Source organism: Chiloscyllium punctatum, chromosome 24, assembly GCF_047496795.1.
Source record: "Chiloscyllium punctatum isolate Juve2018m chromosome 24, sChiPun1.3, whole genome shotgun sequence".
Lineage (NCBI taxonomy): Eukaryota > Metazoa > Chordata > Chondrichthyes > Orectolobiformes > Hemiscylliidae > Chiloscyllium > Chiloscyllium punctatum.
The window spans coordinates 34,671,255-34,805,729 of record NC_092762.1 but is presented as its reverse complement, the minus strand read 5'-3'; positions in this window follow the sequence as shown (position 1 = coordinate 34,805,729).

Genomic DNA, 134,475 nt, shown 5'->3' with positions numbered 1-134,475 from the left:
TCTCCTTCATCTTCTTTTCTCTTCTATTCTCTTCTTTTCTCTTCTTTCACTTCTTTTCTTTTTTCTCTTCTTTTCTCTTTTCTCTTTTTCTTTTCTCTTTTCGCTTCTGTTCTCTTTACTCTTTTTATTTTATTCTCTTCTTATGTCTTTGCTATTATCTCTTTTCTCTTCTTTTCAATGCATTTCTCTTTCGTCTTTACTGTCTGTTCGCTCCTTTTCTCTTCTTTTCACTTTTCTCCTGTTTTCTCTTCTTTTCTCTTCTTTTCTGGGTTCTCCCATCTCCTTTCCCTTCGTTTCTATTCTGTTCTCTTCTTTTCTCTTTTCTCTTCTTTTCTCTTCATTTCTCTTCTTTTCATTTCACTTATCACTTTTCTGTACTTTACTCTTTTCTTTTCTCTTCTTTTCTCTTTTCTCATCTTTTCTCTTTTTGCTTCTTTTCTCTCTTATCTCTTTTCACGACTTCTCTGTTTTCTCGTTTTTCTTCTGTTCTCTTTTCCCTTTTCTTTGTTTTCTCTTTTTTTCTTCTATTCCCTCTTCTGTTTTCTCTTCTTTTCAATGCATTTCTCTTTTGTCTTTACTGTCTGTTCGCTCCTTTTCTCTTCTTTTCACTTTTCTCCTGTTTTCTCTTCTTTTCTCTTCTTTTCTGGGTTCTCCTATCTCCTTTCTCTTCTTTTCTATTCTGTGCTCTTCTTTTATCTTTTCTCTTCTTTTCTCTTCATTTATCTTCTTTTCATTTCACTTATCACTTTTCCCTACATTGCTCTTTTCTTTTGTCTTCTTTTCGCTTTTCTCATCTTTTCTCTTTTTGCTTCTTTTCTCTCTTATCTCTTTTCACTACTTTTCTTTTTTCTCGTTTTTCTTCTACTCTCTTCTTTTCCCTTTTCTTTTGTTTTCTCTTTTTTTCGTCTTTTCCCTTTTCTCTTTTCTCTTCTTTCCCCTTGCTCTTCTTTTCTCTTCTTTTGTATTTATTCTTCTTTTCTCTTCTTTTCTCTTTTCTCTTGTTTTCACTTCTTTACCCCTTTCGTTTTTCTCTTTTCTCTTGTTTTCTCTTCTTTCTCTTTTCTCTTTTCTCTTCTTTTCTCTTGTTTTCTCTTCTTTTCTCTTTTATTTTCTGTTCTTTTCTCTTCTTTTCTCTTCATTTCTCTTCTTTACTCTTTTCTCTTCTTTTCTCTTCATTTCTCTTCTTTTCACTTTTCTCTTGTTTTCTCTTCTTTTCTATTTTTTTCATTTCTCTTGTTTTCTCTTCTTTTCTCTTTTCTCTTGGTTTCTCTTCTTTTCTCTTTTCTTTTCTGTTCTTTTCTCTTCATTTCTCTTCTTTACTCTTTTCTCTTCTTTTGTCTTCATTTCTCTTCTTTTCACTTTTCTCTTGTTTTCTCTTCTTTTCTATTGTTGTCATTTCTCTTTTTTCTCTTCTTTTCTCTTTTCTCTGTTCTCTTCTTTTCCCTTTCCTCTTCTTTTCTCTTCTTTTGTATTTCTTCTTCTTTTCTCTTCATTTCTCTTCTTTTCTCTTCTTTTCACTTTTCTCTTTTCTCTTCTTTTCCCTTTTTTCTTTTCATTTATCACTTTTCTCTTCTTTACTCATTTCTTTTCTCTTCTTTTCTCTTTTCTCTTCTTTTCTCTTTTCTCTTGTTTTCTCTCTTTTCTCTTTTCTCTTTTCGCTTCTTTTCTCTCTTATCTCTTTTCACTACTTTTCTCTTTTCTCCTTTGTCTTCTATTCTCTTTTTTTCCTTTTCTATTATCTCTTTTCTCTTCATTTCTCTGCGTTTCTCTTTTGTCTTTACTGCCTGTTCGCTCCTTTTCTCTTCTTTTAATCTTCCCCTGTTTTCTCTTCTTTTCTCTTCTGTTCTCTTCTTTTCTCTTTGCTCTATTCTCTTCTTTTCTCTTTTCTGTTTTCTCTTATCTCCTTTACCTTCTTTTCTCTTCTTTTCTCTTTCTCTTTTCTCTTTTCTCTTCTATTTCCTTTTCTTTTCTCTTCTGTTCTCGTCTATTCTCTTTTCCTTTTGCTCTTCTTTTCTCTTTTCTCTTCTTTTGTCTTCTGTTCTCTTATTTTCACTTTTCTCCTTCATCTTCTTTTCTCTTCTATTCTCTTCTTTTCTCTTCTTTCACTTCTTTTCTTTTTTCTCTTCTTTTCTCTTTTCTCTTTTTCTTTTCTCTTTTCGCTTCTGTTCTCTTTACTCTTTTTATTTTATTCTCTTCTTATGTCTTTGCTATTATCTCTTTTCTCTTCTTTTCAATGCATTTCTCTTTCGTCTTTACTGTCTGTTCGCTCCTTTTCTCTTCTTTTCACTTTTCTCCTGTTTTCTCTTCTTTTCTCTTCTTTTCTGGGTTCTCCCATCTCCTTTCCCTTCGTTTCTATTCTGTTCTCTTCTTTTCTCTTTTCTCTTCTTTTCTCTTCATTTCTCTTCTTTTCATTTCACTTATCACTTTTCTGTACTTTACTCTTTTCTTTTCTCTTCTTTTCTCTTTTCTCATCTTTTCTCTTTTTGCTTCTTTTCTCTCTTATCTCTTTTCACGACTTCTCTGTTTTCTCGTTTTTCTTCTGTTCTCTTTTCCCTTTTCTTTGTTTTCTCTTTTTTTCTTCTATTCCCTCTTCTGTTTTCTCTTCTTTTCAATGCATTTCTCTTTTGTCTTTACTGTCTGTTCGCTCCTTTTCTCTTCTTTTCACTTTTCTCCTGTTTTCTCTTCTTTTCTCTTCTTTTCTGGGTTCTCCTATCTCCTTTCTCTTCTTTTCTATTCTGTGCTCTTCTTTTATCTTTTCTCTTCTTTTCTCTTCATTTATCTTCTTTTCATTTCACTTATCACTTTTCCCTACATTGCTCTTTTCTTTTGTCTTCTTTTCGCTTTTCTCATCTTTTCTCTTTTTGCTTCTTTTCTCTCTTATCTCTTTTCACTACTTTTCTTTTTTCTCGTTTTTCTTCTACTCTCTTCTTTTCCCTTTTCTTTTGTTTTCTCTTTTTTTCGTCTTTTCCCTTTTCTCTTTTCTCTTCTTTCCCCTTGCTCTTCTTTTCTCTTCTTTTGTATTTATTCTTCTTTTCTCTTCTTTTCTCTTCTTTTCTCTTTTCTCTTGTTTTCACTTCTTTACCCCTTTCGTTTTTCTCTTTTCTCTTGTTTTCTCTTCTTTCTCTTTTCTCTTTTCTCTTCTTTTCTCTTGTTTTCTCTTCTTTTCTCTTTTATTTTCTGTTCTTTTCTCTTCTTTTCTCTTCATTTCTCTTCTTTACTCTTTTCTCTTCTTTTCTCTTCATTTCTCTTCTTTTCACTTTTCTCTTGTTTTCTCTTCTTTTCTATTTTTTTCATTTCTCTTGTTTTCTCTTCTTTTCTCTTTTCTCTTGGTTTCTCTTCTTTTCTCTTTTCTTTTCTGTTCTTTTCTCTTCATTTCTCTTCTTTACTCTTTTCTCTTCTTTTGTCTTCATTTCTCTTCTTTTCACTTTTCTCTTGTTTTCTCTTCTTTTCTATTGTTGTCATTTCTCTTTTTTCTCTTCTTTTCTCTTTTCTCTGTTCTCTTCTTTTCCCTTTCCTCTTCTTTTCTCTTCTTTTGTATTTCTTCTTCTTTTCTCTTCATTTCTCTTCTTTTCTCTTCTTTTCACTTTTCTCTTTTCTCTTCTTTTCCCTTTTTTCTTTTCATTTATCACTTTTCTCTTCTTTACTCATTTCTTTTCTCTTCTTTTCTCTTTTCTCTTCTTTTCTCTTTTCTCTTGTTTTCTCTCTTTTCTCTTTTCTCTTTTCGCTTCTTTTCTCTCTTATCTCTTTTCACTACTTTTCTCTTTTCTCCTTTGTCTTCTATTCTCTTTTTTTCCTTTTCTATTATCTCTTTTCTCTTCATTTCTCTGCGTTTCTCTTTTGTCTTTACTGCCTGTTCGCTCCTTTTCTCTTCTTTTAATCTTCCCCTGTTTTCTCTTCTTTTCTCTTCTGTTCTCTTCTTTTCTCTTTGCTCTATTCTCTTCTTTTCTCTTTTCTGTTTTCTCTTATCTCCTTTACCTTCTTTTCTCTTCTTTTCTCTTTCTCTTTTCTCTTTTCTCTTCTATTTCCTTTTCTTTTCTCTTCTGTTCTCGTCTATTCTCTTTTCCTTTTGCTCTTCTTTTCTCTTTTCTCTTCTTTTGTCTTCTGTTCTCTTATTTTCACTTTTCTCCTTCATCTTCTTTTCTCTTCTATTCTCTTCTTTTCTCTTCTTTCACTTCTTTTCTTTTTTCTCTTCTTTTCTCTTTTCTCTTTTTCTTTTCTCTTTTCGCTTCTGTTCTCTTTACTCTTTTTATTTTATTCTCTTCTTATGTCTTTGCTATTATCTCTTTTCTCTTCTTTTCAATGCATTTCTCTTTCGTCTTTACTGTCTGTTCGCTCCTTTTCTCTTCTTTTCACTTTTCTCCTGTTTTCTCTTCTTTTCTCTTCTTTTCTGGGTTCTCCCATCTCCTTTCCCTTCGTTTCTATTCTGTTCTCTTCTTTTCTCTTTTCTCTTCTTTTCTCTTCATTTCTCTTCTTTTCATTTCACTTATCACTTTTCTGTACTTTACTCTTTTCTTTTCTCTTCTTTTCTCTTTTCTCATCTTTTCTCTTTTTGCTTCTTTTCTCTCTTATCTCTTTTCACGACTTCTCTGTTTTCTCGTTTTTCTTCTGTTCTCTTTTCCCTTTTCTTTGTTTTCTCTTTTTTTCTTCTATTCCCTCTTCTGTTTTCTCTTCTTTTCAATGCATTTCTCTTTTGTCTTTACTGTCTGTTCGCTCCTTTTCTCTTCTTTTCACTTTTCTCCTGTTTTCTCTTCTTTTCTCTTCTTTTCTGGGTTCTCCTATCTCCTTTCTCTTCTTTTCTATTCTGTGCTCTTCTTTTATCTTTTCTCTTCTTTTCTCTTCATTTATCTTCTTTTCATTTCACTTATCACTTTTCCCTACATTGCTCTTTTCTTTTGTCTTCTTTTCGCTTTTCTCATCTTTTCTCTTTTTGCTTCTTTTCTCTCTTATCTCTTTTCACTACTTTTCTTTTTTCTCGTTTTTCTTCTACTCTCTTCTTTTCCCTTTTCTTTTGTTTTCTCTTTTTTTCGTCTTTTCCCTTTTCTCTTTTCTCTTCTTTCCCCTTGCTCTTCTTTTCTCTTCTTTTGTATTTATTCTTCTTTTCTCTTCTTTTCTCTTTTCTCTTGTTTTCACTTCTTTACCCCTTTCGTTTTTCTCTTTTCTCTTGTTTTCTCTTCTTTCTCTTTTCTCTTTTCTCTTCTTTTCTCTTGTTTTCTCTTCTTTTCTCTTTTATTTTCTGTTCTTTTCTCTTCTTTTCTCTTCATTTCTCTTCTTTACTCTTTTCTCTTCTTTTCTCTTCATTTCTCTTCTTTTCACTTTTCTCTTGTTTTCTCTTCTTTTCTATTTTTTTCATTTCTCTTGTTTTCTCTTCTTTTCTCTTTTCTCTTGGTTTCTCTTCTTTTCTCTTTTCTTTTCTGTTCTTTTCTCTTCATTTCTCTTCTTTACTCTTTTCTCTTCTTTTGTCTTCATTTCTCTTCTTTTCACTTTTCTCTTGTTTTCTCTTCTTTTCTATTGTTGTCATTTCTCTTTTTTCTCTTCTTTTCTCTTTTCTCTGTTCTCTTCTTTTCCCTTTCCTCTTCTTTTCTCTTCTTTTGTATTTCTTCTTCTTTTCTCTTCATTTCTCTTCTTTTCTCTTCTTTTCACTTTTCTCTTTTCTCTTCTTTTCCCTTTTTTCTTTTCATTTATCACTTTTCTCTTCTTTACTCATTTCTTTTCTCTTCTTTTCTCTTTTCTCTTCTTTTCTCTTTTCTCTTGTTTTCTCTCTTTTCTCTTTTCTCTTTTCGCTTCTTTTCTCTCTTATCTCTTTTCACTACTTTTCTCTTTTCTCCTTTGTCTTCTATTCTCTTTTTTTCCTTTTCTATTATCTCTTTTCTCTTCATTTCTCTGCGTTTCTCTTTTGTCTTTACTGCCTGTTCGCTCCTTTTCTCTTCTTTTAATCTTCCCCTGTTTTCTCTTCTTTTCTCTTCTGTTCTCTTCTTTTCTCTTTGCTCTATTCTCTTCTTTTCTCTTTTCTGTTTTCTCTTATCTCCTTTACCTTCTTTTCTCTTCTTTTCTCTTTCTCTTTTCTCTTTTCTCTTCTATTTCCTTTTCTTTTCTCTTCTGTTCTCGTCTATTCTCTTTTCCTTTTGCTCTTCTTTTCTCTTTTCTCTTCTTTTGTCTTCTGTTCTCTTATTTTCACTTTTCTCCTTCATCTTCTTTTCTCTTCTATTCTCTTCTTTTCTCTTCTTTCACTTCTTTTCTTTTTTCTCTTCTTTTCTCTTTTCTCTTTTTCTTTTCTCTTTTCGCTTCTGTTCTCTTTACTCTTTTTATTTTATTCTCTTCTTATGTCTTTGCTATTATCTCTTTTCTCTTCTTTTCAATGCATTTCTCTTTCGTCTTTACTGTCTGTTCGCTCCTTTTCTCTTCTTTTCACTTTTCTCCTGTTTTCTCTTCTTTTCTCTTCTTTTCTGGGTTCTCCCATCTCCTTTCCCTTCGTTTCTATTCTGTTCTCTTCTTTTCTCTTTTCTCTTCTTTTCTCTTCATTTCTCTTCTTTTCATTTCACTTATCACTTTTCTGTACTTTACTCTTTTCTTTTCTCTTCTTTTCTCTTTTCTCATCTTTTCTCTTTTTGCTTCTTTTCTCTCTTATCTCTTTTCACTACTTTTCTTTTTTCTCGTTTTTCTTCTACTCTCTTCTTTTCCCTTTTCTTTTGTTTTCTCTTTTTTTCGTCTTTTCCCTTTTCTCTTTTCTCTTCTTTCCCCTTGCTCTTCTTTTCTCTTCTTTTGTAATTTTTTCTTCTTTTCTCTTCTTTTCTCTTTTCTCTTGTTTTCACTTCTTTACCCCTTTCGTTTTTCTCTTTTCTCTTGTTTTCTCTTCTTTCTCTTTTCTCTTTTCTCTTCTTTTCTCTTGTTTTCTCTTCTTTTCTCTTTTATTTTCTGTTCTTTTCTCTTCATTTCTCTTCTTTACTCTTTTCTCTTCTTTTCTCTTCATTTCTCTTCTTTTCACTTTTCTCTTGTTTTCTCTTCTTTTCTATTTTTTTCATTTCTCTTGTTTTCTCTTCTTTTCTCTTTTCTCTTGGTTTCTCTTCTTTTCTCTTTTCTTTTCTGTTCTTTTCTCTTCATTTCTCTTCTTTACTCTTTTCTCTTCTTTTGTCTTCATTTCTCTTCTTTTCACTTTTCTCTTGTTTTCTCTTCTTTTCTATTGTTGTCATTTCTCTTTTTTCTCTTCTTTTCTCTTTTCTCTGTTCTCTTCTTTTCCCTTTCCTCTTCTTTTCTCTTCTTTTGTATTTCTTCTTCTTTTCTCTTCATTTCTCTTCTTTTCTCTTCTTTTCACTTTTCTCTTTTCTCTTCTTTTCCCTTTTTTCTTTTCATTTATCACTTTTCTCTTCTTTACTCATTTCTTTTCTCTTCTTTTCTCTTTTCTCTTCTTTTCTCTTTTCTCTTGTTTTCTCTCTTTTCTCTTTTCTCTTTTCGCTTCTTTTCTCTCTTATCTCTTTTCACTACTTTTCTCTTTTCTCCTTTGTCTTCTATTCTCTTTTTTTCCTTTTCTATTATCTCTTTTCTCTTCATTTCTCTGCGTTTCTCTTTTGTCTTTACTGCCTGTTCGCTCCTTTTCTCTTCTTTTAATCTTCCCCTGTTTTCTCTTCTTTTCTCTTCTGTTCTCTTCTTTTCTCTTTGCTCTATTCTCTTCTTTTCTCTTTTCTGTTTTCTCTTATCTCCTTTACCTTCTTTTCTCTTCTTTTCTCTTTCTCTTTTCTCTTCTATTTCCTTTTCTTTTCTCTTCTGTTCTCGTCTATTCTCTTTTCCTTTTGCTCTTCTTTTCTCTTTTCTCTTCTTTTGTCTTCTGTTCTCTTATTTTCACTTTTCTCCTTCATCTTCTTTTCTCTTCTATTCTCTTCTTTTCTCTTCTTTCACTTCTTTTCTTTTTTCTCTTCTTTTCTCTTTTCTCTTTTTCTTTTCTCTTTTCGCTTCTGTTCTCTTTACTCTTTTTATTTTATTCTCTTCTTATGTCTTTGCTATTATCTCTTTTCTCTTCTTTTCAATGCATTTCTCTTTCGTCTTTACTGTCTGTTCGCTCCTTTTCTCTTCTTTTCACTTTTCTCCTGTTTTCTCTTCTTTTCTCTTCTTTTCTGGGTTCTCCCATCTCCTTTCCCTTCGTTTCTATTCTGTTCTCTTCTTTTCTCTTTTCTCTTCTTTTCTCTTCATTTCTCTTCTTTTCATTTCACTTATCACTTTTCTGTACTTTACTCTTTTCTTTTCTCTTCTTTTCTCTTTTCTCATCTTTTCTCTTTTTGCTTCTTTTCTCTCTTATCTCTTTTCACGACTTCTCTGTTTTCTCGTTTTTCTTCTGTTCTCTTTTCCCTTTTCTTTGTTTTCTCTTTTTTTCTTCTATTCCCTCTTCTGTTTTCTCTTCTTTTCAATGCATTTCTCTTTTGTCTTTACTGTCTGTTCGCTCCTTTTCTCTTCTTTTCACTTTTCTCCTGTTTTCTCTTCTTTTCTCTTCTTTTCTGGGTTCTCCTATCTCCTTTCTCTTCTTTTCTATTCTGTGCTCTTCTTTTATCTTTTCTCTTCTTTTCTCTTCATTTATCTTCTTTTCATTTCACTTATCACTTTTCCCTACATTGCTCTTTTCTTTTGTCTTCTTTTCGCTTTTCTCATCTTTTCTCTTTTTGCTTCTTTTCTCTCTTATCTCTTTTCACTACTTTTCTTTTTTCTCGTTTTTCTTCTACTCTCTTCTTTTCCCTTTTCTTTTGTTTTCTCTTTTTTTCGTCTTTTCCCTTTTCTCTTTTCTCTTCTTTCCCCTTGCTCTTCTTTTCTCTTCTTTTGTATTTATTCTTCTTTTCTCTTCTTTTCTCTTTTCTCTTGTTTTCACTTCTTTACCCCTTTCGTTTTTCTCTTTTCTCTTGTTTTCTCTTCTTTCTCTTTTCTCTTTTCTCTTCTTTTCTCTTGTTTTCTCTTCTTTTCTCTTTTATTTTCTGTTCTTTTCTCTTCTTTTCTCTTCATTTCTCTTCTTTACTCTTTTCTCTTCTTTTCTCTTCATTTCTCTTCTTTTCACTTTTCTCTTGTTTTCTCTTCTTTTCTATTTTTTTCATTTCTCTTGTTTTCTCTTCTTTTCTCTTTTCTCTTGGTTTCTCTTCTTTTCTCTTTTCTTTTCTGTTCTTTTCTCTTCATTTCTCTTCTTTACTCTTTTCTCTTCTTTTGTCTTCATTTCTCTTCTTTTCACTTTTCTCTTGTTTTCTCTTCTTTTCTATTGTTGTCATTTCTCTTTTTTCTCTTCTTTTCTCTTTTCTCTGTTCTCTTCTTTTCCCTTTCCTCTTCTTTTCTCTTCTTTTGTATTTCTTCTTCTTTTCTCTTCATTTCTCTTCTTTTCTCTTCTTTTCACTTTTCTCTTTTCTCTTCTTTTCCCTTTTTTCTTTTCATTTATCACTTTTCTCTTCTTTACTCATTTCTTTTCTCTTCTTTTCTCTTTTCTCTTCTTTTCTCTTTTCTCTTGTTTTCTCTCTTTTCTCTTTTCTTTTTTCGCTTCTTTTCTCTCTTATCTCTTTTCACTACTTTTCTCTTTTCTCCTTTGTCTTCTATTCTCTTTTTTTCCTTTTCTATTATCTCTTTTCTCTTCATTTCTCTGCGTTTCTCTTTTGTCTTTACTGCCTGTTCGCTCCTTTTCTCTTCTTTTAATCTTCCCCTGTTTTCTCTTCTTTTCTCTTCTGTTCTCTTCTTTTCTCTTTGCTCTATTCTCTTCTTTTCTCTTTTCTGTTTTCTCTTATCTCCTTTACCTTCTTTTCTCTTCTTTTCTCTTTCTCTTTTCTCTTTTCTCTTCTATTTCCTTTTCTTTTCTCTTCTGTTCTCGTCTATTCTCTTTTCCTTTTGCTCTTCTTTTCTCTTTTCTCTTCTTTTCTCTTCATTTCTCTTCTTTTCATTTCACTTATCACTTTTCTGTACTTTACTCTTTTCTTTTCTCTTCTTTTCTCTTTTCTCATCTTTTCTCTTTTTGCTTCTTTTCTCTCTTATCTCTTTTCACGACTTCTCTCTTTTCTCGTTTTTCTTCTGTTCTCTTTTCCCTTTTCTTTGTTTTCTCTTTTTTTCTTCTATTCCCTCTTCTGTTTTCTCTTCTTTTCAATGCATTTCTCTTTTGTCTTTACTGTCTGTTCGCTCCTTTTCTCTTCTTTTCACTTTTCTCCTGTTTTCTCTTCTTTTCTCTTCTTTTCTGGGTTCTCCTATCTCCTTTCTCTTCTTTTCTATTCTGTGCTCTTCTTTTATCTTTTCTCTTCTTTTCTCTTAATTTATCTTCTTTTCATTTCACTTATCACTTTTCCCTACATTGCTCTTTTCTTTTGTCTTCTTTTCGCTTTTCTCATCTTTTCTCTTTTTGCTTCTTTTCTCTCTTATCTCTTTTCACTACTTTTCTTTTTTCTCGTTTTTCTTCTACTCTCTTCTTTTCCCTTTTCTTTTGTTTTCTCTTTTTTTCGTCTTTTCCCTTTTCTCTTTTCTCTTCTTTCCCCTTGCTCTTCTTTTCTCTTCTTTTGTAATTTTTTCTTCTTTTCTCTTCTTTTCTCTTCTTTTCTCTTTTCTCTTGTTTTCACTTCTTTACCCCTTTCGTTTTTCTCTTTTCTCTTGTTTTCTCTTCTTTCTCTTTTCTCTTTTCTCTTCTTTTCTCTTGTTTTCTCTTCTTTTCTCTTTTATTTTCTGTTCTTTTCTCTTCTTTTCTCTTCATTTCTCTTCTTTACTCTTTTCTCTTCTTTTCTCTTCATTTCTCTTCTTTTCACTTTTCTCTTGTTTTCTCTTCTTTTCTATTTTTTTCATTTCTCTTGTTTTCTCTTCTTTTCTCTTTTCTCTTGGTTTCTCTTCTTTTCTCTTTTCTTTTCTGTTCTTTTCTCTTCATTTCTCTTCTTTACTCTTTTCTCTTCTTTTGTCTTCATTTCTCTTCTTTTCACTTTTCTCTTGTTTTCTCTTCTTTTCTATTGTTGTCATTTCTCTTTTTTCTCTTCTTTTCTCTTTTCTCTGTTCTCTTCTTTTCCCTTTCCTCTTCTTTTCTCTTCTTTTGTATTTCTTCTTCTTTTCTCTTCATTTCTCTTCTTTTCTCTTCTTTTCACTTTTCTCTTTTCTCTTCTTTTCCCTTTTTTCTTTTCATTTATCACTTTTCTCTTCTTTACTCATTTCTTTTCTCTTCTTTTCTCTTTTCTCTTCTTTTCTCTTTTCTCTTGTTTTCTCTCTTTTCTCTTTTCTCTTTTCGCTTCTTTTCTCTCTTATCTCTTTTCACTACTTTTCTCTTTTCTCCTTTGTCTTCTATTCTCTTTTTTTCCTTTTCTATTATCTCTTTTCTCTTCATTTCTCTGCGTTTCTCTTTTGTCTTTCTGCCTGTTCGCTCCTTTTCTCTTCTTTTAATCTTCCCCTGTTTTCTCTTCTTTTCTCTTCTGTTCTCTTGTTTTCTCTTTGCTCTATTCTCTTCTTTTCTCTTTTCTGTTTTCTCTTATCTCCTTTACCTTCTTTTCTCTTCTTTTCTCTTTCTCTTTTCTCTTTTCTCTTCTATTTCCTTTTCTTTTCTCTTCTGTTCTCGTCTATTCTCTTTTCCTTTTGCTCTTCTTTTCTCTTTTCTCTTCTTTTGTCTTCTGTTCTCTTATTTTCACTTTTCTCCTTCATCTTCTTTTCTCTTCTATTCTCTTCTTTTCTCTTCTTTCACTTCTTTTCTTTTTTCTCTTCTTTTCTCTTTTCTCTTTTTCTTTTCTCTTTTCGCTTCTGTTCTCTTTACTCTTTTTATTTTATTCTCTTCTTATGTCTTTGCTATTATCTCTTTTCTCTTCTTTTCAATGCATTTCTCTTTCGTCTTTACTATCTGTTCGCTCCTTTTCTCTTCTTTTCACTTTTCTCCTGTTTTCTCTTCTTTTCTCTTCTTTTCTGGGTTCTCCCATCTCCTTTCCCTTCGTTTCTATTCTGTTCTCTTCTTTTCTCTTTTCTCTTCTTTTCTCTTCATTTCTCTTCTTTTCATTTCACTTATCACTTTTCTGTACTTTACTCTTTTCTTTTCTCTTCTTTTCTCTTTTCTCATCTTTTCTCTTTTTGCTTCTTTTCTCTCTTATCTCTTTTCACGACTTCTCTGTTTTCTCGTTTTTCTTCTGTTCTCTTTTCCCTTTTCTTTGTTTTCTCTTTTTTTCTTCTATTCCCTCTTCTGTTTTCTCTTCTTTTCAATGCATTTCTCTTTTGTCTTTACTGTCTGTTCGCTCCTTTTCTCTTCTTTTCACTTTTCTCCTGTTTTCTCTTCTTTTCTCTTCTTTTCTGGGTTCTCCTATCTCCTTTCTCTTCTTTTCTATTCTGTGCTCTTCTTTTATCTTTTCTCTTCTTTTCTCTTCATTTATCTTCTTTTCATTTCACTTATCACTTTTCCCTACATTGCTCTTTTCTTTTGTCTTCTTTTCGCTTTTCTCATCTTTTCTCTTTTTGCTTCTTTTCTCTCTTATCTCTTTTCACTACTTTTCTTTTTTCTCGTTTTTCTTCTACTCTCTTCTTTTCCCTTTTCTTTTGTTTTCTCTTTTTTTCGTCTTTTCCCTTTTCTCTTTTCTCTTCTTTCCCCTTGCTCTTCTTTTCTCTTCTTTTGTAATTTTTTCTTCTTTTCTCTTCTTTTCTCTTTTCTCTTGTTTTCACTTCTTTACCCCTTTCGTTTTTCTCTTTTCTCTTGTTTTCTCTTCTTTCTCTTTTCTCTTTTCTCTTCTTTTCTCTTGTTTTCTCTTCTTTTCTCTTTTATTTTCTGTTCTTTTCTCTTCTTTTCTCTTCATTTCTCTTCTTTACTCTTTTCTCTTCTTTTCTCTTCATTTCTCTTCTTTTCACTTTTCTCTTGTTTTCTCTTCTTTTCTATTTTTTTCATTTCTCTTGTTTTCTCTTCTTTTCTCTTTTCTCTTGGTTTCTCTTCTTTTCTCTTTTCTTTTCTGTTCTTTTCTCTTCATTTCTCTTCTTTACTCTTTTCTCTTCTTTTGTCTTCATTTCTCTTCTTTTCACTTTTCTCTTGTTTTCTCTTCTTTTCTATTGTTGTCATTTCTCTTTTTTCTCTTCTTTTCTCTTTTCTCTGTTCTCTTCTTTTCCCTTTCCTCTTCTTTTCTCTTCTTTTGTATTTCTTCTTCTTTTCTCTTCATTTCTCTTCTTTTCTCTTCTTTTCACTTTTCTCTTTTCTCTTCTTTTCCCTTTTTTCTTTTCATTTATCACTTTTCTCTTCTTTACTCATTTCTTTTCTCTTCTTTTCTCTTTTCTCTTCTTTTCTCTTTTCTCTTGTTTTCTCTCTTTTCTCTTTTCTCTTTTCGCTTCTTTTCTCTCTTATCGCTTTTCACTACTTTTCTCTTTTCTCCTTTGTCTTCTATTCTCTTTTTTTCCTTTTCTATTATCTCTTTTCTCTTCATTTCTCTGCGTTTCTCTTTTGTCTTTACTGCCTGTTCGCTCCTTTTCTCTTCTTTTAATCTTCCCCTGTTTTCTCTTCTTTTCTCTTCTGTTCTCTTGTTTTCTCTTTGCTCTATTCTCTTCTTTTCTCTTTTCTGTTTTCTCTTATCTCCTTTACCTTCTTTTCTCTTCTTTTCTCTTTCTCTTTTCTCTTCTATTTCCTTTTCTTTTCTCTTCTGTTCTCGTCTATTCTCTTTTCCTTTTGCTCTTCTTTTCTCTTTTCTCTTCTTTTGTCTTCTGTTCTCTTATTTTCACTTTTCTCCTTCATCTTCTTTTCTCTTCTATTCTCTTCTTTTCTCTTCTTTCACTTCTTTTCTTTTTTCTCTTCTTTTCTCTTTTCTCTTTTTCTTTTCTCTTTTCGCTTCTGTTCTCTTTACTCTTTTTATTTTATTCTCTTCTTATGTCTTTGCTATTATCTCTTTTCTCTTCTTTTCAATGCATTTCTCTTTCGTCTTTACAATTGTTCGCTCCTTTCCTCTTCTTTTCACTTTTCTCCTGTTTTCTCTTCTTTTCTCTTCTTTTCTGGGTTCTCCCATCTCCTTTCCCTTCGTTTCTATTCTGTTCTCTTCTTTTCTCTTTTCTCTTCTTTTCTCTTCATTTCTCTTCTTTTCATTTCACTTATCACTTTTCTGTACTTTACTCTTTTCTTTTCTCTTATTTTCTCTTTTCTCATCTTTTCTCTTTTTGCTTCTTTTCTCTCTTATCTCTTTTCACGACTTCTCTGTTTTCTCGTTTTTCTTCTGTTCTCTTTTCCCTTTTCTTTGTTTTCTCTTTTTTTCTTCTATTCCCTCTTCTGTTTTCTCTTCTTTTCAATGCATTTCTCTTTTGTCTTTACTGTCTGTTCGCTCCTTTTCTCTTCTTTTCACTTTTCTCCTGTTTTCTCTTCTTTTCTCTTCTTTTCTGGGTTCTCCTATCTCCTTTCTCTTCTTTTCTATTCTGTGCTCTTCTTTTATCTTTTCTCTTCTTTTCTCTTCATTTATCTTCTTTTCATTTCACTTATCACTTTTCCCTACATTGCTCTTTTCTTTTGTCTTCTTTTCGCTTTTCTCATCTTTTCTCTTTTTGCTTCTTTTCTCTCTTATCTCTTTTCACTACTTTTCTTTTTTCTCGTTTTTCTTCTACTCTCTTCTTTTCCCTTTTCTTTTGTTTTCTCTTTTTTTCGTCTTTTCCCTTTTCTCTTTTCTCTTCTTTCCCCTTGCTCTTCTTTTCTCTTCTTTTGTATTTATTCTTCTTTTCTCTTCTTTTCTCTTGTTTTCACTTCTTTACCCCTTTCGTTTTTCTCTTTTCTCTTGTTTTCTCTTCTTTCTCTTTTCTCTTTTCTCTTCTTTTCTCTTGTTTTCTCTTCTTTTCTCTTTTATTTTCTGTTCTTTTCTCTTCTTTTCTCTTCATTTCTCTTCTTTACTCTTTTCTCTTCTTTTCTCTTCATTTCTCTTCTTTTCACTTTTCTCTTGTTTTCTCTTCTTTTCTATTTTTTTCATTTCTCTTGTTTTCTCTTCTTTTCTCTTTTCTCTTGGTTTCTCTTCTTTTCTCTTTTCTTTTCTGTTCTTTTCTCTTCATTTCTCTTCTTTACTCTTTTCTCTTCTTTTGTCTTCATTTCTCTTCTTTTCACTTTTCTCTTGTTTTCTCTTCTTTTCTATTGTTGTCATTTCTCTTTTTTCTCTTCTTTTCTCTTTTCTCTGTTCTCTTCTTTTCCCTTTCCTCTTCTTTTCTCTTCTTTTGTATTTCTTCTTCTTTTCTCTTCATTTCTCTTCTTTTCTCTTCTTTTCACTTTTCTCTTTTCTCTTCTTTTCCCTTTTTTCTTTTCATTTATCACTTTTCTCTTCTTTACTCATTTCTTTTCTCTTCTTTTCTCTTTTCTCTTCTTTTCTCTTTTCTCTTGTTTTCTCTCTTTTCTCTTTTCTCTTTTCGCTTCTTTTCTCTCTTATCTCTTTTCACTACTTTTCTCTTTTCTCCTTTGTCTTCTATTCTCTTTTTTTCCTTTTCTATTATCTCTTTTCTCTTCATTTCTCTGCGTTTCTCTTTTGTCTTTACTGCCTGTTCGCTCCTTTTCTCTTCTTTTAATCTTCCCCTGTTTTCTCTTCTTTTCTCTTCTGTTCTCTTCTTTTCTCTTTGCTCTATTCTCTTCTTTTCTCTTTTCTGTTTTCTCTTATCTCCTTTACCTTCTTTTCTCTTCTTTTCTCTTTCTCTTTTCTCTTTTCTCTTCTATTTCCTTTTCTTTTCTCTTCTGTTCTCGTCTATTCTCTTTTCCTTTTGCTCTTCTTTTCTCTTTTCTCTTCTTTTGTCTTCTGTTCTCTTATTTTCACTTTTCTCCTTCATCTTCTTTTCTCTTCTATTCTCTTCTTTTCTCTTCTTTCACTTCTTTTCTTTTTTCTCTTCTTTTCTCTTTTCTCTTTTTCTTTTCTCTTTTCGCTTCTGTTCTCTTTACTCTTTTTATTTTATTCTCTTCTTATGTCTTTGCTATTATCTCTTTTCTCTTCTTTTCAATGCATTTCTCTTTCGTCTTTACTGTCTGTTCGCTCCTTTTCTCTTCTTTTCACTTTTCTCCTGTTTTCTCTTCTTTTCTCTTCTTTTCTGGGTTCTCCCATCTCCTTTCCCTTCGTTTCTATTCTGTTCTCTTCTTTTCTCTTTTCTCTTCTTTTCTCTTCATTTCTCTTCTTTTCATTTCACTTATCACTTTTCTGTACTTTACTCTTTTCTTTTCTCTTCTTTTCTCTTTTCTCATCTTTTCTCTTTTTGCTTCTTTTCTCTCTTATCTCTTTTCACTACTTTTCTTTTTTCTCGTTTTTCTTCTACTCTCTTCTTTTCCCTTTTCTTTTGTTTTCTCTTTTTTTCGTCTTTTCCCTTTTCTCTTTTCTCTTCTTTCCCCTTGCTCTTCTTTTCTCTTCTTTTGTAATTTTTTCTTCTTTTCTCTTCTTTTCTCTTTTCTCTTGTTTTCACTTCTTTACCCCTTTCGTTTTTCTCTTTTCTCTTGTTTTCTCTTCTTTCTCTTTTCTCTTTTCTCTTCTTTTCTCTTGTTTTCTCTTCTTTTCTCTTTTATTTTCTGTTCTTTTCTCTTCATTTCTCTTCTTTACTCTTTTCTCTTCTTTTCTCTTCATTTCTCTTCTTTTCACTTTTCTCTTGTTTTCTCTTCTTTTCTATTTTTTTCATTTCTCTTGTTTTCTCTTCTTTTCTCTTTTCTCTTGGTTTCTCTTCTTTTCTCTTTTCTTTTCTGTTCTTTTCTCTTCATTTCTCTTCTTTACTCTTTTCTCTTCTTTTGTCTTCATTTCTCTTCTTTTCACTTTTCTCTTGTTTTCTCTTCTTTTCTATTGTTGTCATTTCTCTTTTTTCTCTTCTTTTCTCTTTTCTCTGTTCTCTTCTTTTCCCTTTCCTCTTCTTTTCTCTTCTTTTGTATTTCTTCTTCTTTTCTCTTCATTTCTCTTCTTTTCTCTTCTTTTCACTTTTCTCTTTTCTCTTCTTTTCCCTTTTTTCTTTTCATTTATCACTTTTCTCTTCTTTACTCATTTCTTTTCTCTTCTTTTCTCTTTTCTCTTCTTTTCTCTTTTCTCTTGTTTTCTCTCTTTTCTCTTTTCTCTTTTCGCTTCTTTTCTCTCTTATCTCTTTTCACTACTTTTCTCTTTTCTCCTTTGTCTTCTATTCTCTTTTTTTCCTTTTCTATTATCTCTTTTCTCTTCATTTCTCTGCGTTTCTCTTTTGTCTTTACTGCCTGTTCGCTCCTTTTCTCTTCTTTTAATCTTCCCCTGTTTTCTCTTCTTTTCTCTTCTGTTCTCTTCTTTTCTCTTTGCTCTATTCTCTTCTTTTCTCTTTTCTGTTTTCTCTTATCTCCTTTACCTTCTTTTCTCTTCTTTTCTCTTTCTCTTTTCTCTTCTATTTCCTTTTCTTTTCTCTTCTGTTCTCGTCTATTCTCTTTTCCTTTTGCTCTTCTTTTCTCTTTTCTCTTCTTTTGTCTTCTGTTCTCTTATTTTCACTTTTCTCCTTCATCTTCTTTTCTCTTCTATTCTCTTCTTTTCTCTTCTTTCACTTCTTTTCTTTTTTCTCTTCTTTTCTCTTTTCTCTTTTTCTTTTCTCTTTTCGCTTCTGTTCTCTTTACTCTTTTTATTTTATTCTCTTCTTATGTCTTTGCTATTATCTCTTTTCTCTTCTTTTCAATGCATTTCTCTTTCGTCTTTACTGTCTGTTCGCTCCTTTTCTCTTCTTTTCACTTTTCTCCTGTTTTCTCTTCTTTTCTCTTCTTTTCTGGGTTCTCCCATCTCCTTTCCCTTCGTTTCTATTCTGTTCTCTTCTTTTCTCTTTTCTCTTCTTTTCTCTTCATTTCTCTTCTTTTCATTTCACTTATCACTTTTCTGTACTTTACTCTTTTCTTTTCTCTTCTTTTCTCTTTTCTCATCTTTTCTCTTTTTGCTTCTTTTCTCTCTTATCTCTTTTCACGACTTCTCTGTTTTCTCGTTTTTCTTCTGTTCTCTTTTCCCTTTTCTTTGTTTTCTCTTTTTTTCTTCTATTCCCTCTTCTGTTTTCTCTTCTTTTCAATGCATTTCTCTTTTGTCTTTACTGTCTGTTCGCTCCTTTTCTCTTCTTTTCACTTTTCTCCTGTTTTCTCTTCTTTTCTCTTCTTTTCTGGGTTCTCCTATCTCCTTTCTCTTCTTTTCTATTCTGTGCTCTTCTTTTATCTTTTCTCTTCTTTTCTCTTCATTTATCTTCTTTTCATTTCACTTATCACTTTTCCCTACATTGCTCTTTTCTTTTGTCTTCTTTTCGCTTTTCTCATCTTTTCTCTTTTTGCTTCTTTTCTCTCTTATCTCTTTTCACTACTTTTCTTTTTTCTCGTTTTTCTTCTACTCTCTTCTTTTCCCTTTTCTTTTGTTTTCTCTTTTTTTCGTCTTTTCCCTTTTCTCTTTTCTCTTCTTTCCCCTTGCTCTTCTTTTCTCTTCTTTTGTAATTTTTTCTTCTCTTCTCTTCTTTTCTCTTTTCTCTTGTTTTCACTTCTTTACCCCTTTCGTTTTTCTCTTTTCTCTTGTTTTCTCTTCTTTCTCTTTTCTCTTTTCTCTTCTTTTCTCTTGTTTTCTCTTCTTTTCTCTTTTATTTTCTGTTCTTTTCTCTTCATTTCTCTTCTTTACTCTTTTCTCTTCTTTTCTCTTCATTTCTCTTCTTTTCACTTTTCTCTTGTTTTCTCTTCTTTTCTATTTTTTTCATTTCTCTTGTTTTCTCTTCTTTTCTCTTTTCTCTTGGTTTCTCTTCTTTTCTCTTTTCTTTTCTGTTCTTTTCTCTTCATTTCTCTTCTTTACTCTTTTCTCTTCTTTTGTCTTCATTTCTCTTCTTTTCACTTTTCTCTTGTTTTCTCTTCTTTTCTATTGTTGTCATTTCTCTTTTTTCTCTTCTTTTCTCTTTTCTCTGTTCTCTTCTTTTCCCTTTCCTCTTCTTTTCTCTTCTTTTGTATTTCTTCTTCTTTTCTCTTCATTTCTCTTCTTTTCTCTTCTTTTCACTTTTCTCTTTTCTCTTCTTTTCCCTTTTTTCTTTTCATTTATCACTTTTCTCTTCTTTACTCATTTCTTTTCTCTTCTTTTCTCTTTTCTCTTCTTTTCTCTTTTCTCTTGTTTTCTCTCTTTTCTCTTTTCTCTTTTCGCTTCTTTTCTCTCTTATCTCTTTTCACTACTTTTCTCTTTTCTCCTTTGTCTTCTATTCTCTTTTTTTCCTTTTCTATTATCTCTTTTCTCTTCATTTCTCTGCGTTTCTCTTTTGTCTTTACTGCCTGTTCGCTCCTTTTCTCTTCTTTTAATCTTCCCCTGTTTTCTCTTCTTTTCTCTTCTGTTCTCTTGTTTTCTCTTTGCTCTATTCTCTTCTTTTCTCTTTTCTGTTTTCTCTTATCTCCTTTACCTTCTTTTCTCTTCTTTTCTCTTTCTCTTTTCTCTTCTATTTCCTTTTCTTTTCTCTTCTGTTCTCGTCTATTCTCTTTTCCTTTTGCTCTTCTTTTCTCTTTTCTCTTCTTTTGTCTTCTGTTCTCTTATTTTCACTTTTCTCCTTCATCTTCTTTTCTCTTCTATTCTCTTCTTTTCTCTTCTTTCACTTCTTTTCTTTTTTTTCTTCTTTTCTCTTTTCTCTTTTTCTTTTCTCTTTTCGCTTCTGTTCTCTTTACTCTTTTTATTTTATTCTCTTCTTATGTCTTTGCTATTATCTCTTTTCTCTTCTTTTCAATGCATTTCTCTTTCGTCTTTACTATCTGTTCGCTCCTTTTCTCTTCTTTTCACTTTTCTCCTGTTTTCTCTTCTTTTCTCTTCTTTTCTGGGTTCTCCCATCTCCTTTCCCTTCGTTTCTATTCTGTTCTCTTCTTTTCTCTTTTCTCTTCTTTTCTCTTCATTTCTCTTCTTTTCATTTCACTTATCACTTTTCTGTACTTTACTCTTTTCTTTTCTCTTCTTTTCTCTTTTCTCATCTTTTCTCTTTTTGCTTCTTTTCTCTCTTATCTCTTTTCACGACTTCTCTGTTTTCTCGTTTTTCTTCTGTTCTCTTTTCCCTTTTCTTTGTTTTCTCTTTTTTTCTTCTATTCCCTCTTCTGTTTTCTCTTCTTTTCAATGCATTTCTCTTTTGTCTTTACTGTCTGTTCGCTCCTTTTCTCTTCTTTTCACTTTTCTCCTGTTTTCTCTTCTTTTCTCTTCTTTTCTGGGTTCTCCTATCTCCTTTCTCTTCTTTTCTATTCTGTGCTCTTCTTTTATCTTTTCTCTTCTTTTCTCTTCATTTATCTTCTTTTCATTTCACTTATCACTTTTCCCTACATTGCTCTTTTCTTTTGTCTTCTTTTCGCTTTTCTCATCTTTTCTCTTTTTGCTTCTTTTCTCTCTTATCTCTTTTCACTACTTTTCTTTTTTCTCGTTTTTCTTCTACTCTCTTCTTTTCCCTTTTCTTTTGTTTTCTCTTTTTTTCGTCTTTTCCCTTTTCTCTTTTCTCTTCTTTCCCCTTGCTCTTCTTTTCTCTTCTTTTGTAATTTTTTCTTCTTTTCTCTTCTTTTCTCTTTTCTCTTGTTTTCACTTCTTTACCCCTTTCGTTTTTCTCTTTTCTCTTGTTTTCTCTTCTTTCTCTTTTCTCTTTTCTCTTCTTTTCTCTTGTTTTCTCTTCTTTTCTCTTTTATTTTCTGTTCTTTTCTCTTCTTTTCTCTTCATTTCTCTTCTTTACTCTTTTCTCTTCTTTTCTCTTCATTTCTCTTCTTTTCACTTTTCTCTTGTTTTCTCTTCTTTTCTATTTTTTTCATTTCTCTTGTTTTCTCTTCTTTTCTCTTTTCTCTTGGTTTCTCTTCTTTTCTCTTTTCTTTTCTGTTCTTTTCTCTTCATTTCTCTTCTTTACTCTTTTCTCTTCTTTTGTCTTCATTTCTCTTCTTTTCACTTTTCTCTTGTTTTCTCTTCTTTTCTATTGTTGTCATTTCTCTTTTTTCTCTTCTTTTCTCTTTTCTCTGTTCTCTTCTTTTCCCTTTCCTCTTCTTTTCTCTTCTTTTGTATTTCTTCTTCTTTTCTCTTCATTTCTCTTCTTTTCTCTTCTTTTCACTTTTCTCTTTTCTCTTTTCCCTTTTTTCTTTTCATTTATCACTTTTCTCTTCTTTACTCATTTCTTTTCTCTTCTTTTCTCTTTTCTCTTCTTTTCTCTTTTCTCTTGTTTTCTCTCTTTTCTCTTTTCTCTTTTCGCTTCTTTTCTCTCTTATCTCTTTTCACTACTTTTCTCTTTTCTCCTTTGTCTTCTATTCTCTTTTTTTCCTTTTCTATTATCTCTTTTCTCTTCATTTCTCTGCGTTTCTCTTTTGTCTTTACTGCCTGTTCGCTCCTTTTCTCTTCTTTTAATCTTCCCCTGTTTTCTCTTCTTTTCTCTTCTGTTCTCTTCTTTTCTCTTTGCTCTATTCTCTTCTTTTCTCTTTTCTGTTTTCTCTTATCTCCTTTACCTTCTTTTCTCTTCTTTTCTCTTTCTCTTTTCTCTTCTATTTCCTTTTCTTTTCTCTTCTGTTCTCGTCTATTCTCTTTTCCTTTTGCTCTTCTTTTCTCTTTTCTCTTCTTTTGTCTTCTGTTCTCTTATTTTCACTTTTCTCCTTCATCTTCTTTTCTCTTCTATTCTCTTCTTTTCTCTTCTTTCACTTCTTTTCTTTTTTTTCTTCTTTTCTCTTTTCTCTTTTTCTTTTCTCTTTTCGCTTCTGTTCTCTTTACTCTTTTTATTTTATTCTCTTCTTATGTCTTTGCTATTATCTCTTTTCTCTTCTTTTCAATGCATTTCTCTTTCGTCTTTACTATCTGTTCGCTCCTTTTCTCTTCTTTTCACTTTTCTCCTGTTTTCTCTTCTTTTCTCTTCTTTTCTGGGTTCTCCCATCTCCTTTCCCTTCGTTTCTATTCTGTTCTCTTCTTTTCTCTTTTCTCTTCTTTTCTCTTCATTTCTCTTCTTTTCATTTCACTTATCACTTTTCTGTACTTTACTCTTTTCTTTTCTCTTCTTTTCTCTTTTCTCATCTTTTCTCTTTTTGCTTCTTTTCTCTCTTATCTCTTTTCACGACTTCTCTGTTTTCTCGTTTTTCTTCTGTTCTCTTTTCCCTTTTCTTTGTTTTCTCTTTTTTTCTTCTATTCCCTCTTCTGTTTTCTCTTCTTTTCAATGCATTTCTCTTTTGTCTTTACTGTCTGTTCGCTCCTTTTCTCTTCTTTTCACTTTTCTCCTGTTTTCTCTTCTTTTCTCTTCTTTTCTGGGTTCTCCTATCTCCTTTCTCTTCTTTTCTATTCTGTGCTCTTCTTTTATCTTTTCTCTTCTTTTCTCTTCATTTATCTTCTTTTCATTTCACTTATCACTTTTCCCTACATTGCTCTTTTCTTTTGTCTTCTTTTCGCTTTTCTCATCTTTTCTCTTTTTGCTTCTTTTCTCTCTTATCTCTTTTCACTACTTTTCTTTTTTCTCGTTTTTCTTCTACTCTCTTCTTTTCCCTTTTCTTTTGTTTTCTCTTTTTTTCGTCTTTTCCCTTTTCTCTTTTCTCTTCTTTCCCCTTGCTCTTCTTTTCTCTTCTTTTGTAATTTTTTCTTCTTTTCTCTTCTTTTCTCTTTTCTCTTGTTTTCACTTCTTTACCCCTTTCGTTTTTCTCTTTTCTCTTGTTTTCTCTTCTTTCTCTTTTCTCTTTTCTCTTCTTTTCTCTTGTTTTCTCTTCTTTTCTCTTTTATTTTCTGTTCTTTTCTCTTCTTTTCTCTTCATTTCTCTTCTTTACTCTTTTCTCTTCTTTTCTCTTCATTTCTCTTCTTTTCACTTTTCTCTTGTTTTCTCTTCTTTTCTATTTTTTTCATTTCTCTTGTTTTCTCTTCTTTTCTCTTTTCTCTTGGTTTCTCTTCTTTTCTCTTTTCTTTTCTGTTCTTTTCTCTTCATTTCTCTTCTTTACTCTTTTCTCTTCTTTTGTCTTCATTTCTCTTCTTTTCACTTTTCTCTTGTTTTCTCTTCTTTTCTATTGTTGTCATTTCTCTTTTTTCTCTTCTTTTCTCTTTTCTCTGTTCTCTTCTTTTCCCTTTCCTCTTCTTTTCTCTTCTTTTGTATTTCTTCTTCTTTTCTCTTCATTTCTCTTCTTTTCTCTTCTTTTCACTTTTCTCTTTTCTCTTCTTTTCCCTTTTTTCTTTTCATTTATCACTTTTCTCTTCTTTACTCATTTCTTTTCTCTTCTTTTCTCTTTTCTCTTCTTTTCTCTTTTCTCTTGTTTTCTCTCTTTTCTCTTTTCTTTTTTCGCTTCTTTTCTCTCTTATCTCTTTTCACTACTTTTCTCTTTTCTCCTTTGTCTTCTATTCTCTTTTTTTCCTTTTCTATTATCTCTTTTCTCTTCATTTCTCTGCGTTTCTCTTTTGTCTTTACTGCCTGTTCGCTCCTTTTCTCTTCTTTTAATCTTCCCCTGTTTTCTCTTCTTTTCTCTTCTGTTCTCTTGTTTTCTCTTTGCTCTATTCTCTTCTTTTCTCTTTTCTGTTTTCTCTTATCTCCTTTACCTTCTTTTCTCTTCTTTTCTCTTTCTCTTTTCTCTTCTATTTCCTTTTCTTTTCTCTTCTGTTCTCGTCTATTCTCTTTTCCTTTTGCTCTTCTTTTCTCTTTTCTCTTCTTTTGTCTTCTGTTCTCTTATTTTCACTTTTCTCCTTCATCTTCTTTTCTCTTCTATTCTCTTCTTTTCTCTTCTTTCACTTCTTTTCTTTTTTTTCTTCTTTTCTCTTTTCTCTTTTTCTTTTCTCTTTTCGCTTCTGTTCTCTTTACTCTTTTTATTTTATTCTCTTCTTATGTCTTTGCTATTATCTCTTTTCTCTTCTTTTCAATGCATTTCTCTTTCGTCTTTACTATCTGTTCGCTCCTTTTCTCTTCTTTTCACTTTTCTCCTGTTTTCTCTTCTTTTCTCTTCTTTTCTGGGTTCTCCCATCTCCTTTCCCTTCGTTTCTATTCTGTTCTCTTCTTTTCTCTTTTCTCTTCTTTTCTCTTCATTTCTCTTCTTTTCATTTCACTTATCACTTTTCTGTACTTTACTCTTTTCTTTTCTCTTCTTTTCTCTTTTCTCATCTTTTCTCTTTTTGCTTCTTTTCTCTCTTATCTCTTTTCACGACTTCTCTCTTTTCTCGTTTTTCTTCTGTTCTCTTTTCCCTTTTCTTTGTTTTCTCTTTTTTTCTTCTATTCCCTCTTCTGTTTTCTCTTCTTTTCAATGCATTTCTCTTTTGTCTTTACTGTCTGTTCGCTCCTTTTCTCTTCTTTTCACTTTTCTCCTGTTTTCTCTTCTTTTCTCTTCTTTTCTGGGTTCTCCTATCTCCTTTCTCTTCTTTTCTATTCTGTGCTCTTCTTTTATCTTTTCTCTTCTTTTCTCTTCATTTATCTTCTTTTCATTTCACTTATCACTTTTCCCTACATTGCTCTTTTCTTTTGTCTTCTTTTCGCTTTTCTCATCTTTTCTCTTTTTGCTTCTTTTCTCTCTTATCTCTTTTCACTACTTTTCTTTTTTCTCGTTTTTCTTCTACTCTCTTCTTTTCCCTTTTCTTTTGTTTTCTCTTTTTTTCGTCTTTTCCCTTTTCTCTTTTCTCTTCTTTCCCCTTGCTCTTCTTTTCTCTTCTTTTGTATTTATTCTTCTTTTCTCTTCTTTTCTCTTCTTTTCTCTTTTCTCTTGTTTTCACTTCTTTACCCCTTTCGTTTTTCTCTTTTCTCTTGTTTTCTCTTCTTTCTCTTTTCTCTTTTCTCTTCTTTTCTCTTGTTTTCTCTTCTTTTCTCTTTTATTTTCTGTTCTTTTCTCTTCTTTTCTCTTCATTTCTCTTCTTTACTCTTTTCTCTTCTTTTCTCTTCATTTCTCTTCTTTTCACTTTTCTCTTGTTTTCTCTTCTTTTCTATTTTTTTCATTTCTCTTGTTTTCTCTTCTTTTCTCTTTTCTCTTGGTTTCTCTTCTTTTCTCTTTTCTTTTCTGTTCTTTTCTCTTCATTTCTCTTCTTTACTCTTTTCTCTTCTTTTGTCTTCATTTCTCTTCTTTTCACTTTTCTCTTGTTTTCTCTTCTTTTCTATTGTTGTCATTTCTCTTTTTTCTCTTCTTTTCTCTTTTCTCTGTTCTCTTCTTTTCCCTTTCCTCTTCTTTTCTCTTCTTTTGTATTTCTTCTTCTTTTCTCTTCATTTCTCTTCTTTTCTCTTCTTTTCACTTTTCTCTTTTCTCTTCTTTTCCCTTTTTTCTTTTCATTTATCACTTTTCTCTTCTTTACTCATTTCTTTTCTCTTCTTTTCTCTTTTCTCTTCTTTTCTCTTTTCTCTTGTTTTCTCTCTTTTCTCTTTTCTCTTTTCGCTTCTTTTCTCTCTTATCTCTTTTCACTACTTTTCTCTTTTCTCCTTTGTCTTCTATTCTCTTTTTTTCCTTTTCTATTATCTCTTTTCTCTTCATTTCTCTGCGTTTCTCTTTTGTCTTTACTGCCTGTTCGCTCCTTTTCTCTTCTTTTAATCTTCCCCTGTTTTCTCTTCTTTTCTCTTCTGTTCTCTTCTTTTCTCTTTGCTCTATTCTCTTCTTTTCTCTTTTCTGTTTTCTCTTATCTCCTTTACCTTCTTTTCTCTTCTTTTCTCTTTCTCTTTTCTCTTTTCTCTTCTATTTCCTTTTCTTTTCTCTTCTGTTCTCGTCTATTCTCTTTTCCTTTTGCTCTTCTTTTCTCTTTTCTCTTCTTTTGTCTTCTGTTCTCTTATTTTCACTTTTCTCCTTCATCTTCTTTTCTCTTCTATTCTCTTCTTTTCTCTTCTTTCACTTCTTTTCTTTTTTCTCTTCTTTTCTCTTTTCTCTTTTTCTTTTCTCTTTTCGCTTCTGTTCTCTTTACTCTTTTTATTTTATTCTCTTCTTATGTCTTTGCTATTATCTCTTTTCTCTTCTTTTCAATGCATTTCTCTTTCGTCTTTACTGTCTGTTCGCTCCTTTTCTCTTCTTTTCACTTTTCTCCTGTTTTCTCTTCTTTTCTCTTCTTTTCTGGGTTCTCCCATCTCCTTTCCCTTCGTTTCTATTCTGTTCTCTTCTTTTCTCTTTTCTCTTCTTTTCTCTTCATTTCTCTTCTTTTCATTTCACTTATCACTTTTCTGTACTTTACTCTTTTCTTTTCTCTTCTTTTCTCTTTTCTCATCTTTTCTCTTTTTGCTTCTTTTCTCTCTTATCTCTTTTCACGACTTCTCTGTTTTCTCGTTTTTCTTCTGTTCTCTTTTCCCTTTTCTTTGTTTTCTCTTTTTTTCTTCTATTCCCTCTTCTGTTTTCTCTTCTTTTCAATGCATTTCTCTTTTGTCTTTACTGTCTGTTCGCTCCTTTTCTCTTCTTTTCACTTTTCTCCTGTTTTCTCTTCTTTTCTCTTCTTTTCTGGGTTCTCCTATCTCCTTTCTCTTCTTTTCTATTCTGTGCTCTTCTTTTATCTTTTCTCTTCTTTTCTCTTCATTTCTCTTCTTTTCATTTCACTTATCACTTTTCCCTACATTGCTCTTTTCTTTTGTCTTCTTTTCGCTTTTCTCATCTTTTCTCTTTTTGCTTCTTTTCTCTCTTATCTCTTTTCACTACTTTTCTTTTTTCTCGTTTTTCTTCTACTCTCTTCTTTTCCCTTTTCTTTTGTTTTCTCTTTTTTTCGTCTTTTCCCTTTTCTCTTTTCTCTTCTTTCCCCTTGCTCTTCTTTTCTCTTCTTTTGTATTTATTCTTCTTTTCTCTTCTTTTCTCTTTTCTCTTGTTTTCACTTCTTTACCCCTTTCGTTTTTCTCTTTTCTCTTGTTTTCTCTTCTTTCTCTTTTCTCTTTTCTCTTCTTTTCTCTTGTTTTCTCTTCTTTTCTCTTTTATTTTCTGTTCTTTTCTCTTCATTTCTCTTCTTTACTCTTTTCTCTTCTTTTCTCTTCATTTCTCTTCTTTTCACTTTTCTCTTGTTTTCTCTTCTTTTCTATTTTTTTCATTTCTCTTGTTTTCTCTTCTTTTCTCTTTTCTCTTGGTTTCTCTTCTTTTCTCTTTTCTTTTCTGTTCTTTTCTCTTCATTTCTCTTCTTTACTCTTTTCTCTTCTTTTGTCTTCATTTCTCTTCTTTTCACTTTTCTCTTGTTTTCTCTTCTTTTCTATTGTTGTCATTTCTCTTTTTTCTCTTCTTTTCTCTTTTCTCTGTTCTCTTCTTTTCCCTTTCCTCTTCTTTTCTCTTCTTTTGTATTTCTTCTTCTTTTCTCTTCATTTCTCTTCTTTTCTCTTCTTTTCACTTTTCTCTTTTCTCTTCTTTTCCCTTTTTTCTTTTCATTTATCACTTTTCTCTTCTTTACTCATTTCTTTTCTCTTCTTTTCTCTTTTCTCTTCTTTTCTCTTTTCTCTTGTTTTCTCTCTTTTCTCTTTTCTCTTTTCGCTTCTTTTCTCTCTTATCTCTTTTCACTACTTTTCTCTTTTCTCCTTTGTCTTCTATTCTCTTTTTTTCCTTTTCTATTATCTCTTTTCTCTTCATTTCTCTGCGTTTCTCTTTTGTCTTTACTGCCTGTTCGCTCCTTTTCTCTTCTTTTAATCTTCCCCTGTTTTCTCTTCTTTTCTCTTCTGTTCTCTTGTTTTCTCTTTGCTCTATTCTCTTCTTTTCTCTTTTCTGTTTTCTCTTATCTCCTTTACCTTCTTTTCTCTTCTTTTCTCTTTCTCTTTTCTCTTCTATTTCCTTTTCTTTTCTCTTCTGTTCTCGTCTATTCTCTTTTCCTTTTGCTCTTCTTTTCTCTTTTCTCTTCTTTTGTCTTCTGTTCTCTTATTTTCACTTTTCTCCTTCATCTTCTTTTCTCTTCTATTCTCTTCTTTTCTCTTCTTTCACTTCTTTTCTTTTTTCTCTTCTTTTCTCTTTTCTCTTTTTCTTTTCTCTTTTCGCTTCTGTTCTCTTTACTCTTTTTATTTTATTCTCTTCTTATGTCTTTGCTATTATCTCTTTTCTCTTCTTTTCAATGCATTTCTCTTTCGTCTTTACTATCTGTTCGCTCCTTTTCTCTTCTTTTCACTTTTCTCCTGTTTTCTCTTCTTTTCTCTTCTTTTCTGGGTTCTCCCATCTCCTTTCCCTTCGTTTCTATTCTGTTCTCTTCTTTTCTCTTTTCTCTTCTTTTCTCTTCATTTCTCTTCTTTTCATTTCACTTATCACTTTTCTGTACTTTACTCTTTTCTTTTCTCTTCTTTTCTCTTTTCTCATCTTTTCTCTTTTTGCTTCTTTTCTCTCTTATCTCTTTTCACGACTTCTCTGTTTTCTCGTTTTTCTTCTGTTCTCTTTTCCCTTTTCTTTGTTTTCTCTTTTTTTCTTCTATTCCCTCTTCTGTTTTCTCTTCTTTTCAATGCATTTCTCTTTTGTCTTTACTGTCTGTTCGCTCCTTTTCTCTTCTTTTCACTTTTCTCCTGTTTTCTCTTCTTTTCTCTTCTTTTCTGGGTTCTCCTATCTCCTTTCTCTTCTTTTCTATTCTGTGCTCTTCTTTTATCTTTTCTCTTCTTTTCTCTTCATTTCTCTTCTTTTCATTTCACTTATCACTTTTCCCTACATTGCTCTTTTCTTTTGTCTTCTTTTCGCTTTTCTCATCTTTTCTCTTTTTGCTTCTTTTCTCTCTTATCTCTTTTCACTACTTTTCTTTTTTCTCGTTTTTCTTCTACTCTCTTCTTTTCCCTTTTCTTTTGTTTTCTCTTTTTTTCGTCTTTTCCCTTTTCTCTTTTCTCTTCTTTCCCCTTGCTCTTCTTTTCTCTTCTTTTGTATTTATTCTTCTTTTCTCTTCTTTTCTCTTCTTTTCTCTTTTCTCTTGTTTTCACTTCTTTACCCCTTTCGTTTTTCTCTTTTCTCTTGTTTTCTCTTCTTTCTCTTTTCTCTTTTCTCTTCTTTTCTCTTGTTTTCTCTTCTTTTCTCTTTTATTTTCTGTTCTTTTCTCTTCTTTTCTCTTCATTTCTCTTCTTTACTCTTTTCTCTTCTTTTCTCTTCATTTCTCTTCTTTTCACTTTTCTCTTGTTTTCTCTTCTTTTCTATTTTTTTCATTTCTCTTGTTTTCTCTTCTTTTCTCTTTTCTCTTGGTTTCTCTTCTTTTCTCTTTTCTTTTCTGTTCTTTTCTCTTCATTTCTCTTCTTTACTCTTTTCTCTTCTTTTGTCTTCATTTCTCTTCTTTTCACTTTTCTCTTGTTTTCTCTTCTTTTCTATTGTTGTCATTTCTCTTTTTTCTCTTCTTTTCTCTTTTCTCTGTTCTCTTCTTTTCCCTTTCCTCTTCTTTTCTCTTCTTTTGTATTTCTTCTTCTTTTCTCTTCATTTCTCTTCTTTTCTCTTCTTTTCACTTTTCTCTTTTCTCTTCTTTTCCCTTTTTTCTTTTCATTTATCACTTTTCTCTTCTTTACTCATTTCTTTTCTCTTCTTTTCTCTTTTCTCTTCTTTTCTCTTTTCTCTTGTTTTCTCTCTTTTCTCTTTTCTCTTTTCGCTTCTTTTCTCTCTTATCTCTTTTCACTACTTTTCTCTTTTCTCCTTTGTCTTCTATTCTCTTTTTTTCCTTTTCTATTATCTCTTTTCTCTTCATTTCTCTGCGTTTCTCTTTTGTCTTTACTGCCTGTTCGCTCCTTTTCTCTTCTTTTAATCTTCCCCTGTTTTCTCTTCTTTTCTCTTCTGTTCTCTTCTTTTCTCTTTGCTCTATTCTCTTCTTTTCTCTTTTCTGTTTTCTCTTATCTCCTTTACCTTCTTTTCTCTTCTTTTCTCTTTTCTCTTTTCTCTTCTATTTCCGTTTCTTTTCTCTTCTGTTCTCGTCTATTCTCTTTTCCTTTTGCTCTTCTTTTCTCTTTTCTCTTCTTTTGTCTTCTGTTCTCTTATTTTCACTTTTCTCCTTCATCTTCTTTTCTCTTCTATTCTCTTCTTTTCTCTTCTTTCACTTCTTTTCTTTTTTCTCTTCTTTTCTCTTTTCTCTTTTTCTTTTCTCTTTTCGCTTCTGTTCTCTTTACTCTTTTTATTTTATTCTCTTCTTATGTCTTTGCTATTATCTCTTTTCTCTTCTTTTCAATGCATTTCTCTTTCGTCTTTACTATCTGTTCGCTCCTTTTCTCTTCTTTTCACTTTTCTCCTGTTTTCTCTTCTTTTCTCTTCTTTTCTGGGTTCTCCCATCTCCTTTCCCTTCGTTTCTATTCTGTTCTCTTCTTTTCTCTTTTCTCTTCTTTTCTCTTCATTTCTCTTCTTTTCATTTCACTTATCACTTTTCTGTACTTTACTCTTTTCTTTTCTCTTCTTTTCTCTTTTCTCATCTTTTCTCTTTTTGCTTCTTTTCTCTCTTATCTCTTTTCACGACTTCTCTGTTTTCTCGTTTTTCGTCTGTTCTCTTTTCCCTTTTCTTTGTTTTCTCTTTTTTTCTTCTATTCCCTCTTCTGTTTTCTCTTCTTTTCAATGCATTTCTCTTTTGTCTTTACTGTCTGTTCGCTCCTTTTCTCTTCTTTTCACTTTTCTCCTGTTTTCTCTTCTTTTCTCTTCTTTTCTGGGTTCTCCTATCTCCTTTCTCTTCTTTTCTATTCTGTGCTCTTCTTTTATCTTTTCTCTTCTTTTCTCTTCATTTATCTTCTTTTCATTTCACTTATCACTTTTCCCTACATTGCTCTTTTCTTTTGTCTTCTTTTCGCTTTTCTCATCTTTTCTCTTTTTGCTTCTTTTCTCTCTTATCTCTTTTCACTACTTTTCTTTTTTCTCGTTTTTCTTCTACTCTCTTCTTTTCCCTTTTCTTTTGTTTTCTCTTTTTTTCGTCTTTTCCCTTTTCTCTTTTCTCTTCTTTCCCCTTGCTCTTCTTTTCTCTTCTTTTGTATTTATTCTTCTTTTCTCTTCTTTTCTCTTTTCTCTTGTTTTCACTTCTTTACCCCTTTCGTTTTTCTCTTTTCTCTTGTTTTCTCTTCTTTCTCTTTTCTCTTTTCTCTTCTTTTCTCTTGTTTTCTCTTCTTTTCTCTTTTATTTTCTGTTCTTTTCTCTTCTTTTCTCTTCATTTCTCTTCTTTACTCTTTTCTCTTCTTTTCTCTTCATTTCTCTTCTTTTCACTTTTCTCTTGTTTTCTCTTCTTTTCTATTTTTTTCATTTCTCTTGTTTTCTCTTCTTTTCTCTTTTCTCTTGGTTTCTCTTCTTTTCTCTTTTCTTTTCTGTTCTTTTCTCTTCATTTCTCTTCTTTACTCTTTTCTCTTCTTTTGTCTTCATTTCTCTTCTTTTCACTTTTCTCTTGTTTTCTCTTCTTTTCTATTGTTGTCATTTCTCTTTTTTCTCTTCTTTTCTCTTTTCTCTGTTCTCTTCTTTTCCCTTTCCTCTTCTTTTCTCTTCTTTTGTATTTCTTCTTCTTTTCTCTTCATTTCTCTTCTTTTCTCTTCTTTTCACTTTTCTCTTTTCTCTTCTTTTCCCTTTTTTCTTTTCATTTATCACTTTTCTCTTCTTTACTCATTTCTTTTCTCTTCTTTTCTCTTTTCTCTTCTTTTCTCTTTTCTCTTGTTTTCTCTCTTTTCTCTTTTCTCTTTTCGCTTCTTTTCTCTCTTATCTCTTTTCACTACTTTTCTCTTTTCTCCTTTGTCTTCTATTCTCTTTTTTTCCTTTTCTATTATCTCTTTTCTCTTCATTTCTCTGCGTTTCTCTTTTGTCTTTACTGCCTGTTCGCTCCTTTTCTCTTCTTTTAATCTTCCCCTGTTTTCTCTTCTTTTCTCTTCTGTTCTCTTCTTTTCTCTTTGCTCTATTCTCTTCTTTTCTCTTTTCTGTTTTCTCTTATCTCCTTTACCTTCTTTTCTCTTCTTTTCTCTTTCTCTTTTCTCTTTTCTCTTCTATTTCCTTTTCTTTTCTCTTCTGTTCTCGTCTATTCTCTTTTCCTTTTGCTCTTCTTTTCTCTTTTCTCTTCTTTTGTCTTCTGTTCTCTTATTTTCACTTTTCTCCTTCATCTTCTTTTCTCTTCTATTCTCTTCTTTTCTCTTCTTTCACTTCTTTTCTTTTTTCTCTTCTTTTCTCTTTTCTCTTTTTCTTTTCTCTTTTCGCTTCTGTTCTCTTTACTCTTTTTATTTTATTCTCTTCTTATGTCTTTGCTATTATCTCTTTTCTCTTCTTTTCAATGCATTTCTCTTTCGTCTTTACTGTCTGTTCGCTCCTTTTCTCTTCTTTTCACTTTTCTCCTGTTTTCTCTTCTTTTCTCTTCTTTTCTGGGTTCTCCCATCTCCTTTCCCTTCGTTTCTATTCTGTTCTCTTCTTTTCTCTTTTCTCTTCTTTTCTCTTCATTTCTCTTCTTTTCATTTCACTTATCACTTTTCTGTACTTTACTCTTTTCTTTTCTCTTCTTTTCTCTTTTCTCATCTTTTCTCTTTTTGCTTCTTTTCTCTCTTATCTCTTTTCACGACTTCTCTGTTTTCTCGTTTTTCTTCTGTTCTCTTTTCCCTTTTCTTTGTTTTCTCTTTTTTTCTTCTATTCCCTCTTCTGTTTTCTCTTCTTTTCAATGCATTTCTCTTTTGTCTTTACTGTCTGTTCGCTCCTTTTCTCTTCTTTTCACTTTTCTCCTGTTTTCTCTTCTTTTCTCTTCTTTTCTGGGTTCTCCTATCTCCTTTCTCTTCTTTTCTATTCTGTGCTCTTCTTTTATCTTTTCTCTTCTTTTCTCTTCATTTATCTTCTTTTCATTTCACTTATCACTTTTCCCTACATTGCTCTTTTCTTTTGTCTTCTTTTCGCTTTTCTCATCTTTTCTCTTTTTGCTTCTTTTCTCTCTTATCTCTTTTCACTACTTTTCTTTTTTCTCGTTTTTCTTCTACTCTCTTCTTTTCCCTTTTCTTTTGTTTTCTCTTTTTTTCGTCTTTTCCCTTTTCTCTTTTCTCTTCTTTCCCCTTGCTCTTCTTTTCTCTTCTTTTGTATTTATTCTTCTTTTCTCTTCTTTTCTCTTTTCTCTTGTTTTCACTTCTTTACCCCTTTCGTTTTTCTCTTTTCTCTTGTTTTCTCTTCTTTCTCTTTTCTCTTTTCTCTTCTTTTCTCTTGTTTTCTCTTCTTTTCTCTTTTATTTTCTGTTCTTTTCTCTTCTTTTCTCTTCATTTCTCTTCTTTACTCTTTTCTCTTCTTTTCTCTTCATTTCTCTTCTTTTCACTTTTCTCTTGTTTTCTCTTCTTTTCTATTTTTTTCATTTCTCTTGTTTTCTCTTCTTTTCTCTTTTCTCTTGGTTTCTCTTCTTTTCTCTTTTCTTTTCTGTTCTTTTCTCTTCATTTCTCTTCTTTACTCTTTTCTCTTCTTTTGTCTTCATTTCTCTTCTTTTCACTTTTCTCTTGTTTTCTCTTCTTTTCTATTGTTGTCATTTCTCTTTTTTCTCTTCTTTTCTCTTTTCTCTGTTCTCTTCTTTTCCCTTTCCTCTTCTTTTCTCTTCTTTTGTATTTCTTCTTCTTTTCTCTTCATTTCTCTTCTTTTCTCTTCTTTTCACTTTTCTCTTTTCTCTTCTTTTCCCTTTTTTCTTTTCATTTATCACTTTTCTCTTCTTTACTCATTTCTTTTCTCTTCTTTTCTCTTTTCTCTTCTTTTCTCTTTTCTCTTGTTTTCTCTCTTTTCTCTTTTCTCTTTTCGCTTCTTTTCTCTCTTATCTCTTTTCACTACTTTTCTCTTTTCTCCTTTGTCTTCTATTCTCTTTTTTTCCTTTTCTATTATCTCTTTTCTCTTCATTTCTCTGCGTTTCTCTTTTGTCTTTACTGCCTGTTCGCTCCTTTTCTCTTCTTTTAATCTTCCCCTGTTTTCTCTTCTTTTCTCTTCTGTTCTCTTCTTTTCTCTTTGCTCTATTCTCTTCTTTTCTCTTTTCTGTTTTCTCTTATCTCCTTTACCTTCTTTTCTCTTCTTTTCTCTTTCTCTTTTCTCTTTTCTCTTCTATTTCCTTTTCTTTTCTCTTCTGTTCTCGTCTATTCTCTTTTCCTTTTGCTCTTCTTTTCTCTTTTCTCTTCTTTTGTCTTCTGTTCTCTTATTTTCACTTTTCTCCTTCATCTTCTTTTCTCTTCTATTCTCTTCTTTTCTCTTCTTTCACTTCTTTTCTTTTTTCTCTTCTTTTCTCTTTTCTCTTTTTCTTTTCTCTTTTCGCTTCTGTTCTCTTTACTCTTTTTATTTTATTCTCTTCTTATGTCTTTGCTATTATCTCTTTTCTCTTCTTTTCAATGCATTTCTCTTTCGTCTTTACTGTCTGTTCGCTCCTTTTCTCTTCTTTTCACTTTTCTCCTGTTTTCTCTTCTTTTCTCTTCTTTTCTGGGTTCTCCCATCTCCTTTCCCTTCGTTTCTATTCTGTTCTCTTCTTTTCTCTTTTCTCTTCTTTTCTCTTCATTTCTCTTCTTTTCATTTCACTTATCACTTTTCTGTACTTTACTCTTTTCTTTTCTCTTCTTTTCTCTTTTCTCATCTTTTCTCTTTTTGCTTCTTTTCTCTCATCTCTTTTCACGACTTCTCTGTTTTCTCGTTTTTCTTCTGTTCTCTTTTCCCTTTTCTTTGTTTTCTCTTTTTTTCTTCTATTCCCTCTTCTGTTTTCTCTTCTTTTCAATGCATTTCTCTTTTGTCTTTACTGTCTGTTCGCTCCTTTTCTCTTCTTTTCACTTTTCTCCTGTTTTCTCTTCTTTTCTCTTCTTTTCTGGGTTCTCCTATCTCCTTTCTCTTCTTTTCTATTCTGTGCTCTTCTTTTATCTTTTCTCTTCTTTTCTCTTCATTTATCTTCTTTTCATTTCACTTATCACTTTTCCCTACATTGCTCTTTTCTTTTGTCTTCTTTTCGCTTTTCTCATCTTTTCTCTTTTTGCTTCTTTTCTCTCTTATCTCTTTTCACTACTTTTCTTTTTTCTCGTTTTTCTTCTACTCTCTTCTTTTCCCTTTTCTTTTGTTTTCTCTTTTTTTCGTCTTTTCCCTTTTCTCTTTTCTCTTCTTTCCCCTTGCTCTTCTTTTCTCTTCTTTTGTATTTATTCTTCTTTTCTCTTCTTTTCTCTTCTTTTCTCTTTTCTCTTGTTTTCACTTCTTTACCCCTTTCGTTTTTCTCTTTTCTCTTGTTTTCTCTTCTTTCTCTTTTCTCTTTTCTCTTCTTTTCTCTTGTTTTCTCTTCTTTTCTCTTTTATTTTCTGTTCTTTTCTCTTCTTTTCTCTTCATTTCTCTTCTTTACTCTTTTCTCTTCTTTTCTCTTCATTTCTCTTCTTTTCACTTTTCTCTTGTTTTCTCTTCTTTTCTATTTTTTTCATTTCTCTTGTTTTCTCTTCTTTTCTCTTGGTTTCTCTTCTTTTCTCTTTTCTTTTCTGTTCTTTTCTCTTCATTTCTCTTCTTTACTCTTTTCTCTTCTTTTGTCTTCATTTCTCTTCTTTTCACTTTTCTCTTGTTTTCTCTTCTTTTCTATTGTTGTCATTTCTCTTTTTTCTCTTCTTTTCTCTTTTCTCTGTTCTCTTCTTTTCCCTTTCCTCTTCTTTTCTCTTCTTTTGTATTTCTTCTTCTTTTCTCTTCATTTCTCTTCTTTTCTCTTCTTTTCACTTTTCTCTTTTCTCTTCTTTTCCCTTTTTTCTTTTCATTTATCACTTTTCTCTTCTTTACTCATTTCTTTTCTCTTCTTTTCTCTTTTCTCTTCTTTTCTCTTTTCTCTTGTTTTCTCTCTTTTCTCTTTTCTCTTTTCGCTTCTTTTCTCTCTTATCTCTTTTCACTACTTTTCTCTTTTCTCCTTTGTCTTCTATTCTCTTTTTTTCCTTTTCTATTATCTCTTTTCTCTTCATTTCTCTGCGTTTCTCTTTTGTCTTTACTGCCTGTTCGCTCCTTTTCTCTTCTTTTAATCTTCCCCTGTTTTCTCTTCTTTTCTCTTCTGTTCTCTTCTTTTCTCTTTGCTCTATTCTCTTCTTTTCTCTTTTCTGTTTTCTCTTATCTCCTTTACCTTCTTTTCTCTTCTTTTCTCTTTCTCTTTTCTCTTTTCTCTTCTATTTCCTTTTCTTTTCTCTTCTGTTCTCGTCTATTCTCTTTTCCTTTTGCTCTTCTTTTCTCTTGTCTCTTCTTTTGTCTTCTGTTCTCTTATTTTCACTTTACTCCTTCATCTTCTTTTCTCTTCTATTCTCTTCTTTTCTCTTCTTTCACTTCTTTTCTTTTTTCTCTTCTTTTCTCTTTTCTCTTTTTCTTTTCTCTTTTCGCTTCTGTTCTCTTTACTCTTTTTATTTTATTCTCTTCTTATGTCTTTGCTATTATCTCTTTTCTCTTCTTTTCAATGCATTTCTCTTTCGTCTTTACTGTCTGTTCGCTCCTTTTCTCTTCTTTTCACTTTTCTCCTGTTTTCTCTTCTTTTCTCTTCTTTTCTGGGTTCTCCCATCTCCTTTCCCTTCGTTTCTATTCTGTTCTCTTCTTTTCTCTTTTCTCTTCTTTTCTCTTCATTTCTCTTCTTTTCATTTCACTTATCACTTTTCTGTACTTTACTCTTTTCTTTTCTCTTCTTTTCTCTTTTCTCATCTTTTCTCTTTTTGCTTCTTTTCTCTCTTATCTCTTTTCACGACTTCTCTGTTTTCTCGTTTTTCTTCTGTTCTCTTTTCCCTTTTCTTTGTTTTCTCTTTTTTTCTTCTATTCCCTCTTCTGTTTTCTCTTCTTTTCAATGCATTTCTCTTTTGTCTTTACTGTCTGTTCGCTCCTTTTCTCTTCTTTTCACTTTTCTCCTGTTTTCTCTTCTTTTCTCTTCTTTTCTGGGTTCTCCTATCTCCTTTCTCTTCTTTTGTATTCTGTGCTCTTCTTTTATCTTTTCTCTTCTTTTCTCTTCATTTATCTTCTTTTCATTTCACTTATCACTTTTCCCTACATTGCTCTTTTCTTTTGTCTTCTTTTCGCTTTTCTCATCTTTTCTCTTTTTGCTTCTTTTCTCTCTTATCTCTTTTCACTACTTTTCTTTTTTCTCGTTTTTCTTCTACTCTCTTCTTTTCCCTTTTCTTTTGTTTTCTCTTTTTTTCGTCTTTTCCCTTTTCTCTTTTCTCTTCTTTCCCCTTGCTCTTCTTTTCTCTTCTTTTGTATTTATTCTTCTTTTCTCTTCTTTTCTCTTTTCTCTTGTTTTCACTTCTTTACCCCTTTCGTTTTTCTCTTTTCTCTTGTTTTCTCTTCTTTCTCTTTTCTCTTTTCTCTTCTTTTCTCTTGTTTTCTCTTCTTTTCTCTTTTATTTTCTGTTCTTTTCTCTTCTTTTCTCTTCATTTCTCTTCTTTACTCTTTTCTCTTCTTTTCTCTTCATTTCTCTTCTTTTCACTTTTCTCTTGTTTTCTCTTCTTTTCTATTTTTTTCATTTCTCTTGTTTTCTCTTCTTTTCTCTTTTCTCTTGGTTTCTCTTCTTTTCTCTTTTCTTTTCTGTTCTTTTCTCTTCATTTCTCTTCTTTACTCTTTTCTCTTCTTTTGTCTTCATTTCTCTTCTTTTCACTTTTCTCTTGTTTTCTCTTCTTTTCTATTGTTGTCATTTCTCTTTTTTCTCTTCTTTTCTCTTTTCTCTGTTCTCTTCTTTTCCCTTTCCTCTTCTTTTCTCTTCTTTTGTATTTCTTCTTCTTTTCTCTTCATTTCTCTTCTTTTCTCTTCTTTTCACTTTTCTCTTTTCTCTTCTTTTCCCTTTTTTCTTTTCATTTATCACTTTTCTCTTCTTTACTCATTTCTTTTCTCTTCTTTTCTCTTTTCTCTTCTTTTCTCTTTTCTCTTGTTTTCTCTCTTTTCTCTTTTCTCTTTTCGCTTCTTTTCTCTCTTATCTCTTTTCACTACTTTTCTCTTTTCTCCTTTGTCTTCTATTCTCTTTTTTTCCTTTTCTATTATCTCTTTTCTCTTCATTTCTCTGCGTTTCTCTTTTGTCTTTACTGCCTGTTCGCTCCTTTTCTCTTCTTTTAATCTTCCCCTGTTTTCTCTTCTTTTCTCTTCTGTTCTCTTCTTTTCTCTTTGCTCTATTCTCTTCTTTTCTCTTTTCTGTTTTCTCTTATCTCCTTTACCTTCTTTTCTCTTCTTTTCTCTTTCTCTTTTCTCTTTTCTCTTCTATTTCCTTTTCTTTTCTCTTCTGTTCTCGTCTATTCTCTTTTCCTTTTGCTCTTCTTTTCTCTTTTCTCTTCTTTTGTCTTCTGTTCTCTTATTTTCACTTTTCTCCTTCATCTTCTTTTCTCTTCTATTCTCTTCTTTTCTCTTCTTTCACTTCTTTTCTTTTTTCTCTTCTTTTCTCTTTTCTCTTTTTCTTTTCTCTTTTCGCTTCTGTTCTCTTTACTCTTTTTATTTTATTCTCTTCTTATGTCTTTGCTATTATCTCTTTTCTCTTCTTTTCAATGCATTTCTCTTTCGTCTTTACTGTCTGTTCGCTCCTTTTCTCTTCTTTTCACTTTTCTCCTGTTTTCTCTTCTTTTCTCTTCTTTTCTGGGTTCTCCCATCTCCTTTCCCTTCGTTTCTATTCTGTTCTCTTCTTTTCTCTTTTCTCTTCTTTTCTCTTCATTTCTCTTCTTTTCATTTCACTTATCACTTTTCTGTACTTTACTCTTTTCTTTTCTCTTCTTTTCTCTTTTCTCATCTTTTCTCTTTTTGCTTCTTTTCTCTCTTATCTCTTTTCACTACTTTTCTTTTTTCTCGTTTTTCTTCTACTCTCTTCTTTTCCCTTTTCTTTTGTTTTCTCTTTTTTTCGTCTTTTCCCTTTTCTCTTTTCTCTTCTTTCCCCTTGCTCTTCTTTTCTCTTCTTTTGTAATTTTTTCTTCTTTTCTCTTCTTTTCTCTTTTCTCTTGTTTTCACTTCTTTACCCCTTTCGTTTTTCTCTTTTCTCTTTTCTCTTCTTTTCTCTTGTTTTCTCTTCTTTTCTCTTTTATTTTCTGTTCTTTTCTCTTCATTTCTCTTCTTTACTCTTTTCTCTTCTTTTCTCTTCATTTCTCTTCTTTTCACTTTTCTCTTGTTTTCTCTTCTTTTCTATTTTTTTCATTTCTCTTGTTTTCTCTTCTTTTCTCTTTTCTCTTGGTTTCTCTTCTTTTCTCTTTTCTTTTCTGTTCTTTTCTCTTCATTTCTCTTCTTTACTCTTTTCTCTTCTTTTGTCTTCATTTCTCTTCTTTTCACTTTTCTCTTGTTTTCTCTTCTTTTCTATTGTTGTCATTTCTCTTTTTTCTCTTCTTTTCTCTTTTCTCTGTTCTCTTCTTTTCCCTTTCCTCTTCTTTTCTCTTCTTTTGTATTTCTTCTTCTTTTCTCTTCATTTCTCTTCTTTTCTCTTCTTTTCACTTTTCTCTTTTCTCTTCTTTTCCCTTTTTTCTTTTCATTTATCACTTTTCTCTTCTTTACTCATTTCTTTTCTCTTCTTTTCTCTTTTCTCTTCTTTTCTCTTTTCTCTTGTTTTCTCTCTTTTCTCTTTTCTCTTTTCGCTTCTTTTCTCTCTTATCTCTTTTCACTACTTTTCTCTTTTCTCCTTTGTCTTCTATTCTCTTTTTTTCCTTTTCTATTATCTCTTTTCTCTTCATTTCTCTGCGTTTCTCTTTTGTCTTTACTGCCTGTTCGCTCCTTTTCTCTTCTTTTAATCTTCCCCTGTTTTCTCTTCTTTTCTCTTCTGTTCTCTTGTTTTCTCTTTGCTCTATTCTCTTCTTTTCTCTTTTCTGTTTTCTCTTATCTCCTTTACCTTCTTTTCTCTTCTTTTCTCTTTCTCTTTTCTCTTCTATTTCCTTTTCTTTTCTCTTCTGTTCTCGTCTATTCTCTTTTCCTTTTGCTCTTCTTTTCTCTTTTCTCTTCTTTTGTCTTCTGTTCTCTTATTTTCACTTTTCTCCTTCATCTTCTTTTCTCTTCTATTCTCTTCTTTTCTCTTCTTTCACTTCTTTTCTTTTTTCTCTTCTTTTCTCTTTTCTCTTTTTCTTTTCTCTTTTCGCTTCTGTTCTCTTTACTCTTTTTATTTTATTCTCTTCTTATGTCTTTGCTATTATCTCTTTTCTCTTCTTTTCAATGCATTTCTCTTTCGTCTTTACTGTCTGTTCGCTCCTTTTCTCTTCTTTTCACTTTTCTCCTGTTTTCTCTTCTTTTCTCTTCTTTTCTGGGTTCTCCCATCTCCTTTCCCTTCGTTTCTATTCTGTTCTCTTCTTTTCTCTTTTCTCTTCTTTTCTCTTCATTTCTCTTCTTTTCATTTCACTTATCACTTTTCTGTACTTTACTCTTTTCTTTTCTCTTCTTTTCTCTTTTCTCATCTTTTCTCTTTTTGCTTCTTTTCTCTCTTATCTCTTTTCACTACTTTTCTTTTTTCTCGTTTTTCTTCTACTCTCTTCTTTTCCCTTTTCTTTTGTTTTCTCTTTTTTTCGTCTTTTCCCTTTTCTCTTTTCTCTTCTTTCCCCTTGCTCTTCTTTTCTCTTCTTTTGTAATTTTTTCTTCTTTTCTCTTCTTTTCTCTTTTCTCTTGTTTTCACTTCTTTACCCCTTTCGTTTTTCTCTTTTCTCTTGTTTTCTCTTCTTTCTCTTTTCTCTTTTCTCTTCTTTTCTCTTGTTTTCTCTTCTTTTCTCTTTTATTTTCTGTTCTTTTCTCTTCATTTCTCTTCTTTACTCTTTTCTCTTCTTTTCTCTTCATTTCTCTTCTTTTCACTTTTCTCTTGTTTTCTCTTCTTTTCTATTTTTTTCATTTCTCTTGTTTTCTCTTCTTTTCTCTTTTCTCTTGGTTTCTCTTCTTTTCTCTTTTCTTTTCTGTTCTTTTCTCTTCATTTCTCTTCTTTACTCTTTTCTCTTCTTTTGTCTTCATTTCTCTTCTTTTCACTTTTCTCTTGTTTTCTCTTCTTTTCTATTGTTGTCATTTCTCTTTTTTCTCTTCTTTTCTCTTTTCTCTGTTCTCTTCTTTTCCCTTTCCTCTTCTTTTCTCTTCTTTTGTATTTCTTCTTCTTTTCTCTTCATTTCTCTTCTTTTCTCTTCTTTTCACTTTTCTCTTTTCTCTTCTTTTCCCTTTTTTCTTTTCATTTATCACTTTTCTCTTCTTTACTCATTTCTTTTCTCTTCTTTTCTCTTTTCTCTTCTTTTCTCTTTTCTCTTGTTTTCTCTCTTTTCTCTTTTCTCTTTTCGCTTCTTTTCTCTCTTATCTCTTTTCACTACTTTTCTCTTTTCTCCTTTGTCTTCTATTCTCTTTTTTTCCTTTTCTATTATCTCTTTTCTCTTCATTTCTCTGCGTTTCTCTTTTGTCTTTACTGCCTGTTCGCTCCTTTTCTCTTCTTTTAATCTTCCCCCGTTTTCTCTTCTTTTCTCTTCTGTTCTCTTGTTTTCTCTTTGCTCTATTCTCTTCTTTTCTCTTTTCTGTTTTCTCTTATCTCCTTTACCTTCTTTTCTCTTCTTTTCTCTTTCTCTTTTCTCTTCTATTTCCTTTTCTTTTCTCTTCTGTTCTCGTCTATTCTCTTTTCCTTTTGCTCTTCTTTTCTCTTTTCTCTTCTTTTGTCTTCTGTTCTCTTATTTTCACTTTTCTCCTTCATCTTCTTTTCTCTTCTATTCTCTTCTTTTCTCTTCTTTCACTTCTTTTCTTTTTTCTCTTCTTTTCTCTTTTCTCTTTTTCTTTTCTCTTTTCGCTTCTGTTCTCTTTACTCTTTTTATTTTATTCTCTTCTTATGTCTTTGCTATTATCTCTTTTCTCTTCTTTTCAATGCATTTCTCTTTCGTCTTTACTGTCTGTTCGCTCCTTTCCTCTTCTTTTCACTTTTCTCCTGTTTTCTCTTCTTTTCTCTTCTTTTCTGGGTTCTCCCATCTCCTTTCCCTTCGTTTCTATTCTGTTCTCTTCTTTTCTCTTTTCTCTTCTTTTCTCTTCATTTCTCTTCTTTTCATTTCACTTATCACTTTTCTGTACTTTACTCTTTTCTTTTCTCTTCTTTTCTCTTTTCTCATCTTTTCTCTTTTTGCTTCTTTTCTCTCTTATCTCTTTTCACGACTTCTCTGTTTTCTCGTTTTTCTTCTGTTCTCTTTTCCCTTTTCTTTGTTTTCTCTTTTTTTCTTCTATTCCCTCTTCTGTTTTCTCTTCTTTTCAATGCATTTCTCTTTTGTCTTTACTGTCTGTTCGCTCCTTTTCTCTTCTTTTCACTTTTCTCCTGTTTTCTCTTCTTTTCTCTTCTTTTCTGGGTTCTCCTATCTCCTTTCTCTTCTTTTCTATTCTGTGCTCTTCTTTTATCTTTTCTCTTCTTTTCTCTTCATTTATCTTCTTTTCATTTCACTTATCACTTTTCCCTACATTGCTCTTTTCTTTTGTCTTCTTTTCGCTTTTCTCATCTTTTCTCTTTTTGCTTCTTTTCTCTCTTATCTCTTTTCACTACTTTTCTTTTTTCTCGTTTTTCTTCTACTCTCTTCTTTTCCCTTTTCTTTTGTTTTCTCTTTTTTTCGTCTTTTCCCTTTTCTCTTTTCTCTTCTTTCCCCTTGCTCTTCTTTTCTCTTCTTTTGTATTTATTCTTCTTTTCTCTTCTTTTCTCTTTTCTCTTGTTTTCACTTCTTTACCCCTTTCGTTTTTCTCTTTTCTCTTGTTTTCTCTTCTTTCTCTTTTCTCTTTTCTCTTCTTTTCTCTTGTTTTCTCTTCTTTTCTCTTTTATTTTCTGTTCTTTTCTCTTCTTTTCTCTTCATTTCTCTTCTTTACTCTTTTCTCTTCTTTTCTCTTCATTTCTCTTCTTTTCACTTTTCTCTTGTTTTCTCTTCTTTTCTATTTTTTTCATTTCTCTTGTTTTCTCTTCTTTTCTCTTTTCTCTTGGTTTCTCTTCTTTTCTCTTTTCTTTTCTGTTCTTTTCTCTTCATTTCTCTTCTTTACTCTTTTCTCTTCTTTTGTCTTCATTTCTCTTCTTTTCACTTTTCTCTTGTTTTCTCTTCTTTTCTATTGTTGTCATTTCTCTTTTTTCTCTTCTTTTCTCTTTTCTCTGTTCTCTTCTTTTCCCTTTCCTCTTCTTTTCTCTTCTTTTGTATTTCTTCTTCTTTTCTCTTCATTTCTCTTCTTTTCTCTTCTTTTCACTTTTCTCTTTTCTCTTCTTTTCCCTTTTTTCTTTTCATTTATCACTTTTCTCTTCTTTACTCATTTCTTTTCTCTTCTTTTCTCTTTTCTCTTCTTTTCTCTTTTCTCTTGTTTTCTCTCTTTTCTCTTTTCTCTTTTCGCTTCTTTTCTCTCTTATCTCTTTTCACTACTTTTCTCTTTTCTCCTTTGTCTTCTATTCTCTTTTTTTCCTTTTCTATTATCTCTTTTCTCTTCATTTCTCTGCGTTTCTCTTTTGTCTTTACTGCCTGTTCGCTCCTTTTCTCTTCTTTTAATCTTCCCCTGTTTTCTCTTCTTTTCTCTTCTGTTCTCTTCTTTTCTCTTTGCTCTATTCTCTTCTTTTCTCTTTTCTGTTTTCTCTTATCTCCTTTACCTTCTTTTCTCTTCTTTTCTCTTTCTCTTTTCTCTTTTCTCTTCTATTTCCTTTTCTTTTCTCTTCTGTTCTCGTCTATTCTCTTTTCCTTTTGCTCTTCTTTTCTCTTTTCTCTTCTTTTGTCTTCTGTTCTCTTATTTTCACTTTTCTCCTTCATCTTCTTTTCTCTTCTATTCTCTTCTTTTCTCTTCTTTCACTTCTTTTCTTTTTTCTCTTCTTTTCTCTTTTCTCTTTTTCTTTTCTCTTTTCGCTTCTGTTCTCTTTACTCTTTTTATTTTATTCTCTTCTTATGTCTTTGCTATTATCTCTTTTCTCTTCTTTTCAATGCATTTCTCTTTCGTCTTTACTGTCTGTTCGCTCCTTTTCTCTTCTTTTCACTTTTCTCCTGTTTTCTCTTCTTTTCTCTTCTTTTCTGGGTTCTCCCATCTCCTTTCCCTTCGTTTCTATTCTGTTCTCTTCTTTTCTCTTTTCTCTTCTTTTCTCTTCATTTCTCTTCTTTTCATTTCACTTATCACTTTTCTGTACTTTACTCTTTTCTTTTCTCTTCTTTTCTCTTTTCTCATCTTTTCTCTTTTTGCTTCTTTTCTCTCTTATCTCTTTTCACGACTTCTCTGTTTTCTCGTTTTTCTTCTGTTCTCTTTTCCCTTTTCTTTGTTTTCTCTTTTTTTCTTCTATTCCCTCTTCTGTTTTCTCTTCTTTTCAATGCATTTCTCTTTTGTCTTTACTGTCTGTTCGCTCCTTTTCTCTTCTTTTCACTTTTCTCCTGTTTTCTCTTCTTTTCTCTTCTTTTCTGGGTTCTCCTATCTCCTTTCTCTTCTTTTCTATTCTGTGCTCTTCTTTTATCTTTTCTCTTCTTTTCTCTTCATTTATCTTCTTTTCATTTCACTTATCACTTTTCCCTACATTGCTCTTTTCTTTTGTCTTCTTTTCGCTTTTCTCATCTTTTCTCTTTTTGCTTCTTTTCTCTCTTATCTCTTTTCACTACTTTTCTTTTTTCTCGTTTTTCTTCTACTCTCTTCTTTTCCCTTTTCTTTTGTTTTCTCTTTTTTTCGTCTTTTCCCTTTTCTCTTTTCTCTTCTTTCCCCTTGCTCTTCTTTTCTCTTCTTTTGTATTTATTCTTCTTTTCTCTTCTTTTCTCTTTTCTCTTGTTTTCACTTCTTTACCCCTTTCGTTTTTCTCTTTTCTCTTGTTTTCTCTTCTTTCTCTTTTCTCTTTTCTCTTCTTTTCTCTTGTTTTCTCTTCTTTTCTCTTTTATTTTCTGTTCTTTTCTCTTCTTTTCTCTTCATTTCTCTTCTTTACTCTTTTCTCTTCTTTTCTCTTCATTTCTCTTCTTTTCACTTTTCTCTTGTTTTCTCTTCTTTTCTATTTTTTTCATTTCTCTTGTTTTCTCTTCTTTTCTCTTTTCTCTTGGTTTCTCTTCTTTTCTCTTTTCTTTTCTGTTCTTTTCTCTTCATTTCTCTTCTTTACTCTTTTCTCTTCTTTTGTCTTCATTTCTCTTCTTTTCACTTTTCTCTTGTTTTCTCTTCTTTTCTATTGTTGTCATTTCTCTTTTTTCTCTTCTTTTCTCTTTTCTCTGTTCTCTTCTTTTCCCTTTCCTCTTCTTTTCTCTTCTTTTGTATTTCTTCTTCTTTTCTCTTCATTTCTCTTCTTTTCTCTTCTTTTCACTTTTCTCTTTTCTCTTCTTTTCCCTTTTTTCTTTTCATTTATCACTTTTCTCTTCTTTACTCATTTCTTTTCTCTTCTTTTCTCTTTTCTCTTCTTTTCTCTTTTCTCTTGTTTTCTCTCTTTTCTCTTTTCTCTTTTCGCTTCTTTTCTCTCTTATCTCTTTTCACTACTTTTCTCTTTTCTCCTTTGTCTTCTATTCTCTTTTTTTCCTTTTCTATTATCTCTTTTCTCTTCATTTCTCTGCGTTTCTCTTTTGTCTTTACTGCCTGTTCGCTCCTTTTCTCTTCTTTTAATCTTCCCCTGTTTTCTCTTCTTTTCTCTTCTGTTCTCTTCTTTTCTCTTTGCTCTATTCTCTTCTTTTCTCTTTTCTGTTTTCTCTTATCTCCTTTACCTTCTTTTCTCTTCTTTTCTCTTTCTCTTTTCTCTTTTCTCTTCTATTTCCTTTTCTTTTCTCTTCTGTTCTCGTCTATTCTCTTTTCCTTTTGCTCTTCTTTTCTCTTTTCTCTTCTTTTGTCTTCTGTTCTCTTATTTTCACTTTTCTCCTTCATCTTCTTTTCTCTTCTATTCTCTTCTTTTCTCTTCTTTCACTTCTTTTCTTTTTTCTCTTCTTTTCTCTTTTCTCTTTTTCTTTTCTCTTTTCGCTTCTGTTCTCTTTACTCTTTTTATTTTATTCTCTTCTTATGTCTTTGCTATTATCTCTTTTCTCTTCTTTTCAATGCATTTCTCTTTCGTCTTTACTGTCTGTTCGCTCCTTTTCTCTTCTTTTCACTTTTCTCCTGTTTTCTCTTCTTTTCTCTTCTTTTCTGGGTTCTCCCATCTCCTTTCCCTTCGTTTCTATTCTGTTCTCTTCTTTTCTCTTTTCTCTTCTTTTCTCTTCATTTCTCTTCTTTTCATTTCACTTATCACTTTTCTGTACTTTACTCTTTTCTTTTCTCTTCTTTTCTCTTTTCTCATCTTTTCTCTTTTTGCTTCTTTTCTCTCTTATCTCTTTTCACGACTTCTCTGTTTTCTCGTTTTTCTTCTGTTCTCTTTTCCCTTTTCTTTGTTTTCTCTTTTTTTCTTCTATTCCCTCTTCTGTTTTCTCTTCTTTTCAATGCATTTCTCTTTTGTCTTTACTGTCTGTTCGCTCCTTTTCTCTTCTTTTCACTTTTCTCCTGTTTTCTCTTCTTTTCTCTTCTTTTCTGGGTTCTCCTATCTCCTTTCTCTTCTTTTCTATTCTGTGCTCTTCTTTTATCTTTTCTCTTCTTTTCTCTTCATTTATCTTCTTTTCATTTCACTTATCACTTTTCCCTACATTGCTCTTTTCTTTTGTCTTCTTTTCGCTTTTCTCATCTTTTCTCTTTTTGCTTCTTTTCTCTCTTATCTCTTTTCACTACTTTTCTTTTTTCTCGTTTTTCTTCTACTCTCTTCTTTTCCCTTTTCTTTTGTTTTCTCTTTTTTTCGTCTTTTCCCTTTTCTCTTTTCTCTTCTTTCCCCTTGCTCTTCTTTTCTCTTCTTTTGTATTTATTCTTCTTTTCTCTTCTTTTCTCTTCTTTTCTCTTTTCTCTTGTTTTCACTTCTTTACCCCTTTCGTTTTTCTCTTTTCTCTTGTTTTCTCTTCTTTCTCTTTTCTCTTTTCTCTTCTTTTCTCTTGTTTTCTCTTCTTTTCTCTTTTATTTTCTGTTCTTTTCTCTTCTTTTCTCTTCATTTCTCTTCTTTACTCTTTTCTCTTCTTTTCTCTTCATTTCTCTTCTTTTCACTTTTCTCTTGTTTTCTCTTCTTTTCTATTTTTTTCATTTCTCTTGTTTTCTCTTCTTTTCTCTTTTCTCTTGGTTTCTCTTCTTTTCTCTTTTCTTTTCTGTTCTTTTCTCTTCATTTCTCTTCTTTACTCTTTTCTCTTCTTTTGTCTTCATTTCTCTTCTTTTCACTTTTCTCTTGTTTTCTCTTCTTTTCTATTGTTGTCATTTCTCTTTTTTCTCTTCTTTTCTCTTTTCTCTGTTCTCTTCTTTTCCCTTTCCTCTTCTTTTCTCTTCTTTTGTATTTCTTCTTCTTTTCTCTTCATTTCTCTTCTTTTCTCTTCTTTTCACTTTTCTCTTTTCTCTTCTTTTCCCTTTTTTCTTTTCATTTATCACTTTTCTCTTCTTTACTCATTTCTTTTCTCTTCTTTTCTCTTTTCTCTTCTTTTCTCTTTTCTCTTGTTTTCTCTCTTTTCTCTTTTCTCTTTTCGCTTCTTTTCTCTCTTATCTCTTTTCACTACTTTTCTCTTTTCTCCTTTGTCTTCTATTCTCTTTTTTTCCTTTTCTATTATCTCTTTTCTCTTCATTTCTCTGCGTTTCTCTTTTGTCTTTACTGCCTGTTCGCTCCTTTTCTCTTCTTTTAATCTTCCCCTGTTTTCTCTTCTTTTCTCTTCTGTTCTCTTCTTTTCTCTTTGCTCTATTCTCTTCTTTTCTCTTTTCTGTTTTCTCTTATCTCCTTTACCTTCTTTTCTCTTCTTTTCTCTTTCTCTTTTCTCTTTTCTCTTCTATTTCCTTTTCTTTTCTCTTCTGTTCTCGTCTATTCTCTTTTCCTTTTGCTCTTCTTTTCTCTTTTCTCTTCTTTTGTCTTCTGTTCTCTTATTTTCACTTTTCTCCTTCATCTTCTTTTCTCTTCTATTCTCTTCTTTTCTCTTCTTTCACTTCTTTTCTTTTTTCTCTTCTTTTCTCTTTTCTCTTTTTCTTTTCTCTTTTCGCTTCTGTTCTCTTTACTCTTTTTATTTTATTCTCTTCTTATGTCTTTGCTATTATCTCTTTTCTCTTCTTTTCAATGCATTTCTCTTTCGTCTTTACTGTCTGTTCGCTCCTTTTCTCTTCTTTTCACTTTTCTCCTGTTTTCTCTTCTTTTCTCTTCTTTTCTGGGTTCTCCCATCTCCTTTCCCTTCGTTTCTATTCTGTTCTCTTCTTTTCTCTTTTCTCTTCTTTTCTCTTCATTTCTCTTCTTTTCATTTCACTTATCACTTTTCTGTACTTTACTCTTTTCTTTTCTCTTCTTTTCTCTTTTCTCATCTTTTCTCTTTTTGCTTCTTTTCTCTCTTATCTCTTTTCACGACTTCTCTGTTTTCTCGTTTTTCTTCTGTTCTCTTTTCCCTTTTCTTTGTTTTCTCTTTTTTTCTTCTATTCCCTCTTCTGTTTTCTCTTCTTTTCAATGCATTTCTCTTTTGTCTTTACTGTCTGTTCGCTCCTTTTCTCTTCTTTTCACTTTTCTCCTGTTTTCTCTTCTTTTCTCTTCTTTTCTGGGTTCTCCTATCTCCTTTCTCTTCTTTTCTATTCTGTGCTCTTCTTTTATCTTTTCTCTTCTTTTCTCTTCATTTATCTTCTTTTCATTTCACTTATCACTTTTCCCTACATTGCTCTTTTCTTTTGTCTTCTTTTCGCTTTTCTCATCTTTTCTCTTTTTGCTTCTTTTCTCTCTTATCTCTTTTCACTACTTTTCTTTTTTCTCGTTTTTCTTCTACTCTCTTCTTTTCCCTTTTCTTTTGTTTTCTCTTTTTTTCGTCTTTTCCCTTTTCTCTTTTCTCTTCTTTCCCCTTGCTCTTCTTTTCTCTTCTTTTGTATTTATTCTTCTTTTCTCTTCTTTTCTCTTTTCTCTTGTTTTCACTTCTTTACCCCTTTCGTTTTTCTCTTTTCTCTTGTTTTCTCTTCTTTCTCTTTTCTCTTTTCTCTTCTTTTCTCTTGTTTTCTCTTCTTTTCTCTTTTATTTTCTGTTCTTTTCTCTTCTTTTCTCTTCATTTCTCTTCTTTACTCTTTTCTCTTCTTTTCTCTTCATTTCTCTTCTTTTCACTTTTCTCTTGTTTTCTCTTCTTTTCTATTTTTTTCATTTCTCTTGTTTTCTCTTCTTTTCTCTTTTCTCTTGGTTTCTCTTCTTTTCTCTTTTCTTTTCTGTTCTTTTCTCTTCATTTCTCTTCTTTACTCTTTTCTCTTCTTTTGTCTTCATTTCTCTTCTTTTCACTTTTCTCTTGTTTTCTCTTCTTTTCTATTGTTGTCATTTCTCTTTTTTCTCTTCTTTTCTCTTTTCTCTGTTCTCTTCTTTTCCCTTTCCTCTTCTTTTCTCTTCTTTTGTATTTCTTCTTCTTTTCTCTTCATTTCTCTTCTTTTCTCTTCTTTTCACTTTTCTCTTTTCTCTTCTTTTCCCTTTTTTCTTTTCATTTATCACTTTTCTCTTCTTTACTCATTTCTTTTCTCTTCTTTTCTCTTTTCTCTTCTTTTCTCTTTTCTCTTGTTTTCTCTCTTTTCTCTTTTCTCTTTTCGCTTCTTTTCTCTCTTATCTCTTTTCACTACTTTTCTCTTTTCTCCTTTGTCTTCTATTCTCTTTTTTTCCTTTTCTATTATCTCTTTTCTCTTCATTTCTCTGCGTTTCTCTTTTGTCTTTACTGCCTGTTCGCTCCTTTTCTCTTCTTTTAATCTTCCCCTGTTTTCTCTTCTTTTCTCTTCTGTTCTCTTCTTTTCTCTTTGCTCTATTCTCTTCTTTTCTCTTTTCTGTTTTCTCTTATCTCCTTTACCTTCTTTTCTCTTCTTTTCTCTTTCTCTTTTCTCTTTTCTCTTCTATTTCCTTTTCTTTTCTCTTCTGTTCTCGTCTATTCTCTTTTCCTTTTGCTCTTCTTTTCTCTTTTCTCTTCTTTTGTCTTCTGTTCTCTTATTTTCACTTTTCTCCTTCATCTTCTTTTCTCTTCTATTCTCTTCTTTTCTCTTCTTTCACTTCTTTTCTTTTTTCTCTTCTTTTCTCTTTTCTCTTTTTCTTTTCTCTTTTCGCTTCTGTTCTCTTTACTCTTTTTATTTTATTCTCTTCTTATGTCTTTGCTATTATCTCTTTTCTCTTCTTTTCAATGCATTTCTCTTTCGTCTTTACTGTCTGTTCGCTCCTTTTCTCTTCTTTTCACTTTTCTCCTGTTTTCTCTTCTTTTCTCTTCTTTTCTGGGTTCTCCCATCTCCTTTCCCTTCGTTTCTATTCTGTTCTCTTCTTTTCTCTTTTCTCTTCTTTTCTCTTCATTTCTCTTCTTTTCATTTCACTTATCACTTTTCTGTACTTTACTCTTTTCTTTTCTCTTCTTTTCTCTTTTCTCATCTTTTCTCTTTTTGCTTCTTTTCTCTCTTATCTCTTTTCACGACTTCTCTGTTTTCTCGTTTTTCTTCTGTTCTCTTTTCCCTTTTCTTTGTTTTCTCTTTTTTTCTTCTATTCCCTCTTCTGTTTTCTCTTCTTTTCAATGCATTTCTCTTTTGTCTTTACTGTCTGTTCGCTCCTTTTCTCTTCTTTTCACTTTTCTCCTGTTTTCTCTTCTTTTCTCTTCTTTTCTGGGTTCTCCTATCTCCTTTCTCTTCTTTTCTATTCTGTGCTCTTCTTTTATCTTTTCTCTTCTTTTCTCTTCATTTATCTTCTTTTCATTTCACTTATCACTTTTCCCTACATTGCTCTTTTCTTTTGTCTTCTTTTCGCTTTTCTCATCTTTTCTCTTTTTGCTTCTTTTCTCTCTTATCTCTTTTCACTACTTTTCTTTTTTCTCGTTTTTCTTCTACTCTCTTCTTTTCCCTTTTCTTTTGTTTTCTCTTTTTTTCGTCTTTTCCCTTTTCTCTTTTCTCTTCTTTCCCCTTGCTCTTCTTTTCTCTTCTTTTGTATTTATTCTTCTTTTCTCTTCTTTTCTCTTCTTTTCTCTTTTCTCTTGTTTTCACTTCTTTACCCCTTTCGTTTTTCTCTTTTCTCTTGTTTTCTCTTCTTTCTCTTTTCTCTTTTCTCTTCTTTTCTCTTGTTTTCTCTTCTTTTCTCTTTTATTTTCTGTTCTTTTCTCTTCTTTTCTCTTCATTTCTCTTCTTTACTCTTTTCTCTTCTTTTCTCTTCATTTCTCTTCTTTTCACTTTTCTCTTGTTTTCTCTTCTTTTCTATTTTTTTCATTTCTCTTGTTTTCTCTTCTTTTCTCTTTTCTCTTGGTTTCTCTTCTTTTCTCTTTTCTTTTCTGTTCTTTTCTCTTCATTTCTCTTCTTTACTCTTTTCTCTTCTTTTGTCTTCATTTCTCTTCTTTTCACTTTTCTCTTGTTTTCTCTTCTTTTCTATTGTTGTCATTTCTCTTTTTTCTCTTCTTTTCTCTTTTCTCTGTTCTCTTCTTTTCCCTTTCCTCTTCTTTTCTCTTCTTTTGTATTTCTTCTTCTTTTCTCTTCATTTCTCTTCTTTTCTCTTCTTTTCACTTTTCTCTTTTCTCTTCTTTTCCCTTTTTTCTTTTCATTTATCACTTTTCTCTTCTTTACTCATTTCTTTTCTCTTCTTTTCTCTTTTCTCTTCTTTTCTCTTTTCTCTTGTTTTCTCTCTTTTCTCTTTTCTCTTTTCGCTTCTTTTCTCTCTTATCTCTTTTCACTACTTTTCTCTTTTCTCCTTTGTCTTCTATTCTCTTTTTTTCCTTTTCTATTATCTCTTTTCTCTTCATTTCTCTGCGTTTCTCTTTTGTCTTTACTGCCTGTTCGCTCCTTTTCTCTTCTTTTAATCTTCCCCTGTTTTCTCTTCTTTTCTCTTCTGTTCTCTTCTTTTCTCTTTGCTCTATTCTCTTCTTTTCTCTTTTCTGTTTTCTCTTATCTCCTTTACCTTCTTTTCTCTTCTTTTCTCTTTCTCTTTTCTCTTTTCTCTTCTATTTCCTTTTCTTTTCTCTTCTGTTCTCGTCTATTCTCTTTTCCTTTTGCTCTTCTTTTCTCTTTTCTCTTCTTTTGTCTTCTGTTCTCTTATTTTCACTTTTCTCCTTCATCTTCTTTTCTCTTCTATTCTCTTCTTTTCTCTTCTTTCACTTCTTTTCTTTTTTCTCTTCTTTTCTCTTTTCTCTTTTTCTTTTCTCTTTTCGCTTCTGTTCTCTTTACTCTTTTTATTTTATTCTCTTCTTATGTCTTTGCTATTATCTCTTTTCTCTTCTTTTCAATGCATTTCTCTTTCGTCTTTACTGTCTGTTCGCTCCTTTTCTCTTCTTTTCACTTTTCTCCTGTTTTCTCTTCTTTTCTCTTCTTTTCTGGGTTCTCCCATCTCCTTTCCCTTCGTTTCTATTCTGTTCTCTTCTTTTCTCTTTTCTCTTCTTTTCTCTTCATTTCTCTTCTTTTCATTTCACTTATCACTTTTCTGTACTTTACTCTTTTCTTTTCTCTTCTTTTCTCTTTTCTCATCTTTTCTCTTTTTGCTTCTTTTCTCTCTTATCTCTTTTCACGACTTCTCTGTTTTCTCGTTTTTCTTCTGTTCTCTTTTCCCTTTTCTTTGTTTTCTCTTTTTTTCTTCTATTCCCTCTTCTGTTTTCTCTTCTTTTCAATGCATTTCTCTTTTGTCTTTACTGTCTGTTCGCTCCTTTTCTCTTCTTTTCACTTTTCTCCTGTTTTCTCTTCTTTTCTCTTCTTTTCTGGGTTCTCCTATCTCCTTTCTCTTCTTTTCTATTCTGTGCTCTTCTTTTATCTTTTCTCTTCTTTTCTCTTCATTTATCTTCTTTTCATTTCACTTATCACTTTTCCCTACATTGCTCTTTTCTTTTGTCTTCTTTTCGCTTTTCTCATCTTTTCTCTTTTTGCTTCTTTTCTCTCTTATCTCTTTTCACTACTTTTCTTTTTTCTCGTTTTTCTTCTACTCTCTTCTTTTCCCTTTTCTTTTGTTTTCTCTTTTTTTCGTCTTTTCCCTTTTCTCTTTTCTCTTCTTTCCCCTTGCTCTTCTTTTCTCTTCTTTTGTATTTATTCTTCTTTTCTCTTCTTTTCTCTTTTCTCTTGTTTTCACTTCTTTACCCCTTTCGTTTTTCTCTTTTCTCTTGTTTTCTCTTCTTTCTCTTTTCTCTTTTCTCTTCTTTTCTCTTGTTTTCTCTTCTTTTCTCTTTTATTTTCTGTTCTTTTCTCTTCTTTTCTCTTCATTTCTCTTCTTTACTCTTTTCTCTTCTTTTCTCTTCATTTCTCTTCTTTTCACTTTTCTCTTGTTTTCTCTTCTTTTCTATTTTTTTCATTTCTCTTGTTTTCTCTTCTTTTCTCTTTTCTCTTGGTTTCTCTTCTTTTCTCTTTTCTTTTCTGTTCTTTTCTCTTCATTTCTCTTCTTTACTCTTTTCTCTTCTTTTGTCTTCATTTCTCTTCTTTTCACTTTTCTCTTGTTTTCTCTTCTTTTCTATTGTTGTCATTTCTCTTTTTTCTCTTCTTTTCTCTTTTCTCTGTTCTCTTCTTTTCCCTTTCCTCTTCTTTTCTCTTCTTTTGTATTTCTTCTTCTTTTCTCTTCATTTCTCTTCTTTTCTCTTCTTTTCACTTTTCTCTTTTCTCTTCTTTTCCCTTTTTTCTTTTCATTTATCACTTTTCTCTTCTTTACTCATTTCTTTTCTCTTCTTTTCTCTTTTCTCTTCTTTTCTCTTTTCTCTTGTTTTCTCTCTTTTCTCTTTTCTCTTTTCGCTTCTTTTCTCTCTTATCTCTTTTCACTACTTTTCTCTTTTCTCCTTTGTCTTCTATTCTCTTTTTTTCCTTTTCTATTATCTCTTTTCTCTTCATTTCTCTGCGTTTCTCTTTTGTCTTTACTGCCTGTTCGCTCCTTTTCTCTTCTTTTAATCTTCCCCTGTTTTCTCTTCTTTTCTCTTCTGTTCTCTTCTTTTCTCTTTGCTCTATTCTCTTCTTTTCTCTTTTCTGTTTTCTCTTATCTCCTTTACCTTCTTTTCTCTTCTTTTCTCTTTCTCTTTTCTCTTTTCTCTTCTATTTCCTTTTCTTTTCTCTTCTGTTCTCGTCTATTCTCTTTTCCTTTTGCTCTTCTTTTCTCTTTTCTCTTCTTTTGTCTTCTGTTCTCTTATTTTCACTTTTCTCCTTCATCTTCTTTTCTCTTCTATTCTCTTCTTTTCTCTTCTTTCACTTCTTTTCTTTTTTCTCTTCTTTTCTCTTTTCTCTTTTTCTTTTCTCTTTTCGCTTCTGTTCTCTTTACTCTTTTTATTTTATTCTCTTCTTATGTCTTTGCTATTATCTCTTTTCTCTTCTTTTCAATGCATTTCTCTTTCGTCTTTACTGTCTGTTCGCTCCTTTTCTCTTCTTTTCACTTTTCTCCTGTTTTCTCTTCTTTTCTCTTCTTTTCTGGGTTCTCCCATCTCCTTTCCCTTCGTTTCTATTCTGTTCTCTTCTTTTCTCTTTTCTCTTCTTTTCTCTTCATTTCTCTTCTTTTCATTTCACTTATCACTTTTCTGTACTTTACTCTTTTCTTTTCTCTTCTTTTCTCTTTTCTCATCTTTTCTCTTTTTGCTTCTTTTCTCTCTTATCTCTTTTCACTACTTTTCTTTTTTCTCGTTTTTCTTCTACTCTCTTCTTTTCCCTTTTCTTTTGTTTTCTCTTTTTTTCGTCTTTTCCCTTTTCTCTTTTCTCTTCTTTCCCCTTGCTCTTCTTTTCTCTTCTTTTGTAATTTTTTCTTCTTTTCTCTTCTTTTCTCTTTTCTCTTGTTTTCACTTCTTTACCCCTTTCGTTTTTCTCTTTTCTCTTGTTTTCTCTTCTTTCTCTTTTCTCTTTTCTCTTCTTTTCTCTTGTTTTCTCTTCTTTTCTCTTTTATTTTCTGTTCTTTTCTCTTCATTTCTCTTCTTTACTCTTTTCTCTTCTTTTCTCTTCATTTCTCTTCTTTTCACTTTTCTCTTGTTTTCTCTTCTTTTCTATTTTTTTCATTTCTCTTGTTTTCTCTTCTTTTCTCTTTTCTCTTGGTTTCTCTTCTTTTCTCTTTTCTTTTCTGTTCTTTTCTCTTCATTTCTCTTCTTTACTCTTTTCTCTTCTTTTGTCTTCATTTCTCTTCTTTTCACTTTTCTCTTGTTTTCTCTTCTTTTCTATTGTTGTCATTTCTCTTTTTTCTCTTCTTTTCTCTTTTCTCTGTTCTCTTCTTTTCCCTTTCCTCTTCTTTTCTCTTCTTTTGTATTTCTTCTTCTTTTCTCTTCATTTCTCTTCTTTTCTCTTCTTTTCACTTTTCTCTTTTCTCTTCTTTTCCCTTTTTTCTTTTCATTTATCACTTTTCTCTTCTTTACTCATTTCTTTTCTCTTCTTTTCTCTTTTCTCTTCTTTTCTCTTTTCTCTTGTTTTCTCTCTTTTCTCTTTTCTCTTTTCGCTTCTTTTCTCTCTTATCTCTTTTCACTACTTTTCTCTTTTCTCCTTTGTCTTCTATTCTCTTTTTTTCCTTTTCTATTATCTCTTTTCTCTTCATTTCTCTGCGTTTCTCTTTTGTCTTTACTGCCTGTTCGCTCCTTTTCTCTTCTTTTAATCTTCCCCTGTTTTCTCTTCTTTTCTCTTCTGTTCTCTTCTTTTCTCTTTGCTCTATTCTCTTCTTTTCTCTTTTCTGTTTTCTCTTATCTCCTTTACCTTCTTTTCTCTTCTTTTCTCTTTCTCTTTTCTCTTCTATTTCCTTTTCTTTTCTCTTCTGTTCTCGTCTATTCTCTTTTCCTTTTGCTCTTCTTTTCTCTTTTCTCTTCTTTTGTCTTCTGTTCTCTTATTTTCACTTTTCTCCTTCATCTTCTTTTCTCTTCTATTCTCTTCTTTTCTCTTCTTTCACTTCTTTTCTTTTTTCTCTTCTTTTCTCTTTTCTCTTTTTCTTTTCTCTTTTCGCTTCTGTTCTCTTTACTCTTTTTATTTTATTCTCTTCTTATGTCTTTGCTATTATCTCTTTTCTCTTCTTTTCAATGCATTTCTCTTTCGTCTTTACAATTGTTCGCTCCTTTCCTCTTCTTTTCACTTTTCTCCTGTTTTCTCTTCTTTTCTCTTCTTTTCTGGGTTCTCCCATCTCCTTTCCCTTCGTTTCTATTCTGTTCTCTTCTTTTCTCTTTTCTCTTCTTTTCTCTTCATTTCTCTTCTTTTCATTTCACTTATCACTTTTCTGTACTTTACTCTTTTCTTTTCTCTTCTTTTCTCTTTTCTCATCTTTTCTCTTTTTGCTTCTTTTCTCTCTTATCTCTTTTCACGACTTCTCTGTTTTCTCGTTTTTCTTCTGTTCTCTTTTCCCTTTTCTTTGTTTTCTCTTTTTTTCTTCTATTCCCTCTTCTGTTTTCTCTTCTTTTCAATGCATTTCTCTTTTGTCTTTACTGTCTGTTCGCTCCTTTTCTCTTCTTTTCACTTTTCTCCTGTTTTCTCTTCTTTTCTCTTCTTTTCTGGGTTCTCCTATCTCCTTTCTCTTCTTTTCTATTCTGTGCTCTTCTTTTATCTTTTCTCTTCTTTTCTCTTCATTTATCTTCTTTTCATTTCACTTATCACTTTTCCCTACATTGCTCTTTTCTTTTGTCTTCTTTTCGCTTTTCTCATCTTTTCTCTTTTTGCTTCTTTTCTCTCTTATCTCTTTTCACTACTTTTCTTTTTTCTCGTTTTTCTTCTACTCTCTTCTTTTCCCTTTTCTTTTGTTTTCTCTTTTTTTCGTCTTTTCCCTTTTCTCTTTTCTCTTCTTTCCCCTTGCTCTTCTTTTCTCTTCTTTTGTATTTATTCTTCTTTTCTCTTCTTTTCTCTTTTCTCTTGTTTTCACTTCTTTACCCCTTTCGTTTTTCTCTTTTCTCTTGTTTTCTCTTCTTTCTCTTTTCTCTTTTCTCTTCTTTTCTCTTGTTTTCTCTTCTTTTCTCTTTTATTTTCTGTTCTTTTCTCTTCTTTTCTCTTCATTTCTCTTCTTTACTCTTTTCTCTTCTTTTCTCTTCATTTCTCTTCTTTTCACTTTTCTCTTGTTTTCTCTTCTTTTCTATTTTTTTCATTTCTCTTGTTTTCTCTTCTTTTCTCTTTTCTCTTGGTTTCTCTTCTTTTCTCTTTTCTTTTCTGTTCTTTTCTCTTCATTTCTCTTCTTTACTCTTTTCTCTTCTTTTGTCTTCATTTCTCTTCTTTTCACTTTTCTCTTGTTTTCTCTTCTTTTCTATTGTTGTCATTTCTCTTTTTTCTCTTCTTTTCTCTTTTCTCTGTTCTCTTCTTTTCCCTTTCCTCTTCTTTTCTCTTCTTTTGTATTTCTTCTTCTTTTCTCTTCATTTCTCTTCTTTTCTCTTCTTTTCACTTTTCTCTTTTCTCTTCTTTTCCCTTTTTTCTTTTCATTTATCACTTTTCTCTTCTTTACTCATTTCTTTTCTCTTCTTTTCTCTTTTCTCTTCTTTTCTCTTTTCTCTTGTTTTCTCTCTTTTCTCTTTTCTTTTTTCGCTTCTTTTCTCTCTTATCTCTTTTCACTACTTTTCTCTTTTCTCCTTTGTCTTCTATTCTCTTTTTTTCCTTTTCTATTATCTCTTTTCTCTTCATTTCTCTGCGTTTCTCTTTTGTCTTTACTGCCTGTTCGCTCCTTTTCTCTTCTTTTAATCTTCCCCTGTTTTCTCTTCTTTTCTCTTCTGTTCTCTTCTTTTCTCTTTGCTCTATTCTCTTCTTTTCTCTTTTCTGTTTTCTCTTATCTCCTTTACCTTCTTTTCTCTTCTTTTCTCTTTCTCTTTTCTCTTCTATTTCCTTTTCTTTTCTCTTCTGTTCTCGTCTATTCTCTTTTCCTTTTGCTCTTCTTTTCTCTTTTCTCTTCTTTTGTCTTCTGTTCTCTTATTTTCACTTTTCTCCTTCATCTTCTTTTCTCTTCTATTCTCTTCTTTTCTCTTCTTTCACTTCTTTTCTTTTTTTTCTTCTTTTCTCTTTTCTCTTTTTCTTTTCTCTTTTCGCTTCTGTTCTCTTTACTCTTTTTATTTTATTCTCTTCTTATGTCTTTGCTATTATCTCTTTTCTCTTCTTTTCAATGCATTTCTCTTTCGTCTTTACTATCTGTTCGCTCCTTTTCTCTTCTTTTCACTTTTCTCCTGTTTTCTCTTCTTTTCTCTTCTTTTCTGGGTTCTCCCATCTCCTTTCCCTTCGTTTCTATTCTGTTCTCTTCTTTTCTCTTTTCTCTTCTTTTCTCTTCATTTCTCTTCTTTTCATTTCACTTATCACTTTTCTGTACTTTACTCTTTTCTTTTCTCTTCTTTTCTCTTTTCTCATCTTTTCTCTTTTTGCTTCTTTTCTCTCTTATCTCTTTTCACGACTTCTCTCTTTTCTCGTTTTTCTTCTGTTCTCTTTTCCCTTTTCTTTGTTTTCTCTTTTTTTCTTCTATTCCCTCTTCTGTTTTCTCTTCTTTTCAATGCATTTCTCTTTTGTCTTTACTGTCTGTTCGCTCCTTTTCTCTTCTTTTCACTTTTCTCCTGTTTTCTCTTCTTTTCTCTTCTTTTCTGGGTTCTCCTATCTCCTTTCTCTTCTTTTCTATTCTGTGCTCTTCTTTTATCTTTTCTCTTCTTTTCTCTTAATTTATCTTCTTTTCATTTCACTTATCACTTTTCCCTACATTGCTCTTTTCTTTTGTCTTCTTTTCGCTTTTCTCATCTTTTCTCTTTTTGCTTCTTTTCTCTCTTATCTCTTTTCACTACTTTTCTTTTTTCTCGTTTTTCTTCTACTCTCTTCTTTTCCCTTTTCTTTTGTTTTCTCTTTTTTTCGTCTTTTCCCTTTTCTCTTTTCTCTTCTTTCCCCTTGCTCTTCTTTTCTCTTCTTTTGTAATTTTTTCTTCTTTTCTCTTCTTTTCTCTTCTTTTCTCTTTTCTCTTGTTTTCACTTCTTTACCCCTTTCGTTTTTCTCTTTTCTCTTGTTTTCTCTTCTTTCTCTTTTCTCTTTTCTCTTCTTTTCTCTTGTTTTCTCTTCTTTTCTCTTTTATTTTCTGTTCTTTTCTCTTCTTTTCTCTTCATTTCTCTTCTTTACTCTTTTCTCTTCTTTTCTCTTCATTTCTCTTCTTTTCACTTTTCTCTTGTTTTCTCTTCTTTTCTATTTTTTTCATTTCTCTTGTTTTCTCTTCTTTTCTCTTTTCTCTTGGTTTCTCTTCTTTTCTCTTTTCTTTTCTGTTCTTTTCTCTTCATTTCTCTTCTTTACTCTTTTCTCTTCTTTTGTCTTCATTTCTCTTCTTTTCACTTTTCTCTTGTTTTCTCTTCTTTTCTATTGTTGTCATTTCTCTTTTTTCTCTTCTTTTCTCTTTTCTCTGTTCTCTTCTTTTCCCTTTCCTCTTCTTTTCTCTTCTTTTGTATTTCTTCTTCTTTTCTCTTCATTTCTCTTCTTTTCTCTTCTTTTCACTTTTCTCTTTTCTCTTCTTTTCCCTTTTTTCTTTTCATTTATCACTTTTCTCTTCTTTACTCATTTCTTTTCTCTTCTTTTCTCTTTTCTCTTCTTTTCTCTTTTCTCTTGTTTTCTCTCTTTTCTCTTTTCTCTTTTCGCTTCTTTTCTCTCTTATCTCTTTTCACTACTTTTCTCTTTTCTCCTTTGTCTTCTATTCTCTTTTTTTCCTTTTCTATTATCTCTTTTCTCTTCATTTCTCTGCGTTTCTCTTTTGTCTTTCTGCCTGTTCGCTCCTTTTCTCTTCTTTTAATCTTCCCCTGTTTTCTCTTCTTTTCTCTTCTGTTCTCTTGTTTTCTCTTTGCTCTATTCTCTTCTTTTCTCTTTTCTGTTTTCTCTTATCTCCTTTACCTTCTTTTCTCTTCTTTTCTCTTTCTCTTTTCTCTTTTCTCTTCTATTTCCTTTTCTTTTCTCTTCTGTTCTCGTCTATTCTCTTTTCCTTTTGCTCTTCTTTTCTCTTTTCTCTTCTTTTGTCTTCTGTTCTCTTATTTTCACTTTTCTCCTTCATCTTCTTTTCTCTTCTATTCTCTTCTTTTCTCTTCTTTCACTTCTTTTCTTTTTTCTCTTCTTTTCTCTTTTCTCTTTTTCTTTTCTCTTTTCGCTTCTGTTCTCTTTACTCTTTTTATTTTATTCTCTTCTTATGTCTTTGCTATTATCTCTTTTCTCTTCTTTTCAATGCATTTCTCTTTCGTCTTTACTATCTGTTCGCTCCTTTTCTCTTCTTTTCACTTTTCTCCTGTTTTCTCTTCTTTTCTCTTCTTTTCTGGGTTCTCCCATCTCCTTTCCCTTCGTTTCTATTCTGTTCTCTTCTTTTCTCTTTTCTCTTCTTTTCTCTTCATTTCTCTTCTTTTCATTTCACTTATCACTTTTCTGTACTTTACTCTTTTCTTTTCTCTTCTTTTCTCTTTTCTCATCTTTTCTCTTTTTGCTTCTTTTCTCTCTTATCTCTTTTCACGACTTCTCTGTTTTCTCGTTTTTCTTCTGTTCTCTTTTCCCTTTTCTTTGTTTTCTCTTTTTTTCTTCTATTCCCTCTTCTGTTTTCTCTTCTTTTCAATGCATTTCTCTTTTGTCTTTACTGTCTGTTCGCTCCTTTTCTCTTCTTTTCACTTTTCTCCTGTTTTCTCTTCTTTTCTCTTCTTTTCTGGGTTCTCCTATCTCCTTTCTCTTCTTTTCTATTCTGTGCTCTTCTTTTATCTTTTCTCTTCTTTTCTCTTCATTTATCTTCTTTTCATTTCACTTATCACTTTTCCCTACATTGCTCTTTTCTTTTGTCTTCTTTTCGCTTTTCTCATCTTTTCTCTTTTTGCTTCTTTTCTCTCTTATCTCTTTTCACTACTTTTCTTTTTTCTCGTTTTTCTTCTACTCTCTTCTTTTCCCTTTTCTTTTGTTTTCTCTTTTTTTCGTCTTTTCCCTTTTCTCTTTTCTCTTCTTTCCCCTTGCTCTTCTTTTCTCTTCTTTTGTAATTTTTTCTTCTTTTCTCTTCTTTTCTCTTTTCTCTTGTTTTCACTTCTTTACCCCTTTCGTTTTTCTCTTTTCTCTTGTTTTCTCTTCTTTCTCTTTTCTCTTTTCTCTTCTTTTCTCTTGTTTTCTCTTCTTTTCTCTTTTATTTTCTGTTCTTTTCTCTTCTTTTCTCTTCATTTCTCTTCTTTACTCTTTTCTCTTCTTTTCTCTTCATTTCTCTTCTTTTCACTTTTCTCTTGTTTTCTCTTCTTTTCTATTTTTTTCATTTCTCTTGTTTTCTCTTCTTTTCTCTTTTCTCTTGGTTTCTCTTCTTTTCTCTTTTCTTTTCTGTTCTTTTCTCTTCATTTCTCTTCTTTACTCTTTTCTCTTCTTTTGTCTTCATTTCTCTTCTTTTCACTTTTCTCTTGTTTTCTCTTCTTTTCTATTGTTGTCATTTCTCTTTTTTCTCTTCTTTTCTCTTTTCTCTGTTCTCTTCTTTTCCCTTTCCTCTTCTTTTCTCTTCTTTTGTATTTCTTCTTCTTTTCTCTTCATTTCTCTTCTTTTCTCTTCTTTTCACTTTTCTCTTTTCTCTTCTTTTCCCTTTTTTCTTTTCATTTATCACTTTTCTCTTCTTTACTCATTTCTTTTCTCTTCTTTTCTCTTTTCTCTTCTTTTCTCTTTTCTCTTGTTTTCTCTCTTTTCTCTTTTCTCTTTTCGCTTCTTTTCTCTCTTATCGCTTTTCACTACTTTTCTCTTTTCTCCTTTGTCTTCTATTCTCTTTTTTTCCTTTTCTATTATCTCTTTTCTCTTCATTTCTCTGCGTTTCTCTTTTGTCTTTACTGCCTGTTCGCTCCTTTTCTCTTCTTTTAATCTTCCCCTGTTTTCTCTTCTTTTCTCTTCTGTTCTCTTGTTTTCTCTTTGCTCTATTCTCTTCTTTTCTCTTTTCTGTTTTCTCTTATCTCCTTTACCTTCTTTTCTCTTCTTTTCTCTTTCTCTTTTCTCTTCTATTTCCTTTTCTTTTCTCTTCTGTTCTCGTCTATTCTCTTTTCCTTTTGCTCTTCTTTTCTCTTTTCTCTTCTTTTGTCTTCTGTTCTCTTATTTTCACTTTTCTCCTTCATCTTCTTTTCTCTTCTATTCTCTTCTTTTCTCTTCTTTCACTTCTTTTCTTTTTTCTCTTCTTTTCTCTTTTCTCTTTTTCTTTTCTCTTTTCGCTTCTGTTCTCTTTACTCTTTTTATTTTATTCTCTTCTTATGTCTTTGCTATTATCTCTTTTCTCTTCTTTTCAATGCATTTCTCTTTCGTCTTTACAATTGTTCGCTCCTTTCCTCTTCTTTTCACTTTTCTCCTGTTTTCTCTTCTTTTCTCTTCTTTTCTGGGTTCTCCCATCTCCTTTCCCTTCGTTTCTATTCTGTTCTCTTCTTTTCTCTTTTCTCTTCTTTTCTCTTCATTTCTCTTCTTTTCATTTCACTTATCACTTTTCTGTACTTTACTCTTTTCTTTTCTCTTATTTTCTCTTTTCTCATCTTTTCTCTTTTTGCTTCTTTTCTCTCTTATCTCTTTTCACGACTTCTCTGTTTTCTCGTTTTTCTTCTGTTCTCTTTTCCCTTTTCTTTGTTTTCTCTTTTTTTCTTCTATTCCCTCTTCTGTTTTCTCTTCTTTTCAATGCATTTCTCTTTTGTCTTTACTGTCTGTTCGCTCCTTTTCTCTTCTTTTCACTTTTCTCCTGTTTTCTCTTCTTTTCTCTTCTTTTCTGGGTTCTCCTATCTCCTTTCTCTTCTTTTCTATTCTGTGCTCTTCTTTTATCTTTTCTCTTCTTTTCTCTTCATTTATCTTCTTTTCATTTCACTTATCACTTTTCCCTACATTGCTCTTTTCTTTTGTCTTCTTTTCGCTTTTCTCATCTTTTCTCTTTTTGCTTCTTTTCTCTCTTATCTCTTTTCACTACTTTTCTTTTTTCTCGTTTTTCTTCTACTCTCTTCTTTTCCCTTTTCTTTTGTTTTCTCTTTTTTTCGTCTTTTCCCTTTTCTCTTTTCTCTTCTTTCCCCTTGCTCTTCTTTTCTCTTCTTTTGTATTTATTCTTCTTTTCTCTTCTTTTCTCTTGTTTTCACTTCTTTACCCCTTTCGTTTTTCTCTTTTCTCTTGTTTTCTCTTCTTTCTCTTTTCTCTTTTCTCTTCTTTTCTCTTGTTTTCTCTTCTTTTCTCTTTTATTTTCTGTTCTTTTCTCTTCTTTTCTCTTCATTTCTCTTCTTTACTCTTTTCTCTTCTTTTCTCTTCATTTCTCTTCTTTTCACTTTTCTCTTGTTTTCTCTTCTTTTCTATTTTTTTCATTTCTCTTGTTTTCTCTTCTTTTCTCTTTTCTCTTGGTTTCTCTTCTTTTCTCTTTTCTTTTCTGTTCTTTTCTCTTCATTTCTCTTCTTTACTCTTTTCTCTTCTTTTGTCTTCATTTCTCTTCTTTTCACTTTTCTCTTGTTTTCTCTTCTTTTCTATTGTTGTCATTTCTCTTTTTTCTCTTCTTTTCTCTTTTCTCTGTTCTCTTCTTTTCCCTTTCCTCTTCTTTTCTCTTCTTTTGTATTTCTTCTTCTTTTCTCTTCATTTCTCTTCTTTTCTCTTCTTTTCACTTTTCTCTTTTCTCTTCTTTTCCCTTTTTTCTTTTCATTTATCACTTTTCTCTTCTTTACTCATTTCTTTTCTCTTCTTTTCTCTTTTCTCTTCTTTTCTCTTTTCTCTTGTTTTCTCTCTTTTCTCTTTTCTCTTTTCGCTTCTTTTCTCTCTTATCTCTTTTCACTACTTTTCTCTTTTCTCCTTTGTCTTCTATTCTCTTTTTTTCCTTTTCTATTATCTCTTTTCTCTTCATTTCTCTGCGTTTCTCTTTTGTCTTTACTGCCTGTTCGCTCCTTTTCTCTTCTTTTAATCTTCCCCTGTTTTCTCTTCTTTTCTCTTCTGTTCTCTTCTTTTCTCTTTGCTCTATTCTCTTCTTTTCTCTTTTCTGTTTTCTCTTATCTCCTTTACCTTCTTTTCTCTTCTTTTCTCTTTCTCTTTTCTCTTTTCTCTTCTATTTCCTTTTCTTTTCTCTTCTGTTCTCGTCTATTCTCTTTTCCTTTTGCTCTTCTTTTCTCTTTTCTCTTCTTTTGTCTTCTGTTCTCTTATTTTCACTTTTCTCCTTCATCTTCTTTTCTCTTCTATTCTCTTCTTTTCTCTTCTTTCACTTCTTTTCTTTTTTCTCTTCTTTTCTCTTTTCTCTTTTTCTTTTCTCTTTTCGCTTCTGTTCTCTTTACTCTTTTTATTTTATTCTCTTCTTATGTCTTTGCTATTATCTCTTTTCTCTTCTTTTCAATGCATTTCTCTTTCGTCTTTACTGTCTGTTCGCTCCTTTTCTCTTCTTTTCACTTTTCTCCTGTTTTCTCTTCTTTTCTCTTCTTTTCTGGGTTCTCCCATCTCCTTTCCCTTCGTTTCTATTCTGTTCTCTTCTTTTCTCTTTTCTCTTCTTTTCTCTTCATTTCTCTTCTTTTCATTTCACTTATCACTTTTCTGTACTTTACTCTTTTCTTTTCTCTTCTTTTCTCTTTTCTCATCTTTTCTCTTTTTGCTTCTTTTCTCTCTTATCTCTTTTCACTACTTTTCTTTTTTCTCGTTTTTCTTCTACTCTCTTCTTTTCCCTTTTCTTTTGTTTTCTCTTTTTTTCGTCTTTTCCCTTTTCTCTTTTCTCTTCTTTCCCCTTGCTCTTCTTTTCTCTTCTTTTGTAATTTTTTCTTCTTTTCTCTTCTTTTCTCTTTTCTCTTGTTTTCACTTCTTTACCCCTTTCGTTTTTCTCTTTTCTCTTGTTTTCTCTTCTTTCTCTTTTCTCTTTTCTCTTCTTTTCTCTTGTTTTCTCTTCTTTTCTCTTTTATTTTCTGTTCTTTTCTCTTCATTTCTCTTCTTTACTCTTTTCTCTTCTTTTCTCTTCATTTCTCTTCTTTTCACTTTTCTCTTGTTTTCTCTTCTTTTCTATTTTTTTCATTTCTCTTGTTTTCTCTTCTTTTCTCTTTTCTCTTGGTTTCTCTTCTTTTCTCTTTTCTTTTCTGTTCTTTTCTCTTCATTTCTCTTCTTTACTCTTTTCTCTTCTTTTGTCTTCATTTCTCTTCTTTTCACTTTTCTCTTGTTTTCTCTTCTTTTCTATTGTTGTCATTTCTCTTTTTTCTCTTCTTTTCTCTTTTCTCTGTTCTCTTCTTTTCCCTTTCCTCTTCTTTTCTCTTCTTTTGTATTTCTTCTTCTTTTCTCTTCATTTCTCTTCTTTTCTCTTCTTTTCACTTTTCTCTTTTCTCTTCTTTTCCCTTTTTTCTTTTCATTTATCACTTTTCTCTTCTTTACTCATTTCTTTTCTCTTCTTTTCTCTTTTCTCTTCTTTTCTCTTTTCTCTTGTTTTCTCTCTTTTCTCTTTTCTCTTTTCGCTTCTTTTCTCTCTTATCTCTTTTCACTACTTTTCTCTTTTCTCCTTTGTCTTCTATTCTCTTTTTTTCCTTTTCTATTATCTCTTTTCTCTTCATTTCTCTGCGTTTCTCTTTTGTCTTTACTGCCTGTTCGCTCCTTTTCTCTTCTTTTAATCTTCCCCTGTTTTCTCTTCTTTTCTCTTCTGTTCTCTTCTTTTCTCTTTGCTCTATTCTCTTCTTTTCTCTTTTCTGTTTTCTCTTATCTCCTTTACCTTCTTTTCTCTTCTTTTCTCTTTCTCTTTTCTCTTCTATTTCCTTTTCTTTTCTCTTCTGTTCTCGTCTATTCTCTTTTCCTTTTGCTCTTCTTTTCTCTTTTCTCTTCTTTTGTCTTCTGTTCTCTTATTTTCACTTTTCTCCTTCATCTTCTTTTCTCTTCTATTCTCTTCTTTTCTCTTCTTTCACTTCTTTTCTTTTTTCTCTTCTTTTCTCTTTTCTCTTTTTCTTTTCTCTTTTCGCTTCTGTTCTCTTTACTCTTTTTATTTTATTCTCTTCTTATGTCTTTGCTATTATCTCTTTTCTCTTCTTTTCAATGCATTTCTCTTTCGTCTTTACTGTCTGTTCGCTCCTTTTCTCTTCTTTTCACTTTTCTCCTGTTTTCTCTTCTTTTCTCTTCTTTTCTGGGTTCTCCCATCTCCTTTCCCTTCGTTTCTATTCTGTTCTCTTCTTTTCTCTTTTCTCTTCTTTTCTCTTCATTTCTCTTCTTTTCATTTCACTTATCACTTTTCTGTACTTTACTCTTTTCTTTTCTCTTCTTTTCTCTTTTCTCATCTTTTCTCTTTTTGCTTCTTTTCTCTCTTATCTCTTTTCACGACTTCTCTGTTTTCTCGTTTTTCTTCTGTTCTCTTTTCCCTTTTCTTTGTTTTCTCTTTTTTTCTTCTATTCCCTCTTCTGTTTTCTCTTCTTTTCAATGCATTTCTCTTTTGTCTTTACTGTCTGTTCGCTCCTTTTCTCTTCTTTTCACTTTTCTCCTGTTTTCTCTTCTTTTCTCTTCTTTTCTGGGTTCTCCTATCTCCTTTCTCTTCTTTTCTATTCTGTGCTCTTCTTTTATCTTTTCTCTTCTTTTCTCTTCATTTATCTTCTTTTCATTTCACTTATCACTTTTCCCTACATTGCTCTTTTCTTTTGTCTTCTTTTCGCTTTTCTCATCTTTTCTCTTTTTGCTTCTTTTCTCTCTTATCTCTTTTCACTACTTTTCTTTTTTCTCGTTTTTCTTCTACTCTCTTCTTTTCCCTTTTCTTTTGTTTTCTCTTTTTTTCGTCTTTTCCCTTTTCTCTTTTCTCTTCTTTCCCCTTGCTCTTCTTTTCTCTTCTTTTGTAATTTTTTCTTCTCTTCTCTTCTTTTCTCTTTTCTCTTGTTTTCACTTCTTTACCCCTTTCGTTTTTCTCTTTTCTCTTGTTTTCTCTTCTTTCTCTTTTCTCTTTTCTCTTCTTTTCTCTTGTTTTCTCTTCTTTTCTCTTTTATTTTCTGTTCTTTTCTCTTCATTTCTCTTCTTTACTCTTTTCTCTTCTTTTCTCTTCATTTCTCTTCTTTTCACTTTTCTCTTGTTTTCTCTTCTTTTCTATTTTTTTCATTTCTCTTGTTTTCTCTTCTTTTCTCTTTTCTCTTGGTTTCTCTTCTTTTCTCTTTTCTTTTCTGTTCTTTTCTCTTCATTTCTCTTCTTTACTCTTTTCTCTTCTTTTGTCTTCATTTCTCTTCTTTTCACTTTTCTCTTGTTTTCTCTTCTTTTCTATTGTTGTCATTTCTCTTTTTTCTCTTCTTTTCTCTTTTCTCTGTTCTCTTCTTTTCCCTTTCCTCTTCTTTTCTCTTCTTTTGTATTTCTTCTTCTTTTCTCTTCATTTCTCTTCTTTTCTCTTCTTTTCACTTTTCTCTTTTCTCTTCTTTTCCCTTTTTTCTTTTCATTTATCACTTTTCTCTTCTTTACTCATTTCTTTTCTCTTCTTTTCTCTTTTCTCTTCTTTTCTCTTTTCTCTTGTTTTCTCTCTTTTCTCTTTTCTCTTTTCGCTTCTTTTCTCTCTTATCTCTTTTCACTACTTTTCTCTTTTCTCCTTTGTCTTCTATTCTCTTTTTTTCCTTTTCTATTATCTCTTTTCTCTTCATTTCTCTGCGTTTCTCTTTTGTCTTTACTGCCTGTTCGCTCCTTTTCTCTTCTTTTAATCTTCCCCTGTTTTCTCTTCTTTTCTCTTCTGTTCTCTTGTTTTCTCTTTGCTCTATTCTCTTCTTTTCTCTTTTCTGTTTTCTCTTATCTCCTTTACCTTCTTTTCTCTTCTTTTCTCTTTCTCTTTTCTCTTCTATTTCCTTTTCTTTTCTCTTCTGTTCTCGTCTATTCTCTTTTCCTTTTGCTCTTCTTTTCTCTTTTCTCTTCTTTTGTCTTCTGTTCTCTTATTTTCACTTTTCTCCTTCATCTTCTTTTCTCTTCTATTCTCTTCTTTTCTCTTCTTTCACTTCTTTTCTTTTTTTTCTTCTTTTCTCTTTTCTCTTTTTCTTTTCTCTTTTCGCTTCTGTTCTCTTTACTCTTTTTATTTTATTCTCTTCTTATGTCTTTGCTATTATCTCTTTTCTCTTCTTTTCAATGCATTTCTCTTTCGTCTTTACTATCTGTTCGCTCCTTTTCTCTTCTTTTCACTTTTCTCCTGTTTTCTCTTCTTTTCTCTTCTTTTCTGGGTTCTCCCATCTCCTTTCCCTTCGTTTCTATTCTGTTCTCTTCTTTTCTCTTTTCTCTTCTTTTCTCTTCATTTCTCTTCTTTTCATTTCACTTATCACTTTTCTGTACTTTACTCTTTTCTTTTCTCTTCTTTTCTCTTTTCTCATCTTTTCTCTTTTTGCTTCTTTTCTCTCTTATCTCTTTTCACGACTTCTCTGTTTTCTCGTTTTTCTTCTGTTCTCTTTTCCCTTTTCTTTGTTTTCTCTTTTTTTCTTCTATTCCCTCTTCTGTTTTCTCTTCTTTTCAATGCATTTCTCTTTTGTCTTTACTGTCTGTTCGCTCCTTTTCTCTTCTTTTCACTTTTCTCCTGTTTTCTCTTCTTTTCTCTTCTTTTCTGGGTTCTCCTATCTCCTTTCTCTTCTTTTCTATTCTGTGCTCTTCTTTTATCTTTTCTCTTCTTTTCTCTTCATTTATCTTCTTTTCATTTCACTTATCACTTTTCCCTACATTGCTCTTTTCTTTTGTCTTCTTTTCGCTTTTCTCATCTTTTCTCTTTTTGCTTCTTTTCTCTCTTATCTCTTTTCACTACTTTTCTTTTTTCTCGTTTTTCTTCTACTCTCTTCTTTTCCCTTTTCTTTTGTTTTCTCTTTTTTTCGTCTTTTCCCTTTTCTCTTTTCTCTTCTTTCCCCTTGCTCTTCTTTTCTCTTCTTTTGTAATTTTTTCTTCTTTTCTCTTCTTTTCTCTTTTCTCTTGTTTTCACTTCTTTACCCCTTTCGTTTTTCTCTTTTCTCTTGTTTTCTCTTCTTTCTCTTTTCTCTTTTCTCTTCTTTTCTCTTGTTTTCTCTTCTTTTCTCTTTTATTTTCTGTTCTTTTCTCTTCTTTTCTCTTCATTTCTCTTCTTTACTCTTTTCTCTTCTTTTCTCTTCATTTCTCTTCTTTTCACTTTTCTCTTGTTTTCTCTTCTTTTCTATTTTTTTCATTTCTCTTGTTTTCTCTTCTTTTCTCTTTTCTCTTGGTTTCTCTTCTTTTCTCTTTTCTTTTCTGTTCTTTTCTCTTCATTTCTCTTCTTTACTCTTTTCTCTTCTTTTGTCTTCATTTCTCTTCTTTTCACTTTTCTCTTGTTTTCTCTTCTTTTCTATTGTTGTCATTTCTCTTTTTTCTCTTCTTTTCTCTTTTCTCTGTTCTCTTCTTTTCCCTTTCCTCTTCTTTTCTCTTCTTTTGTATTTCTTCTTCTTTTCTCTTCATTTCTCTTCTTTTCACTTTTCTCTTTTCTCTTTTCCCTTTTTTCTTTTCATTTATCACTTTTCTCTTCTTTACTCATTTCTTTTCTCTTCTTTTCTCTTTTCTCTTCTTTTCTCTTTTCTCTTGTTTTCTCTCTTTTCTCTTTTCTCTTTTCGCTTCTTTTCTCTCTTATCTCTTTTCACTACTTTTCTCTTTTCTCCTTTGTCTTCTATTCTCTTTTTTTCCTTTTCTATTATCTCTTTTCTCTTCATTTCTCTGCGTTTCTCTTTTGTCTTTACTGCCTGTTCGCTCCTTTTCTCTTCTTTTAATCTTCCCCTGTTTTCTCTTCTTTTCTCTTCTGTTCTCTTCTTTTCTCTTTGCTCTATTCTCTTCTTTTCTCTTTTCTGTTTTCTCTTATCTCCTTTACCTTCTTTTCTCTTCTTTTCTCTTTCTCTTTTCTCTTCTATTTCCTTTTCTTTTCTCTTCTGTTCTCGTCTATTCTCTTTTCCTTTTGCTCTTCTTTTCTCTTTTCTCTTCTTTTGTCTTCTGTTCTCTTATTTTCACTTTTCTCCTTCATCTTCTTTTCTCTTCTATTCTCTTCTTTTCTCTTCTTTCACTTCTTTTCTTTTTTTTCTTCTTTTCTCTTTTCTCTTTTTCTTTTCTCTTTTCGCTTCTGTTCTCTTTACTCTTTTTATTTTATTCTCTTCTTATGTCTTTGCTATTATCTCTTTTCTCTTCTTTTCAATGCATTTCTCTTTCGTCTTTACTATCTGTTCGCTCCTTTTCTCTTCTTTTCACTTTTCTCCTGTTTTCTCTTCTTTTCTCTTCTTTTCTGGGTTCTCCCATCTCCTTTCCCTTCGTTTCTATTCTGTTCTCTTCTTTTCTCTTTTCTCTTCTTTTCTCTTCATTTCTCTTCTTTTCATTTCACTTATCACTTTTCTGTACTTTACTCTTTTCTTTTCTCTTCTTTTCTCTTTTCTCATCTTTTCTCTTTTTGCTTCTTTTCTCTCTTATCTCTTTTCACGACTTCTCTGTTTTCTCGTTTTTCTTCTGTTCTCTTTTCCCTTTTCTTTGTTTTCTCTTTTTTTCTTCTATTCCCTCTTCTGTTTTCTCTTCTTTTCAATGCATTTCTCTTTTGTCTTTACTGTCTGTTCGCTCCTTTTCTCTTCTTTTCACTTTTCTCCTGTTTTCTCTTCTTTTCTCTTCTTTTCTGGGTTCTCCTATCTCCTTTCTCTTCTTTTCTATTCTGTGCTCTTCTTTTATCTTTTCTCTTCTTTTCTCTTCATTTATCTTCTTTTCATTTCACTTATCACTTTTCCCTACATTGCTCTTTTCTTTTGTCTTCTTTTCGCTTTTCTCATCTTTTCTCTTTTTGCTTCTTTTCTCTCTTATCTCTTTTCACTACTTTTCTTTTTTCTCGTTTTTCTTCTACTCTCTTCTTTTCCCTTTTCTTTTGTTTTCTCTTTTTTTCGTCTTTTCCCTTTTCTCTTTTCTCTTCTTTCCCCTTGCTCTTCTTTTCTCTTCTTTTGTAATTTTTTCTTCTTTTCTCTTCTTTTCTCTTTTCTCTTGTTTTCACTTCTTTACCCCTTTCGTTTTTCTCTTTTCTCTTGTTTTCTCTTCTTTCTCTTTTCTCTTTTCTCTTCTTTTCTCTTGTTTTCTCTTCTTTTCTCTTTTATTTTCTGTTCTTTTCTCTTCTTTTCTCTTCATTTCTCTTCTTTACTCTTTTCTCTTCTTTTCTCTTCATTTCTCTTCTTTTCACTTTTCTCTTGTTTTCTCTTCTTTTCTATTTTTTTCATTTCTCTTGTTTTCTCTTCTTTTCTCTTTTCTCTTGGTTTCTCTTCTTTTCTCTTTTCTTTTCTGTTCTTTTCTCTTCATTTCTCTTCTTTACTCTTTTCTCTTCTTTTGTCTTCATTTCTCTTCTTTTCACTTTTCTCTTGTTTTCTCTTCTTTTCTATTGTTGTCATTTCTCTTTTTTCTCTTCTTTTCTCTTTTCTCTGTTCTCTTCTTTTCCCTTTCCTCTTCTTTTCTCTTCTTTTGTATTTCTTCTTCTTTTCTCTTCATTTCTCTTCTTTTCTCTTCTTTTCACTTTTCTCTTTTCTCTTCTTTTCCCTTTTTTCTTTTCATTTATCACTTTTCTCTTCTTTACTCATTTCTTTTCTCTTCTTTTCTCTTTTCTCTTCTTTTCTCTTTTCTCTTGTTTTCTCTCTTTTCTCTTTTCTTTTTTCGCTTCTTTTCTCTCTTATCTCTTTTCACTACTTTTCTCTTTTCTCCTTTGTCTTCTATTCTCTTTTTTTCCTTTTCTATTATCTCTTTTCTCTTCATTTCTCTGCGTTTCTCTTTTGTCTTTACTGCCTGTTCGCTCCTTTTCTCTTCTTTTAATCTTCCCCTGTTTTCTCTTCTTTTCTCTTCTGTTCTCTTGTTTTCTCTTTGCTCTATTCTCTTCTTTTCTCTTTTCTGTTTTCTCTTATCTCCTTTACCTTCTTTTCTCTTCTTTTCTCTTTCTCTTTTCTCTTCTATTTCCTTTTCTTTTCTCTTCTGTTCTCGTCTATTCTCTTTTCCTTTTGCTCTTCTTTTCTCTTTTCTCTTCTTTTGTCTTCTGTTCTCTTATTTTCACTTTTCTCCTTCATCTTCTTTTCTCTTCTATTCTCTTCTTTTCTCTTCTTTCACTTCTTTTCTTTTTTTTCTTCTTTTCTCTTTTCTCTTTTTCTTTTCTCTTTTCGCTTCTGTTCTCTTTACTCTTTTTATTTTATTCTCTTCTTATGTCTTTGCTATTATCTCTTTTCTCTTCTTTTCAATGCATTTCTCTTTCGTCTTTACTATCTGTTCGCTCCTTTTCTCTTCTTTTCACTTTTCTCCTGTTTTCTCTTCTTTTCTCTTCTTTTCTGGGTTCTCCCATCTCCTTTCCCTTCGTTTCTATTCTGTTCTCTTCTTTTCTCTTTTCTCTTCTTTTCTCTTCATTTCTCTTCTTTTCATTTCACTTATCACTTTTCTGTACTTTACTCTTTTCTTTTCTCTTCTTTTCTCTTTTCTCATCTTTTCTCTTTTTGCTTCTTTTCTCTCTTATCTCTTTTCACGACTTCTCTCTTTTCTCGTTTTTCTTCTGTTCTCTTTTCCCTTTTCTTTGTTTTCTCTTTTTTTCTTCTATTCCCTCTTCTGTTTTCTCTTCTTTTCAATGCATTTCTCTTTTGTCTTTACTGTCTGTTCGCTCCTTTTCTCTTCTTTTCACTTTTCTCCTGTTTTCTCTTCTTTTCTCTTCTTTTCTGGGTTCTCCTATCTCCTTTCTCTTCTTTTCTATTCTGTGCTCTTCTTTTATCTTTTCTCTTCTTTTCTCTTAATTTATCTTCTTTTCATTTCACTTATCACTTTTCCCTACATTGCTCTTTTCTTTTGTCTTCTTTTCGCTTTTCTCATCTTTTCTCTTTTTGCTTCTTTTCTCTCTTATCTCTTTTCACTACTTTTCTTTTTTCTCGTTTTTCTTCTACTCTCTTCTTTTCCCTTTTCTTTTGTTTTCTCTTTTTTTCGTCTTTTCCCTTTTCTCTTTTCTCTTCTTTCCCCTTGCTCTTCTTTTCTCTTCTTTTGTAATTTTTTCTTCTTTTCTCTTCTTTTCTCTTCTTTTCTCTTTTCTCTTGTTTTCACTTCTTTACCCCTTTCGTTTTTCTCTTTTCTCTTGTTTTCTCTTCTTTCTCTTTTCTCTTTTCTCTTCTTTTCTCTTGTTTTCTCTTCTTTTCTCTTTTATTTTCTGTTCTTTTCTCTTCTTTTCTCTTCATTTCTCTTCTTTACTCTTTTCTCTTCTTTTCTCTTCATTTCTCTTCTTTTCACTTTTCTCTTGTTTTCTCTTCTTTTCTATTTTTTTCATTTCTCTTGTTTTCTCTTCTTTTCTCTTTTCTCTTGGTTTCTCTTCTTTTCTCTTTTCTTTTCTGTTCTTTTCTCTTCATTTCTCTTCTTTACTCTTTTCTCTTCTTTTGTCTTCATTTCTCTTCTTTTCACTTTTCTCTTGTTTTCTCTTCTTTTCTATTGTTGTCATTTCTCTTTTTTCTCTTCTTTTCTCTTTTCTCTGTTCTCTTCTTTTCCCTTTCCTCTTCTTTTCTCTTCTTTTGTATTTCTTCTTCTTTTCTCTTCATTTCTCTTCTTTTCTCTTCTTTTCACTTTTCTCTTTTCTCTTCTTTTCCCTTTTTTCTTTTCATTTATCACTTTTCTCTTCTTTACTCATTTCTTTTCTCTTCTTTTCTCTTTTCTCTTCTTTTCTCTTTTCTCTTGTTTTCTCTCTTTTCTCTTTTCTCTTTTCGCTTCTTTTCTCTCTTATCTCTTTTCACTACTTTTCTCTTTTCTCCTTTGTCTTCTATTCTCTTTTTTTCCTTTTCTATTATCTCTTTTCTCTTCATTTCTCTGCGTTTCTCTTTTGTCTTTCTGCCTGTTCGCTCCTTTTCTCTTCTTTTAATCTTCCCCTGTTTTCTCTTCTTTTCTCTTCTGTTCTCTTGTTTTCTCTTTGCTCTATTCTCTTCTTTTCTCTTTTCTGTTTTCTCTTATCTCCTTTACCTTCTTTTCTCTTCTTTTCTCTTTCTCTTTTCTCTTTTCTCTTCTATTTCCTTTTCTTTTCTCTTCTGTTCTCGTCTATTCTCTTTTCCTTTTGCTCTTCTTTTCTCTTTTCTCTTCTTTTGTCTTCTGTTCTCTTATTTTCACTTTTCTCCTTCATCTTCTTTTCTCTTCTATTCTCTTCTTTTCTCTTCTTTCACTTCTTTTCTTTTTTCTCTTCTTTTCTCTTTTCTCTTTTTCTTTTCTCTTTTCGCTTCTGTTCTCTTTACTCTTTTTATTTTATTCTCTTCTTATGTCTTTGCTATTATCTCTTTTCTCTTCTTTTCAATGCATTTCTCTTTCGTCTTTACTATCTGTTCGCTCCTTTTCTCTTCTTTTCACTTTTCTCCTGTTTTCTCTTCTTTTCTCTTCTTTTCTGGGTTCTCCCATCTCCTTTCCCTTCGTTTCTATTCTGTTCTCTTCTTTTCTCTTTTCTCTTCTTTTCTCTTCATTTCTCTTCTTTTCATTTCACTTATCACTTTTCTGTACTTTACTCTTTTCTTTTCTCTTCTTTTCTCTTTTCTCATCTTTTCTCTTTTTGCTTCTTTTCTCTCTTATCTCTTTTCACGACTTCTCTGTTTTCTCGTTTTTCTTCTGTTCTCTTTTCCCTTTTCTTTGTTTTCTCTTTTTTTCTTCTATTCCCTCTTCTGTTTTCTCTTCTTTTCAATGCATTTCTCTTTTGTCTTTACTGTCTGTTCGCTCCTTTTCTCTTCTTTTCACTTTTCTCCTGTTTTCTCTTCTTTTCTCTTCTTTTCTGGGTTCTCCTATCTCCTTTCTCTTCTTTTCTATTCTGTGCTCTTCTTTTATCTTTTCTCTTCTTTTCTCTTCATTTATCTTCTTTTCATTTCACTTATCACTTTTCCCTACATTGCTCTTTTCTTTTGTCTTCTTTTCGCTTTTCTCATCTTTTCTCTTTTTGCTTCTTTTCTCTCTTATCTCTTTTCACTACTTTTCTTTTTTCTCGTTTTTCTTCTACTCTCTTCTTTTCCCTTTTCTTTTGTTTTCTCTTTTTTTCGTCTTTTCCCTTTTCTCTTTTCTCTTCTTTCCCCTTGCTCTTCTTTTCTCTTCTTTTGTAATTTTTTCTTCTTTTCTCTTCTTTTCTCTTTTCTCTTGTTTTCACTTCTTTACCCCTTTCGTTTTTCTCTTTTCTCTTGTTTTCTCTTCTTTCTCTTTTCTCTTTTCTCTTCTTTTCTCTTGTTTTCTCTTCTTTTCTCTTTTATTTTCTGTTCTTTTCTCTTCTTTTCTCTTCATTTCTCTTCTTTACTCTTTTCTCTTCTTTTCTCTTCATTTCTCTTCTTTTCACTTTTCTCTTGTTTTCTCTTCTTTTCTATTTTTTTCATTTCTCTTGTTTTCTCTTCTTTTCTCTTTTCTCTTGGTTTCTCTTCTTTTCTCTTTTCTTTTCTGTTCTTTTCTCTTCATTTCTCTTCTTTACTCTTTTCTCTTCTTTTGTCTTCATTTCTCTTCTTTTCACTTTTCTCTTGTTTTCTCTTCTTTTCTATTGTTGTCATTTCTCTTTTTTCTCTTCTTTTCTCTTTTCTCTGTTCTCTTCTTTTCCCTTTCCTCTTCTTTTCTCTTCTTTTGTATTTCTTCTTCTTTTCTCTTCATTTCTCTTCTTTTCTCTTCTTTTCACTTTTCTCTTTTCTCTTTTCCCTTTTTTCTTTTCATTTATCACTTTTCTCTTCTTTACTCATTTCTTTTCTCTTCTTTTCTCTTTTCTCTTCTTTTCTCTTTTCTCTTGTTTTCTCTCTTTTCTCTTTTCTCTTTTCGCTTCTTTTCTCTCTTATCTCTTTTCACTACTTTTCTCTTTTCTCCTTTGTCTTCTATTCTCTTTTTTTCCTTTTCTATTATCTCTTTTCTCTTCATTTCTCTGCGTTTCTCTTTTGTCTTTACTGCCTGTTCGCTCCTTTTCTCTTCTTTTAATCTTCCCCTGTTTTCTCTTCTTTTCTCTTCTGTTCTCTTCTTTTCTCTTTGCTCTATTCTCTTCTTTTCTCTTTTCTGTTTTCTCTTATCTCCTTTACCTTCTTTTCTCTTCTTTTCTCTTTCTCTTTTCTCTTCTATTTCCTTTTCTTTTCTCTTCTGTTCTCGTCTATTCTCTTTTCCTTTTGCTCTTCTTTTCTCTTTTCTCTTCTTTTGTCTTCTGTTCTCTTATTTTCACTTTTCTCCTTCATCTTCTTTTCTCTTCTATTCTCTTCTTTTCTCTTCTTTCACTTCTTTTCTTTTTTTTCTTCTTTTCTCTTTTCTCTTTTTCTTTTCTCTTTTCGCTTCTGTTCTCTTTACTCTTTTTATTTTATTCTCTTCTTATGTCTTTGCTATTATCTCTTTTCTCTTCTTTTCAATGCATTTCTCTTTCGTCTTTACTATCTGTTCGCTCCTTTTCTCTTCTTTTCACTTTTCTCCTGTTTTCTCTTCTTTTCTCTTCTTTTCTGGGTTCTCCCATCTCCTTTCCCTTCGTTTCTATTCTGTTCTCTTCTTTTCTCTTTTCTCTTCTTTTCTCTTCATTTCTCTTCTTTTCATTTCACTTATCACTTTTCTGTACTTTACTCTTTTCTTTTCTCTTCTTTTCTCTTTTCTCATCTTTTCTCTTTTTGCTTCTTTTCTCTCTTATCTCTTTTCACGACTTCTCTGTTTTCTCGTTTTTCTTCTGTTCTCTTTTCCCTTTTCTTTGTTTTCTCTTTTTTTCTTCTATTCCCTCTTCTGTTTTCTCTTCTTTTCAATGCATTTCTCTTTTGTCTTTACTGTCTGTTCGCTCCTTTTCTCTTCTTTTCACTTTTCTCCTGTTTTCTCTTATTTTCTCTTCTTTTCTGGGTTCTCCTATCTCCTTTCTCTTCTTTTCTATTCTGTGCTCTTCTTTTATCTTTTCTCTTCTTTTCTCTTCATTTATCTTCTTTTCATTTCACTTATCACTTTTCCCTACATTGCTCTTTTCTTTTGTCTTCTTTTCGCTTTTCTCATCTTTTCTCTTTTTGCTTCTTTTCTCTCTTATCTCTTTTCACTACTTTTCTTTTTTCTCGTTTTTCTTCTACTCTCTTCTTTTCCCTTTTCTTTTGTTTTCTCTTTTTTTCGTCTTTTCCCTTTTCTCTTTTCTCTTCATTCCCCTTGCTCTTCTTTTCTCTTCTTTTGTAATTTTTTCTTCTTTTCTCTTCTTTTCTCTTTTCTCTTGTTTTCACTTCTTTACCCCTTTCGTTTTTCTCTTTTCTCTTGTTTTCTCTTCTTTCTCTTTTCTCTTTTCTCTTCTTTTCTCTTGTTTTCTCTTCTTTTCTCTTTTATTTTCTGTTCTTTTCTCTTCTTTTCTCTTCATTTCTCTTCTTTACTCTTTTCTCTTCTTTTCTCTTCATTTCTCTTCTTTTCACTTTTCTCTTGTTTTCTCTTCTTTTCTATTTTTTTCATTTCTCTTGTTTTCTCTTCTTTTCTCTTTTCTCTTGGTTTCTCTTCTTTTCTCTTTTCTTTTCTGTTCTTTTCTCTTCATTTCTCTTCTTTACTCTTTTCTCTTCTTTTGTCTTCATTTCTCTTCTTTTCACTTTTCTCTTGTTTTCTCTTCTTTTCTATTGTTGTCATTTCTCTTTTTTCTCTTCTTTTCTCTTTTCTCTGTTCTCTTCTTTTCCCTTTCCTCTTCTTTTCTCTTCTTTTGTATTTCTTCTTCTTTTCTCTTCATTTCTCTTCTTTTCTCTTCTTTTCACTTTTCTCTTTTCTCTTCTTTTCCCTTTTTTCTTTTCATTTATCACTTTTCTCTTCTTTACTCATTTCTTTTCTCTTCTTTTCTCTTTTCTCTTCTTTTCTCTTTTCTCTTGTTTTCTCTCTTTTCTCTTTTCTTTTTTCGCTTCTTTTCTCTCTTATCTCTTTTCACTACTTTTCTCTTTTCTCCTTTGTCTTCTATTCTCTTTTTTTCCTTTTCTATTATCTCTTTTCTCTTCATTTCTCTGCGTTTCTCTTTTGTCTTTACTGCCTGTTCGCTCCTTTTCTCTTCTTTTAATCTTCCCCTGTTTTCTCTTCTTTTCTCTTCTGTTCTCTTCTTTTCTCTTTGCTCTATTCTCTTCTTTTCTCTTTTCTGTTTTCTCTTATCTCCTTTACCTTCTTTTCTCTTCTTTTCTCTTTCTCTTTTCTCTTCTATTTCCTTTTCTTTTCTCTTCTGTTCTCGTCTATTCTCTTTTCCTTTTGCTCTTCTTTTCTCTTTTCTCTTCTTTTGTCTTCTGTTCTCTTATTTTCACTTTTCTCCTTCATCTTCTTTTCTCTTCTATTCTCTTCTTTTCTCTTCTTTCACTTCTTTTCTTTTTTTTCTTCTTTTCTCTTTTCTCTTTTTCTTTTCTCTTTTCGCTTCTGTTCTCTTTACTCTTTTTATTTTATTCTCTTCTTATGTCTTTGCTATTATCTCTTTTCTCTTCTTTTCAATGCATTTCTCTTTCGTCTTTACTATCTGTTCGCTCCTTTTCTCTTCTTTTCACTTTTCTCCTGTTTTCTCTTCTTTTCTCTTCTTTTCTGGGTTCTCCCATCTCCTTTCCCTTCGTTTCTATTCTGTTCTCTTCTTTTCTCTTTTCTCTTCTTTTCTCTTCATTTCTCTTCTTTTCATTTCACTTATCACTTTTCTGTACTTTACTCTTTTCTTTTCTCTTCTTTTCTCTTTTCTCATCTTTTCTCTTTTTGCTTCTTTTCTCTCTTATCTCTTTTCACGACTTCTCTCTTTTCTCGTTTTTCTTCTGTTCTCTTTTCCCTTTTCTTTGTTTTCTCTTTTTTTCTTCTATTCCCTCTTCTGTTTTCTCTTCTTTTCAATGCATTTCTCTTTTGTCTTTACTGTCTGTTCGCTCCTTTTCTCTTCTTTTCACTTTTCTCCTGTTTTCTCTTCTTTTCTCTTCTTTTCTGGGTTCTCCTATCTCCTTTCTCTTCTTTTCTATTCTGTGCTCTTCTTTTATCTTTTCTCTTCTTTTCTCTTAATTTATCTTCTTTTCATTTCACTTATCACTTTTCCCTACATTGCTCTTTTCTTTTGTCTTCTTTTCGCTTTTCTCATCTTTTCTCTTTTTGCTTCTTTTCTCTCTTATCTCTTTTCACTACTTTTCTTTTTTCTCGTTTTTCTTCTACTCTCTTCTTTTCCCTTTTCTTTTGTTTTCTCTTTTTTTCGTCTTTTCCCTTTTCTCTTTTCTCTTCTTTCCCCTTGCTCTTCTTTTCTCTTCTTTTGTAATTTTTTCTTCTTTTCTCTTCTTTTCTCTTCTTTTCTCTTTTCTCTTGTTTTCACTTCTTTACCCCTTTCGTTTTTCTCTTTTCTCTTGTTTTCTCTTCTTTCTCTTTTCTCTTTTCTCTTCTTTTCTCTTGTTTTCTCTTCTTTTCTCTTTTATTTTCTGTTCTTTTCTCTTCTTTTCTCTTCATTTCTCTTCTTTACTCTTTTCTCTTCTTTTCTCTTCATTTCTCTTCTTTTCACTTTTCTCTTGTTTTCTCTTCTTTTCTATTTTTTTCATTTCTCTTGTTTTCTCTTCTTTTCTCTTTTCTCTTGGTTTCTCTTCTTTTCTCTTTTCTTTTCTGTTCTTTTCTCTTCATTTCTCTTCTTTACTCTTTTCTCTTCTTTTGTCTTCATTTCTCTTCTTTTCACTTTTCTCTTGTTTTCTCTTCTTTTCTATTGTTGTCATTTCTCTTTTTTCTCTTCTTTTCTCTTTTCTCTGTTCTCTTCTTTTCCCTTTCCTCTTCTTTTCTCTTCTTTTGTATTTCTTCTTCTTTTCTCTTCATTTCTCTTCTTTTCTCTTCTTTTCACTTTTCTCTTTTCTCTTCTTTTCCCTTTTTTCTTTTCATTTATCACTTTTCTCTTCTTTACTCATTTCTTTTCTCTTCTTTTCTCTTTTCTCTTCTTTTCTCTTTTCTCTTGTTTTCTCTCTTTTCTCTTTTCTCTTTTCGCTTCTTTTCTCTCTTATCTCTTTTCACTACTTTTCTCTTTTCTCCTTTGTCTTCTATTCTCTTTTTTTCCTTTTCTATTATCTCTTTTCTCTTCATTTCTCTGCGTTTCTCTTTTGTCTTTCTGCCTGTTCGCTCCTTTTCTCTTCTTTTAATCTTCCCCTGTTTTCTCTTCTTTTCTCTTCTGTTCTCTTGTTTTCTCTTTGCTCTATTCTCTTCTTTTCTCTTTTCTGTTTTCTCTTATCTCCTTTACCTTCTTTTCTCTTCTTTTCTCTTTCTCTTTTCTCTTTTCTCTTCTATTTCCTTTTCTTTTCTCTTCTGTTCTCGTCTATTCTCTTTTCCTTTTGCTCTTCTTTTCTCTTTTCTCTTCTTTTGTCTTCTGTTCTCTTATTTTCACTTTTCTCCTTCATCTTCTTTTCTCTTCTATTCTCTTCTTTTCTCTTCTTTCACTTCTTTTCTTTTTTCTCTTCTTTTCTCTTTTCTCTTTTTCTTTTCTCTTTTCGCTTCTGTTCTCTTTACTCTTTTTATTTTATTCTCTTCTTATGTCTTTGCTATTATCTCTTTTCTCTTCTTTTCAATGCATTTCTCTTTCGTCTTTACTATCTGTTCGCTCCTTTTCTCTTCTTTTCACTTTTCTCCTGTTTTCTCTTCTTTTCTCTTCTTTTCTGGGTTCTCCCATCTCCTTTCCCTTCGTTTCTATTCTGTTCTCTTCTTTTCTCTTTTCTCTTCTTTTCTCTTCATTTCTCTTCTTTTCATTTCACTTATCACTTTTCTGTACTTTACTCTTTTCTTTTCTCTTCTTTTCTCTTTTCTCATCTTTTCTCTTTTTGCTTCTTTTCTCTCTTATCTCTTTTCACGACTTCTCTGTTTTCTCGTTTTTCTTCTGTTCTCTTTTCCCTTTTCTTTGTTTTCTCTTTTTTTCTTCTATTCCCTCTTCTGTTTTCTCTTCTTTTCAATGCATTTCTCTTTTGTCTTTACTGTCTGTTCGCTCCTTTTCTCTTCTTTTCACTTTTCTCCTGTTTTCTCTTCTTTTCTCTTCTTTTCTGGGTTCTCCTATCTCCTTTCTCTTCTTTTCTATTCTGTGCTCTTCTTTTATCTTTTCTCTTCTTTTCTCTTCATTTATCTTCTTTTCATTTCACTTATCACTTTTCCCTACATTGCTCTTTTCTTTTGTCTTCTTTTCGCTTTTCTCATCTTTTCTCTTTTTGCTTCTTTTCTCTCTTATCTCTTTTCACTACTTTTCTTTTTTCTCGTTTTTCTTCTACTCTCTTCTTTTCCCTTTTCTTTTGTTTTCTCTTTTTTTCGTCTTTTCCCTTTTCTCTTTTCTCTTCTTTCCCCTTGCTCTTCTTTTCTCTTCTTTTGTAATTTTTTCTTCTTTTCTCTTCTTTTCTCTTTTCTCTTGTTTTCACTTCTTTACCCCTTTCGTTTTTCTCTTTTCTCTTGTTTTCTCTTCTTTCTCTTTTCTCTTTTCTCTTCTTTTCTCTTGTTTTCTCTTCTTTTCTCTTTTATTTTCTGTTCTTTTCTCTTCTTTTCTCTTCATTTCTCTTCTTTACTCTTTTCTCTTCTTTTCTCTTCATTTCTCTTCTTTTCACTTTTCTCTTGTTTTCTCTTCTTTTCTATTTTTTTCATTTCTCTTGTTTTCTCTTCTTTTCTCTTTTCTCTTGGTTTCTCTTCTTTTCTCTTTTCTTTTCTGTTCTTTTCTCTTCATTTCTCTTCTTTACTCTTTTCTCTTCTTTTGTCTTCATTTCTCTTCTTTTCACTTTTCTCTTGTTTTCTCTTCTTTTCTATTGTTGTCATTTCTCTTTTTTCTCTTCTTTTCTCTTTTCTCTGTTCTCTTCTTTTCCCTTTCCTCTTCTTTTCTCTTCTTTTGTATTTCTTCTTCTTTTCTCTTCATTTCTCTTCTTTTCTCTTCTTTTCACTTTTCTCTTTTCTCTTCTTTTCCCTTTTTTCTTTTCATTTATCACTTTTCTCTTCTTTACTCATTTCTTTTCTCTTCTTTTCTCTTTTCTCTTCTTTTCTCTTTTCTCTTGTTTTCTCTCTTTTCTCTTTTCTCTTTTCGCTTCTTTTCTCTCTTATCGCTTTTCACTACTTTTCTCTTTTCTCCTTTGTCTTCTATTCTCTTTTTTTCCTTTTCTATTATCTCTTTTCTCTTCATTTCTCTGCGTTTCTCTTTTGTCTTTACTGCCTGTTCGCTCCTTTTCTCTTCTTTTAATCTTCCCCTGTTTTCTCTTCTTTTCTCTTCTGTTCTCTTGTTTTCTCTTTGCTCTATTCTCTTCTTTTCTCTTTTCTGTTTTCTCTTATCTCCTTTACCTTCTTTTCTCTTCTTTTCTCTTTCTCTTTTCTCTTCTATTTCCTTTTCTTTTCTCTTCTGTTCTCGTCTATTCTCTTTTCCTTTTGCTCTTCTTTTCTCTTTTCTCTTCTTTTGTCTTCTGTTCTCTTATTTTCACTTTTCTCCTTCATCTTCTTTTCTCTTCTATTCTCTTCTTTTCTCTTCTTTCACTTCTTTTCTTTTTTCTCTTCTTTTCTCTTTTCTCTTTTTCTTTTCTCTTTTCGCTTCTGTTCTCTTTACTCTTTTTATTTTATTCTCTTCTTATGTCTTTGCTATTATCTCTTTTCTCTTCTTTTCAATGCATTTCTCTTTCGTCTTTACAATTGTTCGCTCCTTTCCTCTTCTTTTCACTTTTCTCCTGTTTTCTCTTCTTTTCTCTTCTTTTCTGGGTTCTCCCATCTCCTTTCCCTTCGTTTCTATTCTGTTCTCTTCTTTTCTCTTTTCTCTTCTTTTCTCTTCATTTCTCTTCTTTTCATTTCACTTATCACTTTTCTGTACTTTACTCTTTTCTTTTCTCTTCTTTTCTCTTTTCTCATCTTTTCTCTTTTTGCTTCTTTTCTCTCTTATCTCTTTTCACGACTTCTCTGTTTTCTCGTTTTTCTTCTGTTCTCTTTTCCCTTTTCTTTGTTTTCTCTTTTTTTCTTCTATTCCCTCTTCTGTTTTCTCTTCTTTTCAATGCATTTCTCTTTTGTCTTTACTGTCTGTTCGCTCCTTTTCTCTTCTTTTCACTTTTCTCCTGTTTTCTCTTCTTTTCTCTTCTTTTCTGGGTTCTCCTATCTCCTTTCTCTTCTTTTCTATTCTGTGCTCTTCTTTTATCTTTTCTCTTCTTTTCTCTTCATTTATCTTCTTTTCATTTCACTTATCACTTTTCCCTACATTGCTCTTTTCTTTTGTCTTCTTTTCGCTTTTCTCATCTTTTCTCTTTTTGCTTCTTTTCTCTCTTATCTCTTTTCACTACTTTTCTTTTTTCTCGTTTTTCTTCTACTCTCTTCTTTTCCCTTTTCTTTTGTTTTCTCTTTTTTTCGTCTTTTCCCTTTTCTCTTTTCTCTTCTTTCCCCTTGCTCTTCTTTTCTCTTCTTTTGTATTTATTCTTCTTTTCTCTTCTTTTCTCTTTTCTCTTGTTTTCACTTCTTTACCCCTTTCGTTTTTCTCTTTTCTCTTGTTTTCTCTTCTTTCTCTTTTCTCTTTTCTCTTCTTTTCTCTTGTTTTCTCTTCTTTTCTCTTTTATTTTCTGTTCTTTTCTCTTCTTTTCTCTTCATTTCTCTTCTTTACTCTTTTCTCTTCTTTTCTCTTCATTTCTCTTCTTTTCACTTTTCTCTTGTTTTCTCTTCTTTTCTATTTTTTTCATTTCTCTTGTTTTCTCTTCTTTTCTCTTTTCTCTTGGTTTCTCTTCTTTTCTCTTTTCTTTTCTGTTCTTTTCTCTTCATTTCTCTTCTTTACTCTTTTCTCTTCTTTTGTCTTCATTTCTCTTCTTTTCACTTTTCTCTTGTTTTCTCTTCTTTTCTATTGTTGTCATTTCTCTTTTTTCTCTTCTTTTCTCTTTTCTCTGTTCTCTTCTTTTCCCTTTCCTCTTCTTTTCTCTTCTTTTGTATTTCTTCTTCTTTTCTCTTCATTTCTCTTCTTTTCTCTTCTTTTCACTTTTCTCTTTTCTCTTCTTTTCCCTTTTTTCTTTTCATTTATCACTTTTCTCTTCTTTACTCATTTCTTTTCTCTTCTTTTCTCTTTTCTCTTCTTTTCTCTTTTCTCTTGTTTTCTCTCTTTTCTCTTTTCTCTTTTCGCTTCTTTTCTCTCTTATCGCTTTTCACTACTTTTCTCTTTTCTCCTTTGTCTTCTATTCTCTTTTTTTCCTTTTCTATTATCTCTTTTCTCTTCATTTCTCTGCGTTTCTCTTTTGTCTTTACTGCCTGTTCGCTCCTTTTCTCTTCTTTTAATCTTCCCCTGTTTTCTCTTCTTTTCTCTTCTGTTCTCTTGTTTTCTCTTTGCTCTATTCTCTTCTTTTCTCTTTTCTGTTTTCTCTTATCTCCTTTACCTTCTTTTCTCTTCTTTTCTCTTTCTCTTTTCTCTTCTATTTCCTTTTCTTTTCTCTTCTGTTCTCGTCTATTCTCTTTTCCTTTTGCTCTTCTTTTCTCTTTTCTCTTCTTTTGTCTTCTGTTCTCTTATTTTCACTTTTCTCCTTCATCTTCTTTTCTCTTCTATTCTCTTCTTTTCTCTTCTTTCACTTCTTTTCTTTTTTCTCTTCTTTTCTCTTTTCTCTTTTTCTTTTCTCTTTTCGCTTCTGTTCTCTTTACTCTTTTTATTTTATTCTCTTCTTATGTCTTTGCTATTATCTCTTTTCTCTTCTTTTCAATGCATTTCTCTTTCGTCTTTACTATCTGTTCGCTCCTTTTCTCTTCTTTTCACTTTTCTCCTGTTTTCTCTTCTTTTCTCTTCTTTTCTGGGTTCTCCCATCTCCTTTCCCTTCGTTTCTATTCTGTTCTCTTCTTTTCTCTTTTCTCTTCTTTTCTCTTCATTTCTCTTCTTTTCATTTCACTTATCACTTTTCTGTACTTTACTCTTTTCTTTTCTCTTCTTTTCTCTTTTCTCATCTTTTCTCTTTTTGCTTCTTTTCTCTCTTATCTCTTTTCACGACTTCTCTGTTTTCTCGTTTTTCTTCTGTTCTCTTTTCCCTTTTCTTTGTTTTCTCTTTTTTTCTTCTATTCCCTCTTCTGTTTTCTCTTCTTTTCAATGCATTTCTCTTTTGTCTTTACTGTCTGTTCGCTCCTTTTCTCTTCTTTTCACTTTTCTCCTGTTTTCTCTTCTTTTCTCTTCTTTTCTGGGTTCTCCTATCTCCTTTCTCTTCTTTTCTATTCTGTGCTCTTCTTTTATCTTTTCTCTTCTTTTCTCTTCATTTCTCTTCTTTTCATTTCACTTATCACTTTTCCCTACATTGCTCTTTTCTTTTGTCTTCTTTTCGCTTTTCTCATCTTTTCTCTTTTTGCTTCTTTTCTCTCTTATCTCTTTACACTACTTTTCTTTTTTCTCGTTTTTCTTCTACTCTCTTCTTTTCCCTTTTCTTTTGTTTTCTCTTTTTTTCGTCTTTTCCCTTTTCTCTTTTCTCTTCTTTCCCCTTGCTCTTCTTTTCTCTTCTTTTGTAATTTTTTCTTCTTTTCTCTTCTTTTCTCTTCTTTTCTCTTTTCTCTTGTTTTCACTTCTTTACCCCTTTCGTTTTTCTCTTTTCTCTTGTTTTCTCTTCTTTCTCTTTTCTCTTTTCTCTTCTTTTCTCTTGTTTTCTCTTCTTTTCTCTTTTATTTTCTGTTCTTTTCTCTTCTTTTCTCTTCATTTCTCTTCTTTACTCTTTTCTCTTCTTTTCTCTTCATTTCTCTTCTTTTCACTTTTCTCTTGTTTTCTCTTCTTTTCTATTTTTTTCATTTCTCTTGTTTTCTCTTCTTTTCTCTTTTCTCTTGGTTTCTCTTCTTTTCTCTCTTCTTTTCTGTTCTTTTCTCTTCATTTCTCTTCTTTACTCTTTTCTCTTCTTTTGTCTTCATTTCTCTTCTTTTCACTTTTCTCTTGTTTTCTCTTCTTTTCTATTGTTGTCATTTCTCTTTTTTCTCTTCTTTTCTCTTTTCTCTGTTCTCTTCTTTTCCCTTTCCTCTTCTTTTCTCTTCTTTTGTATTTCTTCTTCTTTTCTCTTCATTTCTCTTCTTTTCTCTTCTTTTCACTTTTCTCTTTTCTCTTCTTTTCCCTTTTTTCTTTTCATTTATCACTTTTCTCTTCTTTACTCATTTCTTTTCTCTTCTTTTCTCTTTTCTCTTCTTTTCTCTTTTCTCTTGTTTTCTCTCTTTTCTCTTTTCTCTTTTCGCTTCTTTTCTCTCTTATCTCTTTTCACTACTTTTCTCTTTTCTCCTTTGTCTTCTATTCTCTTTTTTTCCTTTTCTATTATCTCTTTTCTCTTCATTTCTCTGCGTTTCTCTTTTGTCTTTCTGCCTGTTCGCTCCTTTTCTCTTCTTTTAATCTTCCCCTGTTTTCTCTTCTTTTCTCTTCTGTTCTCTTGTTTTCTCTTTGCTCTATTCTCTTCTTTTCTCTTTTCTGTTTTCTCTTATCTCCTTTACCTTCTTTTCTCTTCTTTTCTCTTTCTCTTTTCTCTTTTCTCTTCTATTTCCTTTTCTTTTCTCTTCTGTTCTCGTCTATTCTCTTTTCCTTTTGCTCTTCTTTTCTCTTTTCTCTTCTTTTGTCTTCTGTTCTCTTATTTTCACTTTTCTCCTTCATCTTCTTTTCTCTTCTATTCTCTTCTTTTCTCTTCTTTCACTTCTTTTCTTTTTTCTCTTCTTTTCTCTTTTCTCTTTTTCTTTTCTCTTTTCGCTTCTGTTCTCTTTACTCTTTTTATTTTATTCTCTTCTTATGTCTTTGCTATTATCTCTTTTCTCTTCTTTTCAATGCATTTCTCTTTCGTCTTTACTATCTGTTCGCTCCTTTTCTCTTCTTTTCACTTTTCTCCTGTTTTCTCTTCTTTTCTCTTCTTTTCTGGGTTCTCCCATCTCCTTTCCCTTCGTTTCTATTCTGTTCTCTTCTTTTCTCTTTTCTCTTCTTTTCTCTTCATTTCTCTTCTTTTCATTTCACTTATCACTTTTCTGTACTTTACTCTTTTCTTTTCTCTTCTTTTCTCTTTTCTCATCTTTTCTCTTTTTGCTTCTTTTCTCTCTTATCTCTTTTCACGACTTCTCTGTTTTCTCGTTTTTCTTCTGTTCTCTTTTCCCTTTTCTTTGTTTTCTCTTTTTTTCTTCTATTCCCTCTTCTGTTTTCTCTTCTTTTCAATGCATTTCTCTTTTGTCTTTACTGTCTGTTCGCTCCTTTTCTCTTCTTTTCACTTTTCTCCTGTTTTCTCTTCTTTTCTCTTCTTTTCTGGGTTCTCCTATCTCCTTTCTCTTCTTTTCTATTCTGTGCTCTTCTTTTATCTTTTCTCTTCTTTTCTCTTCATTTATCTTCTTTTCATTTCACTTATCACTTTTCCCTACATTGCTCTTTTCTTTTGTCTTCTTTTCGCTTTTCTCATCTTTTCTCTTTTTGCTTCTTTTCTCTCTTATCTCTTTTCACTACTTTTCTTTTTTCTCGTTTTTCTTCTACTCTCTTCTTTTCCCTTTTCTTTTGTTTTCTCTTTTTTTCGTCTTTTCCCTTTTCTCTTTTCTCTTCTTTCCCCTTGCTCTTCTTTTCTCTTCTTTTGTAATTTTTTCTTCTTTTCTCTTCTTTTCTCTTTTCTCTTGTTTTCACTTCTTTACCCCTTTCGTTTTTCTCTTTTCTCTTGTTTTCTCTTCTTTCTCTTTTCTCTTTTCTCTTCTTTTCTCTTGTTTTCTCTTCTTTTCTCTTTTATTTTCTGTTCTTTTCTCTTCTTTTCTCTTCATTTCTCTTCTTTACTCTTTTCTCTTCTTTTCTCTTCATTTCTCTTCTTTTCACTTTTCTCTTGTTTTCTCTTCTTTTCTATTTTTTTCATTTCTCTTGTTTTCTCTTCTTTTCTCTTTTCTCTTGGTTTCTCTTCTTTTCTCTTTTCTTTTCTGTTCTTTTCTCTTCATTTCTCTTCTTTACTCTTTTCTCTTCTTTTGTCTTCATTTCTCTTCTTTTCACTTTTCTCTTGTTTTCTCTTCTTTTCTATTGTTGTCATTTCTCTTTTTTCTCTTCTTTTCTCTTTTCTCTGTTCTCTTCTTTTCCCTTTCCTCTTCTTTTCTCTTCTTTTGTATTTCTTCTTCTTTTCTCTTCATTTCTCTTCTTTTCTCTTCTTTTCACTTTTCTCTTTTCTCTTCTTTTCCCTTTTTTCTTTTCATTTATCACTTTTCTCTTCTTTACTCATTTCTTTTCTCTTCTTTTCTCTTTTCTCTTCTTTTCTCTTTTCTCTTGTTTTCTCTCTTTTCTCTTTTCTCTTTTCGCTTCTTTTCTCTCTTATCGCTTTTCACTACTTTTCTCTTTTCTCCTTTGTCTTCTATTCTCTTTTTTTCCTTTTCTATTATCTCTTTTCTCTTCATTTCTCTGCGTTTCTCTTTTGTCTTTACTGCCTGTTCGCTCCTTTTCTCTTCTTTTAATCTTCCCCTGTTTTCTCTTCTTTTCTCTTCTGTTCTCTTGTTTTCTCTTTGCTCTATTCTCTTCTTTTCTCTTTTCTGTTTTCTCTTATCTCCTTTACCTTCTTTTCTCTTCTTTTCTCTTTCTCTTTTCTCTTCTATTTCCTTTTCTTTTCTCTTCTGTTCTCGTCTATTCTCTTTTCCTTTTGCTCTTCTTTTCTCTTTTCTCTTCTTTTGTCTTCTGTTCTCTTATTTTCACTTTTCTCCTTCATCTTCTTTTCTCTTCTATTCTCTTCTTTTCTCTTCTTTCACTTCTTTTCTTTTTTCTCTTCTTTTCTCTTTTCTCTTTTTCTTTTCTCTTTTCGCTTCTGTTCTCTTTACTCTTTTTATTTTATTCTCTTCTTATGTCTTTGCTATTATCTCTTTTCTCTTCTTTTCAATGCATTTCTCTTTCGTCTTTACAATTGTTCGCTCCTTTCCTCTTCTTTTCACTTTTCTCCTGTTTTCTCTTCTTTTCTCTTCTTTTCTGGGTTCTCCCATCTCCTTTCCCTTCGTTTCTATTCTGTTCTCTTCTTTTCTCTTTTCTCTTCTTTTCTCTTCATTTCTCTTCTTTTCATTTCACTTATCACTTTTCTGTACTTTACTCTTTTCTTTTCTCTTCTTTTCTCTTTTCTCATCTTTTCTCTTTTTGCTTCTTTTCTCTCTTATCTCTTTTCACGACTTCTCTGTTTTCTCGTTTTTCTTCTGTTCTCTTTTCCCTTTTCTTTGTTTTCTCTTTTTTTCTTCTATTCCCTCTTCTGTTTTCTCTTCTTTTCAATGCATTTCTCTTTTGTCTTTACTGTCTGTTCGCTCCTTTTCTCTTCTTTTCACTTTTCTCCTGTTTTCTCTTCTTTTCTCTTCTTTTCTGGGTTCTCCTATCTCCTTTCTCTTCTTTTCTATTCTGTGCTCTTCTTTTATCTTTTCTCTTCTTTTCTCTTCATTTATCTTCTTTTCATTTCACTTATCACTTTTCCCTACATTGCTCTTTTCTTTTGTCTTCTTTTCGCTTTTCTCATCTTTTCTCTTTTTGCTTCTTTTCTCTCTTATCTCTTTTCACTACTTTTCTTTTTTCTCGTTTTTCTTCTACTCTCTTCTTTTCCCTTTTCTTTTGTTTTCTCTTTTTTTCGTCTTTTCCCTTTTCTCTTTTCTCTTCTTTCCCCTTGCTCTTCTTTTCTCTTCTTTTGTATTTATTCTTCTTTTCTCTTCTTTTCTCTTTTCTCTTGTTTTCACTTCTTTACCCCTTTCGTTTTTCTCTTTTCTCTTGTTTTCTCTTCTTTCTCTTTTCTCTTTTCTCTTCTTTTCTCTTGTTTTCTCTTCTTTTCTCTTTTATTTTCTGTTCTTTTCTCTTCTTTTCTCTTCATTTCTCTTCTTTACTCTTTTCTCTTCTTTTCTCTTCATTTCTCTTCTTTTCACTTTTCTCTTGTTTTCTCTTCTTTTCTATTTTTTTCATTTCTCTTGTTTTCTCTTCTTTTCTCTTTTCTCTTGGTTTCTCTTCTTTTCTCTTTTCTTTTCTGTTCTTTTCTCTTCATTTCTCTTCTTTACTCTTTTCTCTTCTTTTGTCTTCATTTCTCTTCTTTTCACTTTTCTCTTGTTTTCTCTTCTTTTCTATTGTTGTCATTTCTCTTTTTTCTCTTCTTTTCTCTTTTCTCTGTTCTCTTCTTTTCCCTTTCCTCTTCTTTTCTCTTCTTTTGTATTTCTTCTTCTTTTCTCTTCATTTCTCTTCTTTTCTCTTCTTTTCACTTTTCTCTTTTCTCTTCTTTTCCCTTTTTTCTTTTCATTTATCACTTTTCTCTTCTTTACTCATTTCTTTTCTCTTCTTTTCTCTTTTCTCTTCTTTTCTCTTTTCTCTTGTTTTCTCTCTTTTCTCTTTTCTCTTTTCGCTTCTTTTCTCTCTTATCGCTTTTCACTACTTTTCTCTTTTCTCCTTTGTCTTCTATTCTCTTTTTTTCCTTTTCTATTATCTCTTTTCTCTTCATTTCTCTGCGTTTCTCTTTTGTCTTTACTGCCTGTTCGCTCCTTTTCTCTTCTTTTAATCTTCCCCTGTTTTCTCTTCTTTTCTCTTCTGTTCTCTTGTTTTCTCTTTGCTCTATTCTCTTCTTTTCTCTTTTCTGTTTTCTCTTATCTCCTTTACCTTCTTTTCTCTTCTTTTCTCTTTCTCTTTTCTCTTCTATTTCCTTTTCTTTTCTCTTCTGTTCTCGTCTATTCTCTTTTCCTTTTGCTCTTCTTTTCTCTTTTCTCTTCTTTTGTCTTCTGTTCTCTTATTTTCACTTTTCTCCTTCATCTTCTTTTCTCTTCTATTCTCTTCTTTTCTCTTCTTTCACTTCTTTTCTTTTTTCTCTTCTTTTCTCTTTTCTCTTTTTCTTTTCTCTTTTCGCTTCTGTTCTCTTTACTCTTTTTATTTTATTCTCTTCTTATGTCTTTGCTATTATCTCTTTTCTCTTCTTTTCAATGCATTTCTCTTTCGTCTTTACTATCTGTTCGCTCCTTTTCTCTTCTTTTCACTTTTCTCCTGTTTTCTCTTCTTTTCTCTTCTTTTCTGGGTTCTCCCATCTCCTTTCCCTTCGTTTCTATTCTGTTCTCTTCTTTTCTCTTTTCTCTTCTTTTCTCTTCATTTCTCTTCTTTTCATTTCACTTATCACTTTTCTGTACTTTACTCTTTTCTTTTCTCTTCTTTTCTCTTTTCTCATCTTTTCTCTTTTTGCTTCTTTTCTCTCTTATCTCTTTTCACGACTTCTCTGTTTTCTCGTTTTTCTTCTGTTCTCTTTTCCCTTTTCTTTGTTTTCTCTTTTTTTCTTCTATTCCCTCTTCTGTTTTCTCTTCTTTTCAATGCATTTCTCTTTTGTCTTTACTGTCTGTTCGCTCCTTTTCTCTTCTTTTCACTTTTCTCCTGTTTTCTCTTCTTTTCTCTTCTTTTCTGGGTTCTCCTATCTCCTTTCTCTTCTTTTCTATTCTGTGCTCTTCTTTTATCTTTTCTCTTCTTTTCTCTTCATTTCTCTTCTTTTCATTTCACTTATCACTTTTCCCTACATTGCTCTTTTCTTTTGTCTTCTTTTCGCTTTTCTCATCTTTTCTCTTTTTGCTTCTTTTCTCTCTTATCTCTTTTCACTACTTTTCTTTTTTCTCGTTTTTCTTCTACTCTCTTCTTTTCCCTTTTCTTTTGTTTTCTCTTTTTTTCGTCTTTTCCCTTTTCTCTTTTCTCTTCTTTCCCCTTGCTCTTCTTTTCTCTTCTTTTGTATTTATTCTTCTTTTCTCTTCTTTTCTCTTCTTTTCTCTTTTCTCTTGTTTTCACTTCTTTACCCCTTTCGTTTTTCTCTTTTCTCTTGTTTTCTCTTCTTTCTCTTTTCTCTTTTCTCTTCTTTTCTCTTGTTTTCTCTTCTTTTCTCTTTTATTTTCTGTTCTTTTCTCTTCTTTTCTCTTCATTTCTCTTCTTTACTCTTTTCTCTTCTTTTCTCTTCATTTCTCTTCTTTTCACTTTTCTCTTGTTTTCTCTTCTTTTCTATTTTTTTCATTTCTCTTGTTTTCTCTTCTTTTCTCTTTTCTCTTGGTTTCTCTTCTTTTCTCTTTTCTTTTCTGTTCTTTTCTCTTCATTTCTCTTCTTTACTCTTTTCTCTTCTTTTGTCTTCATTTCTCTTCTTTTCACTTTTCTCTTGTTTTCTCTTCTTTTCTATTGTTGTCATTTCTCTTTTTTCTCTTCTTTTCTCTTTTCTCTGTTCTCTTCTTTTCCCTTTCCTCTTCTTTTCTCTTCTTTTGTATTTCTTCTTCTTTTCTCTTCATTTCTCTTCTTTTCTCTTCTTTTCACTTTTCTCTTTTCTCTTCTTTTCCCTTTTTTCTTTTCATTTATCACTTTTCTCTTCTTTACTCATTTCTTTTCTCTTCTTTTCTCTTTTCTCTTCTTTTCTCTTTTCTCTTGTTTTCTCTCTTTTCTCTTTTCTCTTTTCGCTTCTTTTCTCTCTTATCTCTTTTCACTACTTTTCTCTTTTCTCCTTTGTCTTCTATTCTCTTTTTTTCCTTTTCTATTATCTCTTTTCTCTTCATTTCTCTGCGTTTCTCTTTTGTCTTTACTGCCTGTTCGCTCCTTTTCTCTTCTTTTAATCTTCCCCTGTTTTCTCTTCTTTTCTCTTCTGTTCTCTTCTTTTCTCTTTGCTCTATTCTCTTCTTTTCTCTTTTCTGTTTTCTCTTATCTCCTTTACCTTCTTTTCTCTTCTTTTCTCTTTTCTCTTTTCTCTTCTATTTCCTTTTCTTTTCTCTTCTGTTCTCGTCTATTCTCTTTTCCTTTTGCTCTTCTTTTCTCTTTTCTCTTCTTTTGTCTTCTGTTCTCTTATTTTCACTTTTCTCCTTCATCTTCTTTTCTCTTCTATTCTCTTCTTTTCTCTTCTTTCACTTCTTTTCTTTTTTCTCTTCTTTTCTCTTTTCTCTTTTTCTTTTCTCTTTTCGCTTCTGTTCTCTTTACTCTTTTTATTTTATTCTCTTCTTATGTCTTTGCTATTATCTCTTTTCTCTTCTTTTCAATGCATTTCTCTTTCGTCTTTACTATCTGTTCGCTCCTTTTCTCTTCTTTTCACTTTTCTCCTGTTTTCTCTTCTTTTCTCTTCTTTTCTGGGTTCTCCCATCTCCTTTCCCTTCGTTTCTATTCTGTTCTCTTCTTTTCTCTTTTCTCTTCTTTTCTCTTCATTTCTCTTCTTTTCATTTCACTTATCACTTTTCTGTACTTTACTCTTTTCTTTTCTCTTCTTTTCTCTTTTCTCATCTTTTCTCTTTTTGCTTCTTTTCTCTCTTATCTCTTTTCACGACTTCTCTGTTTTCTCGTTTTTCGTCTGTTCTCTTTTCCCTTTTCTTTGTTTTCTCTTTTTTTCTTCTATTCCCTCTTCTGTTTTCTCTTCTTTTCAATGCATTTCTCTTTTGTCTTTACTGTCTGTTCGCTCCTTTTCTCTTCTTTTCACTTTTCTCCTGTTTTCTCTTCTTTTCTCTTCTTTTCTGGGTTCTCCTATCTCCTTTCTCTTCTTTTCTATTCTGTGCTCTTCTTTTATCTTTTCTCTTCTTTTCTCTTCATTTATCTTCTTTTCATTTCACTTATCACTTTTCCCTACATTGCTCTTTTCTTTTGTCTTCTTTTCGCTTTTCTCATCTTTTCTCTTTTTGCTTCTTTTCTCTCTTATCTCTTTTCACTACTTTTCTTTTTTCTCGTTTTTCTTCTACTCTCTTCTTTTCCCTTTTCTTTTGTTTTCTCTTTTTTTCGTCTTTTCCCTTTTCTCTTTTCTCTTCTTTCCCCTTGCTCTTCTTTTCTCTTCTTTTGTATTTATTCTTCTTTTCTCTTCTTTTCTCTTTTCTCTTGTTTTCACTTCTTTACCCCTTTCGTTTTTCTCTTTTCTCTTGTTTTCTCTTCTTTCTCTTTTCTCTTTTCTCTTCTTTTCTCTTGTTTTCTCTTCTTTTCTCTTTTATTTTCTGTTCTTTTCTCTTCTTTTCTCTTCATTTCTCTTCTTTACTCTTTTCTCTTCTTTTCTCTTCATTTCTCTTCTTTTCACTTTTCTCTTGTTTTCTCTTCTTTTCTATTTTTTTCATTTCTCTTGTTTTCTCTTCTTTTCTCTTTTCTCTTGGTTTCTCTTCTTTTCTCTTTTCTTTTCTGTTCTTTTCTCTTCATTTCTCTTCTTTACTCTTTTCTCTTCTTTTGTCTTCATTTCTCTTCTTTTCACTTTTCTCTTGTTTTCTCTTCTTTTCTATTGTTGTCATTTCTCTTTTTTCTCTTCTTTTCTCTTTTCTCTGTTCTCTTCTTTTCCCTTTCCTCTTCTTTTCTCTTCTTTTGTATTTCTTCTTCTTTTCTCTTCATTTCTCTTCTTTTCTCTTCTTTTCACTTTTCTCTTTTCTCTTCTTTTCCCTTTTTTCTTTTCATTTATCACTTTTCTCTTCTTTACTCATTTCTTTTCTCTTCTTTTCTCTTTTCTCTTCTTTTCTCTTTTCTCTTGTTTTCTCTCTTTTCTCTTTTCTCTTTTCGCTTCTTTTCTCTCTTATCTCTTTTCACTACTTTTCTCTTTTCTCCTTTGTCTTCTATTCTCTTTTTTTCCTTTTCTATTATCTCTTTTCTCTTCATTTCTCTGCGTTTCTCTTTTGTCTTTACTGCCTGTTCGCTCCTTTTCTCTTCTTTTAATCTTCCCCTGTTTTCTCTTCTTTTCTCTTCTGTTCTCTTCTTTTCTCTTTGCTCTATTCTCTTCTTTTCTCTTTTCTGTTTTCTCTTATCTCCTTTACCTTCTTTTCTCTTCTTTTCTCTTTCTCTTTTCTCTTTTCTCTTCTATTTCCTTTTCTTTTCTCTTCTGTTCTCGTCTATTCTCTTTTCCTTTTGCTCTTCTTTTCTCTTTTCTCTTCTTTTGTCTTCTGTTCTCTTATTTTCACTTTTCTCCTTCATCTTCTTTTCTCTTCTATTCTCTTCTTTTCTCTTCTTTCACTTCTTTTCTTTTTTCTCTTCTTTTCTCTTTTCTCTTTTTCTTTTCTCTTTTCGCTTCTGTTCTCTTTACTCTTTTTATTTTATTCTCTTCTTATGTCTTTGCTATTATCTCTTTTCTCTTCTTTTCAATGCATTTCTCTTTCGTCTTTACTGTCTGTTCGCTCCTTTTCTCTTCTTTTCACTTTTCTCCTGTTTTCTCTTCTTTTCTCTTCTTTTCTGGGTTCTCCCATCTCCTTTCCCTTCGTTTCTATTCTGTTCTCTTCTTTTCTCTTTTCTCTTCTTTTCTCTTCATTTCTCTTCTTTTCATTTCACTTATCACTTTTCTGTACTTTACTCTTTTCTTTTCTCTTCTTTTCTCTTTTCTCATCTTTTCTCTTTTTGCTTCTTTTCTCTCTTATCTCTTTTCACGACTTCTCTGTTTTCTCGTTTTTCTTCTGTTCTCTTTTCCCTTTTCTTTGTTTTCTCTTTTTTTCTTCTATTCCCTCTTCTGTTTTCTCTTCTTTTCAATGCATTTCTCTTTTGTCTTTACTGTCTGTTCGCTCCTTTTCTCTTCTTTTCACTTTTCTCCTGTTTTCTCTTCTTTTCTGGGTTCTCCTATCTCCTTTCTCTTCTTTTCTATTCTGTGCTCTTCTTTTATCTTTTCTCTTCTTTTCTCTTCATTTATCTTCTTTTCATTTCACTTATCACTTTTCCCTACATTGCTCTTTTCTTTTGTCTTCTTTTCGCTTTTCTCATCTTTTCTCTTTTTGCTTCTTTTCTCTCTTATCTCTTTTCACTACTTTTCTTTTTTCTCGTTTTTCTTCTACTCTCTTCTTTTCCCTTTTCTTTTGTTTTCTCTTTTTTTCGTCTTTTCCCTTTTCTCTTTTCTCTTCTTTCCCCTTGCTCTTCTTTTCTCTTCTTTTGTATTTATTCTTCTTTTCTCTTCTTTTCTCTTCTTTTCTCTTTTCTCTTGTTTTCACTTCTTTACCCCTTTCGTTTTTCTCTTTTCTCTTGTTTTCTCTTCTTTCTCTTTTCTCTTTTCTCTTCTTTTCTCTTGTTTTCTCTTCTTTTCTCTTTTATTTTCTGTTCTTTTCTCTTCTTTTCTCTTCATTTCTCTTCTTTACTCTTTTCTCTTCTTTTCTCTTCATTTCTCTTCTTTTCACTTTTCTCTTGTTTTCTCTTCTTTTCTATTTTTTTCATTTCTCTTGTTTTCTCTTCTTTTCTCTTTTCTCTTGGTTTCTCTTCTTTTCTCTTTTCTTTTCTGTTCTTTTCTCTTCATTTCTCTTCTTTACTCTTTTCTCTTCTTTTGTCTTCATTTCTCTTCTTTTCACTTTTCTCTTGTTTTCTCTTCTTTTCTATTGTTGTCATTTCTCTTTTTTCTCTTCTTTTCTCTTTTCTCTGTTCTCTTCTTTTCCCTTTCCTCTTCTTTTCTCTTCTTTTGTATTTCTTCTTCTTTTCTCTTCATTTCTCTTCTTTTCTCTTCTTTTCACTTTTCTCTTTTCTCTTCTTTTCCCTTTTTTCTTTTCATTTATCACTTTTCTCTTCTTTACTCATTTCTTTTCTCTTCTTTTCTCTTTTCTCTTCTTTTCTCTTTTCTCTTGTTTTCTCTCTTTTCTCTTTTCTCTTTTCGCTTCTTTTCTCTCTTATCTCTTTTCACTACTTTTCTCTTTTCTCCTTTGTCTTCTATTCTCTTTTTTTCCTTTTCTATTATCTCTTTTCTCTTCATTTCTCTGCGTTTCTCTTTTGTCTTTACTGCCTGTTCGCTCCTTTTCTCTTCTTTTAATCTTCCCCTGTTTTCTCTTCTTTTCTCTTCTGTTCTCTTCTTTTCTCTTTGCTCTATTCTCTTCTTTTCTCTTTTCTGTTTTCTCTTATCTCCTTTACCTTCTTTTCTCTTCTTTTCTCTTTCTCTTTTCTCTTTTCTCTTCTATTTCCTTTTCTTTTCTCTTCTGTTCTCGTCTATTCTCTTTTCCTTTTGCTCTTCTTTTCTCTTTTCTCTTCTTTTGTCTTCTGTTCTCTTATTTTCACTTTTCTCCTTCATCTTCTTTTCTCTTCTATTCTCTTCTTTTCTCTTCTTTCACTTCTTTTCTTTTTTCTCTTCTTTTCTCTTTTCTCTTTTTCTTTTCTCTTTTCGCTTCTGTTCTCTTTACTCTTTTTATTTTATTCTCTTCTTATGTCTTTGCTATTATCTCTTTTCTCTTCTTTTCAATGCATTTCTCTTTCGTCTTTACTGTCTGTTCGCTCCTTTTCTCTTCTTTTCACTTTTCTCCTGTTTTCTCTTCTTTTCTCTTCTTTTCTGGGTTCTCCCATCTCCTTTCCCTTCGTTTCTATTCTGTTCTCTTCTTTTCTCTTTTCTCTTCTTTTCTCTTCATTTCTCTTCTTTTCATTTCACTTATCACTTTTCTGTACTTTACTCTTTTCTTTTCTCTTCTTTTCTCTTTTCTCATCTTTTCTCTTTTTGCTTCTTTTCTCTCTTATCTCTTTTCACGACTTCTCTGTTTTCTCGTTTTTCTTCTGTTCTCTTTTCCCTTTTCTTTGTTTTCTCTTTTTTTCTTCTATTCCCTCTTCTGTTTTCTCTTCTTTTCAATGCATTTCTCTTTTGTCTTTACTGTCTGTTCGCTCCTTTTCTCTTCTTTTCACTTTTCTCCTGTTTTCTCTTCTTTTCTCTTCTTTTCTGGGTTCTCCTATCTCCTTTCTCTTCTTTTCTATTCTGTGCTCTTCTTTTATCTTTTCTCTTCTTTTCTCTTCATTTATCTTCTTTTCATTTCACTTATCACTTTTCCCTACATTGCTCTTTTCTTTTGTCTTCTTTTCGCTTTTCTCATCTTTTCTCTTTTTGCTTCTTTTCTCTCTTATCTCTTTTCACTACTTTTCTTTTTTCTCGTTTTTCTTCTACTCTCTTCTTTTCCCTTTTCTTTTGTTTTCTCTTTTTTTCGTCTTTTCCCTTTTCTCTTTTCTCTTCTTTCCCCTTGCTCTTCTTTTCTCTTCTTTTGTATTTATTCTTCTTTTCTCTTCTTTTCTCTTTTCTCTTGTTTTCACTTCTTTACCCCTTTCGTTTTTCTCTTTTCTCTTGTTTTCTCTTCTTTCTCTTTTCTCTTTTCTCTTCTTTTCTCTTGTTTTCTCTTCTTTTCTCTTTTATTTTCTGTTCTTTTCTCTTCTTTTCTCTTCATTTCTCTTCTTTACTCTTTTCTCTTCTTTTCTCTTCATTTCTCTTCTTTTCACTTTTCTCTTGTTTTCTCTTCTTTTCTATTTTTTTCATTTCTCTTGTTTTCTCTTCTTTTCTCTTTTCTCTTGGTTTCTCTTCTTTTCTCTTTTCTTTTCTGTTCTTTTCTCTTCATTTCTCTTCTTTACTCTTTTCTCTTCTTTTGTCTTCATTTCTCTTCTTTTCACTTTTCTCTTGTTTTCTCTTCTTTTCTATTGTTGTCATTTCTCTTTTTTCTCTTCTTTTCTCTTTTCTCTGTTCTCTTCTTTTCCCTTTCCTCTTCTTTTCTCTTCTTTTGTATTTCTTCTTCTTTTCTCTTCATTTCTCTTCTTTTCTCTTCTTTTCACTTTTCTCTTTTCTCTTCTTTTCCCTTTTTTCTTTTCATTTATCACTTTTCTCTTCTTTACTCATTTCTTTTCTCTTCTTTTCTCTTTTCTCTTCTTTTCTCTTTTCTCTTGTTTTCTCTCTTTTCTCTTTTCTCTTTTCGCTTCTTTTCTCTCTTATCTCTTTTCACTACTTTTCTCTTTTCTCCTTTGTCTTCTATTCTCTTTTTTTCCTTTTCTATTATCTCTTTTCTCTTCATTTCTCTGCGTTTCTCTTTTGTCTTTACTGCCTGTTCGCTCCTTTTCTCTTCTTTTAATCTTCCCCTGTTTTCTCTTCTTTTCTCTTCTGTTCTCTTCTTTTCTCTTTGCTCTATTCTCTTCTTTTCTCTTTTCTGTTTTCTCTTATCTCCTTTACCTTCTTTTCTCTTCTTTTCTCTTTCTCTTTTCTCTTTTCTCTTCTATTTCCTTTTCTTTTCTCTTCTGTTCTCGTCTATTCTCTTTTCCTTTTGCTCTTCTTTTCTCTTTTCTCTTCTTTTGTCTTCTGTTCTCTTATTTTCACTTTTCTCCTTCATCTTCTTTTCTCTTCTATTCTCTTCTTTTCTCTTCTTTCACTTCTTTTCTTTTTTCTCTTCTTTTCTCTTTTCTCTTTTTCTTTTCTCTTTTCGCTTCTGTTCTCTTTACTCTTTTTATTTTATTCTCTTCTTATGTCTTTGCTATTATCTCTTTTCTCTTCTTTTCAATGCATTTCTCTTTCGTCTTTACTGTCTGTTCGCTCCTTTTCTCTTCTTTTCACTTTTCTCCTGTTTTCTCTTCTTTTCTCTTCTTTTCTGGGTTCTCCCATCTCCTTTCCCTTCGTTTCTATTCTGTTCTCTTCTTTTCTCTTTTCTCTTCTATTCTCTTCATTTCTCTTCTTTTCATTTCACTTATCACTTTTCTGTACTTTACTCTTTTCTTTTCTCTTCTTTTCTCTTTTCTCATCTTTTCTCTTTTTGCTTCTTTTCTCTCTTATCTCTTTTCACGACTTCTCTGTTTTCTCGTTTTTCTTCTGTTCTCTTTTCCCTTTTCTTTGTTTTCTCTTTTTTTCTTCTATTCCCTCTTCTGTTTTCTCTTCTTTTCAATGCATTTCTCTTTTGTCTTTACTGTCTGTTCGCTCCTTTTCTCTTCTTTTCACTTTTCTCCTGTTTTCTCTTCTTTTCTCTTCTTTTCTGGGTTCTCCTATCTCCTTTCTCTTCTTTTCTATTCTGTGCTCTTCTTTTATCTTTTCTCTTCTTTTCTCTTCATTTATCTTCTTTTCATTTCACTTATCACTTTTCCCTACATTGCTCTTTTCTTTTGTCTTCTTTTCGCTTTTCTCATCTTTTCTCTTTTTGCTTCTTTTCTCTCTTATCTCTTTTCACTACTTTTCTTTTTTCTCGTTTTTCTTCTACTCTCTTCTTTTCCCTTTTCTTTTGTTTTCTCTTTTTTTCGTCTTTTCCCTTTTCTCTTTTCTCTTCTTTCCCCTTGCTCTTCTTTTCTCTTCTTTTGTATTTATTCTTCTTTTCTCTTCTTTTCTCTTCTTTTCTCTTTTCTCTTGTTTTCACTTCTTTACCCCTTTCGTTTTTCTCTTTTCTCTTGTTTTCTCTTCTTTCTCTTTTCTCTTTTCTCTTCTTTTCTCTTGTTTTCTCTTCTTTTCTCTTTTATTTTCTGTTCTTTTCTCTTCTTTTCTCTTCATTTCTCTTCTTTACTCTTTTCTCTTCTTTTCTCTTCATTTCTCTTCTTTTCACTTTTCTCTTGTTTTCTCTTCTTTTCTATTTTTTTCATTTCTCTTGTTTTCTCTTCTTTTCTCTTTTCTCTTGGTTTCTCTTCTTTTCTCTTTTCTTTTCTGTTCTTTTCTCTTCATTTCTCTTCTTTACTCTTTTCTCTTCTTTTGTCTTCATTTCTCTTCTTTTCACTTTTCTCTTGTTTTCTCTTCTTTTCTATTGTTGTCATTTCTCTTTTTTCTCTTCTTTTCTCTTTTCTCTGTTCTCTTCTTTTCCCTTTCCTCTTCTTTTCTCTTCTTTTGTATTTCTTCTTCTTTTCTCTTCATTTCTCTTCTTTTCTCTTCTTTTCACTTTTCTCTTTTCTCTTCTTTTCCCTTTTTTCTTTTCATTTATCACTTTTCTCTTCTTTACTCATTTCTTTTCTCTTCTTTTCTCTTTTCTCTTCTTTTCTCTTTTCTCTTGTTTTCTCTCTTTTCTCTTTTCTCTTTTCGCTTCTTTTCTCTCTTATCTCTTTTCACTACTTTTCTCTTTTCTCCTTTGTCTTCTATTCTCTTTTTTTCCTTTTCTATTATCTCTTTTCTCTTCATTTCTCTGCGTTTCTCTTTTGTCTTTACTGCCTGTTCGCTCCTTTTCTCTTCTTTTAATCTTCCCCTGTTTTCTCTTCTTTTCTCTTCTGTTCTCTTCTTTTCTCTTTGCTCTATTCTCTTCTTTTCTCTTTTCTGTTTTCTCTTATCTCCTTTACCTTCTTTTCTCTTCTTTTCTCTTTCTCTTTTCTCTTTTCTCTTCTATTTTCTTTTCTTTTCTCTTCTGTTCTCGTCTATTCTCTTTTCCTTTTGCTCTTCTTTTCTCTTTTCTCTTCTTTTGTCTTCTCTTCTCTTATTTTCACTTTTCTCCTTCATCTTCTTTTCTCTTCTATTCTCTTCTTTTCTCTTCTTTCACTTCTTTTCTTTTTTCTCTTCTTTTCTCTTTTCTCTTTTTCTTTTCTCTTTTCGCTTCTGTTCTCTTTACTCTTTTTATTTTATTCTCTTCTTATGTCTTTGCTATTATCTCTTTTCTCTTCTTTTCAATGCATTTCTCTTTCGTCTTTACTGTCTGTTCGCTCCTTTTCTCTTCTTTTCACTTTTCTCCTGTTTTCTCTTCTTTTCTCTTCTTTTCTGGGTTCTCCCATCTCCTTTCCCTTCGTTTCTATTCTGTTCTCTTCTTTTCTCTTTTCTCTTCTTTTCTCTTCATTTCTCTTCTTTTCATTTCACTTATCACTTTTCTGTACTTTACTCTTTTCTTTTCTCTTCTTTTCTCTTTTCTCATCTTTTCTCTTTTTGCTTCTTTTCTCTCTTATCTCTTTTCACGACTTCTCTGTTTTCTCGTTTTTCTTCTGTTCTCTTTTCCCTTTTCTTTGTTTTCTCTTTTTTTCTTCTATTCCCTCTTCTGTTTTCTCTTCTTTTCAATGCATTTCTCTTTTGTCTTTACTGTCTGTTCGCTCCTTTTCTCTTCTTTTCACTTTTCTCCTGTTTTCTCTTCTTTTCTCTTCTTTTCTGGGTTCTCCTATCTCCTTTCTCTTCTTTTCTATTCTGTGCTCTTCTTTTATCTTTTCTCTTCTTTTCTCTTCATTTATCTTCTTTTCATTTCACTTATCACTTTTCCCTACATTGCTCTTTTCTTTTGTCTTCTTTTCGCTTTTCTCATCTTTTCTCTTTTTGCTTCTTTTCTCTCTTATCTCTTTTCACTACTTTTCTTTTTTCTCGTTTTTCTTCTACTCTCTTCTTTTCCCTTTTCTTTTGTTTTCTCTTTTTTTCGTCTTTTCCCTTTTCTCTTTTCTCTTCTTTCCCCTTGCTCTTCTTTTCTCTTCTTTTGTATTTATTCTTCTTTTCTCTTCTTTTCTCTTCTTTTCTCTTTTCTCTTGTTTTCACTTCTTTACCCCTTTCGTTTTTCTCTTTTCTCTTGTTTTCTCTTCTTTCTCTTTTCTCTTTTCTCTTCTTTTCTCTTGTTTTCTCTTCTTTTCTCTTTTATTTTCTGTTCTTTTCTCTTCTTTTCTCTTCATTTCTCTTCTTTACTCTTTTCTCTTCTTTTCTCTTCATTTCTCTTCTTTTCACTTTTCTCTTGTTTTCTCTTCTTTTCTATTTTTTTCATTTCTCTTGTTTTCTCTTCTTTTCTCTTTTCTCTTGGTTTCTCTTCTTTTCTCTTTTCTTTTCTGTTCTTTTCTCTTCATTTCTCTTCTTTACTCTTTTCTCTTCTTTTGTCTTCATTTCTCTTCTTTTCACTTTTCTCTTGTTTTCTCTTCTTTTCTATTGTTGTCATTTCTCTTTTTTCTCTTCTTTTCTCTTTTCTCTGTTCTCTTCTTTTCCCTTTCCTCTTCTTTTCTCTTCTTTTGTATTTCTTCTTCTTTTCTCTTCATTTCTCTTCTTTTCTCTTCTTTTCACTTTTCTCTTTTCTCTTCTTTTCCCTTTTTTCTTTTCATTTATCACTTTTCTCTTCTTTACTCATTTCTTTTCTCTTCTTTTCTCTTTTCTCTTCTTTTCTCTTTTCTCTTGTTTTCTCTCTTTTCTCTTTTCTCTTTTCGCTTCTTTTCTCTCTTATCTCTTTTCACTACTTTTCTCTTTTCTCCTTTGTCTTCTATTCTCTTTTTTTCCTTTTCTATTATCTCTTTTCTCTTCATTTCTCTGCGTTTCTCTTTTGTCTTTACTGCCTGTTCGCTCCTTTTCTCTTCTTTTAATCTTCCCCTGTTTTCTCTTCTTTTCTCTTCTGTTCTCTTGTTTTCTCTTTGCTCTATTCTCTTCTTTTCTCTTTTCTGTTTTCTCTTATCTCCTTTACCTTCTTTTCTCTTCTTTTCTCTTTCTCTTTTCTCTTCTATTTCCTTTTCTTTTCTCTTCTGTTCTCGTCTATTCTCTTTTCCTTTTGCTCTTCTTTTCTCTTTTCTCTTCTTTTGTCTTCTGTTCTCTTATTTTCACTTTTCTCCTTCATCTTCTTTTCTCTTCTATTCTCTTCTTTTCTCTTCTTTCACTTCTTTTCTTTTTTCTCTTCTTTTCTCTTTTCTCTTTTTCTTTTCTCTTTTCGCTTCTGTTCTCTTTACTCTTTTTATTTTATTCTCTTCTTATGTCTTTGCTATTATCTCTTTTCTCTTCTTTTCAATGCATTTCTCTTTCGTCTTTACTGTCTGTTCGCTCCTTTTCTCTTCTTTTCACTTTTCTCCTGTTTTCTCTTCTTTTCTCTTCTTTTCTGGGTTCTCCCATCTCCTTTCCCTTCGTTTCTATTCTGTTCTCTTCTTTTCTCTTTTCTCTTCTTTTCTCTTCATTTCTCTTCTTTTCATTTCACTTATCACTTTTCTGTACTTTACTCTTTTCTTTTCTCTTCTTTTCTCTTTTCTCATCTTTTCTCTTTTTGCTTCTTTTCTCTCTTATCTCTTTTCACGACTTCTCTGTTTTCTCGTTTTTCTTCTGTTCTCTTTTCCCTTTTCTTTGTTTTCTCTTTTTTTCTTCTATTCCCTCTTCTGTTTTCTCTTCTTTTCAATGCATTTCTCTTTTGTCTTTACTGTCTGTTCGCTCCTTTTCTCTTCTTTTCACTTTTCTCCTGTTTTCTCTTCTTTTCTCTTCTTTTCTGGGTTCTCCTATCTCCTTTCTCTTCTTTTCTATTCTGTGCTCTTCTTTTATCTTTTCTCTTCTTTTCTCTTCATTTATCTTCTTTTCATTTCACTTATCACTTTTCCCTACATTGCTCTTTTCTTTTGTCTTCTTTTCGCTTTTCTCATCTTTTCTCTTTTTGCTTCTTTTCTCTCTTATCTCTTTTCACTACTTTTCTTTTTTCTCGTTTTTCTTCTACTCTCTTCTTTTCCCTTTTCTTTTGTTTTCTCTTTTTTTCGTCTTTTCCCTTTTCTCTTTTCTCTTCTTTCCCCTTGCTCTTCTTTTCTCTTCTTTTGTATTTATTCTTCTTTTCTCTTCTTTTCTCTTCTTTTCTCTTTTCTCTTGTTTTCACTTCTTTACCCCTTTCGTTTTTCTCTTTTCTCTTGTTTTCTCTTCTTTCTCTTTTCTCTTTTCTCTTCTTTTCTCTTGTTTTCTCTTCTTTTCTCTTTTATTTTCTGTTCTTTTCTCTTCTTTTCTCTTCATTTCTCTTCTTTACTCTTTTCTCTTCTTTTCTCTTCATTTCTCTTCTTTTCACTTTTCTCTTGTTTTCTCTTCTTTTCTATTTTTTTCATTTCTCTTGTTTTCTCTTCTTTTCTCTTTTCTCTTGGTTTCTCTTCTTTTCTCTTTTCTTTTCTGTTCTTTTCTCTTCATTTCTCTTCTTTACTCTTTTCTCTTCTTTTGTCTTCATTTCTCTTCTTTTCACTTTTCTCTTGTTTTCTCTTCTTTTCTATTGTTGTCATTTCTCTTTTTTCTCTTCTTTTCTCTTTTCTCTGTTCTCTTCTTTTCCCTTTCCTCTTCTTTTCTCTTCTTTTGTATTTCTTCTTCTTTTCTCTTCATTTCTCTTCTTTTCTCTTCTTTTCACTTTTCTCTTTTCTCTTCTTTTCCCTTTTTTCTTTTCATTTATCACTTTTCTCTTCTTTACTCATTTCTTTTCTCTTCTTTTCTCTTTTCTCTTCTTTTCTCTTTTCTCTTGTTTTCTCTCTTTTCTCTTTTCTCTTTTCGCTTCTTTTCTCTCTTATCTCTTTTCACTACTTTTCTCTTTTCTCCTTTGTCTTCTATTCTCTTTTTTTCCTTTTCTATTATCTCTTTTCTCTTCATTTCTCTGCGTTTCTCTTTTGTCTTTACTGCCTGTTCGCTCCTTTTCTCTTCTTTTAATCTTCCCCTGTTTCTCTTCTTTTCTCTTCTGTTCTCTTCTTTTCTCTTTGCTCTATTCTCTTCTTTTCTCTTTTCTGTTTTCTCTTATCTCCTTTACCTTCTTTTCTCTTCTTTTCTCTTTCTCTTTTCTCTTTTCTCTTCTATTTTCTTTTCTTTTCTCTTCTGTTCTCGTCTATTCTCTTTTCCTTTTGCTCTTCTTTTCTCTTTTCTCTTCTTTTGTCTTCTGTTCTCTTATTTTCACTTTTCTCCTTCATCTTCTTTTCTCTTCTATTCTCTTCTTTTCTCTTCTTTCACTTCTTTTCTTTTTTCTCTTCTTTTCTCTTTTCTCTTTTTCTTTTCTCTTTTCGCTTCTGTTCTCTTTACTCTTTTTATTTTATTCTCTTCTTATGTCTTTGCTATTATCTCTTTTCTCTTCTTTTCAATGCATTTCTCTTTCGTCTTTACTGTCTGTTCGCTCCTTTTCTCTTCTTTTCACTTTTCTCCTGTTTTCTCTTCTTTTCTCTTCTTTTCTGGGTTCTCCCATCTCCTTTCCCTTCGTTTCTATTCTGTTCTCTTCTTTTCTCTTTTCTCTTCTTTTCTCTTCATTTCTCTTCTTTTCATTTCACTTATCACTTTTCTGTACTTTACTCTTTTCTTTTCTCTTCTTTTCTCTTTTCTCATCTTTTCTCTTTTTGCTTCTTTTCTCTCTTATCTCTTTTCACGACTTCTCTGTTTTCTCGTTTTTCTTCTGTTCTCTTTTCCCTTTTCTTTGTTTTCTCTTTTTTTCTTCTATTCCCTCTTCTGTTTTCTCTTCTTTTCAATGCATTTCTCTTTTGTCTTTACTGTCTGTTCGCTCCTTTTCTCTTCTTTTCACTTTTCTCCTGTTTTCTCTTCTTTTCTGGGTTCTCCTATCTCCTTTCTCTTCTTTTCTATTCTGTGCTCTTCTTTTATCTTTTCTCTTCTTTTCTCTTCATTTATCTTCTTTTCATTTCACTTATCACTTTTCCCTACATTGCTCTTTTCTTTTGTCTTCTTTTCGCTTTTCTCATCTTTTCTCTTTTTGCTTCTTTTCTCTCTTATCTCTTTTCACTACTTTTCTTTTTTCTCGTTTTTCTTCTACTCTCTTCTTTTCCCTTTTCTTTTGTTTTCTCTTTTTTTCGTCTTTTCCCTTTTCTCTTTTCTCTTCTTTCCCCTTGCTCTTCTTTTCTCTTCTTTTGTATTTATTCTTCTTTTCTCTTCTTTTCTCTTCTTTTCTCTTTTCTCTTGTTTTCACTTCTTTACCCCTTTCGTTTTTCTCTTTTCTCTTGTTTTCTCTTCTTTCTCTTTTCTCTTTTCTCTTCTTTTCTCTTGTTTTCTCTTCTTTTCTCTTTTATTTTCTGTTCTTTTCTCTTCTTTTCTCTTCATTTCTCTTCTTTACTCTTTTCTCTTCTTTTCTCTTCATTTCTCTTCTTTTCACTTTTCTCTTGTTTTCTCTTCTTTTCTATTTTTTTCATTTCTCTTGTTTTCTCTTCTTTTCTCTTTTCTCTTGGTTTCTCTTCTTTTCTCTTTTCTTTTCTGTTCTTTTCTCTTCATTTCTCTTCTTTACTCTTTTCTCTTCTTTTGTCTTCATTTCTCTTCTTTTCACTTTTCTCTTGTTTTCTCTTCTTTTCTATTGTTGTCATTTCTCTTTTTTCTCTTCTTTTCTCTTTTCTCTGTTCTCTTCTTTTCCCTTTCCTCTTCTTTTCTCTTCTTTTGTATTTCTTCTTCTTTTCTCTTCATTTCTCTTCTTTTCTCTTCTTTTCACTTTTCTCTTTTCTCTTCTTTTCCCTTTTTTCTTTTCATTTATCACTTTTCTCTTCTTTACTCATTTCTTTTCTCTTCTTTTCTCTTTTCTCTTCTTTTCTCTTTTCTCTTGTTTTCTCTCTTTTCTCTTTTCTCTTTTCGCTTCTTTTCTCTCTTATCTCTTTTCACTACTTTTCTCTTTTCTCCTTTGTCTTCTATTCTCTTTTTTTCCTTTTCTATTATCTCTTTTCTCTTCATTTCTCTGCGTTTCTCTTTTGTCTTTACTGCCTGTTCGCTCCTTTTCTCTTCTTTTAATCTTCCCCTGTTTTCTCTTCTTTTCTCTTCTGTTCTCTTCTTTTCTCTTTGCTCTATTCTCTTCTTTTCTCTTTTCTGTTTTCTCTTATCTCCTTTACCTTCTTTTCTCTTCTTTTCTCTTTCTCTTTTCTCTTTTCTCTTCTATTTCCTTTTCTTTTCTCTTCTGTTCTCGTCGATTCTCTTTTCCTTTTGCTCTTCTTTTCTCTTTTCTCTTCTTTTGTCTTCTGTTCTCTTATTTTCACTTTTCTCCTTCATCTTCTTTTCTCTTCTATTCTCTTCTTTTCTCTTCTTTCACTTCTTTTCTTTTTTCTCTTCTTTTCTCTTTTCTCTTTTTCTTTTCTCTTTTCGCTTCTGTTCTCTTTACTCTTTTTATTTTATTCTCTTCTTATGTCTTTGCTATTATCTCTTTTCTCTTCTTTTCAATGCATTTCTCTTTCGTCTTTACTGTCTGTTCGCTCCTTTTCTCTTCTTTTCACTTTTCTCCTGTTTTCTCTTCTTTTCTCTTCTTTTCTGGGTTCTCCCATCTCCTTTCCCTTCGTTTCTATTCTGTTCTCTTCTTTTCTCTTTTCTCTTCTTTTCTCTTCATTTCTCTTCTTTTCATTTCACTTATCACTTTTCTGTACTTTACTCTTTTCTTTTCTCTTCTTTTCTCTTTTCTCATCTTTTCTCTTTTTGCTTCTTTTCTCTCTTATCTCTTTTCACGACTTCTCTGTTTTCTCGTTTTTCTTCTGTTCTCTTTTCCCTTTTCTTTGTTTTCTCTTTTTTTCTTCTATTCCCTCTTCTGTTTTCTCTTCTTTTCAATGCATTTCTCTTTTGTCTTTACTGTCTGTTCGCTCCTTTTCTCTTCTTTTCACTTTTCTCCTGTTTTCTCTTCTTTTCTCTTCTTTTCTGGGTTCTCCTATCTCCTTTCTCTTCTTTTCTATTCTGTGCTCTTCTTTTATCTTTTCTCTTCTTTTCTCTTCATTTATCTTCTTTTCATTTCACTTATCACTTTTCCCTACATTGCTCTTTTCTTTTGTCTTCTTTTCGCTTTTCTCATCTTTTCTCTTTTTGCTTCTTTTCTCTCTTATCTCTTTTCACTACTTTTCTTTTTTCTCGTTTTTCTTCTACTCTCTTCTTTTCCCTTTTCTTTTGTTTTCTCTTTTTTTCGTCTTTTCCCTTTTCTCTTTTCTCTTCTTTCCCCTTGCTCTTCTTTTCTCTTCTTTTGTATTTATTCTTCTTTTCTCTTCTTTTCTCTTCTTTTCTCTTTTCTCTTGTTTTCACTTCTTTACCCCTTTCGTTTTTCTCTTTTCTCTTGTTTTCTCTTCTTTCTCTTTTCTCTTTTCTCTTCTTTTCTCTTGTTTTCTCTTCTTTTCTCTTTTATTTTCTGTTCTTTTCTCTTCTTTTCTCTTCATTTCTCTTCTTTACTCTTTTCTCTTCTTTTCTCTTCATTTCTCTTCTTTTCACTTTTCTCTTGTTTTCTCTTCTTTTCTATTTTTTTCATTTCTCTTGTTTTCTCTTCTTTTCTCTTTTCTCTTGGTTTCTCTTCTTTTCTCTTTTCTTTTCTGTTCTTTTCTCTTCATTTCTCTTCTTTACTCTTTTCTCTTCTTTTGTCTTCATTTCTCTTCTTTTCACTTTTCTCTTGTTTTCTCTTCTTTTCTATTGTTGTCATTTCTCTTTTTTCTCTTCTTTTCTCTTTTCTCTGTTCTCTTCTTTTCCCTTTCCTCTTCTTTTCTCTTCTTTTGTATTTCTTCTTCTTTTCTCTTCTTTTCTCTTCTTTTCACTTTTCTCTTTTCTCTTCTTTTCCCTTTTTTCTTTTCATTTATCACTTTTCTCTTCTTTACTCATTTCTTTTCTCTTCTTTTCTCTTTTCTCTTCTTTTCTCTTTTCTCTTGTTTTCTCTCTTTTCTCTTTTCTCTTTTCGCTTCTTTTCTCTCTTATCTCTTTTCACTACTTTTCTCTTTTCTCCTTTGTCTTCTATTCTCTTTTTTTCCTTTTCTATTATCTCTTTTCTCTTCATTTCTCTGCGTTTCTCTTTTGTCTTTACTGCCTGTTCGCTCCTTTTCTCTTCTTTTAATCTTCCCCTGTTTCTCTTCTTTTCTCTTCTGTTCTCTTCTTTTCTCTTTGCTCTATTCTCTTCTTTTCTCTTTTCTGTTTTCTCTTATCTCCTTTACCTTCTTTTCTCTTCTTTTCTCTTTCTCTTTTCTCTTTTCTCTTCTATTTTCTTTTCTTTTCTCTTCTGTTCTCGTCTATTCTCTTTTCCTTTTGCTCTTCTTTTCTCTTTTCTCTTCTTTTGTCTTCTGTTCTCTTATTTTCACTTTTCTCCTTCATCTTCTTTTCTCTTCTATTCTCTTCTTTTCTCTTCTTTCACTTCTTTTCTTTTTTCTCTTCTTTTCTCTTTTCTCTTTTTCTTTTCTCTTTTCGCTTCTGTTCTCTTTACTCTTTTTATTTTATTCTCTTCTTATGTCTTTGCTATTATCTCTTTTCTCTTCTTTTCAATGCATTTCTCTTTCGTCTTTACTATCTGTTCGCTCCTTTTCTCTTCTTTTCACTTTTCTCCTGTTTTCTCTTCTTTTCTCTTCTTTTCTGGGTTCTCCCATCTCCTTTCCCTTCGTTTCTATTCTGTTCTCTTCTTTTCTCTTTTCTCTTCTTTTCTCTTCATTTCTCTTCTTTTCATTTCACTTATCACTTTTCTGTACTTTACTCTTTTCTTTTCTCTTCTTTTCTCTTTTCTCATCTTTTCTCTTTTTGCTTCTTTTCTCTCTTATCTCTTTTCACGACTTCTCTGTTTTCTCGTTTTTCTTCTGTTCTCTTTTCCCTTTTCTTTGTTTTCTCTTTTTTTCTTCTATTCCCTCTTCTGTTTTCTCTTCTTTTCAATGCATTTCTCTTTTGTCTTTACTGTCTGTTCGCTCCTTTTCTCTTCTTTTCACTTTTCTCCTGTTTTCTCTTCTTTTCTCTTCTTTTCTGGGTTCTCCTATCTCCTTTCTCTTCTTTTCTATTCTGTGCTCTTCTTTTATCTTTTCTCTTCTTTTCTCTTCATTTATCTTCTTTTCATTTCACTTATCACTTTTCCCTACATTGCTCTTTTCTTTTGTCTTCTTTTCGCTTTTCTCATCTTTTCTCTTTTTGCTTCTTTTCTCTCTTATCTCTTTTCACTACTTTTCTTTTTTCTCGTTTTTCTTCTACTCTCTTCTTTTCCCTTTTCTTTTGTTTTCTCTTTTTTTCGTCTTTTCCCTTTTCTCTTTTCTCTTCTTTCCCCTTGCTCTTCTTTTCTCTTCTTTTGTATTTATTCTTCTTTTCTCTTCTTTTCTCTTCTTTTCTCTTTTCTCTTGTTTTCACTTCTTTACCCCTTTCGTTTTTCTCTTTTCTCTTGTTTTCTCTTCTTTCTCTTTTCTCTTTTCTCTTCTTTTCTCTTGTTTTCTCTTCTTTTCTCTTTTATTTTCTGTTCTTTTCTCTTCTTTTCTCTTCATTTCTCTTCTTTACTCTTTTCTCTTCTTTTCTCTTCATTTCTCTTCTTTTCACTTTTCTCTTGTTTTCTCTTCTTTTCTATTTTTTTCATTTCTCTTGTTTTCTCTTCTTTTCTCTTTTCTCTTGGTTTCTCTTCTTTTCTCTTTTCTTTTCTGTTCTTTTCTCTTCATTTCTCTTCTTTACTCTTTTCTCTTCTTTTGTCTTCATTTCTCTTCTTTTCACTTTTCTCTTGTTTTCTCTTCTTTTCTATTGTTGTCATTTCTCTTTTTTCTCTTCTTTTCTCTTTTCTCTGTTCTCTTCTTTTCCCTTTCCTCTTCTTTTCTCTTCTTTTGTATTTCTTCTTCTTTTCTCTTCATTTCTCTTCTTTTCTCTTCTTTTCACTTTTCTCTTTTCTCTTCTTTTCCCTTTTTTCTTTTCATTTATCACTTTTCTCTTCTTTACTCATTTCTTTTCTCTTCTTTTCTCTTTTCTCTTCTTTTCTCTTTTCTCTTGTTTTCTCTCTTTTCTCTTTTCTCTTTTCGCTTCTTTTCTCTCTTATCTCTTTTCACTACTTTTCTCTTTTCTCCTTTGTCTTCTATTCTCTTTTTTTCCTTTTCTATTATCTCTTTTCTCTTCATTTCTCTGCGTTTCTCTTTTGTCTTTACTGCCTGTTCGCTCCTTTTCTCTTCTTTTAATCTTCCCCTGTTTCTCTTCTTTTCTCTTCTGTTCTCTTCTTTTCTCTTTGCTCTATTCTCTTCTTTTCTCTTTTCTGTTTTCTCTTATCTCCTTTACCTTCTTTTCTCTTCTTTTCTCTTTCTCTTTTCTCTTTTCTCTTCTATTTCCTTTTCTTTTCTCTTCTGTTCTCGTCTATTCTCTTTTCCTTTTGCTCTTCTTTTCTCTTTTCTCTTCTTTTGTCTTCTGTTCTCTTATTTTCACTTTTCTCCTTCATCTTCTTTTCTCTTCTATTCTCTTCTTTTCTCTTCTTTCACTTCTTTTCTTTTTTCTCTTCTTTTCTCTTTTCTCTTTTTCTTTTCTCTTTTCGCTTCTGTTCTCTTTACTCTTTTTATTTTATTCTCTTCTTATGTCTTTGCTATTATCTCTTTTCTCTTCTTTTCAATGCATTTCTCTTTCGTCTTTACTGTCTGTTCGCTCCTTTTCTCTTCTTTTCACTTTTCTCCTGTTTTCTCTTCTTTTCTCTTCTTTTCTGGGTTCTCCCATCTCCTTTCCCTTCGTTTCTATTCTGTTCTCTTCTTTTCTCTTTTCTCTTCTTTTCTCTTCATTTCTCTTCTTTTCATTTCACTTATCACTTTTCTGTACTTTACTCTTTTCTTTTCTCTTCTTTTCTCTTTTCTCATCTTTTCTCTTTTTGCTTCTTTTCTCTCTTATCTCTTTTCACGACTTCTCTGTTTTCTCGTTTTTCTTCTGTTCTCTTTTCCCTTTTCTTTGTTTTCTCTTTTTTTCTTCTATTCCCTCTTCTGTTTTCTCTTCTTTTCAATGCATTTCTCTTTTGTCTTTACTGTCTGTTCGCTCCTTTTCTCTTCTTTTCACTTTTCTCCTGTTTTCTCTTCTTTTCTCTTCTTTTCTGGGTTCTCCTATCTCCTTTCTCTTCTTTTCTATTCTGTGCTCTTCTTTTATCTTTTCTCTTCTTTTCTCTTCATTTATCTTCTTTTCATTTCACTTATCACTTTTCCCTACATTGCTCTTTTCTTTTGTCTTCTTTTCGCTTTTCTCATCTTTTCTCTTTTTGCTTCTTTTCTCTCTTATCTCTTTTCACTACTTTTCTTTTTTCTCGTTTTTCTTCTACTCTCTTCTTTTCCCTTTTCTTTTGTTTTCTCTTTTTTTCGTCTTTTCCCTTTTCTCTTTTCTCTTCTTTCCCCTTGCTCTTCTTTTCTCTTCTTTTGTATTTATTCTTCTTTTCTCTTCTTTTCTCTTCTTTTCTCTTTTCTCTTGTTTTCACTTCTTTACCCCTTTCGTTTTTCTCTTTTCTCTTGTTTTCTCTTCTTTCTCTTTTCTCTTTTCTCTTCTTTTCTCTTGTTTTCTCTTCTTTTCTCTTTTATTTTCTGTTCTTTTCTCTTCTTTTCTCTTCATTTCTCTTCTTTACTCTTTTCTCTTCTTTTCTCTTCATTTCTCTTCTTTTCACTTTTCTCTTGTTTTCTCTTCTTTTCTATTTTTTTCATTTCTCTTGTTTTCTCTTCTTTTCTCTTTTCTCTTGGTTTCTCTTCTTTTCTCTTTTCTTTTCTGTTCTTTTCTCTTCATTTCTCTTCTTTACTCTTTTCTCTTCTTTTGTCTTCATTTCTCTTCTTTTCACTTTTCTCTTGTTTTCTCTTCTTTTCTATTGTTGTCATTTCTCTTTTTTCTCTTCTTTTCTCTTTTCTCTGTTCTCTTCTTTTCCCTTTCCTCTTCTTTTCTCTTCTTTTGTATTTCTTCTTCTTTTCTCTTCATTTCTCTTCTTTTCTCTTCTTTTCACTTTTCTCTTTTCTCTTCTTTTCCCTTTTTTCTTTTCATTTATCACTTTTCTCTTCTTTACTCATTTCTTTTCTCTTCTTTTCTCTTTTCTCTTCTTTTCTCTTTTCTCTTGTTTTCTCTCTTTTCTCTTTTCTCTTTTCGCTTCTTTTCTCTCTTATCTCTTTTCACTACTTTTCTCTTTTCTCCTTTGTCTTCTATTCTCTTTTTTTCCTTTTCTATTATCTCTTTTCTCTTCATTTCTCTGCGTTTCTCTTTTGTCTTTACTGCCTGTTCGCTCCTTTTCTCTTCTTTTAATCTTCCCCTGTTTTCTCTTCTTTTCTCTTCTGTTCTCTTCTTTTCTCTTTGCTCTATTCTCTTCTTTTCTCTTTTCTGTTTTCTCTTATCTCCTTTACCTTCTTTTCTCTTCTTTTCTCTTTCTCTTTTCTCTTCTATTTCCTTTTCTTTTCTCTTCTGTTCTCGTCTATTCTCTTTTCCTTTTGCTCTTCTTTTCTCTTTTCTCTTCTTTTGTCTTCTGTTCTCTTATTTTCACTTTTCTCCTTCATCTTCTTTTCTCTTCTATTCTCTTCTTTTCTCTTCTTTCACTTCTTTTCTTTTTTCTCTTCTTTTCTCTTTTCTCTTTTTCTTTTCTCTTTTCGCTTCTGTTCTCTTTACTCTTTTTATTTTATTCTCTTCTTATGTCTTTGCTATTATCTCTTTTCTCTTCTTTTCAATGCATTTCTCTTTCGTCTTTACTATCTGTTCGCTCCTTTTCTCTTCTTTTCACTTTTCTCCTGTTTTATCTTCTTTTCTCTTCTTTTCTGGGTTCTCCCATCTCCTTTCCCTTCGTTTCTATTCTGTTCTCTTCTTTTCTCTTTTCTCTTCTTTTCTCTTCATTTCTCTTCTTTTCATTTCACTTATCACTTTTCTGTACTTTACTCTTTTCTTTTCTCTTCTTTTCTCTTTTCTCATCTTTTCTCTTTTTGCTTCTTTTCTCTCTTATCTCTTTTCACGACTTCTCTGTTTTCTCGTTTTTCTTCTGTTCTCTTTTCCCTTTTCTTTGTTTTCTCTTTTTTCTTCTATTCCCTCTTCTGTTTTCTCTTCTTTTCAATGCATTTCTCTTTTGTCTTTACTGTCTGTTCGCTCCTTTTCTCTTCTTTTCACTTTTCTCCTGTTTTCTCTTCTTTTCTGGGTTCTCCTATCTCCTTTCTCTTCTTTTCTATTCTGTGCTCTTCTTTTATCTTTTCTCTTCTTTTCTCTTCATTTATCTTCTTTTCATTTCACTTATCACTTTTCCCTACATTGCTCTTTTCTTTTGTCTTCTTTTCGCTTTTCTCATCTTTTCTCTTTTTGCTTCTTTTCTCTCTTATCTCTTTTCACTACTTTTCTTTTTTCTCGTTTTTCTTCTACTCTCTTCTTTTCCCTTTTCTTTTGTTTTCTCTTTTTTTCGTCTTTTCCCTTTTCTCTTTTCTCTTCTTTCCCCTTGCTCTTCTTTTCTCTTCTTTTGTATTTATTCTTCTTTTCTCTTCTTTTCTCTTCTTTTCTCTTGTTTTCACTTCTTTACCCCTTTCGTTTTTCTCTTTTCTCTTGTTTTCTCTTCTTTCTCTTTTCTCTTTTCTCTTCTTTTCTCTTGTTTTCTCTTCTTTTCTCTTTTATTTTCTGTTCTTTTCTCTTCTTTTCTCTTCATTTCTCTTCTTTACTCTTTTCTCTTCTTTTCACTTTTCTCTTGTTTTCTCTTCTTTTCTATTTTTTTCATTTCTCTTGTTTTCTCTTCTTTTCTCTTTTCTCTTGGTTTCTCTTCTTTTCTCTTTTCTTTTCTGTTCTTTTCTCTTCATTTCTCTTCTTTACTCTTTTCTCTTCTTTTGTCTTCATTTCTCTTCTTTTCACTTTTCTCTTGTTTTCTCTTCTTTTCTATTGTTGTCATTTCTCTTTTTTCTCTTCTTTTCTCTTTTCTCTGTTCTCTTCTTTTCCCTTTCCTCTTCTTTTCTCTTCTTTTGTATTTCTTCTTCTTTTCTCTTCATTTCTCTTCTTTTCTCTTCTTTTCACTTTTCTCTTTTCTCTTCTTTTCCCTTTTTTCTTTTCATTTATCACTTTTCTCTTCTTTACTCATTTCTTTTCTCTTCTTTTCTCTTTTCTCTTCTTTTCTCTTTTCTCTTGTTTTCTCTCTTTTCTCTTTTCTCTTTTCGCTTCTTTTCTCTCTTATCTCTTTTCACTACTTTTCTCTTTTCTCCTTTGTCTTCTATTCTCTTTTTTTCCTTTTCTATTATCTCTTTTCTCTTCATTTCTCTGCGTTTCTCTTTTGTCTTTACTGCCTGTTCGCTCCTTTTCTCTTCTTTTAATCTTCCCCTGTTTCTCTTCTTTTCTCTTCTGTTCTCTTCTTTTCTCTTTGCTCTATTCTCTTCTTTTCTCTTTTCTGTTTTCTCTTATCTCCTTTACCTTCTTTTCTCTTCTTTTCTCTTTCTCTTTTCTCTTTTCTCTTCTATTTCCTTTTCTTTTCTCTTCTGTTCTCGTCTATTCTCTTTTCCTTTTGCTCTTCTTTTCTCTTTTCTCTTCTTTTGTCTTCTGTTCTCTTATTTTCACTTTTCTCCTTCATCTTCTTTTCTCTTCTATTCTCTTCTTTTCTCTTCTTTCACTTCTTTTCTTTTTTCTCTTCTTTTCTCTTTTCTCTTTTTCTTTTCTCTTTTCGCTTCTGTTCTCTTTACTCTTTTTATTTTATTCTCTTCTTATGTCTTTGCTATTATCTCTTTTCTCTTCTTTTCAATGCATTTCTCTTTCGTCTTTACTGTCTGTTCGCTCCTTTTCTCTTCTTTTCACTTTTCTCCTGTTTTCTCTTCTTTTCTCTTCTTTTCTGGGTTCTCCCATCTCCTTTCCCTTCGTTTCTATTCTGTTCTCTTCTTTTCTCTTTTCTCTTCTTTTCTCTTCATTTCTCTTCTTTTCATTTCACTTATCACTTTTCTGTACTTTACTCTTTTCTTTTCTCTTCTTTTCTCTTTTCTCATCTTTTCTCTTTTTGCTTCTTTTCTCTCTTATCTCTTTTCACGACTTCTCTGTTTTCTCGTTTTTCTTCTGTTCTCTTTTCCCTTTTCTTTGTTTTCTCTTTTTTTCTTCTATTCCCTCTTCTGTTTTCTCTTCTTTTCAATGCATTTCTCTTTTGTCTTTACTGTCTGTTCGCTCCTTTTCTCTTCTTTTCACTTTTCTCCTGTTTTCTCTTCTTTTCTCTTCTTTTCTGGGTTCTCCTATCTCCTTTCTCTTCTTTTCTATTCTGTGCTCTTCTTTTATCTTTTCTCTTCTTTTCTCTTCATTTATCTTCTTTTCATTTCACTTATCACTTTTCCCTACATTGCTCTTTTCTTTTGTCTTCTTTTCGCTTTTCTCATCTTTTCTCTTTTTGCTTCTTTTCTCTCTTATCTCTTTTCACTACTTTTCTTTTTTCTCGTTTTTCTTCTACTCTCTTCTTTTCCCTTTTCTTTTGTTTTCTCTTTTTTTCGTCTTTTCCCTTTTCTCTTTTCTCTTCTTTCCCCTTGCTCTTCTTTTCTCTTCTTTTGTATTTATTCTTCTTTTCTCTTCTTTTCTCTTCTTTTCTCTTTTCTCTTGTTTTCACTTCTTTACCCCTTTCGTTTTTCTCTTTTCTCTTGTTTTCTCTTCTTTCTCTTTTCTCTTTTCTCTTCTTTTCTCTTGTTTTCTCTTCTTTTCTCTTTTATTTTCTGTTCTTTTCTCTTCTTTTCTCTTCATTTCTCTTCTTTACTCTTTTCTCTTCTTTTCTCTTCATTTCTCTTCTTTTCACTTTTCTCTTGTTTTCTCTTCTTTTCTATTTTTTTCATTTCTCTTGTTTTCTCTTCTTTTCTCTTTTCTCTTGGTTTCTCTTCTTTTCTCTTTTCTTTTCTGTTCTTTTCTCTTCATTTCTCTTCTTTACTCTTTTCTCTTCTTTTGTCTTCATTTCTCTTCTTTTCACTTTTCTCTTGTTTTCTCTTCTTTTCTATTGTTGTCATTTCTCTTTTTTCTCTTCTTTTCTCTTTTCTCTGTTCTCTTCTTTTCCCTTTCCTCTTCTTTTCTCTTCTTTTGTATTTCTTCTTCTTTTCTCTTCATTTCTCTTCTTTTCTCTTCTTTTCACTTTTCTCTTTTCTCTTCTTTTCCCTTTTTTCTTTTCATTTATCACTTTTCTCTTCTTTACTCATTTCTTTTCTCTTCTTTTCTCTTTTCTCTTCTTTTCTCTTTTCTCTTGTTTTCTCTCTTTTCTCTTTTCTCTTTTCGCTTCTTTTCTCTCTTATCTCTTTTCACTACTTTTCTCTTTTCTCCTTTGTCTTCTATTCTCTTTTTTTCCTTTTCTATTATCTCTTTTCTCTTCATTTCTCTGCGTTTCTCTTTTGTCTTTACTGCCTGTTCGCTCCTTTTCTCTTCTTTTAATCTTCCCCTGTTTTCTCTTCTTTTCTCTTCTGTTCTCTTCTTTTCTCTTTGCTCTATTCTCTTCTTTTCTCTTTTCTGTTTTCTCTTATCTCCTTTACCTTCTTTTCTCTTCTTTTCTCTTTCTCTTTTCTCTTCTATTTCCTTTTCTTTTCTCTTCTGTTCTCGTCTATTCTCTTTTCCTTTTGCTCTTCTTTTCTCTTTTCTCTTCTTTTGTCTTCTGTTCTCTTATTTTCACTTTTCTCCTTCATCTTCTTTTCTCTTCTATTCTCTTCTTTTCTCTTCTTTCACTTCTTTTCTTTTTTCTCTTCTTTTCTCTTTTCTCTTTTTCTTTTCTCTTTTCGCTTCTGTTCTCTTTACTCTTTTTATTTTATTCTCTTCTTATGTCTTTGCTATTATCTCTTTTCTCTTCTTTTCAATGCATTTCTCTTTCGTCTTTACTATCTGTTCGCTCCTTTTCTCTTCTTTTCACTTTTCTCCTGTTTTATCTTCTTTTCTCTTCTTTTCTGGGTTCTCCCATCTCCTTTCCCTTCGTTTCTATTCTGTTCTCTTCTTTTCTCTTTTCTCTTCTTTTCTCTTCATTTCTCTTCTTTTCATTTCACTTATCACTTTTCTGTACTTTACTCTTTTCTTTTCTCTTCTTTTCTCTTTTCTCATCTTTTCTCTTTTTGCTTCTTTTCTCTCTTATCTCTTTTCACGACTTCTCTGTTTTCTCGTTTTTCTTCTGTTCTCTTTTCCCTTTTCTTTGTTTTCTCTTTTTTCTTCTATTCCCTCTTCTGTTTTCTCTTCTTTTCAATGCATTTCTCTTTTGTCTTTACTGTCTGTTCGCTCCTTTTCTCTTCTTTTCACTTTTCTCCTGTTTTCTCTTCTTTTCTGGGTTCTCCTATCTCCTTTCTCTTCTTTTCTATTCTGTGCTCTTCTTTTATCTTTTCTCTTCTTTTCTCTTCATTTATCTTCTTTTCATTTCACTTATCACTTTTCCCTACATTGCTCTTTTCTTTTGTCTTCTTTTCGCTTTTCTCATCTTTTCTCTTTTTGCTTCTTTTCTCTCTTATCTCTTTTCACTACTTTTCTTTTTTCTCGTTTTTCTTCTACTCTCTTCTTTTCCCTTTTCTTTTGTTTTCTCTTTTTTTCGTCTTTTCCCTTTTCTCTTTTCTCTTCTTTCCCCTTGCTCTTCTTTTCTCTTCTTTTGTATTTATTCTTCTTTTCTCTTCTTTTCTCTTCTTTTCTCTTGTTTTCACTTCTTTACCCCTTTCGTTTTTCTCTTTTCTCTTGTTTTCTCTTCTTTCTCTTTTCTCTTTTCTCTTCTTTTCTCTTGTTTTCTCTTCTTTTCTCTTTTATTTTCTGTTCTTTTCTCTTCTTTTCTCTTCATTTCTCTTCTTTACTCTTTTCTCTTCTTTTCACTTTTCTCTTGTTTTCTCTTCTTTTCTATTTTTTTCATTTCTCTTGTTTTCTCTTCTTTTCTCTTTTCTCTTGGTTTCTCTTCTTTTCTCTTTTCTTTTCTGTTCTTTTCTCTTCATTTCTCTTCTTTACTCTTTTCTCTTCTTTTGTCTTCATTTCTCTTCTTTTCACTTTTCTCTTGTTTTCTCTTCTTTTCTATTGTTGTCATTTCTCTTTTTTCTCTTCTTTTCTCTTTTCTCTGTTCTCTTCTTTTCCCTTTCCTCTTCTTTTCTCTTCTTTTGTATTTCTTCTTCTTTTCTCTTCATTTCTCTTCTTTTCTCTTCTTTTCACTTTTCTCTTTTCTCTTCTTTTCCCTTTTTTCTTTTCATTTATCACTTTTCTCTTCTTTACTCATTTCTTTTCTCTTCTTTTCTCTTTTCTCTTCTTTTCTCTTTTCTCTTGTTTTCTCTCTTTTCTCTTTTCTCTTTTCGCTTCTTTTCTCTCTTATCTCTTTTCACTACTTTTCTCTTTTCTCCTTTGTCTTCTATTCTCTTTTTTTCCTTTTCTATTATCTCTTTTCTCTTCATTTCTCTGCGTTTCTCTTTTGTCTTTACTGCCTGTTCGCTCCTTTTCTCTTCTTTTAATCTTCCCCTGTTTTCTCTTCTTTTCTCTTCTGTTCTCTTCTTTTCTCTTTGCTCTTTCTCTTCTTTTCTCTTTTCTGTTTTCTCTTATCTCCTTTACCTTCTTTTCTCTTCTTTTCTCTTTCTCTTTTCTCTTTTCTCTTCTATTTCCTTTTCTTTTCTCTTCTGTTCTCGTCTATTCTCTTTTCCTTTTGCTCTTCTTTTCTCTTTTCTCTTCTTTTGTCTTCTGTTCTCTTATTTTCACTTTTCTCCTTCATCTTCTTTTCTCTTCTATTCTCTTCTTTTCTCTTCTTTCACTTCTTTTCTTTTTTCTCTTCTTTTCTCTTTTCTCTTTTTCTTTTCTCTTTTCGCTTCTGTTCTCTTTACTCTTTTTATTTTATTCTCTTCTTATGTCTTTGCTATTATCTCTTTTCTCTTCTTTTCAATGCATTTCTCTTTCGTCTTTACTGTCTGTTCGCTCCTTTTCTCTTCTTTTCACTTTTCTCCTGTTTTCTCTTCTTTTCTCTTCTTTTCTGGGTTCTCCCATCTCCTTTCCCTTCGTTTCTATTCTGTTCTCTTCTTTTCTCTTTTCTCTTCTTTTCTCTTCATTTCTCTTCTTTTCATTTCACTTATCACTTTTCTGTACTTTACTCTTTTCTTTTCTCTTCTTTTCTCTTTTCTCATCTTTTCTCTTTTTGCTTCTTTTCTCTCTTATCTCTTTTCACGACTTCTCTGTTTTCTCGTTTTTCTTCTGTTCTCTTTTCCCTTTTCTTTGTTTTCTCTTTTTTTCTTCTATTCCCTCTTCTGTTTTCTCTTCTTTTCAATGCATTTCTCTTTTGTCTTTACTGTCTGTTCGCTCCTTTTCTCTTCTTTTCACTTTTCTCCTGTTTTCTCTTCTTTTCTCTTCTTTTCTGGGTTCTCCTATCTCCTTTCTCTTCTTTTCTATTCTGTGCTCTTCTTTTATCTTTTCTCTTCTTTTCTCTTCATTTATCTTCTTTTCATTTCACTTATCACTTTTCCCTACATTGCTCTTTTCTTTTGTCTTCTTTTCGCTTTTCTCATCTTTTCTCTTTTTGCTTCTTTTCTCTCTTATCTCTTTTCACTACTTTTCTTTTTTCTCGTTTTTCTTCTACTCTCTTTTCCCTTTTCTTTTGTTTACTCTTTTTTTCGTCTTTTCCCTTTTCTCTTTTCTCTTCTTTCCCCTTGCTCTTCTTTTCTCTTCTTTTGTATTTATTCTTCTTTTCTCTTCTTTTCTCTTCTTTTCTCTTTTCTCTTGTTTTCACTTCTTTACCCCTTTCGTTTTTCTCTTTTCTCTTGTTTTCTCTTCTTTCTCTTTTCTCTTTTCTCTTCTTTTCTCTTGTTTTCTCTTCTTTTCTCTTTTATTTTCTGTTCTTTTCTCTTCTTTTCTCTTCATTTCTCTTCTTTACTCTTTTCTCTTCTTTTCTCTTCATTTCTCTTCTTTTCACTTTTCTCTTGTTTTCTCTTCTTTTCTATTTTTTTCATTTCTCTTGTTTTCTCTTCTTTTCTCTTTTCTCTTGGTTTCTCTTCTTTTCTCTTTTCTTTTCTGTTCTTTTCTCTTCATTTCTCTTCTTTACTCTTTTCTCTTCTTTTGTCTTCATTTCTCTTCTTTTCACTTTTCTCTTGTTTTCTCTTCTTTTCTATTGTTGTCATTTCTCTTTTTTCTCTTCTTTTCTCTTTTCTCTGTTCTCTTCTTTTCCCTTTCCTCTTCTTTTCTCTTCTTTTGTATTTCTTCTTCTTTTCTCTTCATTTCTCTTCTTTTCTCTTCTTTTCACTTTTCTCTTTTCTCTTTTCCCTTTTTTCTTTTCATTTATCACTTTTCTCTTCTTTACTCATTTCTTTTCTCTTCTTTTCTCTTTTCTCTTCTTTTCTCTTTTCTCTTGTTTTCTCTCTTTTCTCTTTTCTCTTTTCGCTTCTTTTCTCTCTTATCTCTTTTCACTACTTTTCTCTTTTCTCCTTTGTCTTCTATTCTCTTTTTTTCCTTTTCTATTATCTCTTTTCTCTTCATTTCTCTGCGTTTCTCTTTTGTCTTTACTGCCTGTTCGCTCCTTTTCTCTTCTTTTAATCTTCCCCTGTTTTCTCTTCTTTTCTCTTCTGTTCTCTTCTTTTCTCTTTGCTCTTTCTCTTCTTTTCTCTTTTCTGTTTTCTCTTATCTCCTTTACCTTCTTTTCTCTTCTTTTCTCTTTCTCTTTTCTCTTTTCTCTTCTATTTCCTTTTCTTTTCTCTTCTGTTCTCGTCTATTCTCTTTTCCTTTTGCTCTTCTTTTCTCTTTTCTCTTCTTTTGTCTTCTGTTCTCTTATTTTCACTTTTCTCCTTCATCTTCTTTTCTCTTCTATTCTCTTCTTTTCTCTTCTTTCACTTCTTTTCTTTTTTCTCTTCTTTTCTCTTTTCTCTTTTTCTTTTCTCTTTTCGCTTCTGTTCTCTTTACTCTTTTTATTTTATTCTCTTCTTATGTCTTTGCTATTATCTCTTTTCTCTTCTTTTCAATGCATTTCTCTTTCGTCTTTACTGTCTGTTCGCTCCTTTTCTCTTCTTTTCACTTTTCTCCTGTTTTCTCTTCTTTTCTCTTCTTTTCTGGGTTCTCCCATCTCCTTTCCCTTCGTTTCTATTCTGTTCTCTTCTTTTCTCTTTTCTCTTCTTTTCTCTTCATTTCTCTTCTTTTCATTTCACTTATCACTTTTCTGTACTTTACTCTTTTCTTTTCTCTTCTTTTCTCTTTTCTCATCTTTTCTCTTTTTGCTTCTTTTCTCTCTTATCTCTTTTCACGACTTCTCTGTTTTCTCGTTTTTCTTCTGTTCTCTTTTCCCTTTTCTTTGTTTTCTCTTTTTTTCTTCTATTCCCTCTTCTGTTTTCTCTTCTTTTCAATGCATTTCTCTTTTGTCTTTACTGTCTGTTCGCTCCTTTTCTCTTCTTTTCACTTTTCTCCTGTTTTCTCTTCTTTTCTCTTCTTTTCTGGGTTCTCCTATCTCCTTTCTCTTCTTTTCTATTCTGTGCTCTTCTTTTATCTTTTCTCTTCTTTTCTCTTCATTTATCTTCTTTTCATTTCACTTATCACTTTTCCCTACATTGCTCTTTTCTTTTGTCTTCTTTTCGCTTTTCTCATCTTTTCTCTTTTTGCTTCTTTTCTCTCTTATCTCTTTTCACTACTTTTCTTTTTTCTCGTTTTTCTTCTACTCTCTTTTCCCTTTTCTTTTGTTTACTCTTTTTTTCGTCTTTTCCCTTTTCTCTTTTCTCTTCTTTCCCCTTGCTCTTCTTTTCTCTTCTTTTGTATTTATTCTTCTTTTCTCTTCTTTTCTCTTCTTTTCTCTTTTCTCTTGTTTTCACTTCTTTACCCCTTTCGTTTTTCTCTTTTCTCTTGTTTTCTCTTCTTTCTCTTTTCTCTTTTCTCTTCTTTTCTCTTGTTTTCTCTTCTTTTCTCTTTTATTTTCTGTTCTTTTCTCTTCTTTTCTCTTCATTTCTCTTCTTTACTCTTTTCTCTTCTTTTCTCTTCATTTCTCTTCTTTTCACTTTTCTCTTGTTTTCTCTTCTTTTCTATTTTTTTCATTTCTCTTGTTTTCTCTTCTTTTCTCTTTTCTCTTGGTTTCTCTTCTTTTCTCTTTTCTTTTCTGTTCTTTTCTCTTCATTTCTCTTCTTTACTCTTTTCTCTTCTTTTGTCTTCATTTCTCTTCTTTTCACTTTTCTCTTGTTTTCTCTTCTTTTCTATTGTTGTCATTTCTCTTTTTTCTCTTCTTTTCTCTTTTCTCTGTTCTCTTCTTTTCCCTTTCCTCTTCTTTTCTCTTCTTTTGTATTTCTTCTTCTTTTCTCTTCATTTCTCTTCTTTTCTCTTCTTTTCACTTTTCTCTTTTCTCTTTTCCCTTTTTTCTTTTCATTTATCACTTTTCTCTTCTTTACTCATTTCTTTTCTCTTCTTTTCTCTTTTCTCTTCTTTTCTCTTTTCTCTTGTTTTCTCTCTTTTCTCTTTTCTCTTTTCGCTTCTTTTCTCTCTTATCTCTTTTCACTACTTTTCTCTTTTCTCCTTTGTCTTCTATTCTCTTTTTTTCCTTTTCTATTATCTCTTTTCTCTTCATTTCTCTGCGTTTCTCTTTTGTCTTTACTGCCTGTTCGCTCCTTTTCTCTTCTTTTAATCTTCCCCTGTTTTCTCTTCTTTTCTCTTCTGTTCTCTTCTTTTCTCTTTGCTCTTTCTCTTCTTTTCTCTTTTCTGTTTTCTCTTATCTCCTTTACCTTCTTTTCTCTTCTTTTCTCTTTCTCTTTTCTCTTTTCTCTTCTATTTCCTTTTCTTTTCTCTTCTGTTCTCGTCTATTCTCTTTTCCTTTTGCTCTTCTTTTCTCTTTTCTCTTCTTTTGTCTTCTGTTCTCTTATTTTCACTTTTCTCCTTCATCTTCTTTTCTCTTCTATTCTCTTCTTTTCTCTTCTTTCACTTCTTTTCTTTTTTCTCTTCTTTTCTCTTTTCTCTTTTTCTTTTCTCTTTTCGCTTCTGTTCTCTTTACTCTTTTTATTTTATTCTCTTCTTATGTCTTTGCTATTATCTCTTTTCTCTTCTTTTCAATGCATTTCTCTTTCGTCTTTACTGTCTGTTCGCTCCTTTTCTCTTCTTTTCACTTTTCTCCTGTTTTCTCTTCTTTTCTCTTCTTTTCTGGGTTCTCCCATCTCCTTTCCCTTCGTTTCTATTCTGTTCTCTTCTTTTCTCTTTTCTCTTCTTTTCTCTTCATTTCTCTTCTTTTCATTTCACTTATCACTTTTCTGTACTTTACTCTTTTCTTTTCTCTTCTTTTCTCTTTTCTCATCTTTTCTCTTTTTGCTTCTTTTCTCTCTTATCTCTTTTCACGACTTCTCTGTTTTCTCGTTTTTCTTCTGTTCTCTTTTCCCTTTTCTTTGTTTTCTCTTTTTTTCTTCTATTCCCTCTTCTGTTTTCTCTTCTTTTCAATGCATTTCTCTTTTGTCTTTACTGTCTGTTCGCTCCTTTTCTCTTCTTTTCACTTTTCTCCTGTTTTCTCTTCTTTTCTCTTCTTTTCTGGGTTCTCCTATCTCCTTTCTCTTCTTTTCTATTCTGTGCTCTTCTTTTATCTTTTCTCTTCTTTTCTCTTCATTTATCTTCTTTTCATTTCACTTATCACTTTTCCCTACATTGCTCTTTTCTTTTGTCTTCTTTTCGCTTTTCTCATCTTTTCTCTTTTTGCTTCTTTTCTCTCTTATCTCTTTTCACTACTTTTCTTTTTTCTCGTTTTTCTTCTACTCTCTTTTCCCTTTTCTTTTGTTTACTCTTTTTTTCGTCTTTTCCCTTTTCTCTTTTCTCTTCTTTCCCCTTGCTCTTCTTTTCTCTTCTTTTGTATTTATTCTTCTTTTCTCTTCTTTTCTCTTCTTTTCTCTTTTCTCTTGTTTTCACTTCTTTACCCCTTTCGTTTTTCTCTTTTCTCTTGTTTTCTCTTCTTTCTCTTTTCTCTTTTCTCTTCTTTTCTCTTGTTTTCTCTTCTTTTCTCTTTTATTTTCTGTTCTTTTCTCTTCTTTTCTCTTCATTTCTCTTCTTTACTCTTTTCTCTTCTTTTCTCTTCATTTCTCTTCTTTTCACTTTTCTCTTGTTTTCTCTTCTTTTCTATTTTTTTCATTTCTCTTGTTTTCTCTTCTTTTCTCTTTTCTCTTGGTTTCTCTTCTTTTCTCTTTTCTTTTCTGTTCTTTTCTCTTCATTTCTCTTCTTTACTCTTTTCTCTTCTTTTGTCTTCATTTCTCTTCTTTTCACTTTTCTCTTGTTTTCTCTTCTTTTCTATTGTTGTCATTTCTCTTTTTTCTCTTCTTTTCTCTTTTCTCTGTTCTCTTCTTTTCCCTTTCCTCTTCTTTTCTCTTCTTTTGTATTTCTTCTTCTTTTCTCTTCATTTCTCTTCTTTTCTCTTCTTTTCACTTTTCTCTTTTCTCTTCTTTTCCCTTTTTTCTTTTCATTTATCACTTTTCTCTTCTTTACTCATTTCTTTTCTCTTCTTTTCTCTTTTCTCTTCTTTTCTCTTTTCTCTTGTTTTCTCTCTTTTTTCTTTTCTCTTTTCGCTTCTTTTCTCTCTTATCTCTTTTCACTACTTTTCTCTTTTCTCCTTTGTCTTCTATTCTCTTTTTTTCCTTTTCTATTATCTCTTTTCTCTTCATTTCTCTGCGTTTCTCTTTTGTCTTTACTGCCTGTTCGCTCCTTTTCTCTTCTTTTAATCTTCCCCTGTTTTCTCTTCTTTTCTCTTCTGTTCTCTTCTTTTCTCTTTGCTCTATTCTCTTCTTTTCTCTTTTCTGTTTTCTCTTATCTCCTTTACCTTCTTTTCTCTTCTTTTCTCTTTCTCTTTTCTCTTTTCTCTTCTATTTCCTTTTCTTTTCTCTTCTGTTCTCGTCGATTCTCTTTTCCTTTTGCTCTTCTTTTCTCTTTTCTCTTCTTTTGTCTTCTGTTCTCTTATTTTCACTTTTCTCCTTCATCTTCTTTTCTCTTCTATTCTCTTCTTTTCTCTTCTTTCACTTCTTTTCTTTTTTCTCTTCTTTTCTCTTTTCTCTTTTTCTTTTCTCTTTTCGCTTCTGTTCTCTTTACTCTTTTTATTTTATTCTCTTCTTATGTCTTTGCTATTATCTCTTTTCTCTTCTTTTCAATGCATTTCTCTTTCGTCTTTACTGTCTGTTCGCTCCTTTTCTCTTCTTTTCACTTTTCTCCTGTTTTCTCTTCTTTTCTCTTCTTTTCTGGGTTCTCCCATCTCCTTTCCCTTCGTTTCTATTCTGTTCTCTTCTTTTCTCTTTTCTCTTCTTTTCTCTTCATTTCTCTTCTTTTCATTTCACTTATCACTTTTCTGTACTTTACTCTTTTCTTTTCTCTTCTTTTCTCTTTTCTCATCTTTTCTCTTTTTGCTTCTTTTCTCTCTTATCTCTTTTCACGACTTCTCTGTTTTCTCGTTTTTCTTCTGTTCTCTTTTCCCTTTTCTTTGTTTTCTCTTTTTTTCTTCTATTCCCTCTTCTGTTTTCTCTTCTTTTCAATGCATTTCTCTTTTGTCTTTACTGTCTGTTCGCTCCTTTTCTCTTCTTTTCACTTTTCTCCTGTTTTCTCTTCTTTTCTCTTCTTTTCTGGGTTCTCCTATCTCCTTTCTCTTCTTTTCTATTCTGTGCTCTTCTTTTATCTTTTCTCTTCTTTTCTCTTCATTTATCTTCTTTTCATTTCACTTATCACTTTTCCCTACATTGCTCTTTTCTTTTGTCTTCTTTTCGCTTTTCTCATCTTTTCTCTTTTTGCTTCTTTTCTCTCTTATCTCTTTTCACTACTTTTCTTTTTTCTCGTTTTTCTTCTACTCTCTTCTTTTCCCTTTTCTTTTGTTTTCTCTTTTTTTCGTCTTTTCCCTTTTCTCTTTTCTCTTCTTTCCCCTTGCTCTTCTTTTCTCTTCTTTTGTATTTATTCTTCTTTTCTCTTCTTTTCTCTTCTTTTCTCTTTTCTCTTGTTTTCACTTCTTTACCCCTTTCGTTTTTCTCTTTTCTCTTGTTTTCTCTTCTTTCTCTTTTCTCTTTTCTCTTCTTTTCTCTTGTTTTCTCTTCTTTTCTCTTTTATTTTCTGTTCTTTTCTCTTCTTTTCTCTTCATTTCTCTTCTTTACTCTTTTCTCTTCTTTTCTCTTCATTTCTCTTCTTTTCACTTTTCTCTTGTTTTCTCTTCTTTTCTATTTTTTTCATTTCTCTTGTTTTCTCTTCTTTTCTCTTTTCTCTTGGTTTCTCTTCTTTTCTCTTTTCTTTTCTGTTCTTTTCTCTTCATTTCTCTTCTTTACTCTTTTCTCTTCTTTTGTCTTCATTTCTCTTCTTTTCACTTTTCTCTTGTTTTCTCTTCTTTTCTATTGTTGTCATTTCTCTTTTTTCTCTTCTTTTCTCTTTTCTCTGTTCTCTTCTTTTCCCTTTCCTCTTCTTTTCTCTTCTTTTGTATTTCTTCTTCTTTTCTCTTCATTTCTCTTCTTTTCTCTTCTTTTCACTTTTCTCTTTTCTCTTCTTTTCCCTTTTTTCTTTTCATTTATCACTTTTCTCTTCTTTACTCATTTCTTTTCTCTTCTTTTCTCTTTTCTCTTCTTTTCTCTTTTCTCTTGTTTTCTCTCTTTTCTCTTTTCTCTTTTCGCTTCTTTTCTCTCTTATCTCTTTTCACTACTTTTCTCTTTTCTCCTTTGTCTTCTATTCTCTTTTTTTCCTTTTCTATTATCTCTTTTCTCTTCATTTCTCTGCGTTTCTCTTTTGTCTTTACTGCCTGTTCGCTCCTTTTCTCTTCTTTTAATCTTCCCCTGTTTCTCTTCTTTTCTCTTCTGTTCTCTTCTTTTCTCTTTGCTCTATTCTCTTCTTTTCTCTTTTCTGTTTTCTCTTATCTCCTTTACCTTCTTTTCTCTTCTTTTCTCTTTCTCTTTTCTCTTTTCTCTTCTATTTTCTTTTCTTTTCTCTTCTGTTCTCGTCTATTCTCTTTTCCTTTTGCTCTTCTTTTCTCTTTTCTCTTCTTTTGTCTTCTGTTCTCTTATTTTCACTTTTCTCCTTCATCTTCTTTTCTCTTCTATTCTCTTCTTTTCTCTTCTTTCACTTCTTTTCTTTTTTCTCTTCTTTTCTCTTTTCTCTTTTTCTTTTCTCTTTTCGCTTCTGTTCTCTTTACTCTTTTTATTTTATTCTCTTCTTATGTCTTTGCTATTATCTCTTTTCTCTTCTTTTCAATGCATTTCTCTTTCGTCTTTACTATCTGTTCGCTCCTTTTCTCTTCTTTTCACTTTTCTCCTGTTTTCTCTTCTTTTCTCTTCTTTTCTGGGTTCTCCCATCTCCTTTCCCTTCGTTTCTATTCTGTTCTCTTCTTTTCTCTTTTCTCTTCTTTTCTCTTCATTTCTCTTCTTTTCATTTCACTTATCACTTTTCTGTACTTTACTCTTTTCTTTTCTCTTCTTTTCTCTTTTCTCATCTTTTCTCTTTTTGCTTCTTTTCTCTCTTATCTCTTTTCACGACTTCTCTGTTTTCTCGTTTTTCTTCTGTTCTCTTTTCCCTTTTCTTTGTTTTCTCTTTTTTTCTTCTATTCCCTCTTCTGTTTTCTCTTCTTTTCAATGCATTTCTCTTTTGTCTTTACTGTCTGTTCGCTCCTTTTCTCTTCTTTTCACTTTTCTCCTGTTTTCTCTTCTTTTCTCTTCTTTTCTGGGTTCTCCTATCTCCTTTCTCTTCTTTTCTATTCTGTGCTCTTCTTTTATCTTTTCTCTTCTTTTCTCTTCATTTATCTTCTTTTCATTTCACTTATCACTTTTCCCTACATTGCTCTTTTCTTTTGTCTTCTTTTCGCTTTTCTCATCTTTTCTCTTTTTGCTTCTTTTCTCTCTTATCTCTTTTCACTACTTTTCTTTTTTCTCGTTTTTCTTCTACTCTCTTCTTTTCCCTTTTCTTTTGTTTTCTCTTTTTTTCGTCTTTTCCCTTTTCTCTTTTCTCTTCTTTCCCCTTGCTCTTCTTTTCTCTTCTTTTGTATTTATTCTTCTTTTCTCTTCTTTTCTCTTCTTTTCTCTTGTTTTCACTTCTTTACCCCTTTCGTTTTTCTCTTTTCTCTTGTTTTCTCTTCTTTCTCTTTTCTCTTTTCTCTTCTTTTCTCTTGTTTTCTCTTCTTTTCTCTTTTATTTTCTGTTCTTTTCTCTTCTTTTCTCTTCATTTCTCTTCTTTACTCTTTTCTCTTCTTTTCTCTTCATTTCTCTTCTTTTCACTTTTCTCTTGTTTTCTCTTCTTTTCTATTTTTTTCATTTCTCTTGTTTTCTCTTCTTTTCTCTTTTCTCTTGGTTTCTCTTCTTTTCTCTTTTCTTTTCTGTTCTTTTCTCTTCATTTCTCTTCTTTACTCTTTTCTCTTCTTTTGTCTTCATTTCTCTTCTTTTCACTTTTCTCTTGTTTTCTCTTCTTTTCTATTGTTGTCATTTCTCTTTTTTCTCTTCTTTTCTCTTTTCTCTGTTCTCTTCTTTTCCCTTTCCTCTTCTTTTCTCTTCTTTTGTATTTCTTCTTCTTTTCTCTTCATTTCTCTTCTTTTCTCTTCTTTTCACTTTTCTCTTTTCTCTTCTTTTCCCTTTTTTCTTTTCATTTATCACTTTTCTCTTCTTTACTCATTTCTTTTCTCTTCTTTTCTCTTTTCTCTTCTTTTCTCTTTTCTCTTGTTTTCTCTCTTTTCTCTTTTCTCTTTTCGCTTCTTTTCTCTCTTATCTCTTTTCACTACTTTTCTCTTTTCTCCTTTGTCTTCTATTCTCTTTTTTTCCTTTTCTATTATCTCTTTTCTCTTCATTTCTCTGCGTTTCTCTTTTGTCTTTACTGCCTGTTCGCTCCTTTTCTCTTCTTTTAATCTTCCCCTGTTTTCTCTTCTTTTCTCTTCTGTTCTCTTCTTTTCTCTTTGCTCTATTCTCTTCTTTTCTCTTTTCTGTTTTCTCTTATCTCCTTTAACTTCTTTTCTCTTCTTTTCTCTTTCTCTTTTCTCTTTTCTCTTCTATTTCCTTTTCTTTTCTCTTCTGTTCTCGTCTATTCTCTTTTCCTTTTGCTCTTCTTTTCTCTTTTCTCTTCTTTTGTCTTCTGTTCTCTTATTTTCACTTTTCTCCTTCATCTTCTTTTCTCTTCTATTCTCTTCTTTTCTCTTCTTTCACTTCTTTTCTTTTTTCTCTTCTTTTCTCTTTTCTCTTTTTCTTTTCTCTTTTCGCTTCTGTTCTCTTTACTCTTTTTATTTTATTCTCTTCTTATGTCTTTGCTATTATCTCTTTTCTCTTCTTTTCAATGCATTTCTCTTTCGTCTTTACTGTCTGTTCGCTCCTTTTCTCTTCTTTTCACTTTTCTCCTGTTTTCTCTTCTTTTCTCTTCTTTTCTGGGTTCTCCCATCTCCTTTCCCTTCGTTTCTATTCTGTTCTCTTCTTTTCTCTTTTCTCTTCTTTTCTCTTCATTTCTCTTCTTTTCATTTCACTTATCACTTTTCTGTACTTTACTCTTTTCTTTTCTCTTCTTTTCTCTTTTCTCATCTTTTCTCTTTTTGCTTCTTTTCTCTCTTATCTCTTTTCACGACTTCTCTGTTTTCTCGTTTTTCTTCTGTTCTCTTTTCCCTTTTCTTTGTTTTCTCTTTTTTTCTTCTATTCCCTCTTCTGTTTTCTCTTCTTTTCAATGCATTTCTCTTTTGTCTTTACTGTCTGTTCGCTCCTTTTCTCTTCTTTTCACTTTTCTCCTGTTTTCTCTTCTTTTCTCTTCTTTTCTGGGTTCTCCTATCTCCTTTCTCTTCTTTTCTATTCTGTGCTCTTCTTTTATCTTTTTTCTTCTTTTCTCTTCATTTATCTTCTTTTCATTTCACTTATCACTTTTCCCTACATTGCTCTTTTCTTTTGTCTTCTTTTCGCTTTTCTCATCTTAACTCTTTTTGCTTCTTTTCTCTCTTATCTCTTTTCACTACTTTTCTTTTTTCTCGTTTTTCTTCTACTCTCTTCTTTTCCCTTTTCTTTTGTTTTCTCTTTTTTTCGTCTTTTCCCTTTTCTCTTTTCTCTTCTTTCCCCTTGCTCTTCTTTTCTCTTCTTTTGTATTTATTCTTCTTTTCTCTTCTTTTCTCTTTTCTCTTGTTTTCACTTCTTTACCCCTTTCGTTTTTCTCTTTTCTCTTGTTTTCTCTTCTTTCTCTTTTCTCTTTTCTCTTCTTTTCTCTTGTTTTCTCTTCTTTTCTCTTTTATTTTCTGTTCTTTTCTCTTCTTTTCTCTTCATTTCTCTTCTTTACTCTTTTCTCTTCTTTTCTCTTCATTTCTCTTCTTTTCACTTTTCTCTTGTTTTCTCTTCTTTTCTATTTTTTTCATTTCTCTTGTTTTCTCTTCTTTTCTCTTTTCTCTTGGTTTCTCTTCTTTTCTCTTTTCTTTTCTGTTCTTTTCTCTTCATTTCTCTTCTTTACTCTTTTCTCTTCTTTTGTCTTCATTTCTCTTCTTTTCACTTTTCTCTTGTTTTCTCTTCTTTTCTATTGTTGTCATTTCTCTTTTTTCTCTTCTTTTCTCTTTTCTCTGTTCTCTTCTTTTCCCTTTCCTCTTCTTTTCTCTTCTTTTGTATTTCTTCTTCTTTTCTCTTCATTTCTCTTCTTTTCTCTTCTTTTCACTTTTCTCTTTTCTCTTCTTTTCCCTTTTTTCTTTTCATTTATCACTTTTCTCTTCTTTACTCATTTCTTTTCTCTTCTTTTCTCTTTTCTCTTCTTTTCTCTTTTCTCTTGTTTTCTCTCTTTTCTCTTTTCTCTTTTCGCTTCTTTTCTCTCTTATCTCTTTTCACTACTTTTCTCTTTTCTCCTTTGTCTTCTATTCTCTTTTTTTCCTTTTCTATTATCTCTTTTCTCTTCATTTCTCTGCGTTTCTCTTTTGTCTTTACTGCCTGTTCGCTCCTTTTCTCTTCTTTTAATCTTCCCCTGTTTTCTCTTCTTTTCTCTTCTGTTCTCTTCTTTTCTCTTTGCTCTATTCTCTTCTTTTCTCTTTTCTGTTTTCTCTTATCTCCTTTACCTTCTTTTCTCTTCTTTTCTCTTTCTCTTTTCTCTTCTATTTCCTTTTCTTTTCTCTTCTGTTCTCGTCTATTCTCTTTTCCTTTTGCTCTTCTTTTCTCTTTTCTCTTCTTTTGTCTTCTGTTCTCTTATTTTCACTTTTCTCCTTCATCTTCTTTTCTCTTCTATTCTCTTCTTTTCTCTTCTTTCACTTCTTTTCTTTTTTCTCTTCTTTTCTCTTTTCTCTTTTTCTTTTCTCTTTTCGCTTCTGTTCTCTTTACTCTTTTTATTTTATTCTCTTCTTATGTCTTTGCTATTATCTCTTTTCTCTTCTTTTCAATGCATTTCTCTTTCGTCTTTACTGTCTGTTCGCTCCTTTTCTCTTCTTTTCACTTTTCTCCTGTTTTCTCTTCTTTTCTCTTCTTTTCTGGGTTCTCCCATCTCCTTTCCCTTCGTTTCTATTCTGTTCTCTTCTTTTCTCTTTTCTCTTCTTTTCTCTTCATTTCTCTTCTTTTCATTTCACTTATCACTTTTCTGTACTTTACTCTTTTCTTTTCTCTTCTTTTCTCTTTTCTCATCTTTTCTCTTTTTGCTTCTTTTCTCTCTTATCTCTTTTCACGACTTCTCTGTTTTCTCGTTTTTCTTCTGTTCTCTTTTCCCTTTTCTTTGTTTTCTCTTTTTTTCTTCTATTCCCTCTTCTGTTTTCTCTTCTTTTCAATGCATTTCTCTTTTGTCTTTACTGTCTGTTCGCTCCTTTTCTCTTCTTTTCACTTTTCTCCTGTTTTCTCTTCTTTTCTCTTCTTTTCTGGGTTCTCCTATCTCCTTTCTCTTCTTTTCTATTCTGTGCTCTTCTTTTATCTTTTCTCTTCTTTTCTCTTCATTTATCTTCTTTTCATTTCACTTATCACTTTTCCCTACATTGCTCTTTTCTTTTGTCTTCTTTTCGCTTTTCTCATCTTTTCTCTTTTTGCTTCTTTTCTCTCTTATCTCTTTTCACTACTTTTCTTTTTTCTCGTTTTTCTTCTACTCTCTTCTTTTCCCTTTTCTTTTGTTTTCTCTTTTTTTCGTCTTTTCCCTTTTCTCTTTTCTCTTCTTTCCCCTTGCTCTTCTTTTCTCTTCTTTTGTATTTATTCTTCTTTTCTCTTCTTTTCTCTTCTTTTCTCTTTTCTCTTGTTTTCACTTCTTTACCCCTTTCGTTTTTCTCTTTTCTCTTGTTTTCTCTTCTTTCTCTTTTCTCTTTTCTCTTCTTTTCTCTTGTTTTCTCTTCTTTTCTCTTTTATTTTCTGTTCTTTTCTCTTCTTTTCTCTTCATTTCTCTTCTTTACTCTTTTCTCTTCTTTTCTCTTCATTTCTCTTCTTTTCACTTTTCTCTTGTTTTCTCTTCTTTTCTATTTTTTTCATTTCTCTTGTTTTCTCTTCTTTTCTCTTTTCTCTTGGTTTCTCTTCTTTTCTCTTTTCTTTTCTGTTCTTTTCTCTTCATTTCTCTTCTTTACTCTTTTCTCTTCTTTTGTCTTCATTTCTCTTCTTTTCACTTTTCTCTTGTTTTCTCTTCTTTTCTATTGTTGTCATTTCTCTTTTTTCTCTTCTTTTCTCTTTTCTCTGTTCTCTTCTTTTCCCTTTCCTCTTCTTTTCTCTTCTTTTGTATTTCTTCTTCTTTTCTCTTCATTTCTCTTCTTTTCTCTTCTTTTCACTTTTCTCTTTTCTCTTCTTTTCCCTTTTTTCTTTTCATTTATCACTTTTCTCTTCTTTACTCATTTCTTTTCTCTTCTTTTCTCTTTTCTCTTCTTTTCTCTTTTCTCTTGTTTTCTCTCTTTTCTCTTTTCTCTTTTCGCTTCTTTTCTCTCTTATCTCTTTTCACTACTTTTCTCTTTTCTCCTTTGTCTTCTATTCTCTTTTTTTCCTTTTCTATTATCTCTTTTCTCTTCATTTCTCTGCGTTTCTCTTTTGTCTTTACTGCCTGTTCGCTCCTTTTCTCTTCTTTTAATCTTCCCCTGTTTCTCTTCTTTTCTCTTCTGTTCTCTTCTTTTCTCTTTGCTCTATTCTCTTCTTTTCTCTTTTCTGTTTTCTCTTATCTCCTTTACCTTCTTTTCTCTTCTTTTCTCTTTCTCTTTTCTCTTTTCTCTTCTATTTTCTTTTCTTTTCTCTTCTGTTCTCGTCTATTCTCTTTTCCTTTTGCTCTTCTTTTCTCTTTTCTCTTCTTTTGTCTTCTGTTCTCTTATTTTCACTTTTCTCCTTCATCTTCTTTTCTCTTCTATTCTCTTCTTTTCTCTTCTTTCACTTCTTTTCTTTTTTCTCTTCTTTTCTCTTTTCTCTTTTTCTTTTCTCTTTTCGCTTCTGTTCTCTTTACTCTTTTTATTTTATTCTCTTCTTATGTCTTTGCTATTATCTCTTTTCTCTTCTTTTCAATGCATTTCTCTTTCGTCTTTACTGTCTGTTCGCTCCTTTTCTCTTCTTTTCACTTTTCTCCTGTTTTCTCTTCTTTTCTCTTCTTTTCTGGGTTCTCCCATCTCCTTTCCCTTCGTTTCTATTCTGTTCTCTTCTTTTCTCTTTTCTCTTCTTTTCTCTTCATTTCTCTTCTTTTCATTTCACTTATCACTTTTCTGTACTTTACTCTTTTCTTTTCTCTTCTTTTCTCTTTTCTCATCTTTTCTCTTTTTGCTTCTTTTCTCTCTTATCTCTTTTCACGACTTCTCTGTTTTCTCGTTTTTCTTCTGTTCTCTTTTCCCTTTTCTTTGTTTTCTCTTTTTTTCTTCTATTCCCTCTTCTGTTTTCTCTTCTTTTCAATGCATTTCTCTTTTGTCTTTACTGTCTGTTCGCTCCTTTTCTCTTCTTTTCACTTTTCTCCTGTTTTCTCTTCTTTTCTGGGTTCTCCTATCTCCTTTCTCTTCTTTTCTATTCTGTGCTCTTCTTTTATCTTTTCTCTTCTTTTCTCTTCATTTATCTTCTTTTCATTTCACTTATCACTTTTCCCTACATTGCTCTTTTCTTTTGTCTTCTTTTCGCTTTTCTCATCTTTTCTCTTTTTGCTTCTTTTCTCTCTTATCTCTTTTCACTACTTTTCTTTTTTCTCGTTTTTCTTCTACTCTCTTCTTTTCCCTTTTCTTTTGTTTTCTCTTTTTTTCGTCTTTTCCCTTTTCTCTTTTCTCTTCTTTCCCCTTGCTCTTCTTTTCTCTTCTTTTGTATTTATTCTTCTTTTCTCTTCTTTTCTCTTCTTTTCTCTTTTCTCTTGTTTTCACTTCTTTACCCCTTTCGTTTTTCTCTTTTCTCTTGTTTTCTCTTCTTTCTCTTTTCTCTTTTCTCTTCTTTTCTCTTGTTTTCTCTTCTTTTCTCTTTTATTTTCTGTTCTTTTCTCTTCTTTTCTCTTCATTTCTCTTCTTTACTCTTTTCTCTTCTTTTCTCTTCATTTCTCTTCTTTTCACTTTTCTCTTGTTTTCTCTTCTTTTCTATTTTTTTCATTTCTCTTGTTTTCTCTTCTTTTCTCTTTTCTCTTGGTTTCTCTTCTTTTCTCTTTTCTTTTCTGTTCTTTTCTCTTCATTTCTCTTCTTTACTCTTTTCTCTTCTTTTGTCTTCATTTCTCTTCTTTTCACTTTTCTCTTGTTTTCTCTTCTTTTCTATTGTTGTCATTTCTCTTTTTTCTCTTCTTTTCTCTTTTCTCTGTTCTCTTCTTTTCCCTTTCCTCTTCTTTTCTCTTCTTTTGTATTTCTTCTTCTTTTCTCTTCATTTCTCTTCTTTTCTCTTCTTTTCACTTTTCTCTTTTCTCTTCTTTTCCCTTTTTTCTTTTCATTTATCACTTTTCTCTTCTTTACTCATTTCTTTTCTC